The 137,671-nt window shown below is 36.8% G+C and overlaps 10 protein-coding genes across 16 annotated transcripts; 3 read left to right on the top strand and 7 right to left on the bottom strand.

Annotated features, from left to right (window-relative positions):
• Nucleotides 1-31,683: 31,683 nt before the first annotated feature.
• On the top strand, nucleotides 31,684-33,526 carry LOC121967754 (transcription factor TCP15-like). The gene has a single exon (XM_042518175.1). The coding sequence runs from the start codon at nucleotides 31,950-31,952 to the stop codon at nucleotides 33,036-33,038; it is 1,089 nt and encodes a 362-aa protein (XP_042374109.1). The 5' UTR covers nucleotides 31,684-31,949; the 3' UTR covers nucleotides 33,039-33,526.
• A 1,680-nt stretch (nucleotides 33,527-35,206) lies between these two features.
• LOC121967752 (PH, RCC1 and FYVE domains-containing protein 1-like) lies at nucleotides 35,207-45,985 on the top strand. Of its 3 annotated transcripts, none has more exons than XM_042518174.1 (9): nucleotides 35,207-36,100; nucleotides 39,267-39,362; nucleotides 39,560-39,649; nucleotides 40,477-40,557; nucleotides 41,103-41,291; nucleotides 41,372-43,432; nucleotides 43,734-43,880; nucleotides 44,699-44,921; nucleotides 45,334-45,985. In XM_042518174.1, exons 1-9 carry the CDS (start codon nucleotides 36,053-36,055, stop codon nucleotides 45,489-45,491), a joined length of 3,093 nt encoding a protein of 1,030 aa, XP_042374108.1. In that variant the 5' UTR covers nucleotides 35,207-36,052; the 3' UTR covers nucleotides 45,492-45,985. The 3 variants fall into 3 exon arrangements, with proteins under 3 accessions (XP_042374108.1, XP_042374106.1, XP_042374107.1); XM_042518172.1 differs by having other exon boundaries at nucleotides 44,699-44,985; XM_042518173.1 differs by having other exon boundaries at nucleotides 35,208-36,100; nucleotides 39,276-39,362; nucleotides 44,699-44,985.
• A 2,036-nt stretch (nucleotides 45,986-48,021) lies between these two features.
• LOC121967751 (F-box/kelch-repeat protein SKIP11-like) lies at nucleotides 48,022-50,753 on the bottom strand. Of its 2 annotated transcripts, none has more exons than XM_042518170.1 (2): nucleotides 50,373-50,753; nucleotides 48,022-49,719 (listed from the first exon to the last, which is right to left on the bottom strand). In XM_042518170.1, coding segments are annotated over exons 1-2 (1,329 nt in total). In that variant the 5' UTR covers nucleotides 50,375-50,753; the 3' UTR covers nucleotides 48,022-48,392. The 2 variants fall into 2 exon arrangements, with proteins under 2 accessions (XP_042374104.1, XP_042374105.1); XM_042518171.1 differs by having other exon boundaries at nucleotides 48,024-49,773; nucleotides 50,373-50,752.
• A 7,904-nt stretch (nucleotides 50,754-58,657) lies between these two features.
• Nucleotides 58,658-71,001, bottom strand: LOC121967750 (very-long-chain aldehyde decarbonylase GL1-9-like). The gene is made up of 2 exons (XM_042518169.1): nucleotides 70,366-71,001; nucleotides 58,658-59,551 (listed from the first exon to the last, which is right to left on the bottom strand). Exons 1-2 carry the CDS (start codon nucleotides 70,594-70,596, stop codon nucleotides 59,003-59,005), a joined length of 780 nt encoding a protein of 259 aa, XP_042374103.1. The 5' UTR covers nucleotides 70,597-71,001; the 3' UTR covers nucleotides 58,658-59,002.
• Nucleotides 71,002-71,447: 446 nt separating this feature from the next.
• On the bottom strand, nucleotides 71,448-76,681 carry LOC121967749. Of its 2 annotated transcripts, none has more exons than XM_042518167.1 (2): nucleotides 76,502-76,681; nucleotides 71,448-74,051 (listed from the first exon to the last, which is right to left on the bottom strand). In XM_042518167.1, exon 2 carries the CDS (start codon nucleotides 73,690-73,692, stop codon nucleotides 71,809-71,811), a length of 1,884 nt encoding a protein of 627 aa, XP_042374101.1. In that variant the 5' UTR covers nucleotides 73,693-74,051; nucleotides 76,502-76,681; the 3' UTR covers nucleotides 71,448-71,808. The 2 variants fall into 2 exon arrangements, with proteins under 2 accessions (XP_042374101.1, XP_042374102.1); XM_042518168.1 differs by having other exon boundaries at nucleotides 76,506-76,681.
• A 7,650-nt stretch (nucleotides 76,682-84,331) lies between these two features.
• On the bottom strand, nucleotides 84,332-89,509 carry LOC121967748 (programmed cell death protein 2-like). Of its 2 annotated transcripts, none has more exons than XM_042518164.1 (8): nucleotides 89,200-89,467; nucleotides 88,692-88,775; nucleotides 88,516-88,613; nucleotides 88,107-88,426; nucleotides 87,677-87,911; nucleotides 86,987-87,191; nucleotides 85,187-85,312; nucleotides 84,332-84,595 (listed from the first exon to the last, which is right to left on the bottom strand). In XM_042518164.1, the coding sequence occupies exons 1-7, from the start codon at nucleotides 89,290-89,292 to the stop codon at nucleotides 85,232-85,234; spliced, it is 1,116 nt and encodes a 371-aa protein (XP_042374098.1). In that variant the 5' UTR covers nucleotides 89,293-89,467; the 3' UTR covers nucleotides 84,332-84,595; nucleotides 85,187-85,231. The 2 variants fall into 2 exon arrangements, with proteins under 2 accessions (XP_042374098.1, XP_042374100.1); XM_042518166.1 differs by lacking the exon at nucleotides 84,332-84,595 and having other exon boundaries at nucleotides 84,918-85,312; nucleotides 89,200-89,324; nucleotides 89,405-89,509.
• An 18,447-nt stretch (nucleotides 89,510-107,956) lies between these two features.
• Nucleotides 107,957-110,827, bottom strand: LOC121967747 (40S ribosomal protein S11-like). Its single transcript, XM_042518163.1, has 6 exons — nucleotides 110,720-110,827; nucleotides 110,213-110,253; nucleotides 110,038-110,138; nucleotides 108,596-108,740; nucleotides 108,426-108,515; nucleotides 107,957-108,248 (listed from the first exon to the last, which is right to left on the bottom strand). The coding sequence occupies exons 1-6, from the start codon at nucleotides 110,729-110,731 to the stop codon at nucleotides 108,158-108,160; spliced, it is 480 nt and encodes a 159-aa protein (XP_042374097.1). The 5' UTR covers nucleotides 110,732-110,827; the 3' UTR covers nucleotides 107,957-108,157.
• A 290-nt stretch (nucleotides 110,828-111,117) lies between these two features.
• LOC121967746 (calcium uptake protein, mitochondrial-like) lies at nucleotides 111,118-120,848 on the top strand. The gene is made up of 8 exons (XM_042518162.1): nucleotides 111,118-111,457; nucleotides 112,938-113,005; nucleotides 117,982-118,205; nucleotides 118,329-118,412; nucleotides 119,386-119,599; nucleotides 119,898-120,074; nucleotides 120,146-120,265; nucleotides 120,411-120,848. The coding sequence occupies exons 1-8, from the start codon at nucleotides 111,208-111,210 to the stop codon at nucleotides 120,621-120,623; spliced, it is 1,350 nt and encodes a 449-aa protein (XP_042374096.1). The 5' UTR covers nucleotides 111,118-111,207; the 3' UTR covers nucleotides 120,624-120,848.
• A 101-nt stretch (nucleotides 120,849-120,949) lies between these two features.
• LOC121967745 (calmodulin-binding receptor-like cytoplasmic kinase 3) lies at nucleotides 120,950-127,705 on the bottom strand. Of its 2 annotated transcripts, none has more exons than XM_042518160.1 (7): nucleotides 127,162-127,705; nucleotides 126,121-126,363; nucleotides 124,552-124,805; nucleotides 123,757-123,922; nucleotides 123,587-123,676; nucleotides 122,220-122,518; nucleotides 120,950-121,357 (listed from the first exon to the last, which is right to left on the bottom strand). In XM_042518160.1, exons 2-7 carry the CDS (start codon nucleotides 126,233-126,235, stop codon nucleotides 121,148-121,150), a joined length of 1,134 nt encoding a protein of 377 aa, XP_042374094.1. In that variant the 5' UTR covers nucleotides 126,236-126,363; nucleotides 127,162-127,705; the 3' UTR covers nucleotides 120,950-121,147. The 2 variants fall into 2 exon arrangements, with proteins under 2 accessions (XP_042374094.1, XP_042374095.1); XM_042518161.1 differs by lacking the exon at nucleotides 127,162-127,705 and adding an exon at nucleotides 125,924-125,970 and having other exon boundaries at nucleotides 126,121-126,262.
• A 944-nt stretch (nucleotides 127,706-128,649) lies between these two features.
• On the bottom strand, nucleotides 128,650-129,132 carry LOC122055233 (glutathione S-transferase T3-like). The gene has a single exon (XM_042616603.1). The coding sequence runs from the start codon at nucleotides 129,130-129,132 to the stop codon at nucleotides 128,650-128,652; it is 483 nt and encodes a 160-aa protein (XP_042472537.1).
• Nucleotides 129,133-137,671: the final 8,539 nt, after the last annotated feature.

The raw sequence follows: 137,671 nt of genomic DNA, 5'->3' as shown, positions 1-137,671 counted from the left end.
TAGCTTGGAAACAAAACAAAAAGGAAAAGTAAATGGCATTTTGCTTAAGCTAAATGATATCAACTAGTTGAATAACTAAATCAGATGATGGCACATGTAAACTAATAATAAAGTTATATAAAAAAAGACATTTAGTAATCAAAATGCTAATTAAAACTGACAGTAGTACAAAAGGGAGTCTTCACCAAATTTGAAGTGAAAAGCCCTTCACCAAATCATGCTCCTGACTCATAATTTCTGGCTAGCATTTCTCAAATCTGAAAGTTTCAGACTACTTCTATTTAAATTATATACAATGGTGATGATAGCATCTCAAACCTTTAATGACTAGCTGTGGCATGAATTCGCTTTATAAAAAGGAAAAAAAAAAAGGGTGAAGAAACAGGGGGACATACTGAGTACTAAGGCCACTAATTGTTACTTGCACCAAATGCTGAATTTCTCCACTTCTGCACCTGAGTACCAGTTCAGACGCAGCAGGTCCCTTCCCACTGTGCATCGATCCTCTCTTGATCAAACTCGACCGGACAAGTCGACTAGTGGTTCGCAAACGAATGCCGGACGGACCCACAGATCTGAAGCCAAGAGCTTTACAGCCAAAAGAGTGTGACTGACATAACCTTTAATTGTTGTTCATGTAGCAGCAACATTGGATGGTTGGCAGGTAGCCATACATGAATGCTGCTGGGCAAGCCATCTAGCTAGCTAGCTGGTTCATGTACCCATCCCTTTGGAGTGGCCAACAATTATGTCGCTGTAACATGCATTTGTCTCCTCCACTTTGGTGCATCAAATGGCTAAGATGTACACACACATACATAGGTACACATATATGTATTTGCATCATTCACAGTATAAGGTATTGGGGCAAACCTTTTATGCTTTCAATTTTAGGATGTTGACAAATAAATCACTTCACTCAAAATCTAACATGAAATGCAAGTTAAGTAAAAAGAGATAAGTAAGAGCTAGCTTAGGTTATGCTTTCAACCTTATTCAAGCTGTTGAGACCTTTAAGCAATGTAAATACTTTTTTGTAGAACCTTACAAGCTCAAAACCCCCTAAAAGCTTATCTATCAAATTAAGGCTCCAATATTTTACTTTATACCGTAGTTGATTATAGTGTCTTAATGCATATGAAAAATAAAACCAAAACTTGAGTCCTTTACAAACCCATTAAAATTAAATAGCTTGATAGAATTTGACCGTTAAGGAGTATCCTTTCTCTAATATGTTTATTAGTGTAATATGTTTGCTTTATTCAATGCAGTAGGTTAGACTAGCCGTCAGAAAATTTAATTAGGTTAGGTGAGTTAGTTGGGTCAAGTAGAATAAAAAGGCAAATGTGATTGACGGATCAATCAAGTCAAGTTGGGTATCCTAAGTAATTAAGAGATTTACTTGTTTTTTTTTTTTAACTATAAGACATTATTCAACAATTTGTGTCGGAAGATTTTGTTGGTGCAATAAATATTAAATTCGAACCTATATTTTGATATTGTCAAAGGTTTAAATTAAGTTTTATTGTTATCTAATATGGATTGATCAAGTTTGCAGGATGTTCAACTCTGTGCTCTGTGCTCTGTGCTCTGTCCCAGTCAACTGGTCTAGTTTTCAATCAATTGGCCCAGTTTCAAGTTGACTGATAAAACCTTAAACTTAGGACTTCCCTTCCTGAGTACATTTTTCTAGCACTCGGACCCTCGCCCGTACAACCTTGACCATGTCTTCTAGTCTCCTCCATTAGCCTTGCATCCCTCAGATGTTTTCCCATCCTTTACGCTTTGTCTTCAAGAGTTTCCTTCAGCCGTGCCCTTATTGTCGGGTCTTCCATTGTCAAGAGGCTCCTCACCTCCGGGGATTCATCCTTTTCCAAGAGCTCCTTGCTCTGGGACTTCAACTTTACGAAGTTACACTTGGACTTACGTTGCCAAGACTACATACTTAGACTTACACCACCAGGACTCCACTTGGACTTTCACCTTTGCCAAGATCTAACTTGGACTTTTCTTGTTGTACCTGCACCCTGCATACTTACAAGCGCATATCAAATAGAAAATAATAAATCTAACTTAAAGCTTTGTACAAACATCAAAACCTAAGGTTACACTGATTGCTCCAACATAACATTTTTTATTTTATTATTTTCTCTCCATTGTTCCACTTGTCCCAAGATCAAGTCTTGGAATCTTTTTAGTCTATATTGTTTTGCAAGTATGTTGAACTCTCATCAAAAGGATATACCACCGTCCATCCACTTCCCTTCAACGAAGAAGATTTTAGCTATTGGAAATGGAGGATGGAATGCTTCCTTAAATCAGACATCGACATATTGTTTACCATCAAGAAAGGGTACATAACAAAGTGAAAACGAAGAACCAGTAGATCTAGAAAAATGAAATCCAGAACTGAAGAGGAAGACCCAAATCAACTATAGCACAATAAACACCCTTTAATGCGTTCTAACAAAAAAGGAGTTCAATCGAGTCGGTCCATTCGAGAACTCCAAGGAACTTTGGGACCGACTAGTCAAGCTGCATGAAGGAACCGACGATCGAAGGTAACCAAACGCAACTTACTCCTTAATCAATTATTTAATATTAAAATGTTGCCCATTGAGAACTTTGCGAAGCCTGCAAACTGTTAGTATCCGGGGTTATTTTGATGTGGTCAACCAAATTCGGTTAGGTTCTATTGTATTTGATCATTGTGTCTAAGTGTGCAGGATCTTAGGAACACAAGAAGTCGAGCGGAAGACGCAGTTAGCGGGAAGAATAGCATGGGAAGAGAGTCGACGGACTCAGTGCATCCGAAGGACGAGATGCTACCGAAGAGTACACCGAGGGACAAGAAGGGCGTGCACGACATTCGAGGGACGAGAAGCCAGGAAGGAAGCCTGCTCGAGGAGAATGTCGGAGTTGGGTTTGGGTGAGCTCAACTCTGATTAACTAGAGAATCACCTACGCAAAGAACTATGTGAAGAGATCAACTTTGAGCTGAGTTGCCCTGTGGAAGGCGTCTTCCATGGTTGGAAGGCGCCTTCGATGAACAGTACGAAGGCGCCTTCCAACCTTTGAATGCGCCTTCGCTAGCCATTAACTGAGGATAAAGTTTTATCTTCGGCAGATAAAACTCTATTCGATGGAAGACGCCTTGGACCTTATAGGAGACGCTTTCAAGCTGCAGATAATTTTTCCCAGGGGTTATAAAAACCCCCTTGGACTAAGAAATAATCAACAACTCCAGTATTCATTTTTTAGCAATTTTCTGAGCGTTCAACGAGTGTAAAGGGTTTCTCTGCCTTCACAGAAAGAGACTTTTTTTAGTGCTATTATTTACCTTGGATTAACAACCACCTACATTGTAACCAAGTAACTCTTTTGCCTCTTTTCTTTTAAAGTTGTTCATTTATTTTTATTATAATTATGGTACTACTGCTAATCTGAGTTGAAAGATTAGGAAAAGCTTATTTGATTTTCACATAGACAATTCACCCCACTCTTGTCGACCGCGCCGTGCCAACTGTTGGTTGCTACTCGGAAAACCCAATGGCTCCACTGTACAAAAATTTTGTACGTGATCTGAACCTTTCCTAGCTACCATGTGTCCTTTTAAGTTAAACTTGTATCTCCTGCGGAACTTAACACGTTTGATTCCAAGTTTAACTTATATGTTCTTTTAGGTTTAGATTTGGATCTCCTGCGGAACTTAACACGTTTGATCCAAATCACCTAGGTTATAAATTCAATTAAATAATTGTTTCCAAAATTGGCTTCCAGTACTGCATGGCGAGGCACTTGACCTTCTTAGATATGGGAGCAACCACCACCGACTAGACAAAGTCTTTTAAGGAAAGTTAATATTTAATTTCCTTATATAACTCTAGGTTAACCAAAAGGAACAATCAAATCACAAGGAAAAAAGAAAAAGAACACAACATAGAAATTAAATTCGAAAAACAAGAATTGAATGCCTCTTGTATTTGGTATTTATACAAAGAAAAATTAACTAGTATGATGCGGAAATTAAATACTAGTTGTACCTCTTCCTTGTATGCTAAAACCTCGAGATCTTCTGCCGTATCCCTCGCCTCCTCTTGGACGTCGTGTGGGCGACGATCCTCCAAGACGAACACCACCCGGAAAGTTTCTCCTCTTTCTCTAGAATTCGACCACCACCACCACAAAGGAGCAAAAGAGAGCAAAGGGAAGAGAGGGAGAGGGGCCGGCCACTTGATGATCTCCAACAACACAATATCAATTGTTATGTTATTCAAGGCCTCCCCTTCCCCCCTTTTATATTAGTTTCCCAACGAAAAATTATGGAAAGAGTTTTATAAAAAATTAGACTCATTCCTATTTCCTTTTTTTTCTTTTTCTTTCCTTTTAATTAATCAATCCTAAATTGATTTATTAATTAAACAACTATTTGTTGATGTTTAATTATTTAACTGGCCCCTTGTTTGGGCACCAAGCAATGTGGCCGACCACTTATTAAAAGGGAAAGAAAGAATTTTTTTTTTTATAAAATTTTAAAAGAAGAAAACTTCTAATAAAATTTTACAAACTCTCTTTTTTTTTTCTAATGTGGATATTAAAAGGAAAGTTTTAAAATTTAAAACATCTCTAATAATATTTCTTTTTAAAATAAAGTTTTATAAATTTTACAACTCTCTTTTAAAACCTTGTGGCCTAATTTAAATTAGGAAAATTTTATAAATTTTTAAAATCTCTCTTTTTACAAATTGTAAATATCTGAGGAATTTTAAAAATTCAAAAACAACCTTCCTAATTTAAATATTGCGGTCGACCCCCTTGCCCAAGGCAAGGACCGGCCATTTCTAGAGAATATGTGGCCGACCATTGCTTGGTCACCAAGGAATGAACCGACCCCTTCTTGGACACCAAGATAGGCTTTTCTTTGGATGGACTTGAGGATTTATTGAGGCTACAACAGGGACCTAGAGGAGAAATTGGTTTTGGCCTTCCGATGAGCTTGAGTATCCCGTGCTCACCCTGAACACACAACTCAAGTTCATCGATAATAACTCATTCCATTAGAGAGTTATTACCGCACTACCACACCAATCCCAAATTACATTATGGGCTCCTTCTTATCATGAGTGTGTTAGTCTCCCTGTGTTTAAGATTACGAATGCCCACTAATTAAGTGAGTTACTGACAACTCATTTAATTAATATCTAGCTCCAAGAGTAGTACCACTCAACTTTATTGTCATGTTGGACTAGGTCCACCTACAGGGTTTAACATGGCAATCCTTTTGAGCTCCTCTTGGGGACATTCTCAACCTAGATAACTAGGACACAGATTCCTTCTATAATCAACAACACATACTATAAGTAATATCATTTCCCAACTTATCGGGCATATTGATTTATCGAGCTAAACCTCACCCTTTGATAAGTCAAAGAAATAAATATTAAATATACATGCTTGTTATTATATTAGGATTAAGAGCACACACTTCCATAATAACTAAGGTTTAGTTCTTTTACTAAGTCAGTACAAAAAGAACTTACCTAAATGATCCTACTCAATACACTTAAAGTGTATCAGTGTAATTTATTAGTCAAGATAAACTAATACTTAATTACACTAAGTCTATTCTGATGGTTTGTTCCTTTCCATCTTAGTCGTGAGCAACTGTTTATAATTTATAGAGAACCGACAACATGATCTTCTAAATGTGACTCCACACTCCATGTTATCTACTATATAAATTAATTGAACAATTACATTTAACAAATAAATGTAAACATTTGACCAATGTGATTCTTTATTTCAAAATAAATGTGTACAAAAGCTAAACTTTTAAGTATACACTCCAACAATCTCCCACTTATACTAAAAGTCTAAGCTGCCATATCTTTTGCCATACATCTGATTCTCATCCCCTCCACATGTCTATCAAAAGCTTTCATCGGAAGGGCCTTAGTGAAAGGATCTGCCAGGTTATCTGCTGATGCTATCTTGGCGACGACAACTTCTCCTCGCTTGACGATGTCTCGTATCAGGTGGTACTTGCGCTCTATATGTTTACTTGTCTTATGGGCTCGTGGTTCCTTCGAGTTTGCAACTGGACCGCTATTATCACAATAAATTGTGATGATTTTGGGCAAACCAGGAATCACATCTAAGTCCATTAGAAAGTTCCTGAGTCATACTGCTTCTTTAGCCGCCTTAAAGGCTGCTACATACTCAGCTTCCATGGTTGAGTCCGAAATGCATTTCTGTTTAACACTCCTCCATGCAATGGCTCTACCTCTTAAAGTAAACACATAGTCTGTTGTAGACTTACTGTTGTCCCTATCTGATTGGAAATCTGAATCCGTGTAACCCACAGGGAGCAAATCGTCTGCTTGGTAAACTAGCATATAATCTCTAGTCCTTCTCAGGTACTTTAATATATGCTTTACCGCAGTCCAATGTCCTTGTCCAGGGTTACTCTAATATCTGCTAACCATGCCCACAACAAAACAGATATCAGGTCTCGTACATAGCATTGCATACATTAGGCTTCCTACAGCCGAAGCATAAGGAACTGCTTTCATGTCCTCTATCTCCTTTGATGTCTTCAGAGACATATCTTTAGATAGAGCTACTCCATGCCTAAAAGGTAAGAAACCTTTCTTGGAATCCTGCATGCTAAAATGAGCAAAGATTGTATATATATATATGAAGCTTGGGACAGACACAACATTCTTTTCTTGCGATCTCTTATAACTTTGATCCCAAGGATGTGTGCATATTCTCCTAAGTCCTTCATATCAAATTATTTTGACAACCATACCCTTACGTCCGATAATATCTTGACATTGTTGCCAATTAACAAAATATCATCTACGTATAGTACAAGAAATACCACCATATTTTCGTTATACTTCTTGTATACACAAGACTCATTCGGACACTGAATAAATCCATATGACTGGATTACTTCATTAAACCGGATGCTCCAAGATCTTGCAGCTTACTTCAGTCCATAAATGGACCGATTGAGCTTACACACTAGATGCTCTTTGCCCTTTTCAATGAACCATTCTGGTTGTTTATATGAATGTTTTCTTCAAGACTTCCGTTAAGGAAAGATGTCTTGACATCCATTTTCCAAATCTCATAATCCATATGAGCGGCAATGGATAAGAGTATCCGGATAGACTTAAGCATGACTACCGGTGAAAAGCTCTCCTCATAATCGATTCCCTCTTTCTGAGTGTACCCTTTCGCAACAAGCCTATTTTTGAAGGTTTCTACCTTCCCGTCTGTCCCTCTTTTCCTTTTGTAGATCCACTTGCATCCAACGACTTTTACACCATCGGGTGGTTCTACAAGCTCCCAGACCTTATTAGAGTACATAGACTCTATTTCAGAATTCATTGCCTTTTGCCAAGATGCTGCATCTTTATCTTGGAGTGCTTCGTCATATGTTTGGGGATCAGGTTCATGTTTACCCGGGATCAAGTCCGAAGACTCTCCCAAAAACATGAATCTATCAGGCTGCCTTACAACCCTCCCACTACGACGAGGCACTGTTTGTGGTTGTGTATCATGTGTGACACGTGTTGCAGTCTCTTGTGGTACTTCATCTTGTACTGTTGGTACTGAAGTAGACGTATCCTCTCTAAGTTCTTCTAGAACAATTTTACTACTGAGCTTGTGATCCATTATATAGTTTTCTTCTAAAAACTGGGCATTGATGCTAACAATGACCTTCTGGTCTTTAGGACTATAAAATAAACCACCTTTCGTTCCTCTGGGATACCCCATAAACACGCGAACTTCTGTACGAGATTCTAACTTATCAGCATCTGGTTTCAGCACATGTGCTGGACTACCCCAAATCCGAAAATGTCTTAGACTGAGTTTTCACCCATTCCACAATTCTGTGGGAGTAGAAGAAACTGATTTATAAGGTACTAAGTTCAGAATGTACACTACCATTTCCAGAGCGTATCCCCAAAATGAATTTGGTAATTCTGAATAACTCATCATCGATCTAACCATCTCCATAAGAGTCCTATTCCTTCGTTCTGCCACACCATTCTGTTGGGGTGTACCAGGTGCGGATAATTGGGATTGAATCCCGGCCTCTGATAAGTAATTCCTAAACTCTCCTAAGAGGTATTCGCCACCAAGATCAGACCGTAGTGTCTTGATACTTTTACCTAGACGTTTCTCCACATCAGCCTTGTACTCTTTAAACTTATCAAAGCACTCAGACTTGCGGCGCATTAGGTATCTTGAATAAACATCTATAAAAGAGACAAAATATTCAAAACCACCTCTTGCCTGGACAGACATAGGACCACACAAATCAGAATGAACCAATTCTAACACTTCTTTGGCTCTATACCCCTTGGCCTTAAAAGGCCTCTTGGTCATTTTACCTTCCAAGCAAGATTCACAAGTTGGAAAATTTTCCAACTCTAATGAACCCAAGAGTCCATCGGCTATAAGCTTCTGAATCCTACTTAAGTTAATATGACCAAGCCTTAGATGCCAAAGATATGCTTGGTTCATTTCCGAAGGTTCTTTTCTCTTATTTGAGTTAGAAGATGTGTTATTAATTTCCATATTATGCTTTGTGGGAGAAATTAGATTTAAAGTATACAAATTACCAACTAATGCACCAGAACAGATAATCACTTTATTTCTCTTAATAACTACATCGTTACTAAAGGAAACTGAATATCCATCCAAAAACAGTTTAGAAACTGAAATTAAATTATTTCTAAAACTAGGTACATAAAGACAATTTCTTAAAACCAAATTTCTATTCCTATTAAAAGATAAGTAGACATCTCCCACTGCAACAACCGCCACCTTAGTAGCATTGCCCATGTAGACGGTAATCTCTCCTTCATATAGTCGTCGGGTTTCCTGGAACCCCTGCAAGGAATTGCAGACATGATCAGTGGCTCTCGTATCTACACACCAGGTGCTGGTAGATAACATCGCTAAACATGTTTCAACAACTAGAATATGAGATATACCTTTATTGTTTTGTTTCCTACGAGGACAGTCCGCCTTCCAATGTCCAGTCTGCTTGCAATAAATTACTTGCCCTTCGGCTTCTTTATTCCAGCCTTTTGTCCTGCACCTTGAGGTTTATTCACCTTCTTTGCTGAGTCATTTTGTTTCTTCTTCTTCTTGCTTTTCGGCTTAGAAGTAGAACAATTTTCAGCATAGTGAATTTAAGAATGTTGACGAAACAACCCTTCGGCTGCCTGAAGTTCTGTCAGAAGTTCCACCAATGAATACATCCTTTTATTCATATTATAGTTCAGCCAAAACTTCTAGGCGGCGTTTGGAGGATGATATCGACCTGGGTTCCCATCAATTTCCCTCCAAGAACTTGTATTTCGCTTAAGTAAGCCATCATCTTGAGAATATGATCCTCACGGGAGTCCTCAGCCATGGTGGATGTCATCGCTTTCTCATTGCCTCTTGCCTAGCGATTCGACGCCGAAGAGTTCCTCGAGATTGTTCATTATATCATAGGTTGTTGGTAAGTCTCGATGCCGATGTTGCAATACATTTGACATCGGCCAAGATGTAACAACGCACCATCTCATCGCTTTTACCCATTTACTATGATCAATCTCCTCTCGGGTAGAATCATTGCTAGGTGTTTCGGGCATTCCTCCGACAAGTACAAACTTATAGCCCTCAGCAGTAAGAACAATGTCCAGGTTCCTTTCCCAATCTATGTAGTTAGGACCAGTAAGTCTGTTCTCTTTTAGTATGATGGGCAGTGGGTTGAAAGTCATCCTAAGAATCACAAATAACTTTTGGTCAGAACTCTAAATTTAGAATAATATTGATTCCTCAAACAATACTATTTTAAATTAACCAACACCTCAAAACACCGTGAATTTTGTATGCCACGATAGTGTGGACGTATACAAATTCAACATTTGTAAAAAGGAGGGTTTTACCCATTAATTTTATTATCTTGTCAACCTAACTTTTTGACAAATAAAATTAATAGTTGGTTTACTTTGGTCACACGAATAATAGCAGTGACTCCGATGGGGAGGATACTATTAGACGTGCCTAAGTGTGTACCATTACTTGACACTAAGTCCATTAATAAGATTGTGCCCCTTCCGATGGGGGTAGATCACACGCTCTTAATTAACTTCCTATAGTCATCCTAAGAATGGAAGTTTAATCTAGTGATCCGCAAACAAGCTCATCCGATATGGAGGAAGGCACTCAAAGCCAACGCGCAAGCTTGTTGCATCACTTATAAACCAGTAATGGAGACCGAGGAATTTATTTAAAAATAAATCCCTCTCCCACTTAGTTATTTAAAGTGAGGAATTTTGACTATGCTAGCCTACTAAACATGCATACTAACAAGCACACACAGTCACAACATAAAAAGTAATAAATAGAAAAACTAATTTTCAACTATTATGACTTTTATCTATTGCTGTCCTCCGTGTGTCGCCAACCCTAGATGCTGCCATCTTTGGCCACTGCCACCGGGTCTAGTTGTCGCATCCATCTTGCCCCTTGTTCCGCTGCGTCTCTGGTCCTCAAAAAGGTTCCACGCCTTGCAAGATTTGATCCGCGACATAAATAGAATTTTACATTTTTCGATCCTATATTCCTCGAAGGAATGTACATGTAAACTAGATTGAACATAAAATAAAAATTTACATCCATCGATCCTATATTCCATAAACGGAATGTACATGTAACTAGATCAAAAAATAAAATCCTAGTAAAACTAAATACAGCTCCTGCTGTATTTTATAATAGAATCATGCACACATAATAAATGCCCTTGACATGTCCAAGAGTCCAATCACACACATAATAACTATAAGCCATAATAGTTGGATCCTGCATCTACAAAGTTAGCACATCCTACTATTAACCTGCCTAAATTATGTATGATATGTGCATAATTAAACTAATACCAAATACACAAAGGTAAAACCTCGCTCTGATACCACTTGTTGGTTGCTACTCGGAAAACCCAATGACTCCACTGTACAAAAATTTTGTACGTGATCTGAAACTTTCCTAGCTACCATGTGTCCTTTTAAGTTAAACTTGTATCTCCTGCGAAAATTAGCACGTTTGATTCCAAGTTTAACTTATATGTTCTTTTAGGTTTAGATTTGGATCCCCTGCGGAACTTAACACGTTTGATCCAAATCACCTAGGTTATAAATTCAATTAAATAATTGTTTCCAAAATTGGCTTCCAGTACTGCATGGCGAGGCACTTGGCCTTCTTGGATATGGGAGCAACCACCACCGACTAGACAAAGCCTTTTAAGGAAAGTTAATATTTAATTTCCTTATATAACTCTAGGTTAACCAAAAGGAACAATCAAATCACAAGGAAAAAAGAAAAAGAACACAACATAGAAATTAAATTCGAAAAACAAGAATTGAATGTCTCTTGTATTTGGTATTTATACAAAGAAAAATTAACTAGTATGATGCGAAAATTAAATACTAGTTGTACCTCTTCCTTGTATGCTAAAAACCTCGAGATCTTCTGTCGTATCCCTCGCCTCCTCTTGGACGTTATGTGAGCGACGATCCTCCAAGACGAACACCACCCGGAAAGTTTCTCCTCTTTCTCTAGAATTCGGCCACCACCACCACAAAGGAGCAAAAGAGAGCAAAGGGAAGAGAGAGAGAGGGGTCGACCACTTGATGATCTCCAACAACACAATATCAATTGTTATGTTATTCAAGGCCTCCCCTTCCCCCCCTTTTATATTAGTTTCCCAACGGAAAATTATGGAAAGAGTTTTATAAAAAATTAGACTCATTCCTATTTCCTTTTTTTTCTTTTTCTTTCCTTTTAATTAATCAATCCTAGATTGATTTATTAATTAAACAACTATTTGTTGATGTTTAATTATTTAACCGACCCCTTGCTTGGGCACCAATGAAGGTGGCCGGCCACTTATTAAAAGGGAAAGAAAGAAAAAAATTTTTTATAAAATTTTAAAAGAAGAAAACTTCTAATAAAATTTTACAAACTCTCTCTTTTTTTCTAATGTGGATATTAAAAGGAAAGTTTTAAAATTTAAAACCAAGTTTTAAAATTTAAAACCAAGTTTTAAAATTTAAAACATCTCTAATAATATTTCTTTTTAAAAGAAAGTTTTATAAATTTTACAACTCTCTTTTAAAACCTTGTGGCCTAATTTAAATTAGGAAAATTTTATAAATTTTTAAAATCTCTCTTTTTACAAATTGTAAATATCTGAGGAATTTTAAAAATTCAAAAATAACCTTCCTAATTTAAATATTGTGGCCTGCCCCCTTGCCCAAGGCAAGGACCGACCATTTCTAGAGAATATGTGGTCGGCCATTGCTTGGTCACCAAGCAATGAACCGACCCCTTCTTGAACACCAAGATAGGCTTTTCTTTGGATAGACTTGAGGCTTTATTGAGGCTACAACAAGGACCTAGAGGAGAAATTGGTTTTGGCCTTCCGATGAGCTTGAGTATCCCGTGCTCGCCCCGAACACACAACTCAAGTTCATCGATAATAACTCATTCCACTAGAGAGTTATTACCGCACTACCACACCAATCCCAAATTACATTATGGGCTCCTTCATATCATGAGGGTGTTAGTCTCCCTGTGTTTAAGATTACGAATGTCCACTAATTAAGTGAATTACTGACAACTCATTTAATTAATATCTAGCTCCAAGAGTAGTACCACTCAACTTTATTGTCATGTTGGACTAGGTCCACCTGCAGGGTTTAACATGACAATCCTTTTGAGCTCCTCTTGGGGACATTCTCAACCTAGATAACTAGGACACAGATTCCTTCTATAATCAACAACACATACTATAAGTAATATCATTTCCCAACTTATCGGGCATATTGATTTATCGAGCTAAACCTCACCATTTGATAAGTCAAAGAAATAAATATTAAATATACATGCTTGTTATTATATTAGGATTAAGAGCACACACTTCCATAATAACTAAGGTCTAGTTCTTTTACTAAGTCAGTACAAAAAGAACTTACCTAAATGATCCTACTCAATACACTTAAAGTGTATCAGCGTAATTTATTAGTCAAGATAAACTAATACTTAATTACACTACGTCTATTCTGATGGTTTGTTCCTTTCCATCTTAGTCGTGAGCAACTGTTTATAATTTATAGAGAACCGACAACATGATCTTCTAAGTGTGACTCCACACTCCATGTTATCTACTATATAAATTAATTGAACAATTACATTTAACAAATAAATGTAAACATTTGACCAATGTGATTCTTTATTTCAAAATAAATGTGTACAAAAGCTAAACTTTTAAGTATACACTCCAACAACAACAAGTGGTATCAGAACCAGAACGCCTCAAAAGGACTAACTACTAACTAAAACACCAAGACGATGATCGAACCGAGCTTCTATCCACCGAAGTTCGAGGGAGAATTTGTGACATGAAAGAAACACATAGAGGTATTCTTTAAAACAGACTTTGAATTTCTTTTAATTATTAAATATAATTTTGTAGCTCCCAAATACCCACAAAGAAATTAAAAAGAAGAATACAAATGGACCAAGAAGGAGCAAGCAGACTTCGTAACAAATGGATGAGCTGAGTTCCACCTGCTCAGCGTACTTCCACCCCAGGAAGTCAAAAAGATTAGAGATTACGAATCAACAAAGGAACTTTGGGGAAGTTCCTGGAGCTACACGAAGGAACCTCTGAAGCAAAGCTTGCGAGACAGGACCTACTCTGAAACCAACTGACAAATCTCCAGATGGAAGAAGGTGAAACAGCAACACATCTATACTCGAGGATCAAAGAATTCATCACCGGACTCACGAATCTAGGAGAAAAGGTAATGAATCGAGATTCATTAAGGTACGTTTCAAATGCATTTTCTAGGACACCCGAATGGACATTTATAGTCGACTCATTTTATATATCTAAATACCTCGAAATTAGTTCATTAGAAAATATATTTTCCACTTTTGAACTTCACGAATCAAGATGTGTAGGCTTACAAAATAAAAAAGAAAAAATAGCCCACAACATAGCTCTAAAGGCCAACCAGAAAGGTAAACCAGATCTAGACTTTGAAGAATCAATCGACATAGATGAAGCAACATTATTGGTAAAAAAATTTAACATGTTTATTAAATCTAATAAATTTAATAAGTCGTAAGCGAAAAAGTACTTTCGAAGCAAAAGAAAGGTCTGATGCTACAACTGCCAAAGAGAAAGGCATATCAAGGATGACTACTTCGAACTGAAGAATAAGGAGAAGGATAAGGGCAAAAGACCAACAAGATTAAAGCACAAGAATCTAAAGGCCACATGGGATGAATCGTGGTTCTCGAAACCTGATATCGAAGCTTACGCTGGACTAGCTCTAATGGCAGACCACCAGAGGGACGCCGAAAGTTCGTCAGAAATGAGCATCGACGAAGAGGGAGGATCTTCAGAAGAAAGCTGAGATGAAGGGGGAGCATCAGAACAAGAGATAAGTGAAGTTCGTGCGCTATCTCCCAAGTAATCTTTTGAATTTATTAAAATGTTATCTAAGAATATAGTACAATTAGAAAGAGAGAATGCTAGGATAAAATTAAACTTAGCAGATTTATGTCCCTTAGATATGTTTGATAATTTAGAAATAGAAAAAGAAAAATTGAAAATAGAAATCAAAAAGTTGAAAAATGACCATGCACGTTCAAAAGATTTTTAAAAACAAAAATTTTAAAATTATGGTAGAATCAACTGGTACATTAGAAAACACCAAGGATAAATTAAGAAATTTTCTAAAAATTATGTACCTTCTAAATTTTTAGTACATCAAGTAGGCAGGAACTTATATTGAGTTCTAATTTTTTTTAAAATTAATTTTTTTTATTAGGATAGAAATTATCTCAATTAGAATTTTTTTTTTCATGTTACGAGATGAAATTTTTTTCCTATGCTATCTGTTAATTTATCTACAAACAAAGATTTTTTTTTTAAATTTTTTCTATTGAGCTATTTGTTTTAAATTATTGAAAAAAATTATAATTTGAAATTTAAATTATTTCACATATTTAAATTTTAAAAATCTTATTTTTCTATGATAAAATATAATATTATCTGTCAGAAGAAATATTTTTTTTAAAAAAAATCCCTTTAAGCTATTTTATGTGAATTTATTAACAAAAATGGTACTATGAAAATTAAAATTATTTTTATGACATCTTTTTGATATATTTATTTTTCTGTGATGAAACATTATATTCTCTATTATTACATATATATTTTTTAAAAAATTAATAATGTCTGAATTATTATAAATTATTTTCTGAAAAGATAATTATTAATATTAAAAATTCAAGAAAATATAAATTTTAAAAATTTTATTTGTTTTTCCCTTTTAACAATATGTTTTACACATTCTAGAAAAATAGTAGAATTTTTTAGTGTTGAAAAAATATTTATAAAGATTTATTTTTAAAATTTAGTTTCTATGCTAAAAATAATGTATTTCTTTTCAAATATAAAAGCATTTCTCTGTGTGAATTTGTATTCTAATCTATCACTATCTGGTTGAGGTTGATAAAATTTTTCAAGATTTTTCAACATCGATAAATAATTCTTAACATTATTTTTGTCCAGATAGGAGATTAATTAGTAAAAATAGAATATTTTTAAAATTATTTTTGAAATATACTAGCTTTCTGGTAATCGTTGTAATGTACCTCTTGAAAAAAAAATTCTAATAGTTTACTTTATTTTTTCTAATTTTTTTTATGTGATCAAAAGGGGAAAATAAATAAAAGTTTGGGGGATTAAAGGGGAGTTAGGATAATTCCCATAATTTTTATCCTTGTATTTATTTTGCAATTAACTTATTTAATTCATTTCATTATATATTATTCCATTGCATTTTTAACTCTAACTTGTAGTCGTTCGTGATTTATCTCCTCCGTGTTGGCCCTAGGCGGGTTGGCGGGGGCGCTGGGGGAGAGCGTTTTCGCCTTCTGCCACCATTTTTAACCCTAACTTGAACTTGTGTTGATGCATATCAAAAAGAAGAAGATTGTTAGTACCCGGAGTAGTTTTGATGTGGTTAACCAAGTTCAGTTAGGTCCTGTTGTGTTTGATCCTTGTGTCTAAGTGTACAGGAGCTTAGGAACACAAGAAGTTGAGTAGAAGATGCAACTAGCAAGAAGGATGGCACGGGAAGAGAGTCGATGGGCTCGATGCATTCGAAGGACGAGATGCTGCGGAAGAGTATACCGGCGGACAAGAAAGACGTGCACAACGTTCGAGAGATGAGAAGCTGGGAAGGAAGCCTACTCGAGGAGAAGGTCAGAGTTGGGTTCGGGTGAACTCAACTCCGGTTAGCCGAAGAATCACCTATGCGAAAAACTACGCTAAGAGATCAGCTTTGAGCTAAGTTGCCCTGTGGAAGGCGCCTTCCATGGCTGGAAGGCGTCTTCGATAAACAGTACAAAGGCGCCTTCTAACCTTTGAAGGTGCGTTCGCTAGCCTTTAGCCGAGGATCAAGTTTTATCCTCTGTGAATAAAACTTTATCCGATGGAAGACGCCTTGAGCCTCATTGGAGGGGCCTTTAAGCTGCGGATAACTTTTTCTAAAGGCTATAAAAAGACCCCTGAATCTAGGAAATAATCAACAACTCTAGTATTCATTTCATAGTAACTTTTTGAGCGTACAACGAGTATAAGAGGCTTCTTCGCTTTCACCGAAGGAGACTTTTTTTAGTGCTTTTATTTTCCTTGGATTAACAACCACTTAGGTTGTAACCAAGTAACTATTTTTCCTCTTTTCTTTTAAAGTTGTTCATTTATTTTTATTATAATTATGCTACTTCTACTAATCCGAGTTGAAAGATTAGGAAAGACTTATTTGATTTTCACATAGGCCCCGCTGTGCCAACACAAACTTCACCAAGTTAGTGAGCAACTCTAGGAGGAGGCACCATATACACTTCTTTTTGAAGATCGCCATTCAAGGAAGTATTTTTTACATCCATTTGAGATATTTTCCATTAAAGAACAGAGGCAACGACAATTTGTTAGAGTGTATACTGAAAGCCTAAGCTTTTGTAAACATTTATTTTGAATAAAGAATCACATTTGGCCAAATTATCTACATTTGATTGTAGTTGTTCAATTAATTTATATTGTAGATAACATAGTATGTGGTGTCACATACAGAAGATGATGTTATCAGTACCTTATAAATTATAAACAGTAGCTCACGACCGAAATGGAAAGGAACAAACCATTGGAAGGTCGTAGTGTAATTAGGAATTAGTTTATCTTAATTATATAATTACACTAGTACACTTAGAGTGTATTGAGTAGGATCATTTGAGGTCGTTTCTTTTATACTGACTTTATAAAGAAACAAAGATCTCAGTTATTATGGAAGTGTGTGCTCTTAATCCTAATATAATAACAAGCACATATATTTGATATTTATTTCTTTAATTTATCAATGGGTGAGATTTAGTTCGATAAATCAATAAGCCCGATAAGTTGGGAAATGATATCACTTATAGTGTGTGTTGTTGATTATAGAAGGAAACTGTGTCCTAGTAATCTAGGTTGATAATGTCCCCAAGATGAGCTCATAAGGATTGTCATGTTAAACCCTGCAGGTGGACTTAGTCCGACATGACGATAAGGTTGAGTTGTACTATTCTTGGATTAAGATATTAATTAAATGAGTTGTCAGTAACTCACTTAATTAGTGGACATTCGACATCTTAAACACAGGGAGACTAACACACTCATAATAAGAAGGAGCCCAAAAATGTAATTTGGGATTGGTGCGGTAGTTCAATAATAGTTCTCTAGTGGAATGAATTATTATTGATAAAATTAAGTTGTGTGTTCGGGGCGAACACGGGATGCTTAATTTTATCGGGAGACCAAAACCAATTCCTCCTCTCGGTCCCTATCATAGCCTCTTATTTATAGAGTATTATACCCACCTATACCCACCTTCATACCCATGATAAAGGGGCCGGCCAAGCTAGCTTATGGTTCAAGCTAGGGTCGGCCAAGCCTTAATTCATGGGTGGCCGGCCCTAGCTTGAACCCAAGCTTAGGTGGCCGGCCCCCATTAAATTAAAAAGAATTTTAATTTTTAATTTTTAATTTTTATTATATGGAAGATATAATTTATTAAAGAGAATTAAAATTAAAATATCTCTCTTAAAAGGATCTACAAAAGATTAAAGAAAGAGATTAGATCTCTTTCCTTATTTGTAGATTGGAAAGATATTTTATTTTTTCTCTTTGAAAATTATTCACATGTTGAAAAATTAAAATTATAGAAATTTCTTTTTATCAACCATGAAGGGATTTTAAAGGGAAATTTTATTTTTTTAAAATTTTCAAAGACAAATAAGGAAGTTTTAATTGTTGATTAAAATTTATCTTATTTGCTCTACATGAGGTGGCCGGCCACATATAATTAATTAGGAAATTTTATTTAATTTTTCTTAATTAATTGTTGTCAAGGAAAGTTAAGGAAATTTTATTATAAATAAATTTCCTTATTTGCCAAAGCCAAGGAATATAAAAGAAGGGGTAGGGGTGCCTTCATGGGTTACAACTTCTATTGTTCTCTCCCTCTTTTCCTTGGTGTTGTGGCCGGCCATCCTCTCTTTCTTTCTTCCTCTTTGTGGTGGCCGAATTCTTCATCTCCCTTGGAGCTCTTATGGTGGCCGAATACTACTTGGAGAAGGAGAGAAAGCTTGCATCCCTTGGAGCTTGGTTGGTGGTTTTCTTCATCCTTGGTGAAGCTCTTGTTTTGGCCGAACCTAGCAAGGAGGAGAAGAAGGTGTGTTGGTGATTTCTCATCTCGGAAGATCGTGGCCCACACAACGTCCGAGGTTAGAAGAGGAATACGGTAGAAGATCAAGAGGTCTTTCTAAAAGGTATAACTAGTAATTTTTACTTTCCGCATCATACTAGTTATTTTTGGAAATAAATACCAAATACAAGAGGCTTACGATTCTAGTATTTCGAATATTTTTTTTCGATGTTGTGTTCTTTTGTTTTTTTCTTTTCCTTGTGATTTGATTGTTCTTTTCGGTTAACCTAAAGTTATTTTAGGAAATTAAATATTAGCTTTCCTTAAAAGATTTTGTCTAGTCGGTGGTGGTTGCTCCCATATCCAAGAAGGTCATGTGCCTCGCCACGTCAGTACTGGAAACCAATTTTGGAAATTAATATTTAATGGAATTAATAACTTAGGTGGTTTGGATCAAACGTGTAAAGTTCCGCAGGAGATCCAAGTCAAAACCTAAAAGAATAAATAGATTAAGTTTTGGATCAAACGTGTTAAGTTCCGCAGGCGATCCAAAATTTAATTTAAAAGAACACATGGTAGCTAGGAAAAGGTTCAGACCTTTGTACAAAATTTTGTACAGTGGAACCTCTAGGTTTTCCGAGTAGCAACCAACACAATTAACATACGAACAGTGACCATTTTAGCAACATGGGTAAAAGTTTTCTCATAATCCATGTCATACTCCTGAGAGTAACCTTTAGAAACAAGACGAGCTTTGTACCCTTTGATAAAACCATCATATTTAGTTTTGATCTTATGGACCAAACGAGAACTAATGGCACATTTCCCTGGTGGCAAAGGTACCAAATCCTAAGTATGAGTATGATGCAAAGCAGTTAATTTCTCGTCCATAGTATTCTGCCAAAGAGAGATATCAATAGCTTATCTATAGGACAAAGACTCAAAAAAATAATGAACAAAGGCACAAAAGAAGTAAGGAACTAAAATAACAAGAATAAGCAAAATTAGTTTAGCAGACTTACGAGGATGTGTAGACCGACGAGTAGGATTGCCCGCAATCTTACGAGGAGATGGAATAGTCATAGGAGGGGGAGGAGGAGGAGGAGGTGGTGGAGATGTCTTGAGAGTACCAAATTTAGTGAAACCGTTATATGGAAGAGTAGTTGTGGGGTAGGCTTCGTCGGTGTCGGTACCAAAGGGATCAATGCAAATATGATCTACATTAGTCATATCATATGATGGAAGAGGTATAGAGAAAAAATGAATATGCTTAAGAAATACAACACGATGAGAAACATACAATTTTTAACTAACTGGATCAAAACAATGATATCTCTTTTGACCAACACCATAACCAAGGAAGACACACAAAGCAGACCTAGAGGGCAACTTATCACGCTTGACGTGTGATCGGAGAACAAAACAGGTACAACCAAAAATACCTAAAGAGGAATAACCAGGAGCACGACCATACAGTTTTTGAAAAAAGACAAACCTGAATTGTGAGAAGTTGAAATCCTATTAATTACATGAGTAGCAGTAAGAACTGATTCTCCCCAAAAAACACTAAGAACATCTATAGAAAATAAGAACGAATGGGTTGTCTCAACAAGATATCTATGCTTTCTCTCCATAACCCCATTCTATTCAGGCGTTTCTCGACATGAGGTTTGATGTATAGTACCTTCTGATGAAAATAAATGAGAAAAAAATATTGGAAGTGTACTTGCTCTTCAAATCACAATGAAAATACTTGATAACAGCCGAATGTTGAGTTTTGATAAGAGCTTTAAAGTCATTAAAGATTTTAAGATAATTAGATTTGTGTTTTATAAGATAAACTCAAGTATAACGAGTACAATCATCAATAAAAGAAATATAATATCTTGATCCTGTTAGATTTTGAGGGATGTCCTAAGGCAATCGCCTTATGAGTTTTACTAAATATAGATTCACTATTTGAGTGCATATTATATGTTTGATTATCTTAAACTCATTTCCTTAATGTTCGCAATACAATTCATAACATGAGATAAATTATGATTGGATCACAATTAGTGATTATCTCTATATGTGCAATTATGAACGTATTAAAATTTTCCTAGTCGTCAAATTGATGCATTCTGACATCATTAATTCTGTAAGACTAGCACGAGTTATACTCCTTGGTTCACCAAGCGGCTATTTTTTTTCACTGGCTAGAGATATTGGGATGTCAAAAGTTAAACGTGGATGCTAGTTATGATAACTAGTTCATTGGAGTGACTTACTGTAAGACTTCATATGATTATCTATATATATGGATATGTCTGTGAAGCTCTTACTGCAACTCGAGTGCAAGTTTCCTTCGACTTGAGGTATAGACTTCATTAAGGTGTAGACCCGGGATGATTGGGTATAAGTTGAAATGTCCAAAGATATTTGGATAGACCATAGAGAATTCACTGTTCCTTGCGAGAAGACGTATACCCTATGACCACTTGTTAGGATTATTACTCAAAGTCTTTAGCCAAAACATCACATGTTAAAAGTGCGAGACTCTTAGACACATGTACGAGTAATTTAAATGTATAAAATGAGAAAGTATTACTTGGGCTAGGTGTGACGTAGTCAGTCTAATGGAGATAAACATATAAACCATATCCTGAACCAAGTGGGTATAAGACGAGTGAAAAGAATATGGTATGACTCACTGTAGATGCTGAAGGATTTAGAATTAGTTCTAACTAACTATGATTTTTCAACTAATTGGGGATTATAATATACTACTAGGTGCGACTAATGATCGTTCTATAATTAAGTAGTTAATTATGGACACCTAAGATAAATTGAGAACCGTATAGAAATATTTATCATAATGGAAGCATGGATTGTAGGATCGAAAAGAATTTAGATATCTCCACAATTGCATAATATTGTCCACTTTGGGCCTAAGCCCTCATGGTTTTGCTCTTAGGCTCTCCCCAAAAGACCTCATGCCAAATGGAGATGTCTTTCTCTTATAAACTCATGATCTTTCTCATGTGTTTTCAATGTGGGACTATGTTTGCAACCTTGCAACCCCAACAATTCCCCCTCAAACAAAGGACCACATGCTTCCCACGTCCTATACTCGACCCACCAGGTCTTCCTGCCCATCGGTCCACCCGACCTACTAGGACTTCCTTGCCTAGTCGCAACTAGGACTTCCTGCTTGGTGTCTGGTCCTTTTGATCCGAACATAGGAGCCCCACTTTCTTTGTTCGAGGTCAATATTGTACCCACATAACTCAATCAGATGATAGCTCTTGTGCACAGTCGGCGGTTAAACATTCTAGCAGTCCGGACTCTAATACCAATTGTAGGATCGAAAAGAATTTAGATATCTCCACAATTGCATGATATTATCCACTTTGGGCCTAAGCCCTCATGATTTTGCTCTTAGGTTCTCCCTAAAAGGCCTCATGCCAAATGGAGATGTCTTTCTCTTATAAATCCATAATCTTTCCCATGTGTTTTCAATATAGGACTATATTTACAACTTTGCAACCCCAACATGAATGAGCTACATCTCTTACAGTAGATGATACAGGTTGTAATGAGTATGTAGGAAGAATGGTGGGGTGGTTAGAGTTAGTAGAAGGACAGATGGGGGTGATATAGAGAAGTATGAGTCATGCGTATGCCTGAACGAATATGAGTTCGGTCGGGCTTTCGGCCATTTAGTCCTAATTGGTTAGTAGTATGTGATCAGCCAAGCGAAAACTGATCGAATGAGAGGTTCCATGTGTATGCCCGGATGAATATGGGTCCGACCGGGTTTTAGGGCATTTAGCCCTATTCAGTCAGTAGTATGTGATTGCCCGAGTGAAGACTGATCAAACAAGAGGATTCCATGTGTATGCTTGGATGAATATGAGTCCGGCCAGGTTTTAGGGCATTTAGCCCTATTTGGTCAGTAGTATGTGATCGTTCGAGTGAAGACTGATCGAATGAGAGGTTCCATGTGTATGCCCTGACGAATATGAGTCTGGTCGGGTTTTAGGGCATTCAACCCTATTTGGTCAGTAGTATGTGATCATCTGAGCGAAGACTGGTCGAACGAGAGGTTCTATGTATATGCTTGGACGAATATGAGTTCGACCATGTTTTAGGGCATTTAGTCCTAATTGGTCAGTAGTATGTGATCATCCGAGCGAAGACTGATCGAATGAGAGGTTCCATGTGGGCACTTGAATAGATATGAGTTTAGTCGGACTTAAAGGGCATCCAGTATAATTCAGTATTACACGGCGGGACAGACGAGGATCGACCAGATATAGGACATCAGGCCTAACACATAAACTCGGCTAACAAAGGTTGACTGGGTCGGAAGAAAACTAACCTGATCCGGAGTCTAAAATATCGTTGGCAAGGTAATTGGATATTATTATTCATTATATATATGCTCAGGCAAGCAAAGATTGGCTGGGATACTTTAAGAAAGGTATTTTGTAGACACTATCGGTAGGGATTACGATCGATCGAGATGTTCCACAATGGGTGTTCTCTATATATGACCGGTCTGGGTATCTCCCGAAAGGTATTCTCTATACATGGTCGGCCAGAACACCTCTTAAGAGGTGTTCTGTATACATGGTCGATCGGAAAACTTCATAAAGGGTGTTCTCAATACATGATCAGTCGGGATATGCTCTAAAGGGTATTCTCAGTTTATGATTGGCCGAGATTCTTCATAAAAGATGTTCTCAATATATTATCGGCTAGGATACACTGTACAGAAAGTATCGTCAATATAAGTAGTAGATAAATAGCCGACATTATTAAGCCAACTTGGCAAGTTTGTTGGAAAATATTCCTTTAAAGTCTCTTCATGAAGAAGTTACAGGGACATATTATGAATAGTGCTACATGAGAAACTCAACTCATAAAAGACAAAAGAGGTACATCTAGGGTAGAAAAAAGATTCCTCAGAGAATTATTGCACGAAGCCTAGGTTATACTTTTCTTATCTCCTAACAAACTCTAATAAACTGGGGGCCACCTCAGGACTACGGAGGTTAAGTGAGATGGTATAAAAAGAGGAATCCTCTCCGTTGGCAAGGTACGCAAGCATCATTTGTTACATTGAAACCCTATCTCCATTACCTTTATTCTTCCAGGAGCGAGAGGGAAAACTGACTTGAGCGTTGGAGGGTCTAGTCAGGGATTTCTACCCTAGTCTTAGGTCAGTAATGTTTTGTTGGTTCCTTTGAGTGTGCGCAGGATTATCCAAGAGTTTTTCCAGATCTTCAACGAGACATCCTTCAATTCCTTATCTATTGATATCGGCGATCATCAAGGGGTTCTGGGAGATCTAGATCAGCGCATCATCCTCCCGTGTGCTACCTACCAACACCAGCGTACCATCTCCTAGCTTTCAAACAGGAATAGTAGAGTTGGACCATATTTAGTTTAATCATGAATTAGTTATAAACCAACTTGGTTTAGTTGTGAACCAAACCAAGAGGTTAATAGGCTAATTTTTGGTTAAGGGATAATGGGTTGGATTTGGGCTTTCTAATCAAACTCATTAAAGAAGATTATATATAGATGTAATTAGGAGAGAATTAGATACAAGTTTCATTATTTAGTTGATTGACTTTTGGAAACTCAATCCTCCTCTCTCTCTCCCCTCTCTTTACCGCCAACCACAATAAGGAGAAATCCTTCTCCTTGTTGTCGTGTCCACCAAGCAAGGAAGAGACATCTTCCTTATTTTCTTCTTCTTCCTCTTGATCTATCTTCTTTGCTTATGGCTAGTAACTTCCAAAGGAGAGGCTTGTTCTCAAGGAGTTGTCTTGAAGAGCTCGGCATGGATACGAATAGAGGCGAGATTCGACAACATCGCTACGGTTGATGTCTTTCTCGTTACAGGTCATCCGTAAGGTATACCTAGAGTAAATTTACTTTTCTTAAAATTTTAATTATGCGATTATGTTTGGCATGTTGTATCCTTGTATGCGTGTGGTGTGTGTGGTGTAATAATTAGAAATTATTATTTTATTTTTCTCTGCGCATGTTTACGAAATGTATTCTAGCACGTGCCCGCATTGAGCATATCCCAACAAATCCCCTTTTGTAGTAACAGGAGAAGACCCCTACACATCAGAATGAATAAGATCAAAAGGATTAGAAGAAAAAGATAGACTTTTATTAAAAAGTAACACAGAAAATTGTACCAGTTTACAACCACTACAATAAAAATATCATGACTTTTACAGTTTCTAATACTCTAGATAAAACTAAAAATTGTAAATGAGACTCTGAAATATGACCTAGACGAATATGCCACAAATAAAGGTCAGAAAAAGAATGAGTCAATCAAAAATATGATAGATCGACACTAGAAGCTGCAACATCTGGTATTTGAAGCTTATCTAAGATATAGATTCCTCCTTACCTATAACATATTCAAATCACCTTCTGAGATCGTGGGTCCTACACATAATAATTGGATTAAGAGAAAAAGATTGAATATCCAGACTCAAACCATTAACTAATAGAAATAAGATTAAGTGTAAGATTAGGAATATAATAAATATCATGAAGAGATAAGCAAGTTATAACAATAGAACCAACACCTATTAATGACATCGGAGTACCATTAACAATCAAAATTGATAAAGATGAATTGGAAGACAAGGAGATAAAAGATGACAAGTCAGGTGACATATGATAAGAGGCTCTAGAATCTAAGATCCACAAGGAGGAAGATATACCTGATGTATCAGAGGATGACAACCTTATATGAGAAGAAGCAGACATGACAGAGGGCGATGAAGTAGGGAACAGTTGAAACTACTCAAGCATATGTGAATCTAAAGAGTTGGCAACCACAACATTACTAGACTGAGGTAGTCCATATAACAACTGTTGTGATTGATTACCGGATTTTTATAAAGCATTCTGATTAGCAATGATGGTTGTTGAGGTCATTGTTACTGATACTGCTGCAGTGATGGTCATCTTTATTGCTGCGATAGTTTACCTTTGTTTAATAATAATGGACACTGGGATTTTCAATGCCCCTTTTCTTTGCAATAAGCACACTCATCACTAGAAACCTTCAAAGTCGGCCTACTTTGATTATAAGGCGTAGGTCACTGTGGTGCTGCAAAAATAGATGGCATAGATGGTGCAATAGTCCTCTTATCAACCTGAGACTTAAGGCTATAAGTACCCCATGATAGTTTTGATATGATCAACCAAGTCAAATTAAGTCCTGTTGTCTTTTGATGCCTTGTGTCTAAGTGTGCAGGAACTTAGGAGCACAAAAAGATGAGTGAAAGACGCAACTAATGAGAAGGACGGCACGGGAGAGAGTCGACAGACTCAGTGCATCTAAGGGATAAGACGTTGCGGAGAATACGCTGGCAGACAAGAAAGAAGCGCCAGTGTTTGTGAGGGACGAGAAATTGGAGTGGAAGGTTGCTCGAGAAGACCGAAAAATGAGTTCCGGTGAACCCTATTTCAGATGACCGAAATCACCCAAGTGAGCGGAGTCGGAGTAGAAGACCCGGACAAAATGTCAACATGGAGTTGACTCTGGTCGCTGCAAGGGACCAACAAGCAGTATCAGAGCAAGGTCGCCTCAGAAGGACTAACCGCCAACTAAAGCAAAGATAATGACTGGAACAAGTATCCACCCACCAAAGTTCGAAGGAGACTTCGCACACTAAAAGAAGAAAATGGAGGTTTATTTTCAAACTAATTTTGATATATTTCTTTTCTTAAAAAATAATTTTTTAGTACCTACCAACAACAACAGTGAGTTGAAGAAAGAAGGACATTGGACGAAGAAGGAGCAAGCCAAATTTATGGCAAATTGAAAAGCAGAATTCCATCCGCTAAGTGCACTGCCATCACAAGAGGTAAACTGAATCAGAGTGTATGAGTCTGGAAAAGACCTCTGGGAAAAATTCCTAGAGCGCACGAAGGATCATCCGAAGCCAAAGCCCGCAAGGAGAGATCTACTTCAGAATTAGTTGACAAATCTGTGACTAAAGGAATGTGAAACAGTTCCTCAATTGCACGTCAAGCTAAAGGAGTTAGTCACCGAACTCATGAATCTCGAAGAAAAGGTAACCAATCTAGATTCGCTAAGGTATGTGCTTAACACTTTCCCTAGAACACCTGAATGGTCAACTCTAGTAGATGCATATTACATCTTTAGGGACCTGGAGGTAAATAATTTAGAGGAATTATTGTCTATATTTAAAATACATGAAATTAGATGTGCAGATCTAAAGAAGGACTCCAAACAGAATATAGCCTTAAAGGTAAAAATGGATGAACTAGAGTCTGAAACTTCTTTCGACGATGATGAAACGACATTTATGGCAAGGAAGTTTAAAAAATCCTTTAAAGTTAAAAAATTCAATCAAGTGCAGGCCAAAAGAAGAAAAAGGAGAGTGAGATGTTATCATTAATTATAATGAAAAAGAGCACATCAAAGATAAAACTGAAGAACAAAGATAAGGACAAGGATAAGAACAATGACAAAAGACTGACCCTGAAGAAGCATAAGAACATAAAAGCGACATGGGATGAAACATCAGAGTTAGAAATTAAAGCCTACATCGAACTTGTGCTGATGACAAGCCACAAAGAAGATGAAGAAGCAAGCTCATCCGAGATGAGCATCAAGTGCATCGATGAAGGGGGAGCAATGTCAAAAGAAAGCAGCACTACAGGGGGGCACCAAATAATGAGATTGACAAGGTAAGTTAGGTACGATCTCTACCTCATAATAAGTTATTTAAATTTATAAAAATACTGTCAAAAAATTCTTATAAATTAGAAATGGAAAATGGAAAATGAGGAATTAAAAATAACTTTAGCAACATCTTGTCGATTAGAAGATTTCGATAAGAAAAAAATTGAAAGTAAAAAAAAATAGAAAATTTGAAGAATTATGCATGTTTACATGTTTAATAAATTATAAATTATCAAGAACTTAATTGATATTTTAAATATAATAAGGGCCAAATTAAAAAATTGTCATAAAAATATATTTTGAAAAAATTTCTATTTAATCCAGTAGATATGAATCTATATTAGGTTCCAAAATCATGCTTAAATTAAAAGTCATTATACTGCTTTATTTTAATTTTAAATTTATAATTTTTGCTTAAAATTATCTAACATTTTTTCTATATAATTTCTCTTCAGAATTAATTTGATATTAATTTTTCCAAAAAAGAGGATTTCATTACTTATCAGTATAAAAAATTTCAAAATTTTTTAACAAAAATTATATTTATTTAATTTAAAAATATTTTGCAATGTTATTTTTGTAAAATTTATTTTTTTTATGAAAATTTATCATGTTTTCTATCCAAAAAAAATATTTTTAAATTTGTTTAACTGTTATTGAATTTTCTATGAATTATTTATCTAAATACTAATTTTTAATATTACAAATTATTGAAGATTCAATTTTTAAAATTTTATTTTTTTTTTGTAAAAATACTTGCTCTATTACATTCTCAGAAAAACTTTTATGATTTTTTTAGCTTAGAAACTATTTTTAAATATTTTTTTAGAAAATACAACCTTATGTAGAAAAATAATTTATTATTACTTAAATAAATTTATTTTTTTCGTGAAAATTTTATCTCAACTTTAGATATATCAGCTTAACTGTTATAAAATTTTTAAAGAATTAACAATAAATTTAAAATTATTTTTTCTAAAACTACTTTATAAATTGTAAAAAGTTCAATTTTTCAAACTTTAAAGTTCATTTTAACGTTGGTCATTTTTTTACCCTTAGAGATTAATTCAAATTTATTTCTAAATTATTTTTAATTTTTTTTCCTATTTTTAATGTGTTCAAAGCGGGAGAGTTAGAGATTAAGTCTAGGGGAGGTTAAATTTTTTATTAAATGTTATTATTACATATTAAGTACTTGCTATTTCACTGTTATTTAGTTTTTGGTTTACCATAACTTAACTTAGGTTACTCACATAAAAAAGGAGAAGATTGTAAGTATTCTATGATAGTTTTGATGTAATCAACCAAGTCAAGTTAGGTTATGTTGTCTTTTGATACCTTGTATCTAAGTGTGCAGGAACGTAGGAGTACAGGAAGACAAGCGAAAAACGCATCTAACGAGAAGAACGACATGGGAGAGCATTGACGGGCTCCGTGCATCCGAGGGATAAGGCGTTGAGGAAGAGTATGCTGGTGGACTAGAAGAAAGCGTGCTTCGTTTCCGAGGGACGAGAAGGCAGAGCAGAAGGTTGCTTGAGAAGGCCGAAAATTGTGTTCAGGTTAGCCCTATTCCGGATGACCGAAATCACTCAAGCAAGTTGAGCCGGAGCGGAAGACCTGGACAAAAAGTTAATATGGAGTTGACTCTGGTCCTTGGGCGCTCGGAGCTACTCCGGGCGCCTAGACTAGCTTGGTCCAATCGGGATGTCTGGACTCTGCTACGCTATGGATCAATATCGGCATGGGTCTGAGCGCCCGGATCGAGATAAAGTTTTATCCCAACTTTGTCATGTAGTTGTTTGCGAGATGATAAGAGTTGCCACGCTGGGGGCACCCGAACCGTGCCACGTTAGTAAACGATTATTTTTTACTAGTGGAGTATAAATAGAATCTTGGTCTTCTCCTTTTTGAATAACACATTCTGTACTTCAATTCTCTTTCTATTTTTCATTTATGAGCTTAATTTCCATGTACGAGGCTTCTCCGCCTCCGACGTTTCTTTCGAGATGGAGATCTTCATAGTGAGCTCATTTGCCTTGGAGTAGCAATCCTTTGATTGCCAACCAAGTAAATTGATTGTCTCGTACTTCTCTTTTATTCTGTAATATTTCTTTAAGTATGTAATTGTTTTAAAGCCCAATCGAGTTGAGAAAAGTAATTTGTTTTTTTTTTTGCAGGGCAATTCACCTCTCCTCTTACCGACCGTAAGGGGCCAACAAAGGTGAATCTCTTCGGCTAGCTAGTAATTCATGTACTACTAAATCAACGGAAGGGAGAAAACTACGATGCAAAATTATTCTGCGCAATCCTTCAACATCATCACAAAGAGTCATCAAAAATTGGACTAGACATTGTTCTTCTCTACAAGTGACATAAGCTAGTAATGCTTATAATTCTGAGGATTCTATGAGTGCCAACTGGTCGTATAGTTCTGACATGATAGAATAAAAATCTTGGATGACCATATCTTATTGCCGAAGTAGGTGAATACCTGCTTCCAATTAATATTATTTGGCAAAGTTAGACTGCATGTATAATCTTGTCAGATGATCTCAAACCTCTTTGGCTGTCTCGTACTGGCAAATTGAGTACGAATGGAGTGTGAAACAGAATTTTTGATCTACGTAATAATCTTCTCATTAACCACCTCCCAAACATCCAACGACTTTGCATAATCATTAGCGTCGTTATCCGTAGATTGAACTCGCACACCTAAAACATATCTCCATATAGATTTCCCCAGCAAGAGTTTCTCATAACATATCCCCAATACGAATAATTTTTTTCCATCCAATCGGACATTAATCGATTGAAGCAAATCATTCGTACAATCACTCATGATGGCAAAACAAATTGTGCTTACGAATAACCAAACAAAAAAACAAAACCAAGTTGATGTGATAACAAAAGAAACTCAATCAAAACTGTATGGCTACGAAACCAAGTTGATCCGTGAAAAATGTAAACGAATTAACAGTTCTTTAATCAAACTATCAAAAAATATAAAAGATGAAAGTTTTGATATCATATAGAAATTGACAATCAAAAAAAAAAATAGCCGTTTTGGTAAATCTAAAAAAGTATTTTAGAAATAAAATGTACAAAATCTTAAAAGCTATAAAATAAATCATAAACTGAAAAAAAAAACAAAATACTAAATTATCCTAGAAACTACAAATAAATAATTCTAATAATATATATATAATCTAACAACAACATCATCATCATGCGAGACATAATAAAATCTCACATGGACTCCTCTAATATTGTCACTAGACACTAGAACTTTCAATTCTGCATTCTCTACCTTCAACTCTTATACCTAAGTAGATGAACAATTAGGACAACCCTGACCTAGAGTAAATATAACATGATGCTATACAAGTTTCACTTGGGAGTAGAGGCAGCTCTTCTCCATCCCACCAAGTCACCTTCCAACGGCCTGAAAATACATGTCATGTATGACATCAGCTGATGGAATTGTGTCTCCCCCCTCCACAGCGGGCTGAGATGGGTTGACGATGGGCTGACCTTCAGATGGCTTAACAACGGCAGTGGTCAGTAATGGTGCTCTCGTAAGTGGTTAATGGGTTGACGATGACGTTTCTATAGGTGGTCGGTGGATCGACAATGGTGTTCTGATAGGCTATCGACAGTGGTGGCCAGCTACAATGCGCTGGTCGATGGCCGGCGGTGGCATCACAGATGACCAAAATCATTCAAGAATATTCTAAGATTATTTTAAGGATATTTTGAATGATTTTAGAGAAGTCCTTAAGGATCTCTGTTGGCTTCATATAAAAAATGCATGCATGTATATAATATCTATAAAGAAATATATACGATCTCATGGGTTGATTTTCAAGAATCAACAATCTAGAGTTTATCCATTATGCGTCTATAGTATGTGTACCTACATGTATCCCCCTTCATATCCATGAAATCGATACTAGAGAAACCGTTAAGATAACGGATCTACCTTCTTTTTGAGTTAGTTAGGTTGTACTTAATTTTAGCACGATCATTTATTAAAATGATAGAGTTTGATCAGTAACGTAAATAGGCTGAGTTAAAATTTATGTTTACTAGAGTAAAAAGAACTGATCCATCTGAAAGTGCCTGTCCTTCCATTCAAGAATTTGTAAGATTTAGCAGAGGTTGATGCTGTACTCAGATCCCCCCTCTCTCTTTCTCTCTCTTTCCCATGTCCTACAATCCCTATCTCTGTATATAGCTTCCTTCTGATAGATATTCCTCCAAGCTTTCAGATGGAGACGGCCTACCTCTTCACGATCTTCATGCTCATTTATGTTTTGTTTCAGTTTCTTGAATTCGTACTACAATATTGATTGATTTGTTGCTGTCGTCGATCGAGAGCAATGGAAGGAGACGCCGGCGGTGGATCGTCGCGACGCCTCAATTTCCCTCTCCAGCTGCTGGAGAAGAGGGAGGAAGACTCCTGCTCCACATCCGCGTACCCTTCTCTAGCCATCTCCTCCTCGGCCGCCGCGGCGGCGGCCGAGCAGGAGCTGACGGCGGAGCGGAAGCCGCCGCCCAGGCGGAGCTCCAACAAGGACCGGCACACCAAGGTGGAGGGCCGGGGGCGCCGGATCCGCATGCCCGCCCTCTGCGCTGCCCGCGTCTTCCAGCTCACCCGTGAGCTCGGACACAGGACCGACGGCGAGACCATCGAGTGGCTGCTCCAGCAGGCCGAGCCCGCCGTGATCGCCGCCACCGGAACCGGCACCATCCCCGCCAACTTCACCTCTCTCAACATCTCCCTCCGCAGTTCCGGCGCATCCATCTCCGCCCCGTCCCACCTCCGCGCCGCCAACTACTTCAGCTCACTGACCGCGGCCGCCGCCCTCCCGGACCCCTCCCTCCGTATCCATAACGACTGGCCGGAACATGGCGGCGGCAGTTCCTCCTTCCCCTCCGAAAGACCCTCCTCTTCCTCCTCCGTGCTACTCAACTTCAATTCATGTAGCATTGGCCTCGCCGACGCCTCGCCGGAGGCCGATATTGGAAGCTTGAGGAAACGCCGGTGGGAGCCCGATCAGATCCAATACCAACAGCAACAGCAACAGCAAATTGCAGGTTACAGCCAACAAATCCCAAACCCATCTGGAACACTTTGGATGGTCTCAAACCGCAACACTATCCAACAAGATGATATCAACCAGCAGTGGCCGCCGCAACAGCAGCAGTCCATGTGGGCGTTCCCTCAAACGGGTGGCGGCAGCTCCATGTTCAGAGGATCCGCCGCCCTCCACTTCCTCAATTTCCCTCCCGCCGCCACTTCCATGGCCCTTTTCCCAAACCAACAACTAGGCATCGGATCCACCTCATCTGGAGGCGGCCTCAACGTCTACCGCTCGCCCTCTACAGCCTCCGAGGCGATGGCCCCGTCGTCCACGTCCGGCCACTACCAGGAAAGCGACCGCCATGACACCGGGAGCGATTCCTGATTAATGCATAGGTGTCATCCTATCCGATCCTCATATGCATCCATTATATTAATTGTTTTCATCATTTCCCCTTCCCTTTCCATGATTAATTATCTCTCTGATTCTTGAATTTATATATATGATCTCATTAATATTTAATTCGGCTCCTTTCTTTCCTGTAAAAAGAAGAAAATTTTTTAGGGCTTAATTTTTATAAGCTGGCTACACTTCTCGTCCTCTGTTTGTTAATTCGGTACATGGAGAAATCAGATACCGTGCATGAGATCATGAGCTCAACAGCATGTCAACTGCAACATCCAACTCAGAGACTGACTCCCTCAATCATTGCAATGCGACTGTTACACTTGTGCATAGCTATTTTAATCAGTTCCATGTATGGTCACACACAAACGACCACAATTAATACGCAGCTCTCGGACTCAAACTCACCTTATCTGTATATTGTCCTTTACAATTGTCCCAGTGCATGTGTGTCAGTGCATCGCAAAATATACCAGATCACATAATTCCAATACATGAAATGGTGCAAGGATTTTTGTTTTGTTGGTCATTGTTCCCCTGCATTAGTATTAGTTGTCAGATGGATTGTATAGCAGCCTGTGACTCTGAGATTGAGACACATCCAGACCATGATCCAGCAAGTCGCAACACTAATGGCAACGAGCAGTCGCGCTCGATCTATCCACAATATTGCCATCTTTTTCAAACTAATTAAGCATGTTAGCATTGGAGGGATATTTATTCATTCCATGGGGTACAGTTGGAGATCATATATCAGAACAATCGATGATACCCCTCCCAAATCTAGAAGAAAGGTAAATTATAAAGGGTTTCATCCGGTGCAACGATCTTGTGCATGGGGATAGATGATCCCCAATACATTTTGTACACATTGAAAATCAACCTTGTAACCTATTACAGCAACATCATGTGTAAGTACTACGTGCCAACCCCTGGGAGCCTGTTGGGAATCATATATTATAGTAAAAGATGATTACGTTCATCTTAGGTGTCTCTCAGAATCTGTTCCTAAATTATATAAAGGGAGGTAATCAACTTATAATTGACTGTCAAATTAATTAGGGATGGAAGGATTTTTTTTTTCCGGAGGGCATACATTCGTCGAGAATTAATCCTTTATCTCATTGTAATAAATCTATCATCTTTGGCCAACAGAACATGTTGTGGGGACTAGTTGAGAATCATATATGAGATGGCAGTTGAAGGTCGAGATGAATTAACTTTCGGTTGAAAACTTGAAGATGATGTTCCTGATGACTATCGCATGCCTTAGTCACTACCCCTTAATATAGGAGCCATCGTAGGCTTTCATCATGTGACGCTTTATATTTTTTTATTATCACTACTTGCTCACCTTGATATATATTATTATCTCATATAGGATGATAGATTTATTATAATAGACAGAGCTTAATTCTCAATGAGTGTATGTTTTAGAAAAAATTCCTCTTACTCTTTAATTTTTTGAAGGTTGTCATAAATTAACCTTATAATTTAACTCCTTTCATATAATCTAACAACAAACTATAAAAAAAACATGTAAAGTGAAATCATACTCAACAATAACCAATCCAATAGACCATAACATTAATTGTCTCTCGATTTTGCGCAATTAAAACAAAATTGGGAATGTATTTCCAACTTTAAAAGAGTATACTGTTTGTTTATTTTATTTAAAACTTTAATGGAATTTAAGAAATAGTTCGTGCCATTTAAAATTAAAATCTGTTTTTTTAACAAAAACAAACTCTATTGAAAGAGAATTGCTGTGTAGAGAAATTATTCTCTGTCGTATGTAATTTTAAAAGATGGATTTCGTATAAATGGGGCAAAGTTTTAAGATTTTATTATTAACATCTAGTTTACTTTCTTTAATTTAATCGTCTTATTTTGGACACTTGCGCAGTGTTTTTATTCCTTATTAATAATATTAAAAAAAATGGCAGGGGTGGCTCGCCACGAATTTAGTAGGAGAATCTTCCACGGCCCCGTGTCGCATCCCCATTCCTCTATCCTCGTACAACCCAGTCACTACAACGACGTCGTCTCCGGTGGACCCTATTGCGATTCCGAAAGCAGACAGACTTGGGTAAATGACCTCGGTGCGAGTACATCGACTCTTATTTAATGTGCATCGATCTCAGCTTTAACGGGGTTTAGCTGCCGACGTGTTCTTAATTACCGAAGGAGGGGAAGAGATTTGCAGAGGCGCACGTTAGCAAATCGCAGGGGAAGCCCCAGCATTTGAATTCGTCGTCGCGTCTCTCTCTCCGCTTCCCTTCTTTCTTGCATCTTTCTGTCCTTCTTCTCCGTCGGCAGGAGGAGCTCTCGGTCGCAGCTTGCTTCCCTTTCGTGTGGGCGTAGATCCTCGAACACCTTGCGGTTCCACCCTGCGGAACTCCCCCGTATCTTTCGCCTATCAATTGCTCTTGTTCGTCCCAGCTGGGTGGCCCCAGATTCAGGCACTGTCGTCGTAGATTAGAGCATCACTCAGATGATCCTCCTATCGTCTTGGAATCGAGGTCTTGTTCATCGCGCTCTGTTTCGGGGAGTTTTGGAGTTCATTTTGGGGAATACCCGCTTTTTAGGGTTTCTGTCAAGATCTCTGAGTTGTTTCCGCTGTGGTCTCTGTCACTAACATCGCTCGGGTTGTGGGAACTAGAAATTCCTCTCAGGATCGCGCGGCACTTTGTTTTTCTTCGCACTTTGGGGCGGAAGAGTCCGGCGTTGCGATACATTGGAATTGGGAGACCTTAGTTGCAGCTTACACAATAGTTCATCCTGCAACTGATTTGGTCGGAAGTGGAGTGTATAGCTCACGGCGGGGTATAGTGAATTATAATGTGGAGTTTTTCTCCATAAACGAACGATCTTGTGATTCCGTTTATGGGGCTGTGGAAGATTCTATGCAGAAGCCATTTATCTTCTTGCCACTATGCAGCCAAGGCTCCTTCATTGTGCATATGCTGTTTAACGCTGGTAGCGTTAGGTGAATGGCAGATCCTCTAAGAAATGGTCGGGTTGAGAGGGATGTTGAGCAGGTAGCATTCTAGCAATTTCATTTATTTATTTTTCTGTTTCTCTTTCTCTCTGAACTGTGATTATTTATTTTTCCTATTGGCTTCTAAAAAAAGACTGAGGTATTCCAATCAAACTGTGCCAGATTACCCGAAGTAAATATAAACGAGGAGAATCAAACCAGCAGTCTTTTCAATTCTTGATTTCTGCATAATGTTAGTTTTAAATAATGTGGGTCGTCCTTGAGAACCTAAGAGCATTCATGTCAGATTCCTATCCAAAATTTAAAATTTAGGATAGAAGAACTACTTTATTAAATTTGGATAATCACTTTTCACTACACAATACATCAACTTCCCTATAATTTACCATATTTTTATTTTTTAAAATTTCTTTCTCTCTCCTCTATATTTGTTTATTATTATCTATGAAATGACAAATGTGGAAGTGGAAAGTGAGAATTAGAGGAGATAATATTTTTTAATGTTTAGGAAATGGATTTCATTATCCAAATTTAAAGAAGTACTGTTTATAAAATCTAAATTTAGGGAATGGGTAGGTAGTTGATGTAAAGGTTTTTTTATGTAAAATGTAAAATTTAAGGTAAAATCTTTGTTTAAGGAGTCTAATGTGGATGCTTTTAGAGATGTATTCAGCATTAGTTTATGATTTAGGAACTTGAGATCTTTTAGGCCTAGGATCGATCATGATTGTATAAGCTCCTGAGGTTTGAATGGATTTGCGAGCCATTGTCCTTCAGTAGCTAACTGTATAATAACCCAATGAGAAACTCATCTTGGCGAGCCTTGTTAATTAGCAGACTGGATTTACCTCTTAAGAGTTTAACTAACTAAGCAAGATAAAGCTCCATGAAGCCATTTCTGTGTAAGCAACAGAAGGGAGATTTTTGGATTTCTTACAAGATCTGCTTAGTCACATTAGGATATGCTTTTTCATATTTCTGTTGCTCTTTTAGTTAGTCATTAAGGTTGTTCTTTAAATATTGTTGATGGTCTCGTGACTTGTCCAGTATAAGTTGCAGGGTATTTTACTAGTGTAGTTAATACAATGCTCATAATGCTTATTTTCGGTGACACATCGTTTCTTCTCTACCATTGTGTCTTAGTCGGAATCTCCCATTACTTTCTCTCCTTGTATGGGAAAAAATTATCAATAACACACCTGCCAATTGACCCTCAATATTGTGCCTACCAATTAGCATAACACTCAGTCAGCATATAACAGAACTTCTGTTTCATTTGAAGAAAATTGTAATGCATTTGTACAACTCTGACAATTTCCATTTCATCTCCAGTATAGATGGCTATTGCATTCTGACACTATATCTTTCTTGGTTTAAAGGTTCTCTTGGACATTGATCAATCTGATAGTTCTCTCTGGGATCTTCAATATTAGTAACTCCAAAGTTAGTATTGTTGTTCTAGTTGTGTCACACTCACAAGTAATAATTAAATGAAAATTTATATTAGTTTTCTTACCTTCAATGTCAAGGAGAAGAAAGATTTCCATGACAACATATGTAATGCATTCATATGTTGATACAACATATATAGAGAGACCGCCAGTCTTAAGAAAGTTCATATTTCCTAAATTTAACTCCTCTCTTAACAGATCTCTTTAGAAATAAACAGAACTAGCAAAGAATTATCAACACATGGATTTCTTTTGCAATTTTTGTTGATATTGAAGAAGTGAGTTTAGTATATTTCCTTGATAAAACCCTAGTTTAAGATATTTCCTAGTATTTGTGAGTCTTCCTTCCTTATTTTGTTAGGTACAACCTCTCTGTTATTATAAGCATTTTCATGCTAAGTTGACTTTAAGTGATAGAACTGTAAGCAAAAGAATAAAGGTTTGAAGAAAAACATTGAAGGATGAGGCAAACAAAAGTCTGCAGGTTGTTGACCTGGGTGGGAAGGAGAAGAAAGATGATGTGAATCTGTAATAAAAGGCAGTCAATGCAAGAAGCTCCCACCAATGCGGGATCTCGAAGAAGGGTCTATTATACGCAACCTTACCCTGCTTTGCAAAGGCTATTTCCGAGACTTGATGTGAATCTGTAATTAAAAAAATACTGTGTATGTACTGGTTCTTTTGTTGAAATTGTTGATTCACAATCAGTTACTAGTTCCATCGTATTCTTTCCTCTTACACCTCTATGCTCTCCTTCCTTCTTTTCTCTTGGATGTAGATAACGTAATTATGCTTTATCTCCCCTGGCTAATATCGTATCTGACTAATATTTGAAGAAAAATGTTTTGTTAATTGAATAGTCATGACTTTTAATAGGTTTATGCTAGTGACCTAGCTTCTAAACAATCAAAACATGCGAATATGTTCTATTTGCATAGACTTGCTAGATATACTACGTACCAGCAAAATGTCTGGGTATATGGTAGGTCAAAGAGCAAAAAGAAAAAACCTAAACACACATAGAGTTACCATCAATACTAAAAAAGTTGCATATTTCCTAAATTTAGCTCCTCACCTAAGAGATCTCTTACAACAACAACCAAACCTTATCCCACTAGGTGGGATAGGCTTCTAACAGATCTATTGATAAACAAAAATAACTAACAAATAGATCATCAATATATTACTTTCAGTAATATTCAGCAGTGAAATTCAGAGTATTTTATTTTGCTATAGTATTAGTTGAAGACATTTCGACCATTTGGATATTTTGTTCCTGGTGATGTCTGTCTGAATCTTATAGTGATTTAATACTATTTTTAATTGTAAGGATAGAAATAGAGAAACAAAGGATAGGGAATATCAAATATGAACAACAGCGACAATATGAAATCATGGAAAATCACAAGTAGGTACTTTACCATACAATTCTAATTGTTACAGCTAGGGACCTTAAGCAGAAAATATTGAAGCTTACAAAAATACATGTCAGTTCAATTAGTAATTTAGGCAACTCATGCAGAAACATACGGATGACATCATATAATAAAGCACAAATTAATATGATCTTTTCACAAATTAAATTTCTTGGTGCTAACTTCTAAACATTGATCTTGTGCTCAACTTATGTTTTTCGCAACCCCTGTTTCTTTTTTTATTTTTTCATTTCCTTTATGTGCAAGGCACAAGCACAGTTGCATATGATAGAACCCCTTTCAGAGTCCCCGTACTATATTATTGATGCTAAATCTTTAGAATGACCAGGCAATCACAGCGTTGAAGAAAGGAGCATATCTATTGAAGTATGGTCGAAGAGGGAAGCCAAAATTCTGTCCTTTTCAGCTTTCTAATGTAAGTTGTTTCATTATGTTTCATGGATGGTGTATCATTTTTTGCTTTCAATTTTCCTTACTACTTGGTCCTTTTATGTGGTCAGTTACTGTACAATTTTAACGAGTAATCATGAAGCTATTTCTGTCTATACATCAGATTGTCTATACTCTGGTGTAATAGATTTTTATGATTATTTTGTCTTGTTCATTTTTCAGGATGAAGCTACACTTATTTGGTATTCTGGAAGAGACGAGAAGCAACTTAAACTTAGTCAAGTTTCAAAAATCATACCAGGGCAACGTACCGTAAGTCTATATCTTCATATGGGTTTATTCAATTTGTATGACTATCACCTGTTTCCTATATCACACATCAAGAGCTTGCATTGGACATTATTTTCATTGCTACTTTTTATATGTTAGATAATACATCCACTCGAAGGGGAGCCTTGGCGCAACGGTAAAGTTGTTGTCATGTGAGCCTCTTGCAAAAAGCAGGGTAAGACTGCGTAGGATCCTTCCACAGGATCCTGCATGGCGGGAGCTTCGTGCACCGGGCTGCCCTTTTTATAATACATCCACTCCATTATTATTTTTCTTCTTCCCATGCCAATTGCAGACAACACAAATGGACATGAAAGTTTGCTGATTGTGCATTACTTTCTAGTGGCAAATTCTAGTATGCTAGTATCTATTTTTTTTATTATTATTATTGCAGTTGCCAGTCATTATTCATCAGTGAGGGTTTAGCAACAAAGGCACAACATGAAAAGTTATAGTAAAGTTGATAGTGTCTGCATGTTATTCATGAAGAGTTAGTTGTACTCTTGATAGATGATAAAATACCAGAACATAAGTTAAGAATAGATAAATATGTTCTGACAAGTTGAATAATTAGAGTTAAATGTACGAGTAAAGTATTAATAGACTAAAGCAACTTATCATAGGCCACTCAAACAAATTGGATATTACTTGTATGAACCTGATAGCAGCAATAAAATCCCTTTTAGTGCCCAAATAGTTGGGACATATGGCATTTTGTTACGTTGCTGAGTAATGAATGACTTAATAAGTTTTTGTGTGTGTGTGTGGTATCATAAGAGCAATTGTGAGCTCCCCTTTAATATTTTCAGGCAATATTTCAGCGGTATCCACGACCAGATAAAGAATATCAGTCATTTTCACTTATATACAATGACAGATCACTTGATTTGGTATGTATTCTTTCTTATTTCTCAATTTTACCTCCTGGTTGGACTATTTTGTTCTTATATCTTCTATAATGGTCTGTAGTTTCTCCTCTGGCAGTGGCCATTTAAAGCTGCGTTTGTTTTGGAAGAAAAAACCCCACAATTTTCCGTTTCCCTTTTTGTTGACAAGAGGATTATTTCTGATCACATGTTTGATAGCAATTTTACAATTAAAAATATGGTTAAAACAAAACTGTATTTTTTAATTATCTGACAGAAGATCTATAAAAATTATTCATATTATATTTTTCGGTTCTGCTTATTCTTGTAAGCCGACTTCACCTAGTGGGGGATAAAGTTTGGTTGTTGTTGTACTTATTCTTGTAAAACTACTATTATATGTATTTTCAATAATATTTTCCTTTTCTTTGAAAAGGAAAAATAAAATTGAAAAATATTGTCCAAAATAAACACAGCCTAACAATATATTGCGCAGTATGCGATTAAGATTATGCACTTTTCGAAGTGTGTTTCCTAATAAACCTTCGACATTTATTTCCCCTTCACAGATCTGCAAAGACAAGGATGAAGCAGAAGTCTGGTTTGTTGGCTTGAGGACTTTGATCTCGAATGGAAATTACCGAAAATTGAGATTGGAATCAAAAGGTGATAGAAGTTCGTCTGATAGTCCTCATGCTTATTTTCAGAAATTTTCTCAATTTACATCACCCATCAGCTGCAGCAGTATTTTCCATAAGGTTTGACAAGTTTATGCATGGTAAACTTTTGAAGTTTCATATTTTTGTTGCTTACAGAATATCTCTTGTTATTTTTTCAGGATTCCATTGATGACCAACAAGTCGATATTCCATATGTGAGCCAACCAATCAATGGTTTAGGAAAGGTGTTGTCCGACGTGATATTATGTACTGCACCAACTAAGGATTCGTTTCATTCAGACTCTCTTTGTAAACCTACTTATTCATATTCATCAGGAGCTACAGATGTTTCATATGGCCAGGGTTCTGCGACTGATAATGTTAGAGTGAGTTTATCCAGCGCCGTTAGCTCTTCAAGCCATGGATCAGGTCACGACAGCTTTGATGCATTAGGCGATGTTTTTATTTGGGGTGAAGGTATAGGCGATGGGTTACTTGGGGGTGGTCTGCAAAGGACTGGAAATTTATCTACCACAAATATGGATGCAATGTTGCCTAAAGCCTTGGAATCAGCTGTACTTCTTGATGTTCACAATATAGCTTGTGGTAGGGGCCATGCAGTTTTAGTAACCAGACAAGGAGAAGTCTTCAGTTGGGGAGAGGAATCTGGAGGAAGGCTTGGGCATGGAAAACATTCTGATGTTTCCCAGCCAAAACTTATTGATGGTTTAGGTGGATTGAATGTTGAACTCGTAGCATGTGGAGAATATCATACGTGTGCTGTGACTTTGTCTGGGGATTTATATTCATGGGGTGATGGTATTCACAGTTCAGGGCTCCTGGGGCATGGGAGTGATGCAAGTCACTGGATTCCTAAAAGAGTAGGTGGTCCATTGGAAGATCTGCATGTGTCATCAGTATCCTGTGGACCATGGCATACAGCTATTTTGACATCTACTGGCCAGCTATTTACATTCGGTGATGGAATGTTTGGTGCTCTAGGTCATGGAGATTGTAGAAGCACAAATATACCAAGAGAAGTTGAAGCTTTAAAAGGAATGCGAACTGTTCATGCAGCATGTGGTGTTTGGCACACTGCTGCCATTGTAGAAAGTTTGGATGCATCTGATTCAGGTTGTTCTTCGGTAGGGAGATTATTCACTTGGGGAGATGGTGATAAAGGTCGACTTGGACATGGTGATAGAGAACCTCGATTCATTCCAACATGCATCACTTCCCTTTCTGATGGTGTCTGTAAAGTGGCTTGTGGACATGACATAACTATTTCTTTAACAACATCTGGACATGTTTATGTGATGGGAAGTAATGCCTATGGACAACTTGGTAATCCAGAATCAGATGGTAAACTTCCTCGCCGTGTTGGGGGTAAAATTTTGAGTAGTTTCGTTGACGAGATATCATGTGGCTCTTATCATGTTGCTGTATTAACTTCAAAAACTGAGGTTTACACCTGGGGAAAGGGAGCAAATGGTCGTTTAGGCCATGGAGACAATGATGATCGCAGCACGCCAACTCTTGTTGAAGCTTTGAAGGACAAACCAGTGAAGAGTGTTGTGTGTGGTGTAAATTTTACTGCTGCCATATGTCTTCATAAGTGGGTATGCAGTGCAGATCAGTCTATTTGTGCTGGCTGTCATCTCCCTTTTGGTTTCAGAAGAAAGCGTCATAATTGTTATAACTGTGGGTTAGTTTTTTGCAAAGCATGTAGCAGTAGAAAATCTGCCAAAGCTTCTTTGGCACCAAATTTTAACAAGCCGTATCGTGTATGTGATGAATGCTATACAAAGCTTAAGAAAGTGATAGCGGACGGTATGAAACCAAGAGGACCAAGATATCAAATTGGAAACCAGATGAGTGGTGACTCGGCTGACAGAGATACATATGGTTCTAAAGTGCAAGGGAATTTTTCTAGGCTCTCCTCACTTGAATCTTTTAAAGGTGAAAGCAGAGGTTCCAAAGAATCAATTAATGGTCGTCGTTCAATCCTGCATCAATTGGGAAATTTATACCCATCTACCTCTTCAAAGTTTCTTCAACCATCTTCAAGGAAGATATTTTCTGCTTCTGTTCCTGGTTCAAGAGTTTCTTCTCGTTCATCATCTCCTACATCATGCAAGCTAAGCTCACCTCACTTGGTACCTACAAGGACTGCAACTAATCTTACATGTTTGCCAATTACTGAGGATCTAGAACAAGAAGTAGCCAAGTTACAGGCTCAGGTACTTTCATATTGTTAGCTCAAATTATGCATGCTTCAGGTTTGATCACCAAAAGAACCTGCACATTATTTTATGAAACATTGAAATATGAATGTCAGTGTCACTTGCCTTGTGGACAATTATTGATTTCTCCTAGTATTTGCATTTTTTCTTTTTGAATATGCAAGGATCAACTGCACACATTTTACACCCTTGCTTATTTCTATGTTTATGAAGCTTTTCCATTTGAAATCTGCATCATTGTGCATTGTATGAATCATTGATATGTTATGTATCACAAATTGGAACTTTTCTTCTGTAGGTAGATGAGCTAATGTCTAAGTCACAAATTCTAGAAGTAGAACTGCAGAAAGCAACAAGAGAGTTGATAGATGCAAAGGCAATAGCATGTGAAGAAACTGCAAAGTGCAAAGCTGCAAAGGAGGTCATCAGGTCTCTTACCTCACAGGTACAGCTTGCTCTTCATGATAATCTTCTTATTTGAACCTCAGGGTTCGCAATGGTGAATGAACAACCTTAAGTGTTCTTAATATAATAAATTTTCCTCCAAAATTTCAGACTAAAATTCCTGGTATCCTTCATGGCTTCTTGGTTATCTCATCCATATTGGATATTGTCTCCATCATATTTCTATGTAAGAAAACAAATCATTGAAGCATCTAATTCACTGAACACTAATGATGAACCACACACTCATACTTCTCAAAAAAAACTATTTTCTTACATTTAGAAATGACTACCTGCAGAATTAGCATTATGATATATCAAATCAGTAAAACTCTCTTGTCATTTTCTCTCCTATTCATCCACCTAGGTAATAAAGATGGATTTCATTATAGGCACATGGTTCTTGCAACTGGGAGAAAATTAACTAGGTGATTAATCAGTGGAACTTAAAACATGTGCTTCTATTAACTAGTAGCTGATTGATCAGTTGTGTTTAGCTGGGATGTTTTCTGACCTATTCGATTTGCTCCGCTCATATATGTATCTAACTCTGATGATGAATTTTTATACATAGGAAGCAATATATTAAGATGTAGCATCTTTACAGTCGACCTCTCCATTAATCACTATTATTATCTAGTTTCAATGAGTTGAGCATTTTAAGTTGCCATACAACTCATCTACTAGCTTGCAGGTTCTTTACAAATGCTAATTTGCTTCATTGTGTCCTGAACTATAATTGCTAATTGCAGCAAAGGTCTGTTCCTGCTGCATTATTCAATGGACCTTTGACTATAATTTCTTTTTTATGCTTGGCAGCTGACAGCCATTGCTGAGAAGGTACCGGAGGGGTTCCTGGTATCCAGTGATGAATATGCCTGTCCAACATATTCATCAAAACTTTATTTCCGTGACAATAAGTCAACCAACTTGCTAGCTACCCATTTGCCCCAGTCAAATGGCTGCACTAGTAATCCAGTGTTGTTCAATGGAAACAACAAAGTGTCAGAGGCTGCAGAATGGGTTGAACAGGCTGAACCAGGTGTTTACTTCACCATATCTTCTTTGAATGGAAGTCATAAATGTCTCAAGCGTGTGCGTTTTAGGTATGCAAAATATCTCAACCATGTCACATTTCATGACTTCGGTCCTCATGCATACATGTCCTGATACCATATTTCCTGATACTTCTTTGAGTTGTAATTTTATTAAGGCACGTCTACCTATCTCCGTACACTTTATATTCATAGGTAAACACTTTCATTTCATTACCTGCATCTCTTGGATCAAGCAGACTTGCATTAGTTGAACCAAACAAATTTTAGCTGGCTGGTCTGGTTTGGTTTCCAAGTTGACTTGGTTTCAGCTGCATGTGTTTCTTTGTGTACCTTCAAATTGCATTTCTGAAACATCTTCCTTTGTATTGTAAAAAAATCTGTCTGTTTCATATGCAGTCGGAAAAGATTCAGCGAACAACAGGCAAAGGAATGGTGGGCAGAAAATCGATTTAGGCTTCAGCAGACATACACTATTCTCAGTGGTGAAAATTCTGCCTCTGCCTCTGCCTCTGCCTCTGCCTCTGCATCATCTAGAGAAAGAACAGGTTGATTGACATAGAGCCACCGATAGCCATGAATTCTCCCTCACCCTTTCCTCCCGGTAAATGTAAATATCCCTATCAACCGCTGGTGGGTGTTGCGCATAACTAGTTGATGGTTGCATCACAATACGACAGTCAATTAGGACAATTATGGAAATAGCCACATGCAAATTGTCTCCACAGCCTTGAAGAATTCTTGTGCGGTTGGTTTGTCTATTTTGCCTCTCCTCTTTGGTTTACTCCATTAACAATAAGATCCTGACTTTTTCCTGTCTCAGTCTGACATGCTTTGTATCTTCCATCCACTCGTAATTTACCTGAAGACCACATCATTTTTTAAAATCTTTTTTCTTGCTTATTTTTGCCGATGATATTTATATTATTCTTTTCGTCGTTGTCAAATATTTATGGAGGCTGCATGTCCAAAGCCTAATCCGGTGGTCAGCATACATAACACTGGAAACTTATTTGCCTATTTGTCTATAATTATTTCTTTCGATGGTAAATTCCATGCTCACTAATAGGATAAATTTGTATGTTACTTTTTGTCGGATAGGACAATTTTAAGTTTGCCCCAGATTGCTGTTTGTGTTGGAAATTTTCAACCACATCATTATACCGTACAAATTCTCATTATACTATCGTGTCAACTCGTCTTGGCGTTTCTTGTTAGCATTTATTTTTCTTGAAAAGTATGCAACAATCCCAAATTGCGTGAGATTAAATTTATTGTTGGGATCTAGATCAAAAGAAGTTGTATCAGATGATCGTCCTGTTGTTTTTTTTTTTCCTGGGGATTGGTCTCGAGGCGCCACAAGTGGTTCTGAACTACCACCATGCCCATGACAGAAGGCAAGGAGTGGAGTTGTTGGTAGGTTGTTGGGGTCGACATCCTCTCCTTTTACGGGTGACATGGAGACGTAAAGTTTCAACAGATTGTCCTTAACTTATGGCTCACATTTGCATTGCCAAGTGAAGGGAAAGGATTAAGGGATGGAATTGATGTAAATTTTGGCTTGGGGTGTAAAATTTCACCAGAATGATCCTTATATCGCACCACTTAGTTTGTAGTTTACACAGACATTCTTACGTGTTGTGTAGTGGGGGACCAAAGTTTGCAATGAAATATGCCCACCACTTGAATCTTTAATAGTTATGTTAAAACAAAAGGAAAGGGTTAATTTGTACGATGTCGATCCTTTTCTGAGACATGCAGCGATTGCTTAGCTTGTGCCTTGGACTAACGTCGTTTGTTTGTGCGTCGTCCACTTGTCAATGTTGTCGTAGACCTAGATTATAATGGAGAATGACCAACACTTGAACCCTTGTGATTAGGTCAAATAAAAGTAACCAATTGAGTCTATACGAGGCATGAAATAAATACAATTCCTATAATCTTTATGAACGTCTCCATCGGATTTGCATCCAACGAAAAAAGGATAAATCGATAGAAGAATGGCATGTGCCATTTTACAGACCATTATTACATCTGTTTCTCTAAAGTCAGCATTTTCCTATGTTTTTTTTTTTTTTGTATTTTTAATTTAAATTAAATTCATGATGGATTTACATTTAACGATGCCGTAATCCTAAATTTGATGACATCGGAACTCAAGATTGTTTGATCATTTGCCAGACATAATAGGTTGGATTGACGTAGAAAATTATGGATTTTCTACACCGAGAAACAAGAAATACTTTTCTAATTTTGTTTCTTTAAAAAAGAAACTGAGTAAAGCAAAACTTAATTCTCAATTTGATACCAAGAATTCTTTCATAGTAGTTTAGTTTAGGACAGTTGCACAACGCAGCAATTCAGGAAAAAACCATCGAGACTTCTTTCAACCACACAATTCATGAAATTAATGACCACATGGAGCATCTTGCACCAAAGAGTGTTTTCCATGTCTGCCCAACGCTGGAAAGCTACAACTTTTCCACTTCAAAAACAGTTTCTGAAACATCTTTTATAATTAGGAACAAATTTCAAACAGGAAGCAAATAAAATGATCATACGAAATACAATACATTTATCAGTGTTCTGAAGCAAGTTATATATATCTATATGATTTTTTTTTTTTTAGCAAAATCTATGTTTATCATGTTTCTAGGAGAAACTGAAATTGAACTTTGAAGAAGAAAACTTTGTTTTTCATCAGATAGTGGAACTAGAATGCGCATATCTAAGACAGGTGACGGTGATCAGAGAAGCAAAAGGTTAGCTGAAATAATACAAGAATCAAGAATGGTTATGCTTTTTTGGTGATAAAACAAAAAAAATCTTCTTTGTGGGTGGAACCAGTATACAGTGGTGTCATCATGCTTCAATTAGTCTAAGCATTTGAGAACTTATTATGGAATGAATCAAAAATGAAAGGCATAATATTTCAAAGTTAAAAATACCAAATATTGCTACATATCAACTATTAAGTATTTTGATGTCCAATTATCATATCAGAACACTAGCAAAATTAGGAGACAAAAAACTGTTTTAACCAACTCAAGCTGAACAGCCGTACAAAAACACTGCAAGAGAATTCAATGACCAACTTTATTTCATCAAAGTAACTCAATAACAATGCAACGATAAAACAACACAATAAACAGATAATAAACATATGAAAAATCCTAAGAACAGATTGGTTCACTAGATTATTTTGAATGGTTTGACTGCATTATCTCCAAGAATACTCTCGAGTAAAAAAAAGGGTAATTAAAGAGTTGGTCTAAATTGGATCTGGAAGATTTTGTAATTGGAGAATAATGAAGATAAGTTTTAATAGTTTCTTAGAAAGAGTCTACCAAATGGTGAGTGTAGACGTTAAAAGAAAAACAGAGATTATGCTTATGCTGGTAGAATCAACAGTTTATGCCAATTTGGTGAATAAACATAGAACAATTTTTCCAGAAATCTCAGCAGCCCATCACAGTGCAATTATACACGAAGTTCCCACAGTGCTTGGTGCCAATCATGTTCCAATTTGGGGGGCCATCACTCGGTGTCCATGAATTAAGTTCAATCATCCCTCCTCCAAGAACCCGTTGTCCACCAATAACTATAATTCTATCACCACAAGCCCGAAAAGCTATGCCCCAACCGTTCACTGAATCTGGCCTTTCCGGCAATCTTCCCAAAGTGATCCAAGAGTTATTCTTCTTATCATATTTCTTGACCTCCTTTTCTGCATAATCAGCTGCATATAGTTCATTATTAACTACCGCAAGAAGTGGAGGTGCACCACTAGGCCCATGGAGCCCTGCAGACATATTTGGGATGACACTCCATGTATGTTTGATCAAATCATATTCTTCACCGCACGTCAAGAATTCGGTAGGGCTAGACATTCCACCAATGACGTAGAACTTATTGTCCATGAAGGCACCTGAACACATCTTTCTGGGTTTGTTCATACTAGGAAGAGTTTCCCAAGATTGAGTCTCAGAATTGTAAAGTTCTGCAGAACTCAATATAGTACCTTGAGCGTCTGTGCCACCAGCTATAATAGCTTTCTCCCCGAAACTAGCAGATCCAAACAAGCACCTCGGGCAATTCATTTCGATACTTTGGGACCAAGAGTTTGTTAAAAGGCTGTATCTTAGTACTATATGAGAAATGTAAGAGGTGAAGTACTTTCCAAAAACAAGAAGTTCAGTTCCCACAGCCAAAGACTCTTTATCAGTGTGCATAAAGAAATCATTCTGAGGCATTTTTGGAAGGGTAATCCAGCGCCTGCAATATGGATCAAATGCTTCCCACTCAAGCACGTTACAAGAGAAATACACCCAGTGCTCAATAATCCCATCCTTCCGTCGTAACTTGTAGAGTTCACCCGAGCGAATCAGGGAATTAAAAGCCCGATTGAGGGATGCAAGGGCGCCATAGTGTGACCGAGAGCAGTGGAGCAGACATTTTATAGACGTGTCGCGGCCAATTTGGCTTATAAGAGAGCTAGAATAACAATGTTGGTTGTCATCATCATTTGAACAATCAGATTTATCCAAAGAGCATGTTGTTTCTTCTTGCAAGGAAGGCTCTGATTGATCTTCATATTTAAGTTTCTTTACTGCAGCATCTTGGCTTAGCCCTGATGGTTCGACAAGTTGGGGGCGTTTGTTGGTCGTAATCTCCAAGAGGTTGAATGTCATATAAGCCCATTTTGATTCTTCCTCGCAGGAGCTCGGCAATGCTCTTGAGATCAAACATGACTCATTTTCCAGCATGTCTATGAAAAATTCAGACCTTCCGGCAGAACAACAATCTATGAGCTTCTCAAATTTAGGAATTCACAATTTGCTAGACAGAGAGAAAAAGGAAAAAAAAACGATATTAGAACCATGAGCAAGACAAACAAAACCCATCTTCACACATCAACACAAAGAAATTTTGGCAACAAAATATCCATCCAGAGAGCTATTTCTATAGCTAAATTAACCAATCAAAAACTAACCCCCCAAAAAACAGAAAATTCTCAAAGAAGTACTAATATTTTCCATGTTATCAAGGAACACCAACAACAATCAATATACTTGATCATCAATCTCTCCATAGAGGAAGATTGAAACCCTTGAATATCAATGAATGAGAAAGTTGCAACAGGGAAGGGCAAGCAAACCAATCACGAAATACAAAACAAAAGGACCTTCAAGCAATAAAACCCTACCCTAAAAAAAACACAGACATAGATCTCCCAATTCGCACCAGAAGTTTCCAATTCTACTCCTTGCTCTCTTCTATACAATTTACACCTACTCAGAGAGGCAAAAAAATCGAATCCAACGGAATCCTCGAAAAAACATCAGCTGAAAAACACTTTTTTAGGGTACCTATCATCCCCAACCACCGCAACGGAAAGCAACAACCAATAAATATCCAAGAAAAATTTTCCAACTTACATGAGGAGGATTAATCGAGGATCAAGCGGAAGGGGACATCAAAATATGCGCTTGAACTAGGAATGATCAGTCCTCTTCACTTTTCCCTCGCACCGCAGCTCATATTCCTCTTCCTCCTCCTCCTCCTCCTCCTAAGAGTGAGTTATCTTCCACTTCTTCGATTAGATTCGTCACCGCGATCTTGTCGGCGAGTGTGCCCAAATCACGGTCGCATCCATCCACTTCGAGCTACGCGAGCAGATGATTTCTTTGCTTTTTTTGGCCGCCTCGCGCCTCCCTTTTATTCTTCTTTCTCTCGCCTTTTTCTTTACTTTTTATTTTTATTTTCAGTTTCTTTCAGTTTCCATTCGTCCTCCCCTTCTCCTCCTGCTCTTTTCTCTTTCTTTTTTTTCCCCAACTTAATTAATTATTTTCAGAGCGAATCTATTAAGTAAATTTAGTTTTCTTAGAATAAAAAATAAATTGCTTTATTATTTTAAATTTGTTTCAATATTTAAATATTTAAGAAAGTTTTATAATAATAATTATTATTTTCAAAATCCTATCCTAACAAGATAAGAGAAGATTAATAAATATAATTTTATGATTATTTATTGAAATTCTAATATCAATTTATCAAAAAGTAAAAAGAAAAAGAAAAGCGAATTTTCACTTAAACCTTTATAATCTTGCCCAACAACGTAGATGTAATATAAAAAAAAATAACATTTATATAAATAATTTGGACTTTATTCCATTACTTTCATCTTAAAAGATATTAATAATAAATAAATAAATAAATAATAACAAAACTATTTTTTTATCGCAATTTGTTTGGTTAATCAAAATTATTATGCTTTTTTTTTTTTTGAAGTTTTTATTTTTCTTTATTAATTACAATTAAAATTTATAACTCCGTTGTCCATTCCCCCTGAATCGAGTCAAGTCTCGATCGCATCATTAGAAATTAATCAATGGCTGGAATTGGGCCCCGCGCCAGCTGCGGTGGTCCCCAGCCGCCACCACCAACCATATGCCAGAGATCTACGGTCCCACATTTTTCTAATAATTACCGCCATCACCTTCCTATAAAATTAATTATTCCAATTTATCATAGAGCAATTTTGTTTATTTATTTAATTGTGGAATTCCAATTGTCAACTAGAATATCATTTTGTAAAAGTCGGAAATAATTCGATTCGGCTATTTCATTTTATTTTTATTTTTATTTTAATTTTACGTATATAGAACACTTTCTTTGAGATTATCGATCCCAAAGTCAATAGTAAGTTATTAGTTATTTTTATTATCAATTCCCTCTCCTAATACTTTTCCAAATCTAATTTATTTATTTAATATTTTTAATAACCGGCCAGGACAATGACATGGCAAAATAAATAAATAAATAAATAAATAAACCAAATTCCAAATCCAATTCATTAAACATTTTAAAACAGCGGTGCATTATATTATTCGACAATGACATCCACTATAAACGGCAACAGAGATGTTAATTGAAGAAGAATAACTAATTAATTAAATTTATATCATTAATAATTAGAGTGATTGAGAAACTCATGATCACAAATGTTACCTATCAATAAAAAGTATGATGTGAAATGTGAAGTGAAGTGAATTTGTCCTACATTTATTAGAGGCGACTCGTACGTTCAAAGCTAGTGAAACACATGAAGCTTCTCCATATCAGGAAAAAAAAAATGCATGAATTCGGTGGTCACTTCGACGTGAAATTAATCTTAAGTACGCTAATGAAAGATTTGATTGACAAGAACAATACTTATTTCTATCTATATATTAATTTTTAAAAGTGTATGTATGTGCACTTATCTCTTTAATTTTTTTTTATAATTTTCTTTTTTTCTTAGATATAAATTAAATTCATCGTAAATGTCTAGCTCTCCACCAGCTAGCCCTTTCTTGTGCTCTTTACTTTTGCTGCTGAAAAAGCACATGAAGATGACACAGTGATGCACTTCCAATTTGCATATATATATCATAGTTAATAAATAATTACCAAATTAAAGTTAATTAGTGTACAAGACTGTTTATGGGTCACCCAGTTTGATTAGGTTGTGGGTTAGTTATAATTAGAGTTGGGTGGATTTCCTGCTATTCAAATCATTAGCTAGGTTGTGCCTTCAAATAAGTTGTTCTTTTTTTATTTTTATTTTCTTTTAATATGATCATATTTTTTTTTTCTTTTTCTTGCCACAATTGCTCAAGTGTACAATGGGCTTCATTGTTTCCAACACATTTGGGCCTAAACTGTGTCGGCCCATGAGACAAAAAATGCTTCATGATTTTAACAATTTTAGATTATATATGACAATCTCATCGTCACTCAATAGATGGCCGTCTTAGAATGGTCTAGTGACTAGCACATGAAATATTATCATCATGAGATTTGGGGTTCGAATTTCGATAAAACCGAGGTAAATACCTCCCTTATGGTGATAGTCACTATTCCAAAGACTGGTAGTCATCCGTGATTTATTTCCTCCGTGTTGATTGTAGGACGCCCTGGGACAGATTGACGGGGTTGCCACCAAAAGATAATAATCGCAACTAAAATAAAAATGGATTTGGTCATTTGTCTCTCCATCCAAAAATGGATTTCTAGCCGACAGGGGACTGAGTCAGTTAGCCACAAGGACATGCCTACTTAGGTGGAAGGGATCTAGCTAGATTGAAAGAGATGATAGGAGGGTAGGGTGGGAGAATTCTTGATTAGATACTGGTACGAAGGAAGAAGATTTTGGTGCAGTGACCGTGAATTGGAGCTTGCTAGCCTCCATGATTTACAATGAAATTCCTGCAGTATTTTTCCCTGCAAATCTACTTGTTGCTATGAGGCCGCAGCCAAGGTGAGACCTCGGCAAAAGCGAGACCTTGCTGTGGCACAGGGTGAGAGGAGTGAGAAGTTTACTGTGAGGATTGACTGAAAGAGATCGCCGAAGGAAGAGGAACGCCAAAAGAGGAAATCGGAGAAGTGATCGGGATATGGGAATCACATGAGTTTGGGAAAGTGAAATGGAGAACGGGTTTAGGATTTAGAGTTCTATTTCAATGGACTTTTTATTCTATCGCTAAAATGGCGACGAAGATTTAATTCGGTCTCTATTTTAGCGACGGACAATTGATTTTCAGTTATTTTTGTGACAAAATATTAATTCCACCGTTAATTACCAATGAAAATTTAATTCTGTATTAATTCTATCGCTAATTAGAGAAGGAAGTTTAACTCCGTCACTACTTAATGACGGAATTAATATTCTATAAGTATTTAGAAACTGAATTAGAGATGAAATATTTATCTTGTCGCAAATTAGCAATCGAATTTATATTCCATTGTTAATTAACGACAGGGTATTAATTCAATTGCTAATAACAGAATAAATTCTCAGTCACTAATTTGGTCACTATTTACCCTTCTCGTAATATCAGCAATCCAGAGGCTTGGACCTTTTATGTAGCATGTGAGACAAATGCCTCTGACCCACAAATTTGAGGGGGCACGAAAATCTTTTTTAAAAAATTAACTAATATAGGTTATATAGCTATGTTCATACACATCCCATAATGAATATTATTTAATGCCCATGAGTGAGATTGAAGTCCGCTATCTATTTATTTGTACATAAATTAAACCCTGTTAATCTTACTTTTAAATATCATTCGGTAAAATTGGGAATACTCTAAAGGAGCGTCTAGGCGAGCACTTCTCTTTTCAACTTCAAGCATATTTCATATTTAGAGTTTATTTTTTCAATCTCCCAAAATTTTAAAATCAAGTATTTCTTCTTTATTCTTATTGTTTACATAAATATTTAGATATCTTCAATGACAATGGTAGGTTGTGTGCTATTAATTTGTTATGATTGTACTTTAGTCATTAATTGGGAATACTTCAAAGGAGCGTCTAGGCAAGCACTTCTCTTTCAACTTCAAGCATATTTCATATTTAGAGTTTATTTTTTCAATCCCCCAAAATTTTAAAATCAAGTATTTCTTCTTTATTTTTATTGTTTACAGAAAATATTTAGATATCGTCAATGACAATGGTAGGTTGTGTGCTATTAATTTGTTATGGTTGTACTTTAGTCATTAATGGGGAATACTCCAAAGGAGCGTCTAGGCAAACACTTCTCTTTCAACTTCAAGCATATTTCATATTTAGAGTTTATTTTTTCAATCTCCCAAAATTTCAAAATCAAGTATTTCTTCTTTATTTTTATTGTTTACAGAAAATATTTAGATATCGTCAATGACAATGGTAGGTTGTGTGTTGTTAATTTGTTATGGTTGTTAATTTTTAAGCTTTAATTCAAAACCAAACAGGAGTCTTAATAAGTATTTCACTAGCAACCAAAGAGCAGAGTAAATAGAAGTTGTAGAACAAGTGAATCAGGATGACACTGATAATAAGTTGAATGATCAGGAACATAGTGAATTGAATGAACTTAATAATGAAGACCTAAAATAATCTGAAAATAATAAAGGTGAAGCCAATATGCATGAAAATGACAATGATGAAGATATAAATCAAGAGATCTTGTTTCCTTAAATAGAAATGATCTTGGAAATTGAGACAAAATTTAAAATATTAGGAACTTTCTAGTTGAAAGAGGTCCTAGAAAAGATGATATTTTGTTTCTTCTTGATAATATCAAAAGACACTTCAATCCATTACATTATAAGAGACAATTATCAAATGGTGAGAAAAGTGACAGAAGATGGTTAGTATATTCTATTTCTATGGACAAGATCTTCTATTTTTATTGCAAGTTATTTAAGACTCATAGAACTACAATAAAATTTGGTCATTTGGCTGACGAAGGATAAAAGATTGGAAGAATATCAGTTGATGTCTCAATCTTCATGAAACTAGTAAACATTATATTGATTGCATGATTAGTTGGATTGAATTAGAAAGAAGACTTCGAAAGAAAAAGACATTTAATAAGGAGAGAGAACATTGGAAACATGTATTGAAGAGAATAATTGCAGTTATGCAAAGAATTGCAAAAAATAACTTGGCAATTCGGGGAGATAATGAGAAGCTTTATATTGAAAATAATGAAATCTTTTTGTAGCTAATTGAAATGATTGCTAAATTTGATTTAATAATGGAGGAGCACTTTCAGCATGTTCAAGAAAGACAGACTCATTACACTTATCTTGGGCCCCAAAATTAAAATGAATTGATATAGATGTTGGTGGCTAAAGTAAGAGTTCAATTGTTGTAAAAATTAAACCTGTATAGTATTTCACTGTCATACTTGATTGCACTCCATATACAAGTCACGAGGAGTAGATGTGCCTTGTGATTAGATGTGTGGATGATTCAGAAAATGCAATAGCGGTTAAGGAATTTTGGATTGGATTTTTGAAAGTTAATGAAACTTCAAGGATTAGGCTTTTTATAGAGTTAAAAAATATTTTGAGCGATCTCGAACTTGACATTAAGGATATGACAATGAATCTAATATGAAAGAAAAATACAAGGGTATATAAAATAGATTACTTGAAATTAATCCTACCGCTTTCTACACTCCATGTGGATGTCACGGTCTTAATCTCACATTATGTGATATGGTGAAATATTGTCTTAAAGTAATGCCCTTCTTCGGTGTTATAAATGTAAATATTCATTATTTTCTTCTATCAAGTGATGATAAATCTTCAAAGATCATGTGTAAGGTCTGATGGTCAAGCCATTATCATAAACAGGATGAGAAAGCCATATTGAAAGCGTGAAGCCCATTAAAGATAAAACTTTGAAAATACGAGATGCTTTAATTGATTTGGCAAACATTTCTTATGACTCAAAAATGAAGAGTAAAGCTGAAGGTTTGACATCATTTGAACTTGAGAATTTAAAGTTCGTGTCTAGAATGGTAATTTGATATAAGTTGTTACATGAGATTAACATTGTTAGTAATTTTCTCCAAGCAAAAAATATGGATATTGATGTTGCTATTAGATAGTTAAAGGAACTTATTTCTTCTCTCGAAGAGTTTAGAGAATCTGGATTTGATCAAGCATTGATTGAAGTTGAACATATTGCAAGTGAAATGAGAATTGAACTTGTTTTTCAAGAAAAATGCAACATTCGAAAAAAGAGACCATTTGATAAGATCAATAGTGAAGAGGTAACCTAGTCTCCTAAAGAATAATTTTGAGTTAATTACTTCCTATTTATAATTGATCAAGCTCTTTCTTCACTTTAAATTCAGTTTGAATAATTTCAAAAATATGAAGAAACATTTGAGTTTTTATTTAATTTGGAGAGATTGAAGTCTATTGATGATGATGGTCTCTAATACTCATGTGTCAATCTTCGAGATTCTTTAACACATGATGTGTACTCTAATGTTGATGGATCAGATTTATATCTAGAACTAAAGTTGTTAAGATATTCATTACTAAGAGAATCAAAAAGAGCAATTGACGTGTTGAATTATTTGAGCAAAATGGATGGTTGTTATCCAAATGTTATATCGCTTATCAAATTTTGTTGACTATATTAGTTACAGTTGCATTTGTCGAAAGGAGTTTTTCTAAATTAAAATTGATCAAAACTTATCTCCGATCAACTATGTCGTAAGAAGGACTAAATGATTTGACTATGTTATCCATCGAGAGAAAAGTGGTTGGACAAGTTGATTATGCAAACTTAATCAATACTTTAACTTCTAAAACTATGAGGTGAGCAATATTGAAGTGACTATATATTGGTTTGATATATGAATTTTATATTTTGTTTGGATTGTCTTGACTTTATTAGTATTTACTTATAACATATTATTTTAGATGATATTTGTTGTCTATCTTTTATTTCTAGAAATCATGTTACAATTATACTGTTATATTTACGTTGATTGAAAAATATATGAATATCAAGTTTTGAGGTCATCATTTTTGGTTCTCACCTTATGGCCCAAAATCACAGGTCTGATACTTAGGAGCGGAGTTAGGACCTTAATTCAGTATAGGCAATAATATAATTAATAAAGCAAAAAGATAATCCAATGTGCGAAGCTTCCGTCAATATAGGATTTCAAGTAAGGGTCTATTGTATACAGTTTTACTCTACTATGTACTAAGATATTCTTCAATATAATTAATAAAGTAAAAAAAAATATAAAAACTTATAATCATATAGCGCCACAAAATAATTACTTTACCATTCTTCTTTTTGAATTAAGCTCAATTTTAAAATTTATTTGCATAAACTTCTTTTAACTTGAAACAAAAGAAATTCTACATTGTGATTATTACTTATTAATTGAAACAGGTCTTCGGTTCATGTGGAGAACAGTTGAGGATGAATATACTTCTTGTAAACTCTAGAAATCACAAGAAGTATAAAAAAAAATACACACTGTATTTCTTCTTGTCAACGACTTAAAAACATGAGGTAGTTTCAAGGTATTTCTTCTAATCAACACTTCAATGATATCAAAGCTGGTAAATTATGCAAACTTTCCTTATGATTTACAGATATAGATGATACAGAAACTCAACAGATATAACGATAAACCAGTTACAAGCAGAAAAGAGGATAGAAACAGATGAAACACAGACACACACAAAAACGATGTTGCTATCAAACCAGTTAATTAAATTGGCATCAAACAATCTGTCTCGAATTAGTAGCAGTTTAACAAGAACAAATCACAACTTGGAATCAAACTACCATCTTTCTTGGCATTTAGATTACAATTTAAAGAATTTTTTTCCCTGATCACATTATTTTACACATAATTTCATGATTCCTGGACTGCATTTCTCCCCTTCGACAAGTTCACAGAAAGAGGGAAAGGCATGAGGGGCACCAAAGTTAATTCACAGACATGGATTCAAGGAACAGGGAGGAAGATGGTGACGCTGTTGCATTGCTTCCTGAGAAGTCTCTTTCGGACAACGATATGGATTTGAGAGATTCATGGAACAGGTGGTGCCTCTGCCAAGTCTAGCGAACTTTAAATCGGAAGTCCGTCCATGCATCATGCACTCGTCACCCAACAGCAAAAGTATCCATGATTCAAATCTCAACTATGACACACTACAAAATGCAAATGAACCGGGAGAAAGGTCGCCCACCTCCCGGAGACCAAGTCTCAGACACCTTGATTATCATCAAAAAAATCATACACTCATCATGGTCACGTAGGAGCTGCGAGGGTTGCACAAGCTTTTGGGCTTCACTTGCTGGAATCATTAGTTAGGATGTAATTCTCACACAAATATAACAGTTGAAAGGTTAAGAAAATAATGCAATCTTACAAAAAAAACAATTTAATCTGATCTACTTTGGTTCAATCTCTTCTCTACATGAGAAAGTTTGACTCACAAGTTCTGAAAATTCCAAAACGTCCACAAAGTCGAGTACCACTACAAAACATCCCAAACACTGCAGGAGAAATACTTTACACGGGAGGAATCACGGAATTTCTAGAAAAACATGTAATGTGTGAGCCAGTGGCTGCGACTCCGAACAATGAGAATGGACGAACCGATACAAAAAGTGAAACATCCTACTGGTTTAGAGAGGATTGAACGGTGTAGATTTTCATTGACTGGTATATTTGTATGCACACCCAACTAAATCTCCATCTCAGAACATGTCAAGTAGTCTTTTTTAGTATCCTCGCCTCGAATCCACCTTCTTGACGGTTCACCAAGCTGAACGGCATGTAGGTGCCCAGCAACCTGTCCCATATCGAGAAGAACGGCTGGGAGTAGTTGTACTTTGTGCCCTGGAGCTGATGATGGATGTCATGGTAGGCAGTGTTGTTCTGAAAGAGGACATGGAAAATGTTTCCAGGTAGCCAAAGGCCACAATGATCGTCCACCGTCTTGACAACAGCAAAGCAGAAGAAGAACACTGAGGTTCGTGCGGTCATCCCTGAGATCAGGAATGAGATGGCACCACCAAAGGTATCAAGAAGAAGCCCCTCCAGTGGGTGATTGTAAAGAGCACCAATAGCGTAAGGAACAACAAGTCTATGATGCTGTGAATGGATATGCCGGTACAAGAACTTGTTCTGGTGCATGTATCGATGAATGAAGTATTGCCATGTGTCCATTAAGAACATTGCTACCACAATTTGGATCAGTTGGACAAGTAGCGGTGGTTGAGTTATGCTACCTGTTGAAGTTGGCTTGGCAGTCGCCTGAAATAAGCGTACAGATTAAAAAATACAAATGTGAATCAGACATAGTTTTCTGGTTTTATAAATGTTAAGATGAAGGAACCAAGTCATCCCATTTAGATCAACAGCACCCACAACATGCATGTGTACAACCACAGTAACAGAATATCAATATATGAGACTAAACTAATGGATTTGTTTATCGGAAAAAAGTAGGCAAGTGGAATCCTAGATCTTGGCAATGGAGGTGTCATGAAAATGCATGGTAAGCATAGGACTAGAATTAAGTGTCAGTATTATTAGAATGGTAAACAAATGGGTGTCAAGCTCCTGGTGCAGAAGTGACAGTAGATGAAGTTACAATTTACAAGTATATTAGCAAGCAAAAGTATAGTGTAAGCCTTGGCTAAAGAATTTTCCAATGGATTACAAGCAGGAAAGTAATATCTAAATTATATTAGAAAAATAGTGTTCATATTCATGTAGTTAAGCTCTTATTAGCAACAAAATGAAAGTATATACTGTGAAGAGTTATTATGCTGCATAATCTAGAGAAAAACTTATCTAATAACTTGTGTTTATTTTGACGGAAATAAGGCAGGCAAGAAAAGGACTCAAACGAAATAAAATATTTGATTTCTCTTATTTACTTGGAAGAAATAGAGAAGAGGATTGCAATATCATCAAATTGCACATCTCATGAACACAAATCAGGGAGAATAACCTTCAATATCGTTAACTAAACAAGATAAATGAAATAGAGTAAAATAATATAAAATTTTTTCTTTTCTTTTCTTTTCTTTTCACTCAAAATAAGATAATAGATAAAATTTAAACTATTTTGTTTCCTCTCGATGTCCTCCCCAAACGAACAGAGAGAAGGAAAGCACCCCTGATGACTTGAAGCCCATAGACCCTTAGTCTCCAATTGTAAACAACAAATTTGAAATAACAGTTTTGACACTATCAATTTCAGTATGGGTGATACTTAATGCTCAAAGATTTTTATAAGTACACCACCCAAATTTAAGATGTTTATATACACAGTGAGTGGCACTATGCACAATATGCCCAAGTTTGGCAGATCAACAAGCACATTGAGTGAACAAATACACAGATTTCTTTTTCAACGTAAACAAATTGCTAGTATAATCTTTGTAGCTGTAAGGACAAGGTCCGAGCTAATACAAGTTTAATTGTTCAAAAACCATAATCCATGATCTATCTAAAACCTTGAATTAAGATCACTTTAATCTGCAAGGTTAGGAGGAAGAAATAGCAAAAGGATAAGATTTAAGAGAGGGAATGGAGAGAAAGAGATCAGAAGATGAGAGGGCAGGGGAGGACTGGCAAGTAGGAATGATGATGGTATGATGGATTGACATGACTAGACAGCAAGATGAGGATTCTTTATAGATATTGAGATGCCTATAAATCATGTAAGATGCTATTCATACAAGTAATATCTCAACTGGAGGTTTAATTAGGAGCCAATCAATTTGTTCATACTCAGCAAGTTCACATGGTTATGCCAAAACCCATTGAACCATCTGTTGAAATTTTGGAGTATTTAATAAATTCAAACAATTGAACCAGGGCTCCAAATCCTGGTTTTTGATTTTGTAATTATCAAGTTCAATATTAATACAAAGTGTCCTAGCCATTTCTAGCTAAGGACTTGATAGCGTGTAACAACACATTCCAAGCTAGTAATTGCCCAAATCCATATTATCAGAAGGCATACACAAGATTGTATCAAATTGGTGTCAGATCATTTATAACAACTTAGAATTCACTTGACAACAAGGACAAAACAAAGTTATCGCTTGGCTTGCTAGGTCTTAAAATTTCAAAGATCATCAGTAGTGCATCCATAGTGGGAAAGAATAGTCACCCGCTCTTCTTCCAAGTCTCAATACTCACAACGCCGTAATAGGCTTCTGCTGAATACTAATATAAGACGAACATTTGGTATATCACATTGTAATGCTAGCAGGCTAAAACAAAATTAGCATCAAATTACATACTAGATCAACGGAATAATTGTAAGGGCTAAATTCGTCTTTAAATTCATCTCTAAGGAAAAGTTAGCATCAACCTACATTATAAAGAACCAAGGATAATACGAGGTACGAGGTCATATGAGGTAAGTACACAGCTGTGGATATCAAGAAGGAAAAGTTTTCAGAATAGTTAGCATAGCACGCATTGCACGAAGATAGGAAGTGATACCTTAAAGTACATTAATGAAGTATAAGATTCCATATAACCAGTTATTCTATTGAATAATGTATAATCTAACATTTAAGTAAACAAGAGCTAGAAAAAATATAGAGTTTTTTATTCTTCAATAGTTTGTGTCCTTTTTTAATTTTGAGTTAGGAACAAGAACAAGAATTGCAAAAGAGATTTCAGAAAAACAATTCATTCATATCATATCTCCTACTTCCAAGTATACAATAATATTGTATTTCCCTGGTGAGCTCGCTGATCCAGCATGAGTGATACACCCCTACTAGGATTCAATGGGATCGCCAACCTGACTTCATACTAGCAGACACAACCAAGTGTTAAGCCGACCCAAATCAGTGAATAACCAATAGTAAAAATGATCAATCGACGGAATGCCATGCTGGCCGTACCAGATGCTTACTGACCTGGCCTGGTGCTCCATTCTTCCAGAAGCTGCAACCATCAACAATTACAAGAAATAGTCTGTTTATTAATCCTAGACTCCTTCCCAACCACCATGTTGGTGTAAATTGCACTAACGGTCTAACTCAGGTTTTGATGAATGACAAGTGAGTTAAGTTAGGTGTTATTGTGATCTAATGCATTTACCGAGCGTGCATGGATTGACGGGTCGACCTGACATTAGGATGAAACTCAACTAGGTCTGAGAATCAGATAGTTTGTGTGAAGCCCAGATAAGTCAAAGGGCTAACCTGATATCTGGCAGGAAGTCCGGCTGGGTCCGCGGGGCCTAACAGCTGGCCAAAGTCTAGTTGGGTCTACGGACCTAACAACTAGCAAGAAGACCTAGTGGATCGAGAGGCTAGTCAATAGACTGTAAGTTGGTAAGTAAAGGTAAGTCACTGGAGGAGAGAGTTCCTGTGAGGACGAGTCCAAGATTGGACTTTAGGCGTTGGTTCAATTTAAGTCCATTTTGAATCCCTAAACTAAAATCTTGACTAGTTCTTGGTCCCGAAAGGACAAAAGCTAATTATTACTGCTTATTATTATTTATGCTAACTTTGTTTTGCAAGTATTAGTGTTAGACTAACATATCTTGTAGGGCAAATGGAGCACACCCGAGACACCTTCAGGAGCTTTAAAGGCGCCTTGAGTACTGTTCATGGAAGGCGTCTTCGGGAGCTCGGAAGACACCTTCAGTCGGATAACGCAGAAGGCTTAGTCGACGATAAGGAGCAATTTCTTCGAGATAAAACTTTGTCTATGAAAGACGCTTTCAACGCTATGGAAGGCGCCTTCCACACTCCATAAAAGAGCATCTCGACCAGCCCTTCAACACAACTCAATTTACAAGCTTCTACGCGTTCAATTGGCATTCCGATTGCTCCGGTTTCTTGCTGCTGCTTCAAAGAAGTCATTCTGCCATCGAGCTGCTTTTCCGAGTCATCCTATCATCTCCGACAGACCAACAACAACACACGAGCGCGCTCTAAATTGTTGGTAACTTTTAATTGTGTTGCTATTTTCATACTATTGCTTTAAAAGGAAGTGTAAGCTGTTACACTGTCCCTATCTTTGTATTTGATTACCTCTTTAGACGGTTCCGGAAGAGGCGCTTAGTGAATTACCAATTGATAAGTCCGCGAGACTAGTCTTGAAGTAGGAGTCACCGAAGGCTCCGAACGCAAGTAAAATCGACCGAGTTTTTTTTGTGTTCTTTTCAATTTAATCTTGCCGCTGCAATTTTACATTAAATTTATAAAATAACTCTGTTTTTTGTAAACTCACGTGATTCACCCCCCTCTCACGTACTTACGATCCAACAAGTGGTATCAGAACCTAGTTAGATCTGAATTGATGCAACCACCGATCAAGCAGGGGGATCATCGCTTTTTCGATTTTTTCGATTTCTGTCACTTAATTATAACTGCAATAATTGCATCTTTTTCCCACACTACTTACCCCAAGATCCAGTCTTGATATTCGTTTTAAGTTTTTTTTTCAGTAAATTCATGGCTCAAACTGAGGGATCCAGTACAATTCGTCCCCCGCTATTCAATGGAGACAACTTTCCCTACTGGAATGGAAGTATACCTGAAGACTAACTTCGACCAGTGGTTCAGCATCACCAAAGAATACAAGGCATCAGTCGACCACAACACCGGAATTCCAATGGACCCGGAAAATTGGAATCCGGAGATGAAGAAGAAGACCCAAATCGACTTCAAGGCCCTCAATACAATTCAATACGGTCTGACGAAGGTTTAGCTGGAGCTGAACAGTGTCGGACCACACCAGAACGCAAAGGAGCAGTGAGACAAGTTTATAGAACTACATGAAGGGACCAATGACGCAAAGGTAACTAAAAGAGATTTATTTTTAAATAGGTTATTTAACATCAAAATGCAGGAACGAGAGATTGCAAGTCAGTTGCACACGAGGATCAAGGACATCCTAACGGGCTCCAAATAATCGACCACTAGATGGAGAACCGAGATTTAATAAGGTATGCTCTAAACGCATTTTCTCGAAATGCATTGTGGGCATCCATCGTAGATGCCTATAAAATTTCAAGAAATTTATTTAAATTAAAATTAGACGAATTATTCTATAAATTAGAGCTGCATGAACAGACTAACGCCAAACCCGTCGAGAAAGGTATTGCTCTTGTTGCAGGATCGTCCAAAAAATATCTAGAACTAAACCAAAACTAGAAGATGTGTCTGACCCAGACTCAGATGATGAAGAACACTTAGTGAACCTGTTAAGAAAAATGTTCACTAGGAGTAAGAGTGTCTAACCACGCAAGTAAGACTCAATCAGTTCTATGTACCTAAAAATAAAATACGCTACCTAAAACTAAATCAAAATAAACCAAATAACTCAACCTTGATCTCAAAAATTAGACCTTCTAAGCTAAATTCTAACCTAAAAAATAAAATTAAATTAAAAACTAAACTTAAATCAAGTAAATATGAAATTAATCTAAACTTAAACTATAATCAAGTTTATTATAACTATAAAGTAAATCGACACAAACCTAAAATCTAAATCCAAAGTTTAATAATTCAGGGGAAACTCCAAATTAGTTGGTACCTCCAAAATAATAATTTACCCGGCTGGGTAATTAGGACTAGGTTTTAATTTGAAAAATAGTACTGGAGAAGTTTTAGATGATAGTAAGTTTGGAAAGCTCTGTCTATGTATGTTTAGGAAGATATGCCTTCGACCTGGTGCATTTGGCTTAGTATAACTAATTGAAGCTATCCCTTACTGATCCTAACTGATTAGACCAAAGTTTTGTACTAAGTTTAGTGGACAGGACTATTTGAAAATTTTCAAAGGCGTGGTTACTCTAATGATGTCCAAATGACTCGCCACAGTTTAAACGTTTATCCAAAGAATGTCTATTTGTTGAATCCAAAACTAAACTTGAATCTAGCACAAGTTAAACCAAATCCTGAAATTCAACTTAACTCATCTCACAAAATTATAGGATTTGTTGATTGAAAATATAGATCGAGTGATATGAATAAAATTAAATTAAATTAACTTAAATTAAAAACTTAAACTCAACCTAAAATTTAAAATTAAAACTTAACTTTAAAATTAAAATTTAAAACCTAACTTAAAACTTAAACTTAAATTAAAATTTAAACTTAACTTAAAATTTAAAATTAAAATTAATCTAAAAATTAAAAACAAATTAAATTTAAATTAAAACTTAAAATGAAAGTAAACAAAACATTTTTAAAAAAAGGTCAAAGGCGCCTCCGACACAATCGGAGGCGCCCTCAAAAGAGTGGCAAAATTTCCACCCAACAGACTGAAGGCACCTTCAGTCAGTTGAACGCACCCTCCAGAACGCATGGAAGGCGCTCTCCGTTGACCTGAAGGCGCCTTAAACCTAGATTTTTACAGCAAACAGAGGTGTTCTCTATTCGCAAAACTCGTTTGGAGAAGGCGCCTTCCAGCGGCCATTTACACATCTTCCTCCATTTTTCTCCCTCAAAGCCCCAACTATGCCTCCAAGTACCCTCTAACTCAACCTATCTAGTTATTTTCTTTATTTGTATGCTTTTTCTTTAATGTTTGCATGTATAAACTACTTTAGGAAACGACGGAATATTATTCCGTCCCAACCCAGTTCGAGCAGTATCCCCTCTACCAATGTTAGATTTCCGACTTAGGCTAGATTTCTTAGAGCGGTCATATATTGCATTAAAATCTAGGTTTCTAAGTCGGTTGTTCTTTATCCAATATTGTGCCCTCGTTATATAAGTTATTAACTATTATCAATTAGATAGATTAGTTTACTATAGTCATTCAGTCAACTTAGACTTATGTGCCCAATTTTATAACCTAGTTAAGATCGATGACTTGACATACTCCACAAAAGTAAGTGGTAAGGACTTTAGATTTTCACCCACTCTTTTGTATGATAGTTTAGGATTTAGGAGGTCGGTATGCCTGTTTCTGTGTTACCCTAGTAGGGATTTGCCATTTGGCGAACCCTACTATATTACATTGGATATTATCCATATGTATTTTTGGGGGGAGGAGAGAGTGCCTACTGACTTCAAGTCTCTCTCTTAGGGTTCAAGACTGTCCTGTTTCGAGTTCTGGCCACATGTCTTTTGCCGATCACATCTCGCGATATTGCAATGATGCGTCCCTCACATTCTTTCTTCCTTTATGCACTATGACAGCGACTAGACATCGATATTGCATTATATGTTTCAGAATATCATTCATGCATCCAGTCTCATCACTAGGTGACAGGCTCATATGCCTTATTGTCACATTTTGACTTTCATATTTTCGACCATAGGGGTAGATATGACCCAAGGTATGTCTACTTCCCTTAGCGCATATGATGAGATTGGTCAGCATTAGCTTGCATTAGTGCATATAGATATTACCGCTCAAGGGGCTGGCTTGGAGAGTGGGACCGCAGCTAGACATTCCAAACGAGGCCGAGGAGGATTTCCCACCTATCATTCCGACTGAGGGGGAGGAGATGCCAGCATTTACAGTTGACGAGCTCTTTGGATCTCTTTCGACCCAACCCTCGACCTTGACCTAGCCTTTGACTTCACTATTCGTAGAGGACCAACTTGTTAGACTTGAGGAGTCTTCCGCACAAATCCGGCAATCAATCTCGGAGAGGTTCATCTATCTCTGGAGGGAGATGATCACTGGATTTACCTCTCTCCAAGAGGAGATGACCATCGGATTTCGGCAGCTAGACATACAGATGCAATCGATACTTCAAGCTTTACAAGTGTCTGATCAACCCTGCAGATGATGACCAAACTTGATTGTATTCAGTATAATTATATACATTGTGTATCTGCTTGACTTGATTCATCTATTCAGTTACTTTATGACCACCTGATTTGAATAATCTAGGAAATTCCTTTTAAAAAAATAGAATATGTTTTTCCTTTAAACAATTTTTAAATAACTTGCAAATTCTAGGACTTGCATTAACTTTTTTTAAAATTCTAAGCTAAATAAATTTAAGAATAACTTTTCTAAAAATTCTCATTTCCTTATTATTTCAAAATTTATTCTGGCCTTAGTCTAGGACAATCCCCTAGAAAGCATGATTCTATAAATCTAGGTAACGAGCATCTCACAAATATGCTAGGTCTACCTTGTTGTGTATTCAAAACTTAGAAGGCCGTGAGATGCGTAGGTCTATTGACTGGACTTCAGATGCTAATATCAGTACGTCAACATAGGTCTGGACAAAAAATACCAAGGTTACAGTGATCAGGTTAAGTAATCCATTTTAGTCAAATATTAATTGGATATATTTACTTAACTTGACTAACCAAGTGAACATTACTATCTTATGATAGTTAGTTAGTAACTAATGGTTAGACATTTAAGGTCAATTTTTAGATGAATATTATTTTGAAAAAAAATATATCAGATTCAAAAGGAGGATATTTGCAAATTATTTCAAAATGATTTAATTCTTTTCTTACTCCTTTTTGCAAACTAAAGAGGATTTTAAAACTTAATTTTTTAAATGTTTTGGCTAAATATTTCAAAATTTGCTTTGAAAAACTCTCTATAAACTTTGTTTTAAAAAAAGTCAAAAATGCTTTGGAAAAGAAATTAGTTTGAAAAATTTTTTTTTTTGAAAAATATTTTATCCCTTTGAAAATTGTTTTGAAAAATTACTTTACTTAATCTTGGTGAAAAATATTTTGCAAAATACCTTTCAATACTTGCTTTGTAAAAATTCTTTGAAAACTCTTGCCAAAGTTATCCTTTTACTTTGAAAATTAACTTTGGCAAACCTTTTTAGTTTGTTTGAAAACTATTTTGAAAATGTTATCAAATTTATTTTGCTTAGCCAAACTTCTTTGAAAACATTTTAAATTGTTTTACCATATTCGTGCAACAAAATGATTTTAAAAAAAAAGCAGCCTAGTGCACAAGCACCCGTCATGTGAGGTCCGGGGAAAGGATTCATTGTACGCAGCCTTACCCTACTTTTTACAAAATGATTTGTTTAGCAAATTAAATTTTCAAAGTTTTCACAATTTTTTGAAAAGTTTGAAAATTTCTTTTAATATACTTTAGAAAATTTTTAACTCCTCCCTCCAATAAACCTATAGATTTTTATAATTACTTTGAAAGTTTTATGCTTACTAAAGTTTTATTACAATTTTCATAGTTGGGTACATTTATCAGTGTAATTTTTTATGAATATCAAAGGGGGAGAGTAGGGGATTAAGTTAGAAAAGTTAGAAAAAATAGGCGATCAAGAGAAGAAACAAAATTAAAAATCCAAAACTCTTAGACTGATACATATCAAGTTATTTTATGCATTATTTTTTATGCACTTGTTTTTCCTAACTCTAATCAGGTTGTCATTACATCAAAAACGAGGAAATTGTTAATGTAATTTACACTAACAGTCTAACTCAACTTTTGATGAATGACAAGTGAGTTAAGTTAGGTGTTATTGTGATCTAATGCATTTACTGAGCGTGCAGGGATTGACGGGTCTAGGGACCTGACACCAGGATGAAATCCAACTAGGTCTGAGGACCCGATAGTTAGTGTGAGGTCTAGATAGGTCAAAGGGCCAACATGATATCTAGCAGGAAGTGCGGTTGGATCCGCGAGGCCTGACAACGGGCCGAAGTCCAGTTGAGTCTGCGAACTTGACAACTGGCGAGAAGACCTGGTGGGTCAAGAGGCTAGTCAATAGACTACAAATTGATAAGTAAAGGTAAGTCACTGGAAGAGAGAATTCGAGTGAGGATGAGTCCAAGATTGGACTTTAGGCGTTGGTCCAGTTTAGGTCCATTTTGGATCTATAAACTGAGACCTTGACTAGTTCCTGGTCCCAAAAGGACAGGAACTAATAATTATTATTTGTACTAACTTTGTTTTGCATGTTAGATGTTTTAGTGTTGGATAACACATCTTGCAAGGCAAATGGAGCGCACGGATAAACAACACTGAGGCGCTTTCGGGAGCTTTGAAGGCGCCTTGAGTATGGAAGGCACCTTCGGGAGCTTGGAAGGTCTTCAATTGGATAACACAGAAGGCTTAGTCGATGATAAGGAGTAGTTTCTTCAGGATAAAATATTGCCTATGGAAAGTGCCTTCAACGCTATGGAAAGCGTCTTCCACACTCTATAAAAGAGCATCTCAACCAGCCCTTCAACACAACTCAATTTACAAGCTTCTACGTGCCCGGTTGGCGTTCCGATTGCTCCGGTTTCCTGCTGCTGCTTCAAAGAAGTCTTTCTGCCACCGAGCTGCTTTTCCAAGTCATTCGATCATCTCTGGCAGACCGACAACAACACACGAGCACGCTCTAAATTATTGGTAACTTTTAATCGTGCTGTAATTTTCATATTACTACTTTAAAAGGGAAGTGTAGATTGTTACACTGTCCCTATCTTTGTATTCGATTACCTCTTCGGTAGTTTCGGAAGAGGCGCTTAGTGAATTATTTATCAATAGATCCGCGAGACCTGGGTCTTGGAGTAGAAGTCGCCGAAAGTTCCGAACCAAGTAAAATCGCCCAAGTTTTTTTTATGTTCTTTTCAGTTTAATCTTTCTGCTGCAATTTTACTTTAAATTTATAAAATAACTCTCACGTATTCACGATCCAACAAATCAAAGAAAGAGTAAAACCATCAGTGGGAAGACATTGTAGCACCATTTGAGTGATGCATGGTGGTGACATCATAAGAATTACTCTATGTAGTGATGGACTTAAGGAAGCTGGCTGAACCACGTCAAATTGTTTCTTTTTTTTTTACGGTTTGTCTTTCTATTCTCCATGATCCTTTGAAGTTCTTGCTTCCATAATGTGGTCATTGTGTTTCTATCCAACGAGAAAGAAGTATTGCATCCCTAGCAACCAATATTTGAGTAGTAGCATAATTATATCAAACCCCAATTCTGGAGTATATCTGTCCGCCAGATCTACTAAAATCCAATAAGAAACACTATTAACTATAAGTTCTAACATAATATCAATGCAATCTCATGAAGTTATACCCATTCCTAATACAACATAGATCCGTTAATGAAAAGCGATTTCTCAAAGAAACAAAAGGAAGAATAAAGGTCAGCACTATCGACGGAGTTGGACTACTCACCAAGAACATGAGTCCTGCAACTGTGGCCTGAACCAACTGCTGAAGCAAAACTCCCTTAATCACAGAAGGTAAAGGCACCAAATTCTTCTGCTCCTCTTCTTTTCTAGTATGCAATCGGTACTGGTCCAGAGACGGCAACAGCTGATACACTCCTGCGTACAGCCAATATACTACGATTGGGGCAAAGGTGCCCATCAACTCATCACTTATGTACCCTTCCCAGAAGACCATCTTCAACTGGATGGAGTACCAAAAAAGAACCCTATTTTACCCTGGAATTCCGGAGCCAGTTACTTCAAGACCAGAAGCCACATAAAGTGCGACAGGTTTCTCTCTATCTCTCGATCTGGTCCAGATATCGGGTGCGCAGATCAGGATACGAATACAACATCTAACACGGGATTCGAGCAACAGAGTGAAGCAAGACTTTAATCTCGTAACCGGGGCCTGATACAGTGGTGCGAGAAAGATCGAAACTTGATGACGGCTCCGAGAAACTGGAAAACAGCAGATCTGAAGGGATCGGAACAGTTGGGAGTTCCAAGCGGGCGGAGCAATGCGACGGCTGTGCGCCTTCTTTCAGCAAGATGCTCCCAATGCTTTCCCCTCTGTCATCTTCTACTGGAAATATTTTCGTCAAATTACCAAAATATACGCTACTGTTAGATATTTACCAAAATAACCCGAACACATGCTTATGGATGGCAGACTCGCCTTCTTTCAGCAAGATGCTCCCAATGATATTTCCCCTCCGTTAGAATTTATTTTTTACTTTCTGATTTATTTTGATAGACGGCTATTCTAAAGGCTGATACAAAATTGTAGAATCATGAACAAGGAGGCTCATACAAAACATTAGTTGAAGATTTAAAATGTTTGTAAAGACAAAAGAGAGGATGAGAGTACTTAAAGTAAATATACTTATTCAAACTAGTGCAAAGGCACTACTTAATCTGTCAATATTATTATATGAAATAAGTGCAGAAAGCAAAATACTTGAGTGCTCTTGTCTTGAATATTGACTATCACAAGCGATTTAGGTCAAAACAAGATAAATTTTGAGTCACATATTTTACTAGACATACTACAACATCAGAAACATTGCATGCTGACAACTAATCATAATGTTCAAAGCATATCAACAAACACCGTATACAGCATAAATCGCACTAAGACTTATTACATCCACTTAAACTACACTATCGGCATTAACAGTGAATCTGAAAGTTGAGGGAAGTGGAATCTTCCAAAGCTACTGGGTGGAACAGCTAAGAACACTCTTTAAACTACTACCACACCCAATTTTATAACACTGCTGACACTACAACAAACTGGATAATATAATGGAGTTCCAATACAGGCCCATGAACCAATAATATAGATTATAGACAAGCTGTTCTAATTTCCAGCCAATTCCCCTCTTGTCAATAAATTAAGTGAAGTTCACACATCGACATCGTTGACAGCATTCTTCAGGTTTCTTCCAAGGAATGACATCAAGCCCCCACCGTGCACTCTGCCCTCTGTGAATGCAAACCCGAAGCTGGAAGACTGCGATCTCATGGATTGAGGGGCCAACTCATGAGGAGGCATGAGATGCTGGTCCATCCCCATGCTATCGTAGGACTCCGTGCAGTCAGATAAGGAGCTCACTCCTGATGATGAAATCTCATTGTCTTTGTGGCTTTCATGAGTTATAGAGGTTGATACAATCAGGCTCCCAGCCTTTTGTTCGTTTTGTGCGACTATCAAACTACCATGGGCTGCACATAAACCACTTTTTCCCCTAGCAAACTTCTCACACCCCATAACCCATGAACAGCGCTTACCTCCACCATGAGCCTTGCAGAAGTCTGTGCTTCCCTGCGCACTTTTCCCACATCCCTCAAATTTGCACCGTTTGCCCCCACCATGCCTCACACAGCAATCAGTGCGGCCACGGGCACTTTTTGTACATCCTGGCACGGCGCAACGCTTTCCTCCACCATGAGCTACGCAGAAATTTGTGCCGCCATGAACACTCTTTGGGCAGACCCCACCTCCCTCGAAGAGGCAACGCTTGCCACCACCGTGTCCCTTGCAAAGAGATGTACTCCCTTCAGCCCCTTTGCTGCATCCTTCAAAAATGCAACGTTTGCCTCCACCGTGTGCTTTGCAGTATAGGGTGCTGCCTTGTGCACCTTTGCTGCATCCCAGATACTGGCATCGCCTGCCTCCACCGTGAGAGATGCAACAGCCTGCCTGGCCCTCCGCACTCTTCATGCAGCCTACAACTGTGCACCTTTTACCACCACCATGTCTAATACACAGCCCTGACTTGCCACGTGCTGCCTTGGTACACCCGAGATGACCACATCGACGACCCCCACCATGGGCGATGCAAAATTCTGTCTTGCCCTCTGCGCTCTTGGTACAGCCAAGTTGCTGGCAGCGCTTCCCTCCTCCATGGGCTTTGCAGTACACTGTTCGACTCTCAGCACCTTTCTTGCAGCCAGGCTTCTGGCACCTCTGCCCACCTCCATGAGCAATACACAATCCAGATGCCCCTCTGGCACCTTTTAAACAACCATCGAATCTGCATTTTTTGGGGTGGTGGTGAATTCTTTGATCAGCTGAGCCACCAACAACCAATGGATCATCTTTACCTCCCAATGAGCAAAATGTGGCTGCAGAGGTCTCAGGACTCAATTGAGGCAGCTGGCTAAGAACATATTGCTGATGTTGAGATTGGTGGGTGCTTGCATCACTGACATTTTCTACCAATTCTTGGCCTACAGTCAGGTTTTGAAGACTGTTAACCCTCTCCGATCTAGGGACAAAAAGGAGAGTTGGTATGTAACCACCAAATTTTCTCTTGGCAGAAGTTGACCCTTCATCCACAACAGGAATGGGGAGACATATTCCAGTTGAAGACATTTCAGTATGATGACCATTTTGTATGGTGGGTGCTGCATAATTGCCTCTAGATAGACCGAGTTCTAACATTCCAAATTCAGTTCCCAAAACACTCTGACTAAATGAAGATGCCAATTCTTTTGGTTTAATAGACACATTCGTGGCATGATCAGCAGAGTAAAAATTTGGAGTTGGACCCAGTCCAAGAACAAGATGGCAGTTATCATCTTGAGTAGGGAACTCAAAATTTGTTTGTAAATTCAGTGACCTTCCAGATTTGCCAACTTTATATCCCAGGCAGTCCAGACCCAATGTTCTGTCACTAAAATGGTTGGCCTTGCTGAAAGTTGAGAACTGATCAGTATGCACCACTGAAGTGCAAGCTAAAGTTTCTCTATCAAGCAACAAGAGATCAGTTGTATTGAAATCCATCGTTTCATATGGAAGGTTTCTGAGAAACCAAATGTGATATGGAAGGGGATTGCTGGAAAAGTATAGCAGCTAATTCTTATTTAAGCAGCCTTAAAATTTCAGAAAAAAAAGTGTTTCCATGTAGATAAAATGGAAATAAGAATGAAATCTATGACAACCACCACTGACAAAGCCAGATGTATCGGCCCGGTCCATGTTCGGAAGGATCTAAATTTAAGGAATATGAGATCAAGTGGCTACTGAATTATAGATCTGATGATAATCAGCACACAAATCCCATATGAAACACCTATAATACTGAGTAAAAAAGACCTCCAACAAGCTTTATATCATAGGTTGCAAGATGCGATGCCTTCAAACTGCATACACATTGAGATAAAGAAAGGTAATGCAAAGGTGCAAAACAAACTGGAATTGAAGAATTAGATCATACATAAATAATAAGATAAAAGAAGGTAGTAATGTCGAAACGCACAGATCACAAATTAGAAAAGTCACTTAGCATGTTTTCACATAGACAGTATCGTTTATTTTGAGCATATAGAAGCGAGGAATTGGAGTATAACTATCATAATCAGCATTAACAGAAAGATTCAAGTAACAGAATTTTGTGTCAGGAAAACAATTGGTTGCACATTCACACTATAAAGAAGAGTGGTGAAATTTTTCCTGAAAGAATAAAATAAATGATCAAAGATTCAGATCTCTTATAAAAATTGCGTTAATAACAATTGGTTCAATCAAAAGGATCCATTTGAACAAAAAACAAAGTATGATATTCAATATATAGGTAAACATAGGTCAGACGATATTTTAAAATAATTAGAGCTTATTGACGGTTCAGATTCATATGTCATGGACTTCAAAAAAAAAAATTACAAAGAGTACATATTGCTTATTATAAGAATAGCATTGCAGTTAAGGTTATAAAGGCAAGGAAATGATGAGGAGTTCAGGAACCAAAGGCCAATACGCTCAGCCAGCTTCTAAATACATCAGTTAGGACTTTTGACAAACAAATCCCAGAAACAATTCAACAAAACTTGCATGGCATAGTAGAGCCTCTGGAGAATCATGCCACATGAAGCTGAGAATACAACGTAAAAATAGTCACAAAATTCAACATGCAATCAAGAAGAACCAAGAAGCTAGATTAGCTGAAACACCAGGATGATGAACCAATCAACCAATTGCTCAACTATTATCCAGAATAAGTCAAATGATATCACTCAATAATGAAACAGTGCAATTGCCAGATGGTGAATTATGCCCAGCAAAGAAACATATGGAAGCTAGAAAATGAACCGCATAAATCTGCATGTACTGGTTGTTATCTTGTTTTAGGACTTAAGAGATTATCCACCACATCATTCACTCAGCATACAAATTCATACTATTAGAATTATCTTGAATTAGTAACAAACCAGATTATTCTTAAATTGTTATATCAATCTCTTTCGGCATATGTGTGTTAGCCAGAGAAGTATCAATGATCTAAGAAGTGAAGAAACTCGTGCATGCCATGTGTAAATATGAGTGGATATATTCTGTTGAAAAAATACCACAGTGAAGCAACTGAGACTCTTAGGAAAGCACACCAATAATTATGGCAGTATAGCAAGTAATATACTTCTAGTAAAAAATCTGATTTAGTAGAATAAATCTCTGCTTCACTTAAAAGGGAAGTTAAAGAGATGATGTACGAACAATGAATAATTTTAAAGATTGGAGGAATAAAGCAGAAAATAATACCTCCGCAAACACCAAAAGATAAGATCAAAACCTAAACAACTTGTTTAGAACCAATTTCTGTTGGGAAAAGAATGGCATTTCCATTTAGTAATGAAATCCTAAGATTCCAATTCCATTTCTAGTCTTTGGATTTGAAAAATTGAGAATTAAAACTCCATTTCTGATATTTGGAATAGGGGGCTAGGGATATATTTGGCCCTATATTGTAGAGTTCTTTGATTAATTGAATTTGCAATAATACTCAAACAGATTCAGGGGATTTTGATAGGATTTCCAAATTCCTAACCTTTGAGATAATACAATTACAGTGCCTTTTCTCATCACCATACACACTGGTGCGATATGGCATAAAATTTCCAATCGATTAAGTGGATCCTAACAAGTTGAACATATCAAATCACAGTTTTTAAAAAAAAAAGAACACGTCAACTTTATATTTTCACAACATAACTTAATCCAACAAGAAAAACATTAAAAGACTTTCTAGTAAGTTCCATGTAATTGGCCTACATAAGCTACTAATCGCAGGGCACGCCAAATGACAAATTTCTAGAAACATTCAAAGGAGAAACTACGCTTCACTTCTATAAGAACCTATAGGTTATCAGACCAAACTCTAATGCAAACACATCAACAGTCTTCTACCAATCAGACCTTGATTTAGGAGATTAACTGCACATAAAGCCTCGAACCAAAAATCCACTCGAAAAACGAATGAGAAAGACAACCCCAACAAATCCAAAAAAAAAAAATATATTTCGCTTAGATCTACGAAGACGAACCTACGAAAGATCCAGAGTTCGACATCCAGAACGAGCACATGCAACAGAAACTCTCTTATGCGAAAGCAATCAGCTTCCAACCGTCCGCTCAGACCCTAATCGGTTCGCGAATTAGCACAGAACACCAAGAACAGGAGCATCGAAGACAACGTCCCACATAACGTAAACCACACAATAAACCGCGAACTTCCACCGATCAAACAGGAAAAAAAGAAAGAAAGGTGCGAAATTTCACGAAGCAATAGAAAATGAAAAAGAAAGGAAAAGGAAAATACCTACAGAGGCGTCGGGAGGTGGAGAGAAAGCCGCAAAGAGATCCCACCGCTGGAGGCGAATCGGAATAGAGCTGTGGAGGAGAAGCGAGATGCGGAGCGTGCGGAAGGGGGAATGCGAACGAAGATGGGAGGATTTGGCGTTGCGGTACGCTTGGTGATGGTGGTGGTGGAAGTGGTGGTCGGCTGGTGGTTTTTATTATTAAATTTATTATTAAATTGTATTTAATAATTAGGGTTTCGGGCAGGGTAGTTGACGGCGGCTGAAAGATCGGGCAAACGGCGTCAAACGCCAAGAGATGCGCGCGCCGGTAGGAGGAGGCGGCGGCGGCGGCTCGTGTCACGGTGTCAGGCCGCGTTTCTCGGCCTCGCCAAAAGGCTTGACGTGGATATTTTGTTGGTCAGCTTTTTTTTCTTTTCTTATCTACATTTTCAATTTCCTTTTTATTTCTTTCTAATTTTGCTATTTCCAAATTAATTCATTTTTTTATCTGAGTAATTAGTGCAAGCAAGTCCATCAAATTGTTTAACGGTGCCCGTGAAGGTCGAGGCCAGAGGGTTTAAAGTGTCCTTCACTAAAAACGGTTTAGATAAAGGTAACGAAATTTGGAATGATTAATTTAAAAAATATGATCCAATTTACAATTATATGAGATAAGTGGGTTGGATTATAAATGACGAGGGCTGCTAGCCTGTGCGCCGTCCTCGTGCGTGGCGCGCTAGACGAGTGAGTGGGAGGCGGTCGACGTGGCAGAAAGGATGCCCGATCTCAATGGTCGTATCAATATCTATGAAAAAAATTATGAATCATATTAATATATGAAAAAATAATTATTCATTGATCAGCTAAATAAATTTAAAATATATAAAAGTTTAAAAAGTCAAATAAACTTAACTGAGTTTCGAATAAGAACTAAATTAATTATTTCTATGATAATTGATCTAATTTTATAGAAATTTTCTATGTCCAAAAGTTGAGTTTTTTTTTCTCTGTCCAAAAGTTGAGTCTTTTTTTATTGCACTTTGATTGTACCTCTATTTAAAAAAAAACCTATAAATATATTATATTTAGAGATCAAATTATAAATATTTAAATGATAATTTAAATATTCTATCACAATACTATAACCAGAAATTTAAAAGAAATAAGTTAAATATCAATTAGGGTCGGCCCTGGAGGAGGGCCACACTGGGCGATGACCCTGGGCCCAGAATTTGGGAGGGTCCGATTTTTTTTTTTTTAGTAGTATGTATTATAGGCATGTAGTTAGGGCCTTGGGTAGTTGGGCCCAAATTTATATTTCAAAATCTTTTGATAATGTCTTTTCTTTTTATCCTTGTAGGTTGCAATTTGTAAAGTGGTGAACAAATGAAAAATTAGGGATTTGGAGCTGCATTGAAATAATTAGAAGGTATAATCTTATTTTTTTGAAAAATATAGGAATAATAATTTTGTTGCAAATTTAATTATTACTAAAAGTCTTGCATCATATATGCACATAGAGCCAATATTTACAACAAAGCATCATATTTTTAGGAAAAAATAATTTAATGAAGAGAACGATGAAGTTTCACTATCAGTCCTTTAAAATTGATTATTGTGTTGTTGTTGTGGACATGACGATTACTTCTTTTAAAATGTAGATTTGAGCAAATGAAAACTTTTGAAAATATATTTAGTATTTTATTTGATTCAAAACTGTTAAGAACTTTGGACGATGATTAATTACGAAAATGTTGTGTCAATCTAAAATCTACTAACTCATAACAACTTATCAGATGTTAAGTTAGATGATTTATTTATCGAATTAAAAAATATTGCAAATGACTTTATAGTGTTTACTATTAACGGATATAGCAATGTGATGTCATGATGGTCAGGGAGAAATGTAGTGACGACATGGGTGAGGATAGCGGTTGTGGCAATGTCCTACAGATATAGTGCGCTAATAGAGAGAAAGTTTGTCATGATTGTATTAGTCAAGTTGCGGTTGGACGCTTATGAGAAGGGACAAGGAAGGCGACGACGTCAGCTACTCGTACGACAAATAGAATAATACGCGTAGGGAGGTGAACCAACAAATAAGGGAAAATTTAGATTTAATTAAATTTTTTGGCAAAATATACAATTAGGAGAAATAAGGATTGAAATTGAAATAAAATTAGGATAGAGAATATGGACTGAAATAAAATGACGATGAAATTGATATAAAATTTTAATTATGATTTTTTAAAATTAGGTGAGGCTGGAGCCTACCTTAGCCCATGGGTGATTTCACCATGCTCTTAGCGTAATTGAATCTATCACCATAGATTTGGAAAATGAAGAATCAATTTTCAATAAAATTAATAGAAAAATTCACTCATGTGTGGTTTGCTTCTATTCGCTGGGAGTCATTTCACCTATTTTTAAATGTTTATAATTTTATTATAAAATTGAACTCTTTATTAAATAACTCTCAATTAATTTAATAAAACTCAAAATTAAATTATGTTAACATTTTTTTTCATAAAAAAATAATAAAATTTATTAGTAATTTTCACGTACGCATTAATAAGGATTTAAAGTTAAGATCCAAATATATTATTAAATTTTTTTTTCATTAATTATTCAAATATCAATTGAAATGTATTATTAATTTTTTTTATTAATTAATTAAAAATTTAAAATTCGAAACTCAGTTGCTATTATTAAAAAAATTTCTTATGAGTAATTTTCTCTAGTTCTTTTTAATCTCGTATTTTCAGATTGAAAATGTTATGAGCGGAGATATTTCTATAAATATATTGGGATGTTAATATTCTTTTTTAAAAAAATTAATTACAATTAAATATGATATTAAATTATTTTTTTATTAGAGGAGTACAACACGTCTGCGCGATAGAATTAATTAAAAATTGGCCCTACGGATGCAATACATAATTAAGATGATTAAGTTTCGAATCCGGACAAATATTACAGAAGCAACTTTTGAATAGGTTGTACTTGGAATTTATTTAATAGAAGAATCAAAAGGGAAAATCAATCATATTCCTAGAATCAAAAAAATAATCTCAACAAACAACTTTTTAACTTTTGATAAAGAGGGTGAAGATGATATTGATTAATATATTCTTTTTAGCTTTCTTGGAAAATGACGGAGTCAACTAATGATGAGGCGACTTTGAAAACTAAAGGGTTATTTATAGCCATAGGCCATACTTGCGCATAATAAAATATACGCAATCAATTATTTTCGTGATGAAGAAATTTGATCCGCGTCAATTATTTGCACTATCCCATTAATAAAATAATAATTTTTTATCCAAGAAAGTGATAACTAATGCATAACTAAAAAATAATCTACTTCATTAATTATTTAGTTTCATGAAAATTTTCCATCAATCAGCAAGATAAATCGATAAGTACACGTGACGATCAACCTAAAAGTTCAACATCCTTTTATTATATCCCGTATTTAAAAGAAAAATTCTTACAAATATATCGTAGTTAGGGTTCAAATCATAAATATCTAGATGACAATTTAAATGTCCTACTATAACATCATAATTTTAGAGATAAAAAAAATTTGACTATAAATTAATGTTTTATCTATTTTTTTTATATAATTTAGAAATGAATAATAAGAAATGTCTATCATGAGAATAATTATTTTTTATTATAATTAAAATATATTTTGTGTATATATATCATGTCAAATTTGAATGTCCCCATTTTTGATGTTGAATTGTTGTAATTATTTTATTTTAATGATAAAATTTTTTATAGGATCGAATGGAACATGCTTTTAAAATTAATCGATTGAAAAAAAAAAGTTAGATATCTCAGTTACAAAATATATATGTTTTAAATTATTGATGCAATTCCCTCCCCTTATTTTTATTTTCATAAATAGATTAAGACAAATTAAGCCGCGTGCCAATTGCCAATCCCTTATTTTTATTTTGTTTGTCGCTACCTTTTCTATTGGAAAGCGACGGCGACGGCTGCATTAAGGAAAGAGACAACCGGGACCCACGGTTTTAGACCGCACTATTCGTAGCTAGGTGCCAGATATGGCATATACCGACTATTTAAATAAATACTAAAACGAGAAAAATCACGCACCGTTGGATAGTGATAAGCTTAGTTGATAGTCCGTGGCACACATGTGGAGGCCTTTCTGCTCAGGCGCAACGCGGCTCGGCTAACGGCTCGGCTCGACGGCGTTTCCTCGGCATCCACGAGCGTCAGCGCTCTCGCGGCCAATTCGCAGCATCCACCCACGTGGCGGTCCGCAATTGACTTCGTCGCCTACGTGTCGACTGTGCACTCGCTAGCCTGCGCCAGGAGGCGACGTTGCTCGGATCGCCAATCCATCGGGGGACGCGGATCGGAGGCGTGGACCACCAGCACGTGCCGCGCCCGCCAGCGGATGGATGCTGGAATCAAAAAGATCTGCTGGACATGGCGGACGCATAGAGTTCTTATGCGGTTGAGCGAACCGGCTAAACCCAATCTCGTCCGTTAGCTTTGTGCACCCAAACGGTGCGCATAGAACGGCTTGGAGCTCGCGGCCATAGATCTCATGCAATATTTTGGGATCCGCGATTGGACAAAGCAGCCACTCCACATCGCGAATTCGTCCCTCTGGATGAGTCAAATGATTAATACATACAATATTATCATCGTTAAATTTGATGTCCGAATCTCAATAAAATTAAGATAAATATTTTTTTATGTATTAATCATTATTCCAAAGATTAATAGTCATCCATGATTTATCTTCTCCGTGTTAACCCTGAGACAAATTGACAGGAGCACTAAAGACGAACGTATTTATCTTTTATCACCTTATTTGGATCAGATTCGTTTGCCTCCCCGTGTTGGTGTTCGAACGGATTAGTAGGGACGTTTAAGACAAACGTATTTATTTTTTGCCATTTTGATTGGACCGGGTTCCAAGGAATAATGAGGTGGTTAAAATATAAATATTATTATATGAGATTTTAATGTCAAAATTCAGTCTATTTGAATGCCTCTTTTCTTATATCTTGATCATCTGTATTTATAACTAAGTAGTCATTGTAATTTATCTTCGTATTAATTTAAAGATGGATTGACGAGAGCATAACGAAACATTTTTTTTTTTGCCACATGCCACATAATTTAGACCGACACATAGCTACGATTCAGTGATAAGAATATGATATATTTATAAATATTTTTCCTTCAAATGAGACTTGTAATTAAGAGACGCTGAGTTTTTGAATTACCTGCTACAAATACTTTCGATTTACTTAGATATCGGATAGAAAACTTTCGTGAGACTAGATTAATCATCCCAAATTTAATATTATTCAACCTGAGTAATTGTTTTTTTTTAAATTTGAATCGACAGCCAATTCCAGTAAGGACGATTGCTAATCATCGTTATCAGTGAATATAAAACCACAAATTAATTTTTAAAATATTTAAATTATCTATTTTATTTTAAAATTATCAAATTACATAACAATTTCATTTTGACTCTTTTATTATTCTCAAATAATATTATTGGTCAATCAATGCTAGTTCTCTTAATTATATTCTTTTTTTTCATATATCAATTTGATATATCATACTGATACCTAATTTTTTAAAAACAAATTATTTTTTTTTTAATTAACTATTATAGTAAAACAATCAATTTAAAATATTACTATACTGATAAACAGTACATAAATTGATTACTATAATCTAGCGATTAATTTGATAGAAAAATAAAATAAAATTGAATATTTGATTGATAATTTTAAAATTAGATTATGTAATTGGAATATTTTTTAAAAAATAATTACTATATGTTCAGTAATTTACCAAAAGCAAACAGAAACTTTTTTATCCATGAACACAACTTGAACTTTTGGAGTAAAAAAAAAAAAAAAAAAACTAATTGGAAAACTCCAAAGCTTTGAATGAGATAGAATACACAAGCATTGTAGGTCGATTTGGATTGACCTCTTTCAACAGAAATCTCCTTCTACACCCTAAATTATTTGCGATCCGATTAATCCATTAATTTTATAAGTGATCAATTCAATTCTATAAAAATTTATCATCAACCATCAAAATAATTCTAAGAAGCATAAATAAATCTTGACAGACAACACAAAGTCACTGGTATTTTAAACTCCACGGCCGTGCGTTCAAGAATGTCCAGCAATTATTTATTGATTAAATGTAAGGGTGATATAAATTTCATTACTAATTAATATTCAGACAGGATAGTCTTCGATAGGAATAACAAATTCCATTGAATCAAATAAAGAATTCAATATTTGACCTAAATGACCCAAATAAAAGAGAGTATGAATTTTTTTTAAGACCCGATTAAATAATCAGATATAGAGACTTTCATATTTAGATATGGAGGCGGGTTTGATAGAACCTTACTCATATCCGACTCAAATACCCGATGATCTTTTCCTTCTTCCCTTGTTCCCGGTTATTGCTTTTCATTTTCTCTTCTCTATAGATGTATCCATGTAATATTTTTTGTTGAATCGTATATTAATATGATGTTAATTTTAATATATTTTTATTGAATGATAATAATAAAATGAAATGAAGAAAATTATTATTACAGATGATGAAAATAAATATTTGATCATCCGATAGGTATAAAGATGAAAGTCCAATACCCGATAGAGATGAGAATAAAGATGGATATAATAAATAAGAATAAAAATGAAGAATATGAAATTCGATCCATTGCCCTCCCTCGTCTTAGAGTTAAATGAGCCATTTAATCTCAGATTATGGGCTAATCTACCAATAAGGGTAGTATACTACAAGAACAAACGTATTTTGCGATGTAATATTTGATAGCTAATCAATTACCAATAGCATTTAACGATCGATTAACAATCGAAATTATCGATCACAAGATTTTTTATTATTATTGTAATTAGGGACGAAATTAAAATTTTCATTGCTAACTTAAGTAATTGAATTTTTAACTCCATCACTATTAGCCACGAAATTTAATTGTCACGGAGTATCCTAGTCTGAGTTGGGGGCTCCGCTACTTGATGTGGCCAGGATAGATATGCTGATGGCGAACACGATGGGGAAGAAGGTGCCGCTCACGGGCATAATCTCATGACCTAAGTTGCCTGTGCACTGCTTGTGGCCTAAGTTACGATCGAGGATGCGCGACCTACCTATGGCCACGGCAAGGTCTGCTGGAGAGATCACATAGGGGAGGGGAGAGAAGGGAACCTGTAGAGATAGCATTAGGAGTGAGGAATCGTGTGAGGGAAGTGAATTGGGAAAGTTGTTCAAGGTTTTTAAAAAGATTTGTAAAATAAAATAATCGAATAAAAAAATTCTAACCATTATCGGTGCAAGGTTTGAACTTTATATTTCAAGAATAATAGTGAAATTTTAAAACTACTTTTTTATTTTGAAATTGATGTAATATACATGTAACCATGCAATTACATGTTATTAATTAAACCACACAAAAATTATTTAGAACTCTAACTATTGGAGATATTTCAATAGATTTTTGGAATGTTGATATGGCATATTGAGATCATAAAAAAAAACTTTTGTAGAACTCTAACTATTAGAAATGCCCTAATTCAGGATTTTCTTGGGTGGTAGTTGGATTTTGTTATCCTAAAAACTAGTTGTAGCGTTTATTTCTCTTGATTCTAAGGGCATCTCCAAACGTTAGAACTCTAAATGAGTTTTTTTCAAAATCTCAATATGTCACATCAACAATATGAAAGCTTATTGAAATATCTTCAATGATTAAAACTTTAAATGAACTTTCTTATGATCCATGTCATAGCATGAGTTGCATTGCTTCATGCATATTGCATCAAATTTAACACAAAAGAGTAGGTTTGTGTTTTCACTACTGCTCTTAAACTTCAAACCTCAAACCTCACCTCTATAATGATTCTAAGACTTTTATTCAGCTTTTTGATTTTGCAAACCTCTCATAAACCTTGCGGAGATGCCCTTAGTACCACCATAAAGTGTTCAGTATTCCCAGCATCTGATTTCTTAAATCTTTTCGAGGGAGGAAATGGATGCACTTTTCCAAGAAACCTTTGACTTGGAAACTGGAGATGAAAGCATAAAAAAGACATAATCAACAGACTCACATCGCGTCGCTGGCAAACCACATGCCATTTACAGAATCAGATTCCTTGATGCCACTGTCTTCCACTAAGGGGGCAATGGTTGTGAAACGCAGCAGCAGGGAAAGCAAAAGCTTATGCTATGAATGAAACTTCTTTATGCCAGCTCAGACAAACTAAAGATGATTATAATCTTAAATGCTAATGTTCAATCCTTGAAATACTTACCATTCAGTGTGATAACTATGATTATATCAGCTCAAGGGAGAGAGTTAAGCCATGTAACCACTATGGATAGTGTTGATTAGAAGAAAAACGAAGAAATAAAAGATCACCAAGCATGTGTTCCCAGTACAAAGAACAAACATCAACAAATATATAGAAGGATGATGAAGCATTTGTTGACGATAAATCATCCTCATCGACATCTCATTGATACACAAGTTCTTGAACAGGGCAGGACAAGTCATGTTAGCTCCGACTATTTGGATCCAACTACATGAATCTTATCCTTCTTGCATTTGAATTCTATGTAAATTATATCACTAATAATATTCAGATGAAGTAAATTACCTTCTATTGATTTAACCAGAGAAAAGAAAGTCAAAATATACTCTGTTAATCTCCCTGAACGGTGATAAACTCCTCGGCAATTTCCCAAGAGGGGTTTAACAATTTCCCTTTAGATTTGAAGCAACTCTGTGGCAAAAGTTCACAAAATTTTCAAATTAAATTGAAATGGAAAAGCAGAGTAGAGTTTAAAAAAAATAAATAAATAAATAAAGATTAGTGTACAACAAGAAATCTGATGATCTCTATATAATGAAGTTCTTGACTCTTTAATCTTGCCTGCTTAAATCACTGAAATTAAACACACTTTCAAATAGATCCTCCCTATTAATTGCACAACATTAATCCAACAAAATGAAACGTATCAACATGCACTAGTAAGTAGTAGCTAAATTGAGTCCTCTAAGAGCTCTTGACAGTAAATCAAATCTCTCACATATCATACAAAACCTAGACGTTTTAATACCATCCAAGGAGAATAAATGATAGTTTGCTGCATTGCACTTCCACTGATATGTTATTTCATATTTTTAGTCAATATGCTTTATAGGTTACATAAAGGATCCAAAGGCCAACTATGTGTTTTCTACATAGAACAAAAAACTTATTAATCTATCAATGCCTGCATCCTTGCATTTAGCATATATAAGAAAATCTCACAATTTGAAGATATGTGTCTTTGATTGTTCTAAAGATAAAAAAGCCAAAGATCAGGGACTAGGTAAAGTGATATTCTTGTACATCAACCGGAGAACTTAATGCCATACAATGGAAATGAACTAAACTACATTCTACCTTTTTCTCTATTTTTGGGGGGCTGATGTATATCCACAAATGAGACAAATCTGGCCAATCCTTATGTTGCTCAAGCTCAACTGACAAATGATTATTGAATCTCTCTTCAGTTCTAACAAACAACAAATTCATGCTCTAGTTTAGCTTGTTTCTTTAGTGAACCAATCTTGACTTGTGCTTGGCTCATTACTGTAGCTGAATGAGTTTGTGTTCAAAAAATTAGCGCAAGCTCATAATTGATTCAAGTAGGAAACTGGCCAAAGCACAAGCTGGATCACAAAAGCTTGTCCAAGCTCAAACTTGATCAAAGTAGGAATTCAGTTTAGGCTCAAGCCTGAGATTTGATTTAAGTTTGAACTTGACTGAAGCTTATTTTCAACATCAAGATCAAACACAATGCTACATTCTATAAATCCAGCAATACAAAACACACAATTCCAAGATTTTTAACATAAAGAATAACCCCAAGCTTGAGTCTGCTTGCTTGTGACCTTGCATGTGAGAAAGCTCATGTGCTTATAAGCAAGATTATTCATGATCTCATAAATGAGCATGCTAGTTAGCTTGTAGCTCACAAGCTTGGTAAGAAATGTTTGTGATGTGTCCATAAAGGAACCGATAAAGAGTTTATTTGTGGGCATAAAAAAAAGATTATGGATAGTGTTATTCGGTAGTTGGCAATATATTATTGCTGTTAATTTTTAAATCAACTTGTCTCCTGCAGCAAACATGCAACTAGTGATTTCAATTATGAAGTTTCATAAATTCTCAGCTTCCTGCAAAGTCAATATATCACAATCAATTGAAACAGTGGTTTTGTATGAAAGCAGGACCATCAAATGTTTAGATTTTTGGTTAATGTTGGAGAGCATCTCAGAGAAAATAGTTAACAACAAACAGAAATGTAATATAACCAAGTACATAAAAAATTTATGGTAAAAGAGTTTCAGTTCAGCTGTTAAAACAGTTCATCCAAGAGCTTCAACTGTTCAAGTAAGAAGTGCATACCCTGGAGCAAGTATATACAATCAGAGTTATCCAACTCCAGCCATCTGCAGAACAAGCTACTGAAGCATTGGCAGCTTGCTGCAGAAAATAGAGTATGGGAGAAAACAACTGCAATTCATACACAAGTGGCGAACCACAATGTATGCACTTGTCAGGTTCCATTGAGTTAGAGGTTGCAAGAAGAGGAATACCTCCATAAGAGTATCTGCCAAAATAACCACGGAAAAAAAAAAGTAAATGGAAGAACAAAGGAAATAACAGAATTACTGCACAAATATTCAAAAGCATCGGTAGTACCACAGAAAATGATCCCTGAACTTCTTCAACTTATTAGGAAAAATGCTTATGCTTGACAAAAAATGATATAGAATCAAGTTATTAGTTCTTTAAATACAGTTAATCGTCTAATGCTTGATAGCAGTTAGCTACAATGGGTATATGGTATAGTCAAATGAAGAATTTAGGAAATACTTTTACTAGATATGGAAGAAGAAAAAATACTAGAATTCTCAGTTTGTGGGTGTCACTTTAATTGCATGCCACATGGGACCGTACAGTGTTTTCCATTTTTCACAATGAAAAAAATAAAAAAATCTCTGACTCAGAAATGTTGTAATTAATTTCCAGAAGTCTTGACAAATACATATAAAACAAGGTGCCTAATAACAATTAGAAGAAAAGCCTAGGTACCTTAGACATTGTTCTGGGTATGTATCCATCTGCTTCTTGAACTTTAAATAAGTTGTATCAGCACCTAGTGCTTTGTCATACTCATAGGTTTCGCCTACCCATTTTTCCTCCTCATCAGTATCTGTAGCAGCGTAAGCATCTTCTTTGAGAGTCAGTGAGGAATAAAAGGAACTAACAGCATCTATACTGCCATGGGCCTGGTTCGTCTGGAAATAGATATAGAAACAAGGTAGAACTGCACCAAAATGGGAAAAAGAAAACAAATCAGTGTAGTTGCTAATATTTCATGAAATGGTTCTCCTATAAGGGAGGGAAAGCACAAATGTGAAACAGACAACAGCCATTAATTTGATGTTGCATGTATACAAAGAAATCATTTGTTGAATCTCTTAGTTCAGTGTGACAAAAGGTAAACTAATCAGGAGCCTACCAGGCACAGGGGTTTCTTCAGCTGTTGTCCTTCCTACTCGAGCTCTAGTAGAAGAATTATTGCGTTTCTTACGATTTTGTTTTTTCGAGCAGGAAGATAGAGCAGAGGCTTCTGAGAAAGCCCGAGCTAAATCATCTAATTTCTTGTCGCCAACACTACCATCATTCAATTTGCCAGAATCATTCATCAACAAAGTGTCCTTTAACCAATTGCTAGCTCCATCCATAGGAAAGGACTCCTTTTCAGAAGGCAAAGTATTTGATAAAGCAAGGTTAGGTTCTGAGTCCTGATCACCCTTTTGAAGTCGAATAGCTCGCCAGCTGAAAACCAATCCAATAGCTTTGACTCTTTAAGTAACCACAATTAGTCAACAAAAAGAAAGAAAGAACAAACCATAAGAAAAACAGACCTATCAGGATTTTTGCCACAATCTTGATTTGGGCAACCAAAAATATAGATGGCACGCTCTTCTATATTTAGTTTAGTGGACAATATTGGAGCATATACCTGAAATTAAGAACGACCTAACCATTTTTATTTCAATAATAAATTTCTGTAATCTACTAGGAACATCAAAAATATTACCTGTGCGACAAGACAAAGCCTCCCATCGCATACACGACAATAAAGAAGCTCACGCTTAATATTGGGTTCTGGAATGGGCCAGTCCTATAGAAATAAGCTACCATTTTAACTTGAAATCACTATAAACGGTAAAGGAAAACAAATAAACCAAGAAAAGACAATAATCTAAAAGAGGAACATTGTTATGTTCCAGTGTGTATTGTTGGGTCCCTGGTTGCTCAGCAAGTAGGTCCAACAGGGGATGAGACTGGAGCGAGAGATTGTGATTTAAGGGGGCAGTAGTGGTGGTGACTATGCAATAGCATCTAGGAGTAGGTTGCGGCTTCCACTCCGAGAGACCGGATCTCTTCCACCGCTGAGGCCTAGCACTCCTCTCCGCCTTGATCGCTTAGAGATGAACTAAGTCCGTAATAGACACGAGCAAGGAAAAATTCGAAAAGGCACCCAAAATCCAATAGGTAAAAGCTTGAAAACTGAAAAACTTAATCGAATTCGGAAGCTTACGCACAGGCAATCCTCCGATCTTTGTCGTGTAGTGATCGGCCTTCTCGCGGCAGTTCTCCGCCCACGGCCCTGGCAAACCGATATGGACTTCTCCCATCCTTCTCTGCCGTTTTCGAGCCAAGGCGAAACCTTTCCTCGCGAAATCAAATATGCCAAGGTTCAATTTTGAGAAGACAAGCAACAAAAGAGCACTAAGTTTAGCGCAGAACTGCAGTCAGATTTGGAGAGAAGCAGAACGACGGAGACAAACGAGCGGGTAAAGAAGAGGTTCCAGAGCGCAGCAGTCCGAGTATATATTTTGCCCTAATTAGGACAGCCATATTTTTTATATAATATTTTATATAACTGAAAAGAAAATTGAAAGCTTAAAATTTTATATAATTGAATTTGATTTCAATAATTTTTATTTTTCATTTTCATTTAATGCTAATATTCAAAGTACTAAGAATGAGTTCCAATATTTGTTAAAAAGACAATTATTTTAATAAAAAAAATGGTTGAATTAATATATGAATTTATTAAAATAATTAATTTTGGTACCCAAAATAAGAAAAAAAATGTTATTATTAAAATAATAAAAATTAATTTTAATACCTTCGTAGTATCAATTCGGATAGGTCAAATTAGACCCGACTCTGGATGGGACAAATTAGACTCAAACCTAGGTTAGGTCTGGTCCGGACCCAACCCGGACCCGTAATCGAGTCAACCGGCTGGTTGCCAGTTGACCCGATTTGCCAGGCCGAACTGGAACCGGCCCTACAGGTTGTCGAGCTGGTTCTGGTTCTATAGGTCAAAAATTGGCGAACCACCGGTTAATCGCAGTTCAACCCGCTGATTCACCTTTTTTTTTTTATCTTTACCCCTTGGAATCGTCGATTCCTAGCCGTTGAGGGAAGGGTGAGATTTTTTCAATATTTTTTTCAACGGTTAAGATTATTTGATAGTTTTTTTGTTCAATGACAATGATTTAGTGTCTATTACTATCCAAACTCTATAAATAGAGAGTTCATTTCATCATTTTCACATACATCTTCTCTACTCTTAATCTCAATTTCGTATTCTCTATACGTCTTCGTCTTTATTTCTACACACTTTCATTTCTAATTTTCAATTACAATGGAAGAAGGTTGTGGAGGTGTATCATCTCGAGCTCGAAAAAGAAAGAAAATAGTGAATCCGCACGAGGACCCTAACATTCAATCTACCGATGATGAGATCGAGCACCTTCCGAATTCGACATCCAAAATATAAGGAAGTGCCGATACAATTACTTCTAAGGTTCGAGAAATTCCTTCTCTAAAGTCTTCTATTTTCAATAAACATTTTGAGGAAGTCACTCTTCCGTCAGAAGAATTGCGTGTAAAATATAAGCACTGCAATGCTCCTACAAATTCCAAGTTGGTGACAGCTATGGGTCGTTGGAACGACATGTAGAAATGAAGCACCCGACAGATATGGACTCGACCATTCTTAAACACAATTATTTAGATTTTCTTCAACTAGTGGTAGTACTAATTCCGATTTATTTTTATATTCGAATAATAAATTAATAGAATCATTAGCTAAATTTGTTTCGTATAACACCTTTCTTTTAGTTTTGGATCTAAATGCACATTTGAATATTTTTATAAAGAATCTCTTAATCCATGTGCTAAATGTGTTCCTAGGACTATACTTATTCGTACAATTAAAAAAATTAGTAAAACAAGAAAAAGAGAATTTAATAGATAATAAAATTTCTTTATGTTCGGATATTTGGAGTGATCATTGGCAAACACATCCGTATATGGGTGTGATTTGTCATTGGATCGATAGCTCTTGGAACCTGCAAAAAAAGATTGTTAGCTTATTGAGTTTTTGATAAATTACATAATGCTCATAACATCACACATTATTATGTTTAATTTTAGAAGAATATAGATTAACTTATAAAATATTTTTAATATTATTAGATAATGCTAGTTCGAATACCGTTTGTATAGGTAATCTAAAATTTATTTGTCAACCTATTATTGATAGTTTATTTTTTTTCATATTTGTTATGTATATCATATTTTAAATTTACGTGTTCAAGATAGATTAAAAATTTTAGAAAATTATATTAAACCAATTAGAATTGTAATTTCTTATTTATGGTCGCATCCATTTATAATGAAATAATGGGGTAGGTTTTGTAAAATTAATGGAATGAGATTTAAAAAAAGTCCACGTGATTACCAACACATTGAAATTCAACATATCAATTATTATAAGATTCATTTTAATATAAAAAATTATTATGTTAATTTTTTTTACAAAATACTAATACTAATATATATTTATTCCATAACAATGGGATATTTGTAGTAGTATTTGTGAAAATTTAAAAGTATTTAATGATGCAACCTAATAACTTTTCGGTATTTATTATCTCACTGCTTAATTAGTTTTATTTTTTTTAATATAGTATTAGTTTTAAATGAACATATTAATAATGAATGTTTATCTTCTTCCATATTACCTATGAAAATTAAATGAGATAAATATTTTTATTTTATTTTTAAAATATATTTAATTACATTTATTTAAATTAAAAGTTTTATAAGAAATGTTAACTTTATATTATGATGCTTTAATTCCAATTAAATATTCTTGTTCTTTAATATTATATATAATATTAGAATTTATTTATATGATATTTATAATCAATATTATACAAAATATGGAATACAAACTAATATTTATAAAATACAATAAACTACTAATAGTAATTTAAAACTTACAAAAGCACAACTTTTATTAAAAGAATAAGTGAAACGTCCACGAGGATCCTCAAGTCACGCATAAGAACTTGAGAATTATTTTACGACTTCTTTGATTTTAATGAACACATATATAAAAAATTTTGATATCTTAAAGTCGTGGTCACAGAAGATTTAAAGTTTTCCCGTCATCTCCGTGATCACCAAAGAAATTTTAGCTTGTCTAGTGTTAACTGCTGCTATAGAGCAGACGTTCAGTGTCGACAGCAACATATTAGATGAATGACGACCAACTTTATCTCCCGACTCATTGGAAGGCCAAACATTACTCGACGATTGGACCACAGTTGAGAAAAGAATCCAAGGAATGCAACTTTCATATAACGAAGTTAAAGATTTTAATACCGAAGGAATGAATATAACATGAATGGGAAATGGAAGTGAGTGGCAACACCACATTCAAATATAAAAGGGTAAAAATGTAAAAAAACTACGCGGACTTTGATTCTCCTATACCCTAAGGGAATACATAGGCAATTTAAATGAGTGCAAGCTCTTTTTTCAAAATAAATTTTAGATTTTTTTTTTTTTAATATAATAATTGTTGGCGAGAGAAGCACCAGACGATCGAACCTATGTTTTGATAATGATAAAGAGTTTAAAGTTAAGTTGTCTTGTTATCTAACAAGTGTTATTGAACTTGCAGGAAAGTCCTAAGTGTTATTAGGCAAAAGTCCTAGTGGATACTAGGCAGGTGGAAAACCCTAGGGGAAGATAACCCTAGGTCTTAGGAGATGATAACCCTAGGTTATGGAAAATCCTAAGGGGTGCTAACCCTAGGTTATGGAAAACCCTAGAGGGAGGTAACCCTAGGTCTTAGGGGGTGGTAACCCTAGGTAGAAAGTCTTGGCGGGTTGTGAACTTTGGGTGAAATCCTAGAATTGGGGACTCTAGGTGAAAATCTTGGTGATCGCGAACCAGGTGAAAGTCTGGACGGGTCGTGGAGCGGACTGTTAGGATCGTTCGTACTCGGCTAGAGAGGGGGGTGTGAATAGCCGACCCCAAATCGTTGTTTCTTTCTACAAAACGTGTTAGCGCAGCGGAAAATACAAAGAAACGAAAGAGAAGATGACCAAACCTTAACACAAGGATGTAACGAGGTTCGGAGATTAGGGCTCCTACTCCTCGGCGTGTCCGTAAGGTGGACGAGTCCAGTCAATCCGTCGGTGGATGAGTCCCCGGAGAACCGGCTAATACAATATACTCCTTCTGGGTGGAGAAACCTCGCCACAAAAACTTGCAACAACAAGAAGGAGTACAAGAAATACAAGTAGAAAGACAAGAACAATGTACAAACACTAACTCGCCTTCTCGTCGACTGCCTGTGAAGCAACAACTTCTAGGACAACAGCAGCAGCTGACCGTCGACTGGAAGCTCACACGAAGCTTACTGGGGAGAGCTCAACAAAGCTCAGATCGCAGCCCACAAATCTTCAGCAGAAGAGTAGAAAGAAGAAAGAAGAAGTTGCACCAAAGCCTTGATCTCCTTTTATAACCTGCGAACCTGCACAGCGAAGATAGAAGCCAGCGGAGAAGACGGAGCGACCCGTTGTGACTCAACGGTCGAATCGTGGACCGATCAGGCTCCACCCTGATCGGTCCAGAACCCTTCTGATCGGTCTGGGGACCGATCAGGCCCTGGGCTGATCGATCCCTCCTGATCGGTCTGTGGACCGATCAGGCCACAGCTGGATCGGTCCACAGACCGATCCCACCTCTCTCGGCTGCGTCTCTGATCGGTCGTGGAGACCGATCAGGCTTCATGCTGATCGGTCCCCAGACCGATCAGTAAGCTCACAGAACTGCGCTTTGCATTCTGTTTGTTATCTGATCGGTCACCAAATCGATCAGATACACAAACGTATCGCTGGATCGGTCTGCAGACCGATCCAGAGCTTGGTTTTTGCCCAAACCAAGTCCCAAACCTTCAAACCAATATCCGGTCAACCTTGACCTATTGGTACATCATGCTTAGCATCCGGTCACTCCCTTGACCTGCTAAGACTCCCTACCAAGTGTCCGGTCAATCCCTTTGACCCACTTGGACTTTTCTCTTCGTGCCAAGTATCCGGTCACTCCTATGACCTACTTGGATTTCCCATCACCAGATGTCCGATCACCCTTGATCCATCTGGATTTTCCCTTGCCCGACTTCACTCACCAGGACTTTCACCTAGCTTCACTCACTAGGGTTTTCACACTGCCTAACATCCCAGTTAGGACTTTCTCACTGCCTGGCTTCACTCACCAGGACTTTCCACACTGCCTAACATCCCAGTTAGGACTTTTCCGTGCCAAGTCTCCATACTTGGACTTTTCCAGTGCCAAGTCTCCATACTTGGACTTTTCCCGTGCCAAGTCTCCATACTTGGACTTTTCGCGTGCCAAGCTCCCTGCTTGGACTTTTCCAGTGCCAAGTCTCCATACTTGGACTTTTCTAGTGCCAAGCTCCCTGCTTGGACTTCTCCGTTGCCAAGTCTCCATACTTGGACTTTTTCCCGAATCAAGTCAACCAGGTCAACCTTGACCTACGGTTGCCCCAATAATCTCCCAAACATCTATTCTTGTCCCATATCAAGAATACAACTCTTCCACGAGTGTCAAACATCAACATGCAACTCAACTAGGTCAACCTTGACCTAAGGTTGCACCGACAATCTTCCTAAGTCAAACATCAAAATACAACTCGAGTCAGGTCAACTCGAGTCAGGTCAACCAGGTCAACCTTGACCTAAGGTTGCACCAACAATCTCCCCCTTTTTGATGTTTGACAAAACCCATAATCAAGTTAGGTTAACCCGATAACCTAACTTAGGTTTTCCAACCATCTTCTAATGTCCAATGTTCCAATGTTCTTTCTTTGAACATTCTCTGAACATTCCCCCCTTAGGTTAACCCGATAACCTAACTTGGGTTCTCCAATAATTCTCCCCCTTTTTGACACACATCAAAAAGAATGCCAATGTTCTTCCTCGAACATTCCTTGACATTCTTCCCCTAGCTTAGGTTAACCCGATAACCTAACTTGGGTTCTCCAATAATTCTCCAATGGACACTCTCCCCTTTTTGACACACATCAAAAAGGAAAAAAAAGGGTATCAAGGTCAAAAGTTTCTTCCTAATGAAAGTCCCATACCTTTCATTGAAACTCTTAATTTCCCCCTTGACACTAGAGTTAATAATTAACTTAGTGATAATCCCATATCACTCAAGTCTTTTAGGAGTAAAAACTCCCCCTAAAAGTCAACTCCCCCTCGACTAATAGGTAAAACTCCCCCTAAAGGTTAACTCCCCCTTGACCATTGCACCAACAATGTCTTGGTGAGTTTCAAACCTTTAGAAATCCAAAACACCAACTCCCAGCTGAAATTTCAGACCAAACAGTCGAAAAATCAGCATTTGGCACGCCCTGATCGGTCACCAGACCGATCAGGGATTCCCTGGATCGGTCACAGTGACCGATCCAGCACCCCCTGGACCGATCAGACTACCTCCTGATCGGTCCACAAATCTGATATCAGATTTCTGATTTCTTCTCCTGAAATTCAGAAACCTCTAGAAAATCACAGAAAATTTCAAAAATTATAAAATTTTGAGGATACATTCCTCATAACATACACTATCAAGGAAAAATAGTTTTCTATGAAAATAACTTCCATTTTTCAATCTTGATACAAAGTTCAAAAACTTTGAAATAGTTCAAGTTTAACTCAACTTTGTATCACAATGTTCAATGATGAATGCTATCACTAGGAAAGCTTCATCAAGGTTTTTCAAATCAATTTTAAAATGCTTTTAAAACCATTTGAATTTAGGATCATAATCTTAGGGCTAGATGTACATGACTTGTACACAAGCTTTCCCTACGATCCTTAGTTTCTTGAATTAGGGTCATCTAGGTACAAGGACAATGCACCTTGATCCTAACTCATGATCCTAATATCTCACACACATCTAAGGTGTATCAAACCACATTCAAGTCAATTCGATGTGAGATATGGGTTAAGGTCAACTTAGGCTAAGTTCTCATGCATTTTCTAAACACCAATTTGATCTCAATATCAAATTATATGTTTGTCCTTAAATCAATTTCATTGATTATAATGCAAGAGATGATGACATGGCATATAATGATATCATAAGTAAAAATATGTGCCAATGTCATGATGTCATGGCATAAAGTTTGAAAACTTAAATAAAGCATGACATATAAACTAGCCTAAGCATTATCATGACATTTCAAATGATAATAAACTAAATATGATGTCATGGCATGGCATATGGCAACCAATCATGGCAAGTTAGCACAAATAAAATACCTAAATTCCTTATCTAAGTATCCTTAGCCTTAGCTAACTTAAAATCTAACCCTACATTGCCCATATATCCCTAAGAGAAAACCAAAATCCCAATTATGGTATTTCTCTAGGTTTTCTTGAATTGTGCCAAATAAGATTAAAATCGATATTTTTCAAATATGGCACAATTTACTCTTCAAGGAGTAAATAATAATTCTTTTTTATTTTCAAAGGTTATCAAAACCTTGAAAATGCTCCTTGAGTGTCAATTTCCTCAAAGTTGGGTTAACTACCCTTCTAATTGGAGTTGACACTCTCTAACCCATCTATGGGATAGAGAAGATGCTCCTAGGAACCCAATACCTATTAGAGCTCATTGGGTTCACTAAATATTCACTAGGGATGACTTCCCTAGCAACCCTCCTAATGACCCTCTTAGGCTTTGAAGCCTTGGTCATTTGGGACTCATCAAGATCAACTCTAGGGGTGACTCCCCTTGTGACCTTGGTGGTGGTCTTCTTAGCCCTAGGTTTTGTTCCATAATCGAATGGAACACTATGATAAGTGGGCTTGACCACTTGGGACTTAGGTTTGTGACCCAAACCTTTCTTGTCCTTGGACTTGGGTTTTTGACTCTTAAACCCTAGAGATGACTTCTCCATGTTTTTAAGAGTCTTTTCTAAATTATCAAGTCTTGACCTCAAGACTTGATTTTCCCTCTCTAATACCTCAAGTGTTAATTTGTCATTTTCTCTTGAGATATTCCTAGGCATGTGTCTAGTCTTCTTGGGATTTCTACCTAGGTTTTCCTTAACTTTAGAAGCGTTAATCCTAGGGTTGGTATTTCTAGAATTATCCTTATCTAGACTCACATGTTTAGCTCCTAAGCACATGTATTGATTCCTAAGGTTATCATGCTTGTTATTATCGACAAGTGCAATAAAATTCCTAGCATGCATTTTATTAGAATTGCAAAAATGAACCTTAGAGGTTACCTTAGGGTTTGCCTTAGCTCCCCCTATCGATGTGCCCGGTCTCTTGCCCTTGTGAGGTTGTCTCCCCCTCGGACAATGGCTCCTATAGTGTCCCCTTTGCTTGCATTGGAAACACACGATGTGCTCCTTGCCCTTGCGTTTCGGGACTCCGGCTTCCTTGACCTTTGGCGCCGGTGGAGTCTTTCTTACCCTCTTTGGACATTTACTCTTGTAATGTCCATACTCCCTACACTCAAAGCACATTATGTGTAATTTATTTGAGATTGAAATGCTTGAGTTACCTAGGGTTGAGGTGGGATGTATGCTTTCTTCTTCATCCCTTCCGGAGATAGAAGCTTCTTCCTCTTGCTCCATTCTTGAAGAAGAACTCTCCTCCTCTTCTTCCTTAGATGTTGAGTAGCCCTCAACTTCTAATTCCTCTTCTCCATGATGTGAGCTACTTGGCTCACTTGACTCCTCTTCATGGCTTGAAGTGGAGTTCCCCTCATGGAACTTAGCCAAGTTGTTCCACAACTCCTTGGCATTGTTGTATCCATCTATCCTACACAATATATCGTTAGGTAATGAGAATTCAAATATTTTCATTACCTCGTCGTTGATTGTGGATTGGTGGATTTGCTCCTTCGTCCACTTCTTCTTCTCAAGAGGTTTTCCTTCTTTATCCATCGGAAGAGTGAAACCTAATTGTACACAAGTCCAATTTTCAATGTTAGTCATAAGGAAATACTTCATCCTTACCTTCCAATACGCGAAGTCGTCGCGATCGTAGAAGGGTGGAATGGTGATGTCTTCTCCGAGTTGATCCATCTCTAGCCCGTGCTCCCCCGGGTGTTGATCCGTCGAAGAGCGGCCTCGCTCTGATACCACTTGTTAGGATCGTTCGTACTCGGCTAGAGAGGGGGGTGTGAATAGCCGACCCCAAATCGTCGTTTCTTTCTACAAAACGTGTTAACGCAGCGGAAAATACAAAGAAACGAAAGAGAAGATGACCAAACCTTAACACAAGGATGTAACGAGGTTCGGAGATTAGGGCTCCTACTCCTCGGCGTGTCCGTAAGGTGGACGAGTCCAGTCAATCCGTCGGTGGATGAGTCCCCGGAGAACCGGCTAATACAATATACTCCTTCTGGGTGGAGAAACCTCGCCACAAAAACTTGCAACAACAAGGAGTACAAGAAATACAAGTAGAAAGACAAGAACAATGTACAAACACTAACTCGCCTTCTCGTCGACTGCCTGTGAAGCAACAACTTCTAGGACAACAGCAGCAGCTGACCGTCGACTGGAAGCTCACACGAAGCTTACTGGGGAGAGCTCAACAAAGCTCAGATCGCAGCCCACAAATCTTCAGCAGAAGAGTAGAAAGAAGAAAGAAGAAGTTGCACCAAAGCCTTGATCTCCTTTTATAACCTGCGAACCTGCACAGCGAAGATAGAAGCCAGCGGAGAAGACGGAGCGACCCGTTGTGACTCAACGGTCGAATCGTGGACCGATCAGGCTCCACCCTGATCGGTCCAGAACCCTTCTGATCGGTCTGGGGACCGATCAGCCCAGGGCCTGATCGGTCCCTAGACCGATCAGATTGCTCCACAGAAAGTGCCCAACTTTCTGTTCGTTTCCTGATCGGTCTGTGGACCGATCAGGCCATCGATCCCACCTCTCTCGGCTGCGTCTCTGATCGGTCGTGGAGACCGATCAGGCTTCATGCTGATCGGTCCCCAGACCGATCAGTAAGCTCACAGAACTGCGCTTTGCATTCTGTTTGTTATCTGATCGGTCACCAAATCGATCAGATACACAAACGTATCGCTGGATCGGTCTGCAGACCGATCCAGAGCTTGGTTTTTGCCCAAACCAAGTCCCAAACCTTCAAACCAATATCCGGTCAACCTTGACCTATTGGTACATCATGCTTAGCATCCGGTCACTCCCTTGACCTGCTAAGACTCCCCACCAAGTGTCCGGTCAATCCCTTTGACCCACTTGGACTTTTCTCTTCGTGCCAAGTATCCGGTCACTCCTATGACCTACTTGGACTTCCCATCACCAGATGTCCGATCACCCTTGATCCATCTGGATTTTCCCTTGCCCGGCTTCACTCACCAGGACTTTCACCTATCTTCACTCACTAGGGTTTTCACACTGCCTAACATCCCAGTTAGGACTTTCTCACTGCCTGGCTTCACTCACCAGGACTTTCCACACTGCCTAACATCCCAGTTAGGACTTTTCCGTGCCAAGTCTCCATACTTGGACTTTTCCAGTGCCAAGTCTCCATACTTGGACTTTTCCCGTGTCAAGTCTCCATACTTGGACTTTTCGCGTGCCAAGCTCCCTGCTTGGACTTTTCCAGTGCCAAGTCTCCATACTTGGACTTTTCGCGTGCCAAGCTCCCTGCTTGGACTTCTCCGTTGCCAAGTCTCCATACTTGGACTTTTTCCCGAATCAGGTCAACCAGGTCAACCTTGACCTACGGTTGCCCCAATAATCTCCCAAACATCTATTCTTGTCCCATATCAAGAATACAACTCTTCCACGAGTGTCAAACATCAACATGCAATTCAACTAGGTCAACCTTGACCTAAGGTTGCACCGACAATCTTCCTAAGTCAAACATCAAAATACAACTCGAGTCAGGTCAACTCGAGTCAGGTCAACTCGAGTCAGGTCAACCAGGTCAACCTTGACCTAAGGTTGCACCAACACGGACGTCCAGCATGAAGACTTGAAGTCTTAGGCACTGAGCAAAAGTCCAGATGGTCTGGAGAACTGGTCTAACAAAAGGTAAACTCTCCTGAGAGGAGTTAGTGAGGACATGTTCTCGAAGAGTGAATAGTAGGCGTCGGTTCGACCTATGATTTCTCGTGAAATATGAAGTCAGAACCGGACAATCTGATGACTATCAAAACGGATTTTACTTCACATGTTATCTGCCTATTTTTTAATGTCTATTTTGCAGGGAACTAACATGTTACAGGTTAAAGAGTACGCCTTAATTGGTCGACCGAACCTTTGGATCGGTCGATCGAACCACTTAGTGAATATATCAGATTCCCGCTCGCAGTGAAGTGTTGACCAGGGGATCAGTCGACTGAACAGGGAGGTTCAGTCTACCGAATGTGAATTAGCTTCGAACCGGGTTGATCGGATCAAATAAGTCAGAGATAGTCGGCAGGATCGGTTGACCGAACGAAGACTCTTATCTGAGCAGAAGTATATGGACAAGAAGCTGAGCAGGTTCAGAGGGTTCAGTCAACCGAACACCTAAATTGGGCGATCGATCAGCGTCGAATCAGAGACTGATTCTAAGATTAGTGGATCTAGATCAGGTCTGGCTCGGCTATAAAAGGAGGGTTGACTTTAGAACGATCTTCTTACGTGTGCGCTGCTCTGAAACAACTCAACAATGCCTAATTGCTACCCCGACAATCAACGAACTACTAATCATTTGTTGTCAGTACACTTTGTTTTTGTCAATACTTGTACTTGCATATCGGTAAAGCCTTTTCGGATCTATAGTAATTACCCAAGGAAAGTGATCAACGATTGCGGACCTTGGAGTAGGAGTCGCTCCGAACTAAGTAAAAGAAATTGTGTTAGCATTGCTTTTGTTTTACTTGTTCTTTATTCAGCTGTGTTATTCTGTGTTTTCTGAAACGAGTGAAAAAGCCATCAGTGTTATTCATCCCCTCCTCTATCACGTCATCAATCCTACAATTAGTATCAGAGGTAGGTCACTTTGAATTCGTGAAACCACCAATCGAGCAGGAGGGGTCTTTTTGAAAGTAAAATATATATCATTTTTGGTTACAAAAATATTTTTACACCTTTCATTTTTTCCCTCCAAATTTCTTTTTCGAAAAAGTCACTTTCATTTTTTCATCATTAGTCAGAATTTGTAAAATATTACCTTCAACAAAATTTTGTCATAATATTTTTTATTCTTATTCTATTATTATTTTATTATTTTTTCTCAAAATTAGTGAAATACTATTTTATTTCTCTCCTGCACTACTAAGCCCAGACTTAGTCTTGGGACAAGTTTTTATTTTGTTGTGCAAGAGCTCTTTTAAATGGCTTACCAAGAAGACTACATCACTGCACACCCACCACTCTTGTCCAGCGAGAATTTCAGGTACTGGAAATACCAGATGGAGTACCAACTAAAGACCCAGGCGGAGATATAGACAATGATCCGGACCGGATTCATACTCTCCACCGAAGAAGGTGTGCCCATCGCTTGCGATAAGTGGGATGCACAAACAAGGAGAAAGATCAAAGCCGATGCAAAAGCAACATATACTCTCCTAAGCATACTAACAAATAAAGATCTTGGTCAAGTTGGAAAGTTCAACAACACTAAGGAGCTTTGGGAAAATTTGATCGAGCTTCCTGAGATTCCATCAGAGCTAGAAGATCAAGTCGAACCTGAGTTCGAATCTGAGTATAAATCCCTAGAGTCAACCTCCTAACCAAACTCAGAAGAATCAGATCAGACCAATTTCATAGCACTGATGGTCAAGGAAGAGATAGCTGAATATGAGTCCGAATTTGAGATGACTACAGTCAAGGGGGAGAATCTTATCATGGATATAAAAGGTAAAATTGTAAATAAAAATTTCAAATTTTACATAACTTGTTTTAAATATAGGAAGAGAGGGCACCACAGAAACCAGTGCCCTACTCGTAAGATTCGGACGACACAACCGGAGAAGAAGGAGAAATCAATGATAGGAGTTCGAAAAGGGAAGGAGCACATTGAATGCTTCAAGTGCAAACGGATAGGTCACTACAAAAGTCAATACCAAAAAAGAAGACCCAAGAATCCAGGGGGAGAAATCAAGATTAGTAAATTTACATTACATGAAAATCCAATTTTTGCAACACATGTCGGTACCCTAACTAATCTTGATTGCACTAGTTTAGATTTCTCTTAAAAATCAAATATGCATGCTAATAATGCAATGAATAAAGTTCATTCAAAATTATTTAATAAAAATAAGAAATTAACTCTTAGACAATTAGAAAAATAAAATAATATTTTAAAAGATAAAATTGATAAATTAGAAAATATTGTTAATAATTTAACCAAATCATGAAATTTAGACTTGGATTACAAGTCTAAGGTGAAACTTAAACTCTACAAACCAAGCTATAATGGTAGGATCGAAAAGAATTTAGATATCTCCACCCCAAAAGGACCATAGGTTTCCCTACTAGGATTTCCTGCCTAGTGTCTGATCCTCTTGATCCGAACATAGGAGTAGGATCGAAAAGAATTTAGATATTTCCACAATGGCATGATATTGTCCACTTTGGCCCTGAGCCCTCATGACTTTGCTCTTGGGCTCTCCCCAAAATGCCTCATGCCAATGGAGATATCTTTTTCTCTTATAAACTCATGATCTTTCCCATGTGTTTTCAATATGGGACTATATTTGCAACCTTGCAACCCCAACAATAATCAAGTGCCTTTTAATTATGAAACCATTCAATAAACACTAAATTAATATGTAAATTTAAAACTCAATTTAAAAGTTAACTTAAAATTATAACTTGTTAACTTAACTAATAAATGCTTGATTTGTTTGATTCATGCATAATTACTAGAGTTGTAAATGAACTAAGCGTTCATGAATAGGCTTGGTGTTCAGCTTGGTAAGAGCTTGTTTATATTCGTTCAATATACATAAGGTTAATTAAACAAACAAGCTTGAACAACTTGTTAAGATAAACAAATAAGCTTGAACACATATGTGTTCAGCTCGTTAACGTTCGTGAACAATGTTCGTAACAACGTTCATGAAAAATGTTCGTGAACAACATTCATGAACAATGTTCACGAACCATATTTATTAATAAAACTTTTTTCAATATGTTAAATAAATAATAAAATAAAATAAAATAAATAAATAAATTTAAATTATCAAACTCAATAATCAATCAAACAACTAAAATTTCAAACAATCAAACAAGCTTCAATTGAGAGCTTGATAACATCTAAACGAATCAAGCTCAAACCAAGCTCAAGCCAAGCTTGAATTGAGAGCTTGATAACATCTAAACGAATCAAGCTCAAGTCAAGATTCAAACAAGCTCAAGCTTATAAAAAATAAACCAAGCCAAGCTTGAACACTCATTTCAAAAGCTTGGTTCATTTTAAGCTCGGCTTGGTTATCTTATCAAACATACTTGAACACCCTAAAACTCGGCTCAGCTTGGTTATCTTATCAAACAAGCTTGAACACCTTAAAGCTCGGCTCGGCTCGGCTTGTTTACAACCCTAATAATTACCATGAATATGCATATAAGTAATTAATTGATAAATGTCATTCATGATTACTAATTGCTTAATCTAGAAAGGATAGATAAGGACTTAGGTATAATTTTCACTTGACTAGTTAGACCTAGGATTTTCAGGAAGAAAATTAAATAGTTAATTTCTTTAAAAGGCTTTGTCTAAGAGTGATTGATAATCCAATACGCAAGAAGACCTAATGCCTCGCTAGAGCCTAGAAGCCAATTATTGAAATAAATATTTAATTAGATAACTATTAAACCTTAGTCTAACTAAAATGTAGATCAATCCTTAGATTTTAATCTGAAGTGAAAATTAAATTAACCATCTCACAAAACTATTAAGGTTCCCTGATTGAAAATCTAAAAAAGTTTGAGATGGACCTAGGTTTAAAATAAAAAGTAGTTAACCAAATTCAAATTAATTAAGCTCAATTCAATTAAAATTAATTCAAATTAACTAATCTAAGTCACTTGAAAATCTTAATTAATTTTTAAACTATAATTAATTTTAAATCATAATTAATTTCAAAACTATAATTAATTTAAATCATAATTAATTTCAAAATTATAATTATTTTTATATCATAATTAATTTTAAAATTATAATTATTTTCAAATCATAATTAATTTCAAAATTATAATTATTTTCAAATCATAATTAATTTTCAAAATCTTAATTATTTTCAAATAATAAGTTTTTAAAATCTTAATTATTTTTAAAGGTTAATTAATCTTTAAAATTATCCTCAAATGTTCAAATCTAATTAATCTTCAAATTCTAATTAATTTTTAAATTCAAACTTAAAATTCAAAATTTAATATTTTAAACCCAACTTTAAATTCAAACTGAAAATTCAAAATTTGATATTTTTGAAATCCAAATTCAAACTTAAATATTTTTCAATATCATAAATATTTTTCAAAGTGATAGATAAGATTAACTTCAAAATTAACTTAACTCTATCTCACACAAATTCATAAGCTGAATATATTTGATAACATAGAATGGGTGAGATGGAAAATTAAGAAACTAAATAATTACTTTTATTTTAAATTTATGTATTAAATTTGAACTCTAATGTTTGGACTCTATGACCTTAAAACTTAAAACATTCATTTTTTTTACATAATTAAGGAGGAGTGAAAAGAAATTAAGACATTAATTTTTCTTAAATATTTTCTCAAAGTTATAGTATTCTTTTTTAACTTTAAAATCAAAGTATTTTTTAAAAAGGATGTTTTTTTTAATTTAACCTTTTTTTTTTAAAAAAAAAGGTCTAACTATTTTTGAAAAATAACTTTAAAACTTTATTTGAAAAAGAAAGTTTAAATATTTCTAGCTGAAAAACTAAGTTTTTGAAAAAGTATTTTTAACTAAGTTTTTATGTACTTGACTAAGTATTTTAAAAATCTTTTCAAAAAGCAAAGTACTTGATATAGTGTTTTTAACTTAGCTAAGTATTTTTCAAAGAAATTATTTTCTTAACTAAGCATTATTATAAGAAATTATTTTCAAAATTTAAATTTAGCTAAGTTTTTTTAACTAAGTTTTTTATCAAAATCTTTTTAAAGCTAAGTACTTAATTAACTAAGTTTTTATCAAAATCTTTTTAAAGCTAAGTACTTAACTAAATTTTTATCAAAAATTTTTTAGAGCTAAGTATTTAACTAAGTTTTTATCAAAATTCTTTTTAAAGGTAAGTACTTAACTAAGTTTTTATTAAATTTTTTTAAGCTAAGTACTTAACTAAGTTTTTGTTATTTATTTTTTTTAAAAACTAAGTATTGAGCTAAGTTTTTTAAAGAAAATCTTTTCAAAGCTAAGTATTGAGCTAAGTTTTTTTTAAAGAAAATATTTTCAAAGCTAGTATTGAGTTAAGTATTTTTCAAATACATCATTTTCAAAACTAGGTATTTAGCTATTTTATTTAAAAGATAAATGATTTTTAAATCAATTAAGTGCTACACTTAAGGGAGAATTTCAAAGCTTAAAAAACTAGCCTTTTAGATTTAAAGATTCTCTTTCTCTCTAACTTAATACCTTTTTTTGATATATGACAAATGGAGAGAAAAAAGTTAAAATTAAGAGTTAAACAAAAACATAAGCATAAGGGGGAGTTTCTTTTTAAATATGTCAAAATTTTTGTATTTTACTAATACTCATACTTATATTCCTTTTCATTATATTATAGTATATATTGTTATATTTTATTTAACTTTAAATTATATTGTTATAATAAAAAAGGGGAGATTTTTTGTGCAGGAAGCACCAGACGATCGAATCTGTGTTTTGATAATGACAAAGGGTTCAAAGTTAAGTTGTCTTGTTATCTAACAAATGTGATTGAGCTTATAGGAAAGTCCTAAGTGTTCTTAAGCAAAAGTCCTAGTGGATACTAGGCAAGTGGAAAATCCTAGCGGGAAGTAACCCTAGGTCTTAGGGGCTGATAACTCTAGGTTATGAAAAATCCTAGGGGGTGGTAACCCTAGGTTATAGAAAACCTTAGGGGGAGGTAACCCTAGTTCCTAGGACGTGGTAACACTAGGTAAAAAGTCTTGGCGGGTCGTGAACTTTGGGCAAAATTCTAAAGTTGGTGACTCTAGGTGAAAATCCTGGTGATCACGGACAAGGTGAAAGTCTGGACGGGTCATGGAGCGGACGCCTAACATGAAGACCTGAAGTCTCAGGCACTGAGCAAAAGTCTAAACGGTCTGGAGGACAGGTTTGACAAAAGGTAAACTCTCCTGAGAGGAGTAGGTGAGGGCGCGTTCCTCGAAGAGGGAACAGTAGGCGTCGGTTCGACCTAGGGTTTCTAGTGAAATCTGAAAGTCAAAACCGAACAGTCCGATGACTGTCAAAACGAATTTTACTTCACATGTTATCTGCCTATTTTCTAATGTCTGTTTTGCAGGAAACTAACATGTTACAGGTTGAAGAGTGAGCCTTAATCGATCGATCGAACCTTTGGATCGGTCGACCAAACCACTGAGTGAACACATCAAATTCCAGTTCACGGTGAAGTGTTGACCAGGGGATCAGTCGATTGAACAGGGAGGTTCAGTCGACCGAACGTGGGTTAGCTTCAGGTCGGATCGGATCAGATAAATCAGAGATCATTGGCGGGATCAGTCGACTGAACATAGGGATCAGTTGACTGAACACAGGGATCGGTCGAGTGAACGCAAGGATCGGTCAACCGAACGAAGACTCTTATCCGAGTAGAAGCATGCAGACGAGAAGCTGAGCAAGTTCAGAGGGTTTGGTCGACCGAACACCTGGATCGATTGATCGATCAACGTCGAGTCAAAGACTGATCCCGAGATCAGTAGATCTGGATCAGGTCTGACTTGACTATAAAAGGAGGGTTGACCAGCAGTTTTAGACAACACATTTAGAACGATCTTCTTACGTGCGCGTTGCTCCGGAACAACTCAACAATGCCTAACTACTGTTCCGATAATCAACAACCTACTAATCATTTGTTGTTGACACACTTTGTTTTTGTTAATACTTGTACATGCATATCTGTAAAGCCTTTTCGGATCTATAGTAATTGCCCAACGAAAGCGATCAACTATCGCGGGTCTTGGAGTAGGAGTCGTCACAGGCTCCGAACCAAGTAAAAGAAATTGTATTAGCATTGCTTTTGTTTTACTTGTTCTTTATTCCGCTATGTTATTCTGTATTTTTCAAAATGAGGGGAAAAATCACGAATACTATTCATCCCCTTTCTAGCATGTCATCGATCCTACAATAATCTTGAACCGTGAATCTAACCGTGAACTGACAATATCGAACTGTAAATTATAACAATCTTGAACGGTTAAGATTAAGGGTCGATCTAATAATTCCGAACCGTTAATTCCGAGCTATAGTCCAGTTTAGATAAAGGAGATTATAAAAATAAAAATTTTAATACCAAACCAATCAAAATTATAAATTCGAACTCACCTAAATTTTTTTTTTACAGTCCTACCTTCCATGCTTTTTGAGTAAAACAAAAAAAAAAGGTATCTATTAAACTTTTAGAAAAAAAAACAACACTATTAGAGAATGTTTGAGTTTGAACTAAACCCTTAATTTTTTTTTCCAATTAGAAATTATATTTTAAAATTTGAGAACTAAGCCTTTCTAACTAATTATTTATATACAAAAACTTATAATGACCATTTATGTAATCTTTTTCATGTAAAAAAAAACACTATTTATGAGAATCCAACAGTAGCTCAATAACAATTCTACTTCAGATAGAATACTTTTGAAGAACAAAACTAGTGTGTATGCTTATCCACCGCAAACAAAGCGAAGTTGGGATAGAAAAAAAACACCAGCAAATACCTATAAAATAAGCCAAGATCCTATGTTAAATTTAAGAATCAAATTGGTTAACAGGAAATTTTAAAAATGTCAATTCCACATTTCCAGCAAGTAAAACTTGAGAGAAAATTTCCACGATCAATTAAAAAACCACTCAGATGCGTTCTTAAGCATATCAGAGGTCCAAACTACAGAAATATATATATAAAGCCGTCCCTCCAGCATCATCGTCTCCACAGTAGTCCACTCAAACGGCTGCAAAAGCCTTCTTGCCTCCACTAGTTGATCCGGCAGGAATGACTTTCAACACATTGAACCTTACAGTCTTAGACAAAGGCCTGCAAAAAGAAGATTGATATAGGCAACATCTTAATTTGTAATATAAAAAAATATGCTGCAGATGCTTCATGAAAGCTTACTCGGGATAAAAAAAAGTATATTAACTGAGGTATTAACCAAGCCTGCATTTAATAGATAACAGACCATCTATGACATGTTCATAGAGATAAGCTCACCTGCACTGCCCAATAATAACATGGTCACCCTCTTTCACGCGGAAGCAGGGAGAAATATGTGCTGGTATATTTGAGTGTCTCTTTTCGTACCTTGAGAAGTCAGTTAGAAATCCATTTACCTTCTTCTACCAGTGAGAATTAACAGTAGCAGCAGAATAAGAGGCAGTTACCTTTGATATTTTTTCACAAAGTGAAGATAGTTTCTCCTTACAATGATGGTTCTGTTCATTTTGGCACTATGGCATGTACCAGCTAAAATTCGGCCCCTGATTGAGACAGTTCCAGTGAATGGGCATTTCTTATCAATATAAGTCCCTTCAACAAAAAAACAGATATGTTTAGTGATGATACACTGATACCAGTCTGAATTTGGAAATAAATTAGAAAAGGTAATATTGAGTGTTGAGGAAATGCTGTGACAAAAGACTGCTCTCCTGAAGATATAATCAAAAGAACATACAAAATTAGTGATTTTAAATTCATTTTCAATCCTTTCAGATTGACCACAAAAAATAATCATGAAAAATTGTTGTGCTTTCATGAGTAAGCCACAATGTAACTTTTAACTACTCTGCATCGTGGTTCAAAAAAATGGCATTCTCTCTTAGCCTGGACATAGAGATGGCAATGGGACGGGTTGAAACCCGGACCCGTAGCAACCCGTTCCAGCAGGGCAGGTTTAAACCCGCATAAACGGGTCTCAGGCAAGTCCAGGGCAGGTCCCGGGTTTAACCGGACCCGCCGCCCCGTAGAATTTTTTTTTATTAATTATTAATTAAATAAAAATTAATAATTAATTTTTAATTGAATCAAAATTGATAAATTTTAATTTGTGATAATATTTTTTGGTTACAAAATATTATTAATGTAAATGTTGAAAATAAATTTAAAGTTTAGTTAACTTTTAAAATTTTTTATTTTGTATTTCAATAAATAAATAAATAAATAAATATGGCGGGTCCATCGGGTCTAATTCGGACCCGCCCCGCCGAGTTCGTGGGGCGGGGCGGGTCACAGGTGGCCAAACCCGCCCCGCCCCCAACCCGGACCCGTTGCCATCCCTAGTCTGGACACATGCCCATTTACATAAAAAAACATCTTTCAAGATATACTTCACAAATAAAATAACGATCATCTTAAATCAAAAACGGATTAACATAAATGTTCAGAATTTGTGCCTTCATCAAACTGGAGCACATTGTTTTAACCATTACAAATTACAATCCCTTGCAGTTGTAGAAGATGAGTACAAATATTGAGCTTTTAGTTAATGTCAAGAAAAATTCACAGTTTACTTGTCAGGCTATGAGAAATTTTTTGATGATTCTGAAAACAAAGGAACCAATCATGAAAATATATAGTATGATTTCCAACAAATCAATCATGTAGAATACAAACAAGAATCTTAGGTATCACCCAGAATTAGCAGTACTCTAAAATCCTTGCTTACAAAGTCAACTATTAATTGGTACATCATAGAAAGGATAATTTAGAAGACTGAAGAAAAAAAACCCAACAAATTGCATTCAAAGTGGATATCCGTCCAAATGCTACAATAAAGATCCAAAAGAACTAAACAAAATTGTACAAGAGAGAAAATCAGAGGTTTCACCTTCAATTGCTTCCCTCGGGGTCTTGAACCCTAGCCCAATGTTTTTCCAAAATCTGTTGCCGCCCTTACCAGGTTTCTTCCCTTTCCCAGTTTTCTTGGAGCTGCATTTTCATCTATATCAACAACCAAAAAACAGAGCAAACTAACCTAAATCATCAACAATTTAACGTCTCACCTAAGAAATACCTTCGGCTGCTTAAGGAAAGCCTTCTCCGTCTGCACAAAATTTACGTCCGACAACGTGACAGACAGACTTAGTATAAACCCACGAGGCAGTAATATAACTACCGTTAAACATCGGGAGACTCTGATCCGGTAATAAATATCAATCGACATGGAAAACATCTAAATTGTAGCAGTTCATAACACTGCATAACCTATTCTACAATAAGAAACCAATCTCGAACAACAAACAAACAACTGAATGAATGCATGACCTCGTGTACTTAAAAAGTAAAAATTATAATGACAGATGATGATCCACGAGGTTCATCAAGTTCTCATCGGAATACGATGCATAAGCCAACAGTAGCGTACATATACATTTGAAAATCCCCCAAATTGAACTTCGGTGCAAAACAAGCTTGAAGGTTAGCCAAACAAACGATTTCACAAGCAGACCAAAAACAACCGAAAATTGACCAGTAAGAACTCGGAAAATAAACGAGAAACTTGTGCCGACCTGTTCCGCCATGATGGAGACGCGAAGCGCGCAGGGCCGAGGAGGAACGTAAACGCAACGAAAGACTCGAGACTCGACACGGCTACTCCAGTCGCAAACCCTAATAAGAAGCTTATATAGTAAAACCCTCAATGGACAAATCATGGCCTTCGGCGTGATTGGGCCGGATCATGGGCCGAGTATGCAGCCGAGCCTTGGGCCCATGGGATGTTTGACGTCTCCGTTAAGAGTCGGCCACCTGGCAGTCCCGTTCAGCTCATTTCAACGTTTGCTTAATGCCTTTGTTGAAAAAACAGGTCCGTAACGGGCTTAGAATCGCTCCGGTATAATCTTAATCTAATCGTGTCGCATCCACTAAAAACGATCAACGACTGTCTATAAATAACTCCGTAGTTCGTTCCCCAAGGCACCGGTCTTCTCTCGCCATCACTCCTTCCCCGGCCCTTCGCTCTGCCCCGCTTCTCTCGATCGCAATTTCGTTCCCTGCAATGTTGCGCTTCCTTGCTTCGAGACTGCGTAGCACGTCAGATTGCGAGTTCGGGGCGCTAGGGAAATCGATCGCCGGGGTACTGGCTGTTGGGGGATCGGGTCTTGGTCTTTGGCTGCTTCCCTCGTCCTCGTCCTACCCCGATTCTTCTGTATCCTTCGCCGATTCGGATTTTGAGCGGGGTAAACCTGATATTGGAATGGCTTCAAATGATGCCGAGAGGGGAAAGAAAAGAAGATATTTGTTCGCAGGTGTGTGTTTGATTTTTTTTTTTTTAATATATATACACCTTCGTTTTGATTCGCTTTGTGATCTGTCTTTTTTTGTTTTTTGTTTTTTCGTTTATCTTGTCTTTCTATGTAAACAGTTGTAATCTTCGACGCTATTTTCGGTCGAGGAGGAAAGAAGTTGCAGATTTCATACCTTTGTGATTGTTCTGTTGTGGTTTAGAACTCCTTGTTTCGCTCCTAGTTTTATCCGCTTTGATGAATTGATGGTGCTGATCAAATAATCTAACAATATTAACAAGACAATTAATAAAGGAGATTAGTTTGGAGGAATTGAACCGGGGGCATCAAGCCAGTGCCAGAGACATCAAAGCCAGAGATCCAAAAGGAAAGCCTAGTGAACACAAACAAGATCCTTGATACCCCTTGAAAACGCAGTTATTTCTTTAGCTTCCGTAGTCCAGCCGTTGCAAGTTTTTCTGGGTTTTACGGGATCTTGGCAAGAGATGCTTCTGCTTCCATTTCTTGAAAGGAAACCTCCGCGTGTTTTGGATGATCATCTCCCACCCGCACTCGATAAAGGGACAATCAGAAGACAGGTGGATAGTATTATCAGAGGGCTCATGTCATATGGGGCATAAGTTGGCAATGCTTATTTTCTCGCAGTTGAAGTGGTAGTAGGAAGGCGTTATTGAAATATCAAGAATGAAAATTTGGTGATAATATAAAGAAAAAGGTGTTGATTATATTCTGTAAGCTTGTCATACTTTAGAGGACTTTCTAAATATTACATGATATTTAGGAATTAGAATAGTACGACTATCGGTGCACCGTAAACTAACAAGAAGAAACTCTTTAGACTTGGGTATAGTACTGGTCTATGGCAACGCATATACTATCACAACATGATGCTATAGATTAGACATCATTTTGTTGTTTTTGCTCATCCAGTATTCAGTCCAGTGGTTGTTGCAACTTTCCTGCTGATAAGGGAAGACTTGGATAATCAAAATTTTCCATGCAAGGGGATACGAATACTTAGACCAGTGATTTCCAGCTCACTTAGATCTGATTAATGGATTCAAATCATATGCAACTTTACTTGGGTGGGTTTGGAAATGGAGAAATCTCTGTTTGTTAGTATTTTGTCTAGCAATTATTTGAAATGTCTTGATTTAAAGGAAAAAGACAATCCCCCTTAAGTTGTATAATAGAACCAGCAGAAGCTGCAGGTACTAATTTGGCTTCAGACGACAAAAAAATGAATGTCATAAAACTTTAATCTGTTTAACAAACACTGGTATAAGAGAGAACAAACTTTAGTTTAGTTATTTGCTGTATTGCTTGAATAATATGTGGCTGCAATTGCAACATTGAATATAAATGAATTTTAGGACATAAGTTCTTGTTGATGCAGCCTTATTACATAAGCACAGAGACCACTCTTATGCATAATTAATCTGAATCAATTTGATAGGCTTAGTGTTATAATCTGTTTGTGCAGATTCGTACCGTCGAAAGGTATTTTTCAAATATGAGAAACGGATAAGGCTGCAAAGCTCTCCTGAAAAGGTAACTGTAGCTCAAGATACTTGACTTTCCTTTTAGAAAGATTATCCATCAGAATATAGGTTGATGTGCATCCCACTCGTTTGTTTTACATGGCTATATGGTCGTGTCTTAGTCTAGTGAATACATTAACATTTAAATGTGATTTGGCAAATTGTCTTCCAGGAGTGCAACGTTAGAAATCCTGCTCTACATATTTTGTGATTTCCTGTGAATATTCTGACTGGGATTTGAATATTAAATTAAACTAATTTTCAAATAAAATTATAGCACATAAAGGGGGATGGTTGATTTTCTTGTTTGGCTGTTTGTTATTCACTGTTGGAATTTGTAGCTTTGACCCATTGTCCATTGAATCATCTGGTCTTCGATTCTACGGTGCAGTGGAAGGGTACCAAGTTATCACTTAGACATCCGCGGTTTGATCCCAGCTATGGTGTATTTGTATGAATTTTTCCTTCAAATGGGGCACACAACTACGAGATGCTCAATTTCTGGGCTGGCTGCCACGAGCACTGTGGTAGGTGGAAAACTTTCGTGAGGCCGGATCGGTTGCCCCAGGTTCAATATTACCTGGTTCAACATTTGGTCTTCCATATCTAGGATTAGTAGTCAGCTTGGTTCATGTAGGTCCTTCCTAGGAAATTTAAATAATACCCTATAAAATTAGAGATCTACTTGTACTTTTTCATTGAGGATTATTATTATGGTCGTCGGTACACAATCAATTAAATAATAGTTTGTCAAATTTATTAATTAGGCTCCTAACACAATGTGGTTATAGACTCTAATAAAGTGTTCCTTATGAGGACAAAACATAGAGACATTGTCAATCATAGAGAAAAAGTGTAGTCCAATAAATTCGTCACCTTAAGTCGATACGGGTACTACAATTCAATATATTTTTTTTTTGACAAATTTAGTTTTTACAGTATTTTGGAATCAACTTGAGAAAGAGTATTATCAACCCTAGGGACCTAAATCTACTTATAATTATATGGATTAATAATAAACATAGGTCAAGGAGACTTCCTAGTATAACCAACCTTAGTAATTTTTCCCTTCATTACTGCATTTTTTAAGAATGATAATTTAGTCATGGTGTCCTTCATTGAACTTATCCACTCAGTTCATCTTCTCCACAGTTTTGTGCATTCTTACAAATGAAGGATGTATTGTGTAGCAACTCATAGCTAGTTCAGCTGGGTAGGCAGTCAATTGAATACTTTGTTTGCGTAAATGCATAAATCTCTTTTTTTTCTTAGATAAGTGATAGATTAATTTACATGGTTTTGTTCAATCATTAAGTAGACATTGATATATCCCTTTTAATGTTATAGTGTTTTGGATCATCTTAATAAAAAATGATAGAGCATTTCTTTTGTGCATGATTTTGATACACTGAACAAGTTCCTATGCCAAAACTTTAAGCACACATTTCATTGTAACGCAGAAGAAGAGTTGCAAACTCCGCCCATGACGACCGGTCATGGCCGGTCCCAAGATGAATAAAGGAGGAGGGTTGCGTTAGGTTGCCAACTAGCGTCAAAACTATGACAAATATTCAATGAATGGATATATTAAACTATTGTGCTAATGCTAGGTTGTTCCCCGGAAGGAACGCGTTGCAGGGTCTGACTGTAACGTCTAGGCAAGGACCGCTACATCTCCAGAACTCGGGTGTAGTGCTAAATATGCAAGAGTTCGCGTTACAGGGTCCGACTGTAATGTGATCGCTACATCTCTATGAGAACTTGGGTGTAGTGTTAAATAGGCAAGAGTTCTCACACCATAGATTGGATAAGAACAAATATGATAGGAAACTAATAATCTAAGATTTGGAACATAGAACTCTCACCGGTAAATAAATGGAGGTAGTAGATATGATGATTAGGAGAAGAATTAATATTTTGTGTGTACAAGAGACAAAATAGACAGGCGAGAAGGTAAAGATGATAGAGAACTCGGGTTTTAAGTTATGGTACACTGAAATAATAAAACAAGAAATGGAGTGTGTATTATTGTAGATAGTTTGTTAAAGGATGAATTGTAGGAGTAGTTAGAAAAGGGGATAGAATTATAACTCTTAAGATAATAGTGGCGAAAGAAACTATGAACATAATTAGCGTATATGCACCACAGATAGGATTAGATGAAGCTACCAAATTAAGGTTTTGGGAGGACTTAGATGAAATATTACAAAATATTCCACTCAATGAAATGATTTTAATAGAAGGTGATCTAAATGTGCATGTCAGAGTAAAAAATGAGGAATATGAGAGAGTACATGGGAGTTATGAGTTTGGAACGAGGAATGAGGAAGGGAAACTATATTAGATTTTGCGATAGCATATGACCTTATATTAGCTAATACGTTTTTTACGAAAAGAGAAGAACACTTAGTCACATTCAAAAGTGGAATAATAAATCACAAATTGACTTTCTTATGGTTAGGAAGAAGGATAGAAAGATTTGTAAAGATTGCAAAGTCATTCCGGGAGAAAGCTTAACTATCTAACATAGGGTAGTAGTGTTGGATATACGCCTCAAATATAGTATCAATAGAAAGAAAATATATACGATTCCTAGAATTAAGTGGTGGAAGTTAAAGGATGGGAAGCAAAATATATTTAAGGAGAAGGTAGAAATATAAGCATTAGATGAAATATACGATGAGTCTAATACAACATGGAATAAGATGATATCAAAGTTAAAAATAGTAGCTAAGAGTGTACTCGGTGAGTAAAGGGACATGCACCACTAAGTAAAGAATCTTGGTAGTGGAAAAAGAAAATACAAGAGAAAGTGAAGGAAAAACGAATAACTTATAAGGTATTATATATTTGTAAGAACGAGGAAAACTTAAAAAAATATACAATAGCCAAGAAAGAAGCTAAGAAAGTAGTGAGTGAAGCAAAAAAAGGAAACTTTTGAACGATTATATTAAACATTGGATACAAAAGAAGGGGAAAGAGACATTTATAGAATAGCTAAAGTGAGAGAAAGGAAAACAAGAGATCTTAGCCAAATAAAATGTATTAAAGATGAATGTAATAGGGTATTAGTAAACGATGGAGAAATAAAAGAGTGGTGGTTGAGGTATTTTCATCAACTTTTTAATGAAGGTTTAGGTGACCAATTTAACTTAGGTAATTTAAGTAGGTCAAATGAGCATAGAAATTTTAATTTTTATCGTAGAATTCAAACTTCAGAAGTAAAACAAACTTTAAATGAGATGCACAATGGAAAAGCCGTTGGACCAGATGATATTCCGATAGAGGTATAGAAGTGCTTAGGGAAACAAGGTATTGAATGACTTACAAAATTATTTAACAAGATATTGAAAACGAAAAAAATGTCTGACCAATGGAGGATAAATACTCTAGTTCTCTTATATAAGAACAAGGGAGACGCACAAAATTGTGCAAACTATAGGGGTATTAAACTAATGAGTCATATTATGAAACTTTGAGAAAAAGTAATAGAAAAAAGATTAAGGAAGGAGACGTGATAGAAAATCAATTTGGGTTCATGCCTGGAAGGTCGACAATAGAAGATATACATATTCTTAAACAATTAATTGAAAAATATCGGGAGCAAAAACAAGATCTACACATGGTATTCATTGACTTAGAAAAAGCTTATGATAGAGTCTCAAGAGAAATTATATGGAGAATTTTAGAAAAGAGAGGTGTTAGCGTAACATATATTGAACTAATTAAGGATATGTATGAGGATGTAACGACCAGAGTAAAGATTTCAGGCGGAGTAACTGAAGCATTTCCAATAAAGATAGGGTTACATGAAAGATCAACTCTAAGTCCCTATCTTTTTACACTAATTATGGACGAACTCACTGCACACATTCAAGATACAGTACCGTGGTGCATGTTGTTTGCAGATGATATTATTTTGGTAGATGAAACACGTGAAGGAGTAAATGCTAAATTAGAATCTTGGAGGGAAACAATAGAAGGGAAAGGTTTTAAGCTTAGTAGATTAAAGATAAAATATATGGAATTTAAGTTTAGCAATATTATAAGTAATGAAACAATTGTTAAGATAGGAGATGACGAGTTGCCCGGAACCGAGAGATTTAAATATTTAGGATCATTTTTACAAAACGATGGAGGGATTGAGAGAGATGTCTTACATAGAATACAAGCAGAATGAGTGAAATGGATGGGAGCGTCGAGTGTTTTATATGACTGTAAAGTACCTCTTAAACTTAAAGGTACGTTCTATAAAACCGCAGTTAGACCTGCTATGTTATATGGAGCTGAATGTTGGACTATGGCTCGAGCACATGAGCAGAAGATAAGAGTTGCAGAGATGAGGATGTTAAGGTGGATCTGTGAACATACGAGGATAGACAAAATAAGAAATGAGAGCATTAGAGAGAAAGTCGGAGTTATATCTATTGAGAAAAAACTCCGAGAGACACATTTAAGATGATACGGACATGTAGACGACCAATAAATGCTCCAGTTAGGCGATGTGAAACTATGATAAACATGCATATCAAACGAGGAAGAGGAAGACCAAAAAAGACTTCTGTTAGCAACAATAAAACAAGATAAAATTTATTTAAATATAGATGATGATATAATAGGAGATAGAGCTCAATGACGTAAAAGGATTCATACAGCTGACTCCACCTAGTGGGAAAAGACTTGGTTGTTGTTGTTGTTGTTGCAGAAGAAGAGTTGCAATACCTGGATCAAGACTATGCTTGGCGTTTCATTCTTGAAATGCAAGATCATGTAGTCTGTTTGCATTGATTTCTGTCTGTATACTATGATGAACACATTTTTGTGTGTCATTTTGGCGTCATATTTGTGCCTTAAGTTTTCCCCCCTGTTTTAAATTTGTTCTGCTGTTGGATTTGGGTCGCATTTTAAATATTTGAAATTCTGATGTATATACTTCTAATATGCTAGTAGTAACACTTTGACCGTTGTTTATCTTCTGTATCATAGATTTTTGAGTACTTTGCCTCATCTAAGAACCCAGAAGGAGAAATATGTATGACACCTGCTGATTTGATGAGATCAGTTGTTCCTGTTTTTCCTCCATCAGAGTCTGATATTGTGAGAGAAGGATATCTAAAAGGAGAGCATCATCCTGGGGAATTGCATTGTTCTCCATCTAAATTTTTTATGCTTTTTGATACTAACAACGATGGACTTATTTCCTTCCCGGAGTAAGTCAAAGTTATTTAGTTCTTCAATATCTATAGATATGCTAACCCATCAAGAATTTTACCTTGTTTATGGTGTTGTAACAATATTTCCCTTTCTCTGCCTACATTTTGCCTTCTTACCAGGTACATATTTTTTGTGACATTACTGAGCATTCCTGAATCAAGCTTCAGCATTGCTTTCAAAATGTTTGATCTTGACAACAATGGGTGGGTTTCATTCATATAAGATATTTACTTTGTTGCATTTTTTCCCCATTTTGGTCCATATTTATTTACATAGTAAATATAATTTCTCTCTGTGAGGAATACACATTTTCTTTGTATATACTTGATAAATTCAAGATTCCATCTGACTTTACCAAGACAATATGATCTGTAATTCCTAGAAAAATCGTGTTGTAGATTTTCTTGCTAAAAGTTCTTATAGTGATGCTGTTGTGGGCAGGCACATGGCTGGCATGTTGATTAATTAAGACAAAATAATTGAAGAACAATTTAGTTGAGAATGTTTGATGTGCTTGTTTTATGAGGTAACTTTACAGAGTATTTTACCTGTGTATCAGGTTGGTAAAGCTTTTCTCAAACAAATGAATGATACTGTTGTACTTACTTGCTGGAAATTCTCTGCTGGGGCATGGTGTTTTATCGTTTCAAAAGCTAGTATGTTTGTTTGTTGTATTTTCAATATATCAAATGAAATTGGCTCCCACATAGACTCTTGCCTAGTAAATTTACTTACCGATTTCTTTTTTCATTGTTAACTTTTATGAAGGCTATTCAAATTGAATTATCACTAGTATAATAATTGTGTGATTATTTCTGGCCAAGTCAGAAAGAGATAGAGAGAGAGAGAGATCTTCCTATCTCTTTATTGTTGGTAAATTGTTTATATTTTCATCTGGATTATTCTACCTTTATTTATCCATGACCTTATGTGAACACTAAAATTGATCTTCTAATAATATACTCCTTCCATCTGTTTTGACCCACTAGTTTGTATTTCATACTAATAAATTAATATCTATATCATTCATGTGCAAGTAAGTTCACAAGTTCACTTCATTTTGGATTGAGGTTTGGTTACAGGATGTATACTCACTAATCAATAGTTGGCAGTACCAGAAACAATGGACTTTTAAATTTACCTAATATTGTCATCTATATGATCTACCTTTTCCAGAGAGATAGAAAGAGAAGAGTTCAAGAAAGTGATGGCATTGATGCGCTCTAACAACAGACAAGGCGCTTCTCATAAAAATGGATTACGTATTGGTCTAAAAGTTGGGGGTTCTATAGAGGATGGAGGTCTGGTTGAGTACTTCTTTGGCAAAGATGGGAAAGCGTCTCTCCCACATGATAAATTTGTTCAATTTCTTAGTAATTTGCACGACGAGGTACTGCATCTTGTCATCTTTACTCCACTCAACATTTTATATAGTTATGACATTCTTAAACCTTCTTCTACATTGAAACTTCAAATATGTGGTTATATGCATAGAATATCGTGCTGTTTATCATCATTTTATATCTGATAACTTCTTTCGTAAAAGTTAAAACAAATCTTTGATGAAAATGGGCAGAGTCTCTTATAACTTGAAAACCATTCATCATCCAATTTTTATTTCCTGTGACACCAGCTTAAACTTGGTTATTGACTTTTTAATAATCCTTCTATTTGTTCTCATTGTTTAGATTGTGCGCCTAGAGTTCACACATTATGACTTTCATTCAAGAGGGTCTATATCTGCAAAAGACTTTGCATTATCAATGGTTGCTTCAGCAGACATGAACGATATAAACAAGTTACTAGAAAGAGTGGATGAATTGAACAATTGCCCTTCTCTTAGAGATATCTGCATTAGCTTTGAGGTGAGACATTTTCTTTGACAAAGTAAGATGATCAAACTTTTCATTGTCTTGTGTAATCATGTATATATCAGGAGTTTAAGGCATTTGCTGAGTTGCGTAGAAGATTGAGACCGTTGGCAATAGCAATCTTTAGCTATGGGAAAGTAATTGGCTTGTTGACAAAGCAAGACTTCATAAGGGCAGCATCCCATGTAAGACAAATATCTTGCTATCCTTGGATGATTATGAGCTGGTTTCACTTATATTAGAGAACTCATGGCACCTGCCTTCTTCAAAATCTGAATATATACACACACACACATACTCTATATTTTATGAAATAAATTCATGTGACAGGTCTGTGGAATCACATTAACTCAAAATGTGGTCGATATCATATTCCACGTGTTCGACGCAAATGAGGATGGGAACTTGAGCTCAGAGGAGTTCTTGAGAGCCTTGCAGCGACAAGAAACTGAGATCCAATTGCCTAGAGAAGCTGGCATCATGGGGCATTTGTTGTGCATGTTAAATTGCAGTCGACGCTGCTCCTCGCCTCGAGTCTGCTAACTGGTCACAACTTCAGACTCTAATTATAGACACAAGGATTTAACGTCCAAAGTAGCCACATTTTTTGCTGTGGAGAAAGCATTTGGACAATGTTAAGTAAATTCATAATTGTCCTTAGTTTTAAATTGTAGCAACATATAGAGGATGCATATGTTCGTTTGACTGTCACAAGAGCGAACATTTTGATCTCCACTATTTATTAAAAGAAGACCCCTATTAATTTGATGTCCGTACTATCTTTTTTTGTGTTTGTCTGTTTATCTTTGAGTGGTTTCTGAGAGAAACTAAAAATGAAATCAAACAAGAAGATGTGCACTTCCCAGCTGTTGACGCAAGGAGCAAAAGTATCCCTCATAAGCATTCCACACACAAACTGTACATTGGCACACAATTAACTTTTTAACATACCCCAAAAACTATTCCAAAGGCAAATGCTCAACTGCAAGAGATTGAAAACATGTGGAAGGTTTTCAATGACAACAAATAATAATTGATAGTCACTTCTATACAATATTAAATTTCGTTCACGACCTCTGACGACTTCTAGCGTAGTCCTTTCTTATCTCCCAAAGCTGTTCGACAACTTCCCGCATGGCTGGTCGATCTCTGCGGGTTGGAGCAGCACATTGAAACGCCAAAGCAAATATCTTCTTTACTACCAGATCTTCCACCACTTCACGCATCTCAGGATCCAATATTTCCCTCTCGTTGCCTTCGTTATATTTGTTGAAGGCCTGCATTTATAAGCAATTTATTAGTTTTTGTAGAGAGCTTAAGAAAGCATTGGAATGATTACCAAGTCTAATTTGTACTTCGGGTTTTTTTTCCTAACCAATCTAGTTTAAATTTTATAAACCACAAAATTAAAAATGAAATTTATCTTTCATGAAAATAAATAACAATAGTCTAACATTTATTCCTTTACGACATCTGCTAATTCAAAACCAAGAAACAAAGACCTGGGTCCTAATCATTGGGGTCGACTTCATCTTATCGACTTTTGCATAAAACTCAAGTTAATTACCCTAGGTAATCTTCTCTAGTTATATTATTAAGTCCCTAACATTAATGGTAACACTCCTCACGTGGCCTATATTGACACCGGCATATCTCGTTCCAGTCAAAGACCGAAACCCCAGTAGGAAATGAGAATTTGAGTCTTGCAAGGATTTGGGGCAGTTTAGCAACTATTTTGATAGGTTTTTACTGAGCCATTGTGAATGTTATCTCTCTATCTCATAATAGGTTAGGAAAACTTCTGATGGGTGAATAAAATTTCCTGAACTAGACAAATCTACAATGATATATCTCTGTTAAGAACATTTTGCTGCTCTTTTGAGAAAGGAACATATCAGATATATTTAGCAAAGAGATTTCAGTTGTTCCATAAATAGTTTGTTCTACCTTCTGTCTACCAAAAATATGTTTATCATGAAATTTGAATCTACAACTTGGAAACAAAAAAATTAAAGAATATTTCCATCCTAGATCAGCTAGACTTTTTTGTTTCAACAGTGCGATAACAATTCAAGTATGGTAACCTATTCTATGTGCTTGTCCAAAAACCAAAAGCAAGTGATAGTACGATGATCTTACCCATCTCACAGTAATCCTTTCATCAGGGTTTCTCCTTATTTCGACTGGGCGGCGGGCCGAAAGAATTTCCAGCAGTAAAATTCCAAAGGAGTAAACATCACTCTTCACCGTAAGGCGAAACGTCTTCAGATATTCTGGATCAACATAACCAGCTGTACCTTTTACCTTTGTCTGAATGTGAGTCTGATCAGCTTCCATGGGTCCAGTTCTAGCAAAGCCAAAGTCAGCGACCTTGGCTCCAAAGCCTTCATTTAGTAAAATGTTCGACGACTTCACATCACGGTGAATGACAATCTTTTCTGGCAGTATAATACATCAGAAAGAAGATTATAAGAACTTTAGAGAGTCACATACGTATGGGTTGTGCACAGATGTATAAGGAATACAACTAAACATCTGGTGAACTCTACATATAAAAGTCATGCAAGTACCAACTATTGATTTTTGCTGCATGGTCTTTCTCACTCCAGTGAACTTTACATTAGGTAATATCGCTTATAATATCTTGAAAGAATTCAATTGGTTTTTTTTGCATTAGGCTATAGTATAGTCTCCCTTCTACACCTTCAATATGTTTCTATATATCAATAAATACTTAGATTTCTGTATGTATAAATATTTATGTATTATTTTGTGTACAATGTAGTTATTTATAGGGTAAATTACACTAACCACCTATCAAGAGGAGATACCAATAATTACTAAGTTATTTTTCGCGACACAATAAAGCCTAAATATGTGGATGTAGAAGATATTTCTTGTTCACTCCCACTTTGTAGGTTCAAATCTGTTGCCTAGAAATAAGACAGGCAAGGATTCAAGCAGCTACAACTTGATTGAAATGCCATCTTCTTTAAGGAACATTAACTATTGAACAGTCCCATGTATCACTCTATCCCAATTTGCAAGACTGCCTGCCAATCATAAATTCAAATTACAGAATTGCCAGAGTTTAGGAAAGCTTCCATAACACTCCATGAAGAAAATCTCTCCCTATTGTCGCTCTTGCTCTTCCTCCTCGTTATCTTGCTTGTCTTTTCTTGCTTCCCCACATACCCAGACGCGCACATGAACAATCAAAGTTGCATTTGGTCCCAACTAAAAACATGATTATGATTCAAGAAAAAATTGCTAATTGTAGTATATTTCAACCAAGTATGTTGCTTATAAACTAAGGATGTTAGACAAATGCCAATAAATTCAAGGACATGAAGGGGAAAAAATGAATTGAATCCTTGGCAAAATTATATGTTCAGAAAATGATAGCTGCCTTCCATGGAAATGAAAAAAAAAATGAAAAAAAAATGAAAAATCTATCAAGAAAACCTTTTTATGAGAGGTAGAAACAGATTTTCAGAGATTGTCACCTGCATATAGATGGAGATATGTCAATCCATGAGCAACATCAATGGCTATTTCTAGCCGTTGACTGAAATCCAATATCTTCCCATACTTACCTGCAAATTTAGTTCAATTATGATTTGGCTTTAGGCAAATCCATCTATTGCTTACTTACTAATTATTGATAGTATCTTACCATCTAAATGCTCCCTTAGGTTGCCATTTGGCACATACTCAGTAATGATAATAAGCTCATTCCCTTTAGCAGTATAACCAAGTAATCTGACCAAGTTTTTATGCTCAATTTTAGTGAGGAGTTCAACTTCATTTTTAAATTCAGCTTCAATGGTAGCAATATGTTCCTGTCAAGAATACAAACTATCAAGAGTGTAACCATGTGTTCTTGAGAATTTGAAATTAAGTGATCTCAAACAACAACCCAAATAAAATTAACGAGATATTAAATACAAATTACTCCATGATTGAACAAAAAGGTTGAATTCTCATGTCAGACACATCTTCTATTTTGTTCTAAGAATAGATATAGGTAGCATACATATCAAGGAAACAAGCAAATTAAGACGGCAGAGAAACTCTGAAATTGTAACATAGGAATGAATTTATCATGTATCCAGTGAAAGAAAGCTGTGCTTCTTGTTCTCATTAACTTTTAGAGAAATGCATAAGAGAAAAAATTTGCTGTAGGAAACATGATTCACCAGACCACACCTTTTCGTATGTAAGTTGCATGGAATGACTTGTTAAATCAGATTAGTGCATGCTTCTCATTTTGTCATACGAGTAAAGGTGAGAGAACCTGAGATCCTCTAAATTTCCTAATTATTAAGAGCTTTTACACAAAAACATTTCATGGAGGATGAGATCCATAACAGAATTATCAAAAAATATTTAACAAAAAAAATCAAAATTTTGAATAATGTACTAGTATGAACATTGTAATTTCTTTAACTATGTGAACATTTAGGATTACCTTCTTTGCCCGCTTTATAGCGATAAACTGTCCACTAGGTAGCTCAGCCTTATAGACGGTTGCAAAACTACCTTCGCCAATTATTTGTGAGGATGAGAAATTTCTTGTAAGTTTGATGATCTCGTTGAGGCTGAGATTTAATGGCTCAAGTTTATTTGGTTGTGGAGACAGTGAAAATCGAGATGGACTTGGAGGTACTCTAGATGGAGTTACTGGTGTCTTTCCAGAAATTGACCTGAGCTCAAATGAGTCCACTGTAGCAGCAAGAGATATTTGTTGATGAAAAGTTCTGATTGCAATGATTAATTGTGACAGAGAAAATCATCAGTTTGAATACAAAAAAACTAAATGAATGAGGTCATATAATGTAGGAAAGGCACTACTAATAATGGTTTAGCAAGTGCATGAAGGATATGCATCTATATGGTTTATAGGTCAAATTAACAGCATAGCATGAAAATTGACCCTGAATTAAATGTACCCCTTGATGAATTCATGAGATGCTTTTATATACTCCATCTATCAAAACTAAACATTTTTATGAAAGCCATGTAGAATCACTTTGATAAGAATCAATAGCTGTACAAAGCAATTGAGCTAACCAGAGACTGCTTAGTCTCACAGATGATTGATTCTTAGTCGCATTCTAACGATGAACAAGTTTTTCAGTTATGATAACTGATAAGTTCCGCTGCATGCCAAAATAATGGTTTTGTATATTGTCAGGAATCGCCAGCATGTTCTTGAATAGGAATATTGTTATGCAGTGCTGGTTCTAAAGGAACCAAGTGCAGCAGCATATTGTACCCTTTAATCGCTTATTAGCTATTACTTATTGCAGATACTGACTAAATGATTTCTTAAGCTAGGTTCCTTCTTCTGATTTGCTTTATCACATTCTGAAAAGTTACTAGATTGGAATCCTGGATCACTGTGAACTAGCTGCACTGGTGGAGCATGCAAGTATTAGCATTTAAAATTTCAGCATGTCATTGGGGTTAGGACCAAGTGAGAGTCCTACTGACAAGTAGGACATTCAAAAATGGCGATTTCATTGGAAGGGTCCCAATTCACCTAGTTTTTCCTTAATTTTATTTATTCAAACAAGAAGTATTTTTCTGTCACAATCAGCGGGCTCCAACATCGCACTGACCTAAGAGAGCAATCATTATTAGGTCTTCAGGGCATTCATCAATGGAATTTATTTCCTAAACCTTCATTCCTACTACTCTATAAATAACTTGTTTTTGCCAATTGCACATTTTTCCATTCAACACATCAAAAACTTTACAAGTGGTTCTACGTGTCCGTCCTAGATCTCTTGTAAGTGACTGGTTCTTTACAATTCATTGCATCAAATAAAATCATATACCACGAGGATCTGCTCCAATTAGAAAGATACAAGCCTCCATTGGGGGCCTAGACAAAAGAAAAAAATTAAACTGCAACAATGTAGAAAAATAATATCATTAATAAATGTAACAATTTGAAACACCATAACAACAAACTGACTCAGATAAAATGCCCTCCATGATATTCAAAATTAAGGAAAGAACTAGTTTATCTTACATGAAGTTGAACCTCCACGAAGAACAGGATCCTCACTTATGTCATTGCTCTTCGAACTACAGCAAGGACAAATGAGGCTGCAGCACAGCCAGAAACCTTCTGAAACAGATAACATAACACTATCTGGTGTCGCAGCTGAATTATATTGATTTTTGCTCCGTTTGATTTAGTTCATCAATAATGTAAGCATCCAAGGATCAATGCGGAAGAGATTTTTTTTCAGTTCCAATTTTATCAGGTTTCCTATAGAAAAACAATTAGAACAAGCTATAATGTCCCAAGCCCATGCAAAAAGCAAATCAACAAAATCTAGGAAAGAAGATAAAACCATCTCCAGAAAATTATTTTGTATGAATAAGGAAAAAGACCTTATTTCTTAAATTATACCCATCTCCATGGTTATGTGAAAGGAGACATACTTATACTATGATTTATATAGCTTCAGCTGATTAATGAACCATGTATACTAAAAAGGATTAATTCAATATGTGGAAGAACAATAAGAAAGAAAATCCAAACAAACAAAAAGAAATAAAGATGTGAGCTTCCTTCCTAACCTTTTTTGCCAATGGTTTTATTCTTCTCAATGTGCATTCTTTCGCCTAATAAAACATACAAACTATAGTCTAATTCAGTCTGGTTGCAAAATATTGTCACAATATACATTTTAGCTCAAGGAACAACACTACCAAGAATTAGCAACTGCCAGATGTATGCCAAATATAAGGATAATTGCTATTATCACACATCCGTAATAATGTGCTGCTCAAGTAAAATCTCTTAAGCAACTTCAAAATTTCCAACATTGACAAACTATATACTCTCATTTCATAAATGATATATGTAAATGTATATACAGGGAGAGAAAAAAAAATAGAATTCAACTAATTCAAATGGTTGCATTACAAAATACTGAACTGGGAATGTTTCAAACGAATAATTGCAAGCCAAGAAAACAAATTCTCTGATATAAAGCGGATTGCAGAACAAATCATTCCCAAAGACATTCTTTTCTGCAAAAGAAGAAAATTTGGAAATTACCCGAGAAATATACGGGCCCTTTTCTCAAGGGAAAAGACGGGCAAGTCCAGGCCGCAATGGTCCTTGCCAATTCTTTCCCAATAACCTTCGCAATCCACCTCCTTCGTGCTAAAATGGACTCGCATCCATCCGACGATCCAGCTAGACAAGATCCAGGCCCGATGCGGCGATCAAACTGAAGCGAAAATTTACTGATCCCGACAAACCTAGAAGCAACACGAGCATCCGCGAAACAACAACATCGTCGTCATCCGAGAGTTGCCTCCTCGAGCTGATCGCCGAATCTTGGTACGAATACGGCCGAGATTGGTAGATGCCCGATGCCGCCTGAGAAGTCTTGTCGGGGGGAAAACGATGCGATTGGCGACTGCGGTAACGGAACCCGGTCGAGCTAGAGAAAAAGATCCAGCTCCTTCCCTTCCGAAGACTTGGAAGACTTCTATCCCGTGTATCATGGCGGCGGTCCGGTTCGGAATTCGCAGAAGAGACATTTGACGGTTCAACCGAAACGACGACGCTGCGCTGCTGCGGGACCGTGTGTACTTTGTACACCAACCACTATTCTTGACAACGGGGCCCTACAATATTGGTCAATGAGTAATCAGGTAGGCCAGCGAGGAGGACATTAGCATGGGTCAACGAAAGTGGTTTTCGCGGGTCTGGAAATGGGAAACGACGCGGAAAGCGTCGAAACGCGGGAGTGGGAACGTGAGGGGACCGGCAAGACGGACGCGTTCTTCTTCTGCTGCCTCGGTGTTCGTCTGGAACGGATTTGCCGACCCAGGAAGCCTGCGATTGGCTGCTCAACTGGACCCAAGTCGAGATAAGACGGGCTAAGTTGGTTGGCAAATAGGCTGATGGATGTTAGGTTGGAATCCAACACGTGGATATGAACTGGAACAGAATCTAATTAGTCGACACGTGGATGTCATCGTGTAATTTATTATAGCATCCACAATGCTATAGTATTATAACACTTATCACATCATCAAAAAGTATGGGGCCCACTATCACATACTCTTTATAACAACATCCTTCTTTCACCCACATCCCTTTTAACGTTAATACTCATTATTCATGGGTCTCACCGTCCACTCATTCATTTTAACATTATACCATATTAAATAAATATGTTTTAAAATATTTAAATTATTATTATTATTTTTAATAATAATTTTACGTTTTAAAATAAAATTTTATTATTTTTTAAAAATAATATTAATTTTTAAATATATTTATTAAATTAAATAAATGTTTGTCAGAAAATAAAATTACAATGTTAGGAAAACGAAATTATAAAGTTAGAAAAATGAAATTACAATATTACAATGCTTGCTCCTGACTCTGAGGTCCTCGTCTTCTTTGTCGCCACAAAGTGATCAGTGGACTGTGGAGTAAACATTGGACGGTCTTTGACAATTCTCCACACATGTTCGAGATTGAATGCAACACCATTGTTTCCGGATAGATATTTTTCGTACGCAAACCTCAATATATCTTCATCACTGTGACCACTTCGATATGAACTATAATACTATTGTAATTTGCGTTGAATTGATATACCTTCTTTTGGATTGTATTGTGCCAATGTGACCGTATAACATTTGCACTTCTGGTGTTTGAACCTAGGGGAAGATTCTCATTGTAGTAGCTTGCAACCCGTCCCCAAAAAGCATCCGCCTTTTGATCATTGCCGATTATTGGATTATCACTGATAGTGACAAAACTTCTTGCTAAGACCTCGTCTTCAACCTTTGTCCAACTTGAACGCTTTCTTGTACCCTCAGCATTTGAAATCACCTTTTCTAAATTAACCACCTCAATTGGGGATTCACGGTCGGAAAGTTGAGTCTCCGGGACAAAAGTTGGAGTTGCAGGTTCATTTGACATCGAAGGAGTGAAAGACATACTAGTTGTGTGCGGGGTACCATATCCATGAATAGCCAATGGCGTGAAATACGGATGACTCATGTTTTGCCAATATTCGGCTGGAAGCGGTTGATATGGACCTCGAGGGGCATAATTCAGATGATTCATAGAGTTCCAAAACCTTGGAAATTTTGAAGATTTTGTGGAGGAAACGATATATTGGGAAATGGATATGGGTATTGATAATTTGGTGGAATTTGTGGATTTTGGGAAGATGAATATTCTTGTGAGTTGTTTGTAGAATTCAAGAAATTTGTAAAAAATGCCCTATTATTTTCATCCATTTCGGATAGAAAATAAGATGGTAGGAACTTGGATGGGGAGAGAATTTAGAGAGTAGAATTGAAAGAGTAGTGAGTTGGAATGAAAGTATGTGTGCATATTGATGGTTATTTATAGATGAAATTTTGAATTAGCTGTTAACTAGCCGTTAAAAAGTAACCGTTAAATAATAGCCGTTATTTAATTTTAAATTTAAAAAAACTGTTATTTAAAAAAGCCGTTATGTAAAAATTAACCTTTTCAAAAACGGTTACATTTTAAAAAAATAAAAACATAAAAAACGCTATCCATGCCTTTAAAAATAAAAAAATTAAAAAAGATAATTTACACATGGGGTGGGCCCGCCCTGGCCAACCCCATAAACATTTGAACGCGTTCAAAAGTTTTAACGCCACGTCTTCTTTTGCAACGCGGCGTTAATGCACAGTTGCATTATAACGCGACATTAACTGGCGCGTTGCAGATGCTCTTAGGTTGCGGCTTGCGATGGAAGCATTAAAATCTCCCTCCTCGCTCTCTCTCTCCCCCTCGCTCCCGTCATCTTCGTTGTCTGGCGTCCGACCGACCTCACAACCCGCCGAGAAAGGTTAATACTAAAATCTCTCCCTCGCCGCTCTCTCTCTCTCTCTTCCTTGCTCGCGATCTCTCTCTCGCTCCCTCCGTCTCTGTCGTTCGTCATCCGTCGGACCTCACAGCAGCGCCGACAAAGATTCATCAGCGTCTTCAACCTCACAGCTGTTGTGACAGTTAGTCCACCTCTCTCCATTCCCAATGATAATTCGTTTCATTTAAATTTGTTATTCCACACCATTATAGCCTACATATATTAGAAGGAATTATTCTTATAACGTGCAGGGACGACGCCGGCTACAAACGCGTGCAGGGATGGTTTCCTGGTGGACTGCAGGAAGGCCTCTACATGTTGAAGTAGCCACTTGGTAAGTCATTTATTTGATAGCTACATTTTCTAGCAGATATTGTTGGTTAGTCATAAGAAAATCGTACCGGTTCCACTGTACAAAAATTTTGTACAAGTGTCGAACCTTTCCTTAAATAACCTATTGTGTTCTTTAGAAGTTAAATTAGGAATCACAGACGGAACTTAACATCATTGATTCTAAATTTAACTTATCTGTTCTTAATGGTTTAGATTTGAATCGCAAGTAGAATTTAACACTATTGATTCAAATCCACCTATGTTATTAATTTCATTAAATATTAATTTCCAAAATTGGCTTCCAGGACTGCATGACGAGACACATGACTTCTTGGATATGTGAGCAACCACCACCGCCTAGACAAAGCCTTTTAAGGAAAGCTAATATTTAATTTCCTTAAATAACTCTAGGTTAACAAAAAAGAACAATCGAATCACAAATTCGAAAAAGAAGAAAACACAAGCTCAAAAAACTAATTTGAAAAACTAGATCTAATGTCTATTGTGTTTGGAATTCTTACAAAAAGAAATAACTAGCATGATGCGGAAAACAATTGCTAATTATACCTTCTTTTTGTATGCTAATGACCTCAAGATCTTCTGCCGTATTCCTCGCCTCGCCTTGTACGTCGTGTGGGCGACGATCCTTCAAGATGAACACCACCCAAAAGCTTTCTTCCTCTTCCTCTAAAATCCGGCCACCACCACCACCAAGGAGAAGAGAGCAAAAGGGAAAAGAGAAGGGGAGAGGGAGGGCCGACTACCTAGAGAGACTCCACCAAGAGAATAAGAATTGTATCTCATGAAGCCTGCTCACCCCTTCTTTTATAATACTTGCTCAAGGCAAATAAGGGAAGAATATTTACAAAAATTAAAATCTTCCAAGAGTTTTTCGTTTTCCCTTTTATTTTTCTTTTTTTTTCCTCTTGATTGAATCAATCACCAAATTAGTTGAATGATGATTTTATTTTAATTTTATTTTGGTCGGCCACCTTGCTTGGGCACCAAGCAAGGGTGGCCGACCCCTATAAGAGGAAGGAAATAATTTTTTTTAATAAAATTTTACAAGAAGAAAAACTCTTATAAAATTTTACAATCTCTCTTTCCTAAAGTAGGAGTTTAAAAAAGAAAAGTTCTAAAAATTTAAACCATGTTTTAAAAATTAAAACTTCTCTTATAAAATTTCCTTTTTTAACATGGTGATAGAAAATTTAAATTTTAAAACTTCTCTTTTTTTTTTTCTAAACCATGAGGATGGTTAAAAAAGGAAAGTTTTAAAATCTTTTAAACTTTTTTTTAAAACATGTGGCCTAATTCAAATAAGGAAAGTTTTTAAAATTAAAATATCTCTTTTAAAACTTATAGTTTTCTACAAAGAGAAGATTTTAAAAATTCAAAACAACCCTCCTTGTTTGAATATTGTGACCGGCCCCTACATGCTTGGACACCAAGCAATAGGGTCAATCCCTATAGAAGAGGATGTAGCCGGCCCTTTCTTAGTCACCAAGCATTGGACCGACCCCCTTCTTGGATACCAAGATGGGCTTATATTTGGATGGATTTGAGGCTTTAATGTGGCTACCACAGGGACCTAGAGGAGAAATTGGTCTTGGCCTTCCGATGAGCTTGAGTGTCCCGTGTTGGCCTCGAATACACAACTCAAGTTCATCGATAATAACTTATTCCACTAGAGAGTTATTATTGCACTACCGCACCAATCCCAAATTACATTATGGGCTCCTTCTTATCATGAGTGTGTTAGTCTCCCTGTGTTTAAGATTACGAATGTCCACTAATTAAGTTACTGACAACTCATTTAATTAATATCTAGCTCCAAGAGTAGTACCACTCAACTTCATTGTCATGTCGGACTAAATCCACCTGCAGGGTTTAACATGACAATCCTTATGATCTCCTCTTGGGGACATTCTTGACCTAGATAACTAGGACACAGATTCCTTCTAGAATCAACAACACACACTATAAGTAATATCATTTCCCAACTTATCGGGCATATTGATTTATCGAGCTAAACCTCACCCTTTGATAAGTCAAAGAAATAAATATTAAATATATGTGCTTGTTATTATATTAGGATTAAAAGCACATACTTCCATAATAACTAAGGTCTAGTTCTTTTATTAAGTCAATACAAAAAGAACTTACCTAAATGGTCATACTCAATACACTTAGAGTGTATCAGTGTAATTTATTAATCAAGATAAACTAATACTTAATTACACTATGACTATTCCGATGGTTTGTTCCTTTCCATCTTAGTCGTGAGCAACTATTTATAATTTATAAAGAACCGACAACATGATCTTCTGAGTGTGACACCACACTCCATGTTATCTACTATATAAATTAATTGAACAATTACATTTAACAAATACATGCAGATATTGACCAATGTGATTCTTTTATTTCAAAATTAAATGTTTACAAAAACTAGACTTTTAGTATACACTCCAACAATCTCCCAGTTATACTAAAAGACTAAGCTGTCATATCTGTTGCCATACATCTGATTCCCATCCCCTCTACATGCCGATCAAAAGCTTTCGCCGGAAGGGCCTTAGTGAAAGGATCTGCCAGGTTATTTGCTGATGTAATCTTGGCGACGACAACTTCTCCTCGCTTGACGATGTCTCGTATCAGGTGGTACTTGCGCTCTATATGTTTACTTGCCTTATGGGCTCGCGGTTCCTTCGAGTTTGCAACTGCACCGCTATTATCACAATAAATTGTGATGATTTTGGGCAAACCAGGAATCACATCTAAGTCCATTAGAAAGTTCCTGAGCCATACAACTTCTTTGGCTGCTGATCCTGTCCGAATCGTTGAGCCAACGGACGCTGGGCACGTGGCGCTCTCCTAGTCGATGACGTAGATCTCCGCCTGGTCGCACGAACCTCCGGCGAACCTGCACAGAAGTCGGGCCGGGAAGGGGTTCCCGGCGACGACCCTCCGACGCTCAAGTCAGGTAAGCGAACAGTGAAGAAGTGGCTCAAAATATTGTAGAACGCGTACCTCCGGTGAAGGATGAGGGCCTTTATATAGGGTTATGGAGAAACGAGTGCACACATACCGAGGTGTACACGTGTCTTTTTTCATGCCGTAGTATGGGCTTGTTAGAGGAGCTTACCTGACACCATACTGCTACAGTTTGAGCACGTCTTTGATGGGACGGCGGATCCTTCTGCTGTAGGATTTTGAGTATGGCCTGAACGTAGAACATGCCTGCTGTCAGAAAAAGATGTCCCTTGTCCTTTTCCCCATACCCTTCGCCTAACATCCGGCCGGACAACCTTCGCCTTACGTCCGGCCGGCGGGATATTTATGGTGGTTGGGAGATTCTCAGTCACGTGCTTTGTGGATACTGCTAGCAGTATGCTACCTCCTGTCTTCGGCCGAGCGTGCCCTCCGCTCGGCCCTGCGATCTTGTCCAATGAGCGCCGGAACCCTGACTTTCGCCAGGGTACCTTTAACCATCAACTAAACACCGGCCGGCTGGCCGGCAGGTCGACCCCCCCCCTCTCCGACCGACCACCTGCCCTTTGACTTCCACGTGGAGTTGACTCCACAGAACGGGGGTCCCCTGTTCTTACCGCCGGATCACTTGCCTCCCCTTCAAGTCTAGTCGAAGGAGGCAATTAGTCCGACTGACTGGACTGCGAGTCTAACCGGACGGCACCTTCGTGCCCTTATCCTCCGATCGGCCTACCGCAGGGGTGACCTTAAGGTTATTCCACAGCAACATCCCTTTAACCTCCTCGTAATCTGCGCCAATCTCCGACATTAAGGCTGAGCATGCGCTCATTAAATGCTTCGAATGGCGGAATGCCACATGGCACATTGTCGTCATCGTACGGCGGCGGCAGCGTGGTGCGTTGAAGGGATCGAGGCGGTTCGAAATGGACGGCGTGATGCGCGCTTTGATTCCCGTGACCTGGATCCAACGGTGGAGGCCGTCCGGCCTCCACCCTATAAAGTCTTCGTTTTCTCCTCCGTCGCCTCACTCCTTCTTTCGCGTGCTCCCGTTTATCCCTCGCGTTTTAGAGCTCCGGCGATCGTGTTCTCCTGTTTACGGCGATCTCCGGTGTTCTTCCTTCGATCCTCCTTTTTCTCGTAAGGTTCTCCTCCTTTCTTTCTTGTTTCCGGTGCTTTCTTTACATTTCTCCTCCCAGTTTTCGCTCCCGGGGTACTGTTCCGGTGTCCTCTTCTTGTTTTTGTCTTCTGTCATCTTTTTTTGGTTTCATCCGCTCGGACCATGACTAGTTCTTCTCATCCTGAAGACTAGTCTCTCGGCCCATGGTACATCACCATGCAGTCACGATTCGACCAGCGTGACTTTGATATTCTGACCGATAATTTTGAAATCCCCGATGATTTTGAACTTCTTTTAGCCGGTCCCTCCGCTCAGCCGCACAGGCCGCCGCGCGGAGCTTTCTGTGTCTTCCGCGACCAGTTTACTGCCGGTCTGCGTTTCCCTGTACATCCCTTCATTATAGATGTTTGTAACTTTTTCAGTGTTCCTCTCGGCAGTCTAGTATCCAACACCTTTCGCCTCCTCTGTGGTGTTGTCGTTTTGTTCAAAATCCACAACATCCCCCTCCGACCGGAGGTCTTTTATTATTTCTATTACCCCAAGCAGTCCGAGCCGGGCACCTTCATGTTCCAAGCTCGGCCCGGCCTAGTCTTCTTCAATAAACTGCATTCTTCCAATAAACATTGGAAGGAGCATTTTTTCTATATTCGCATGCCCGATCAGGTAAACTTCCGGACCAAGTGGCAGGTCGACCTACCCTCCACTCCCGAGCTGAAGAAATTCAAGACCCGCCCGGACTACCTCCACGCTGTAAATATGCTAGCCGGTCTGCGACTTGACATCAATAAGCTTCTTCATGAAGGAGTGATGTACATCTTCGGCCTGAGTCCAATACGGACTCCTCTTCCGAGCAGCTTCGGTAATAATTTTACTTGCGCGTATGTTTTAATTGCTAACTGATTTCTCTTCTTTCTTTTGCAGCGGACATCGTCATGGACTCGGTAATGGCCGGCATTTTGAAGAGAAAGGTGGCAGCGCTCGAAGCCGCGGCAGCCAGGGAGATGGAGGCGCTCGGCATCCAGCCGGTCGGCTCGCATGAAGAAGAGAGCGGGACACATGCCGGGGAGTCGGCCGCTCAGGCTTCTCTCCCAGAGCCAGCGGCTGGAGCAACCATCAGCCAAGAGCCTTCCACTCGGGGAGACGGCTCAGCTCCGGAAGAAGAGCAGCCTCTCCCGAAAAAGCTCCGAGTGGAGACTCCCGTCCGCTCAGCCAAGTCTGCCATTCAACCCTCCGCCCGAGCCACCGCAAGTGCTCGCGGAAAGGCTTTGGAGGTCGAATCCATTTCGTCCGATCGGACCCCTTCGGAATGGGACGAGCCGGCGGCCCCTATTGAGGCTATCCCGGTCAGCACCCTTCCGCCCTCTCAGCCAATCCGGCGTTCAACCATCCACTCTCAGTTTTTGGCGCCAGCCTCTGATCCTCTTCCGGATGCCGGTCGGACGACCCCAGGTCATGGCCGCACGATATGAGTCACTCTTCATCTTCCAACTGAAGAACTGCTGCCAGAGGCCGACCAACCGACAACGCCCGAGCATACCATCACTTTGAAGGGCCCCTTAGCTGAGATGTGGGCCGACGCTCGGGCACGCGTCGCGCTGATCCCCATCCGCAATTTGGCCAACAGCCATATGCAGCAGGCCACGGGGGTAAGTCTAATTTTTCCCGAGTTTTGTATGCATTCCTTCCGATCGGACAATAACAACTTCTTATTTCTTCTGTCAGAGATGGGTGGAGGAGATTGCTGTCTCCAATCACCTGACCCTGGTAGATGAAGAACTACGACAACTGAAGGCGACAGTCGGTCCGTCCGGCCCACAAGGCCCCTCTTATTCTGAGCTGCAAAAGGAGCTGAAGAAAGCTCAAGGTTTGTTGGCGGCCGAGCAGAAAAAGACGGCCGATCAGGCCCACGCCTTGGCCGAGTCTGAGAGACAAGTCAAGTCACTCGACACAAAAATAACCCTGGCCACCACTCGAAAAAAACACGGTCATTTCCGACTTGGAGAAGAAGAACGTGGAGGCTCGGGGCCTAGAGCTGATGGAGCAGCTCGATAGCGAGAAGGCGGTGTTGGTTGCTACTCGGAAAGCCTAGAGGTTCCACTGTACAAAAATTTTGTACAAAGGTCTGAACCTTTTCCTAGCTACCATGTGTTCTTTTAAATTAAATTTTGGATCGCCTGCGGAACTTAACACGTTTGATCCAAAACTTAATCTATTTGTTCTTTTAGGTTTTGACTTGGATCTCCTGCGGAACTTAACACGTTCGACCCAAATCACCTTAAGTTATTAATTTCATTAAATATTAATTTCCATAATTGGTTCCCAGTACTGACGTGGCGAGGCACATGGCCTTCTTGGATATGGGAGCAACCACCACCGACTAGACAAAACCTTTTATAGAAATCTAATATTTAATTTCCTAAAATAACTTTAGGTTAACGAAAAGAACAATCAAATCACAAGGAAAAATAAAACAAAAGAACACAACTTGAAAAACATATTCGAAATACTAGAATCGTAAGCCTCTTGTATTTGGTATTATTTCAAAAATAACTAGTATGATGCGGAAAGAAAAATACTAGTTATACCTTTTAGAAAGACCTCTTGATCTTCTACCGTATTCCTCTTCTAACCTCGGCCGTTGTGTGGGCAATGATCTTCCGAGATGAGAATCCCCCCAAGCACCTTCTTCTCCTTTCTTCAAGTTTCGGCCAAGCACAAAGCTTCCAAAAGATGAAGATCTTTTCCACCAACCAAGCTCCAAGGGATACAAGCTTTCTCTCCTTCTTCTTCTTCTTCTCCAAGTAGTATCCGCCACCACAAGAGCTCCAAGCAAATAGAGAAGGTTCGGCCACCACCAAGAGGAAGAGAGGAAGAGGTTGGCCCACAACACCAAGGAAAAGAGGGAGAGAAATAATAGAGGTTGTTCACCATAAAGCCTTCTCTACCCCTCTTTTATAATCCTTGGTCTTGGCAAATAAGGAAATTTAATTAAAACTTCCTTAATTCTTTTGCCATGAAAAGGAAAAATTTATTTAATTAAAACAATTTTCCTTTTCTCAATTTACATGGCCGCCACCATCAAGTTATAAACAAGGAGAGTTTTAATTAATTAAAACTTCCTAAATTGTCTCCAGAAATTTATAAAATTTCTCCAATAATTTAATCCCTTCATGATTGGTTTATAAAAGGAAATTTAATAAATTAAAATCTTTCTTTTAAACATGTGGATAAAAGAAAGTTATCTCTAAAAT

Source organism: Zingiber officinale, chromosome 3B (genome assembly GCF_018446385.1).
Source record: "Zingiber officinale cultivar Zhangliang chromosome 3B, Zo_v1.1, whole genome shotgun sequence".
Classification (NCBI taxonomy): Eukaryota; Viridiplantae; Streptophyta; class Magnoliopsida; order Zingiberales; family Zingiberaceae; genus Zingiber; species Zingiber officinale.
The sequence above is the reverse complement of the archived record's forward strand: the minus strand, read 5'-3'. Positions and strand labels throughout refer to the sequence as shown.

Bases quoted from the DNA above. Each gene is read 5' to 3' on its own strand.
- LOC121967754 (XM_042518175.1), top strand. From the start codon at position 31,950: ATGGAAGGAGACGCCGGCGGTGGATCGTCGCGACGCCTCAATTTCCCT.
- LOC121967752 (XM_042518172.1), top strand. From the start codon at position 36,053: ATGGCAGATCCTCTAAGAAATGGTCGGGTTGAGAGGGATGTTGAGCAG. The intron at 36,101-39,266 runs GTAGCATTCTAG...CTAAATCTTTAG, and splicing joins TTGAGAGGGATGTTGAGCAG to AATGACCAGGCAATCACAGC. The intron at 40,558-41,102 runs GTATGTATTCTT...TCCCCTTCACAG, and splicing joins ATGACAGATCACTTGATTTG to ATCTGCAAAGACAAGGATGA.
- LOC121967750 (XM_042518169.1), bottom strand. From the start codon at position 70,596: ATGGTCTTCTGGGAAGGGTACATAAGTGATGAGTTGATGGGCACCTTT. The intron at 59,552-70,365 runs GTGAGTAGTCCA...CGCTTATTTCAG, and splicing joins TTGCAGGACTCATGTTCTTG to GCGACTGCCAAGCCAACTTC.
- LOC121967749 (XM_042518167.1), bottom strand. From the start codon at position 73,692: ATGGATTTCAATACAACTGATCTCTTGTTGCTTGATAGAGAAACTTTA.
- LOC121967748 (XM_042518166.1), bottom strand. From the start codon at position 89,292: ATGGGAGAAGTCCATATCGGTTTGCCAGGGCCGTGGGCGGAGAACTGC. The intron at 87,912-88,106 runs GTAGGCTCCTGA...ATTTTGGTGCAG, and splicing joins TGAAGAAACCCCTGTGCCTG to TTCTACCTTGTTTCTATATC. The intron at 87,192-87,676 runs GTACCTAGGCTT...TTATTTTGGCAG, and splicing joins TACCCAGAACAATGTCTAAG to ATACTCTTATGGAGGTATTC.
- LOC121967747 (XM_042518163.1), bottom strand. The intron at 110,139-110,212 runs GTGAGACGTTAA...ATGAAAATGCAG, and splicing joins CAGCCGAAGGTATTTCTTAG to CTCCAAGAAAACTGGGAAAG. The intron at 108,741-110,037 runs GTGAAACCTCTG...TTTTTGTTGAAG, and splicing joins CCCGAGGGAAGCAATTGAAG to GGACTTATATTGATAAGAAA.
- LOC121967746 (XM_042518162.1), top strand. From the start codon at position 111,208: ATGTTGCGCTTCCTTGCTTCGAGACTGCGTAGCACGTCAGATTGCGAG. The intron at 113,006-117,981 runs GTAACTGTAGCT...TCTGTATCATAG, and splicing joins TGCAAAGCTCTCCTGAAAAG to ATTTTTGAGTACTTTGCCTC. The intron at 120,075-120,145 runs GTGAGACATTTT...TGTATATATCAG, and splicing joins ATATCTGCATTAGCTTTGAG to GAGTTTAAGGCATTTGCTGA.
- LOC121967745 (XM_042518160.1), bottom strand. From the start codon at position 126,235: ATGTTATCTGTTTCAGAAGGTTTCTGGCTGTGCTGCAGCCTCATTTGT. The intron at 123,923-124,551 runs GTAATCCTAAAT...TATTCTTGACAG, and splicing joins CTATAAAGCGGGCAAAGAAG to GAACATATTGCTACCATTGA. The intron at 123,677-123,756 runs GTAAGATACTAT...CTAAATTTGCAG, and splicing joins CCTAAGGGAGCATTTAGATG to GTAAGTATGGGAAGATATTG.
- LOC122055233 (XM_042616603.1), bottom strand. From the start codon at position 129,132: ATGAGTCATCCGTATTTCACGCCATTGGCTATTCATGGATATGGTACC.